At 38.7% G+C, this 124,922-nt stretch overlaps 1 protein-coding gene across 1 annotated transcript; it reads left to right on the top strand.

Moving 5' to 3' along the window:
• The first annotated feature begins 3,428 nt into the window (after positions 1-3,428).
• Positions 3,429-76,745, top strand: LOC125178631. Its single transcript, XM_047882847.1, has 19 exons — positions 3,429-3,649; positions 32,094-32,123; positions 33,495-33,594; positions 41,288-41,405; positions 42,163-42,286; positions 49,723-49,884; positions 50,245-50,659; positions 50,937-50,972; positions 52,044-52,204; positions 53,728-53,917; positions 55,801-57,868; positions 59,236-59,415; positions 61,257-61,391; positions 63,505-63,627; positions 66,238-66,294; positions 73,535-73,588; positions 75,183-75,294; positions 76,134-76,321; positions 76,740-76,745. Exons 1-19 carry the CDS (start codon positions 3,628-3,630, stop codon positions 76,743-76,745), a joined length of 4,281 nt encoding a protein of 1,426 aa, XP_047738803.1. The 5' UTR covers positions 3,429-3,627.
• The last annotated feature ends 48,177 nt before the right edge of the window (positions 76,746-124,922 follow it).

The raw sequence follows: 124,922 nt of genomic DNA, 5'->3' as shown, positions 1-124,922 counted from the left end.
AACTGTTGTTGAAATAAGGAGGGCGGCACAGTACGGTCAGATGTTCCGCCGAAGAGACGTCAAGCTTGACATAACGTACCTTTTTCGTGATGACGTGGACTTGCAAACATTGAATTCCATTAAATTTGTATCGTAAACTGTATAATATCTATTTATATGAAAATTAATTTACTGAGGTTCAAATTTCAAAGTGATATGTAGGAAAATATATTTACTTGAGTTAAGGTTTCGAAATCTAAGGAAGCGAGCGAAACCTTGACTTTTTAGACCGATTTCAGCAACACAAATGAAGATGATGGCCCGACCGGCAATGGCTTTCTAAATTAAATGATTATTTCGATTGGCGGTCTTTGAACTAAATTATCTGAAGACTCCAACGTCCCAAATACACGTGTTATTCATAGAATTCCGTTTTCTACATCATCTCATAGAAGATATTCGAAGGGATACTATTTCATTATGTTCGATCAATATAGTGAATTCTGCGGACTCCACAATCTAACTCGTATATTTAGCGCCAAAGTTGCATTATTAAGACCATGTAATATGCATTGCTTCCATGCATTGAGTAAAACTTGAAAATTCTCAAGCTTTTTATTATAACAACACTTCTCTTTAACTTCACTTGTTTGTTTGTCTGTCTGTCTGTCTTTCTGCTACAAATCGTATAATCCATATTTAACACACTTCTACCTGCCCAATCGATCTGAAATTTGGCACACTTGCGTAAAGTTGGAGGCAATGCATGAATCAATTGACAGAATAAATAATTTTGTAAAATAAAAAAATTTCTTTTCATTATTAAAAAATGTAAAAAAATAATTTCGTCTACTACAAATCTTACAATCCATATATGACACAATTTGACCTGTCCAATTGATCTGAAATTTCGCACAATTGCATAAAGTCAGAGACAATGCATGAATCAATTGACAGAATAAATAATTTTGAAAATTTACAAAATTTCGATATCTTAAAAAAATGTGAAAAATAATTTTTTTAATATATTAAAATAAAATTAGAAAATCATTGTACATGTGTAACATCCAAGACACTGGATTGTTCAGAAGTTTTGTCTTTAAAAAGTAGTTTTTAAACGCATATTTTATTTTAAATCCATTTATACAGCCAAAGAACAAAATGCATATACGAGGGCTGACTGAAATTATATGTAATTATAATTAAAGAAACTATAAATTTATTTTTAGTAAAGAAACTAAAAATTTAATTGTTGCACGGCAAACTGCAATTTTTATTTATAAATTTTTATCAGGGGAGCCGTTTTGACTTTTTCAATAGGTATATAGATAACCCTTGTCCTGCCACCAAGAGGGCGAGCTTCTATCACAGAAATTTTCAAACGGTGGTTAACTTATTTTATTTTCAATGGTAATTAAAGAGTCAAAACATCATATTTCACCTCTTATATTAACGTTGAAGATATCTATAAAAAGTGCACACATTGTTGAGGCATGTTAGCCTGCCAAACAACTGAAATATTTGGGGATCGAAACTCCACCTTGGTATAACTGGGCGCATGGGTATAACGGGGAGAATTTTAGGCCAAAGGCTTTTCGTGGGTCATCCTGACCCAGTTTTCCGATACGTGGGTCATCCTGACCCAGTTTTCCGATACGTGGGTCATCCTGACCCAGTTTTCCGATACGTGGGTCATCCTGACCCAGTTTTCCGATACGCCCAATAGAGGGGCGTATCAGTTCCACGTCCACTCCCGGCTCGTCCTCTGAGAAAGAAACTGCCTCAATTTGTGAACAAGGCGACAACCAAATTTTTCTGAGTGTAGATGAATGCATTTCTGACTTGGAAAGAAAACCACATATTGATATGATTTTTGCGTCCCTATGAAACTTACATTTTTTCACCATAAGTTTTATACATGATACTTTGATGAAATCATGCCTTCAAATATAATAATAAAATAAAAGAATAATTACAATATTCAATAATGGATAATATGTGTTCGTAAGGTTATTCGTGAGTTTATAATGTGAGCAGAAAAGATTGCAATATATTTTCTACCTTATCTAAAAATGCTAGCGATACAAAATGTAGACGTATATGTGAGATTTAATTTGTTCTATTTCTGATGTCTTCAAGTGAAGTATGTGATGAAAATAATCTTATTCAAGTGAAACTTTCTTTCCTACTTAACTGACTACCATCAAATGAACCACCGATTAATGAATTAAGCATTTCGGGCTCCATCAAATGAGATGCTTCATTTGTGGCCTGTCGATGGAAACAATAACATGAACAAATGGACAACATGAAATGCACAAACATAAGCTTGTCCCCAATACATGTCAATAATATTATGTTGTTATGTAATATATCTGTTGTTGATATTATGTAATGTTAGAAAATAATGCCTCTCAGTGCCTGCCTTATAAGCGATGGTCGTGTGTAGTAATTGAAACTTGGAGAGTGATTTCCCTAGATTATTTTGATTGCCATCAGAAATCCAGATTTCTTAACGCCACCGAATTTCTAACAGACTTAATATGTTAATTCTCATTGCCTCGAAGCAGTTTGTGGGATCAAGCAATCCATGAACTTTGACTCTTCAGAATTTTTCCTCTAATTATAATAAGATGTAAATGAAACAGGCTTGCACTCGTCATCGCTACATTTTGATGCTTGCACTGTTTTTTTGCTGCCAGATGAGCTAAGTGGAGCAGAAACAGTGATCTATTAATAGCAAGGTTGTAAAGGCGACGTCATGGACGTAGCGTGGAGCGGCGTTTGAAGAGAGTGTCCGCCAGAGGTCGCTAGTAACAACTCAATATTGATTAAGTTTTCGAAACAATCGTCTCTCATGTCATCATAGGCTTCGTTACAATTAGGGTTATATCCCGCAAAGATAATCATAGATATCTGAGAATTAAAGTCCCAAAATTATTGATAGAAAAAATGGGGTTTGTGCAGCCAAGTATCTGGAGCGCTGCAGGAGTGATGACGTCAGAAACTCTGGGCAGATTAGGTTCACGAAACAAATTACTCACTTTCAGCTTCAAGGTTGTCGGAGACACTAGAATAGTATACCGATTATCTCTAAAAAAATTCGAGATTAAATTAGCTCTAAAAAGTAGAAAAAAATTCAACAAATGTCGACAACACAATTTTTGAAAAAAAAATGATGCTGGTTTCAAGTGTATGTATTGTTGAGAGATCACATTTTACCGTGCACGTCTTGTACAAGATTAAGACGTACTTGCTTAGCTATTGTTCATAATCTTTGACAGTTATTCCTGTGACACAATTCAGCACATTCATTTTAGATTATTCTCTTGAGCAATAAATTATTGCATATGAATTCTCTGTTGTGAACTCGACCTCGAACGACCGGGAAGGAGGGGTTGCGATCGACTGACCGTTTCAGTGCCATGTAGACCATCGTGTTGTGTGGAACTAGTGTGCGCTGGTGTCTTCTTTGCCCCCATCGTTTCCCTCCTCTGCTTAGTTGTTGTTTTTGTTGTAGATGTGTGAGGGAATGATGGTTAGAAGTGATATATGGTGTCTAATGTTTATCTGATGATGGCCTACAATGTTCCAATTCCCCCACTTTTGATATAATATCGAGAAGCAACCGCCCAATAGTGGAAGACTATGTCTCTTCTCTGCGTCACGGGTGAGTTGAGATAACCTTGTATTCATTAAAGTAGAATGCTATTTATGAATTGGTAATGATTTATGACGCTTTTGGACGATAAACAAAAAATGAATTTAGCCTCTAAAATGATTCAGTAATCAGTCCTGACATTGCAATCGGGCTTCAGCCAAACAGCGGCCTAGCAGTCTTTCAGCAACCTAGATTTGCCGACTTCGTTCAAGCCTCATTTGTGGATATACTTAAATAAATTGATGCTTCGATATCTAACGTGCCCAATATCCTCATGATTATAGTTTTATATGATGTAGTTGTCATAGTTTTCGTGATCCATGTATTTTTGATTGATGTATCAGGACAGTGACTTTTTGCCAGCTTTGTATCTGCCTGGGCCGGGGGGATGCAAATGAAATTTTACCATTAATTTCCATCAAGTGTAATTAGCCATTTTCTGCAATGTCCATTGAAGTGATATATTTGCCTGATCTTCCGGGGATACATTGGGATACATAGCTTCTATTGTTCCTTGGCAAATAGATTATCCGACTTAAAGGGTTTAGCATACATACGGATACTGGTGCAGTGAAGCTGGGGCCATACCATCAAAAACAGTTGTAATTTCGAATGTAAACAATCACTATCAGCCTGAACTATAATCGTATACGAGAAATTTGCCGCTACGCGTAGCACGTTCCGATAGTTAGGGCTGCTGATTTGGACGCTGGTATGAAAATGTCAAACTTTTTAAACTGGAAATCGCGCACCTCAATCCTTTGGTTTTATTATGAATTAGATAAAATACATATAATCTGCATGAGGAGTCGGGACAGCCTCATGCAGGCTCTGAAATACGGCGAATCAGATACGTTGCACCAAAGCGTGATATGTTCATTACGTATGGATACATACAGATAGGCGTATAATCTCAACGACTAAAGTATTAATTACTATTCTGCAAACTGCAAAGGCAAGCAATAATTCGTTTTTAACGTAACTAAGTCTTTCATACATCTTCAAATGTTCTGTTCGAGTAGGTGTGCTAATTGGAACCTTCATGCTTTTTTTCACAAATTCTTGGTATCCACCTAAAAGAATCTATTCATTTAAAATATCTATTACATATCTGTAAATGTTTGTAGCCCGATGATGGAAAAATATAGAAGCTGATCAATCTTGTGTGCCTATACGGGCTTGGTCAGCTGCCCAAGGCCCCCAGGTGATGTTCCGAGCGCGGGATATCACCTGGAAATAATTTTTTAAGGCAAAGTCACGAGATAATAAAAATGCAGGATAGAGAGTGAAATTTCAGTTTTTATGTTCACTTTTGTAAGTGTTAATTTTATTCAAAGATAAGCAGTGGTTTCCTACAAATTTCAAAACGGGACTGAAATCGAATTTCCATACGTTGTTTGAATTTGAACGGAACGACTCTACAACGAATGTAATAAAGTTCCGAAATTATTTACGAGGATTAAGTTACGATGCATGGATTCAGAATATTTTAATGTTTTTTAAGTAAATAACGTATATCCATCAAGTTTATGAATTTAGGATTTCAATTTTACTTCCGCGATGGTTCGAAATTTTTGTAACTGAGTGGCACCACGTCAAGACAGTAGAATTTTCATGGTCGTTTTCTACAGCCTCTGAGCTCACGGCTCGTGACCGTGATTAGATCGTGTCTGGATCTCAGTTTATATAGTTTCGGCAAAGATTGAAGCGAGGTTGGTGTTTGGCTTGTGTCATCGAGAGTGACAACATTTAATTCAAGGTACAAAATATCATTCTATAGGAAACGAATTTTTGTTATAGTCTGTTTTTCAGCCTTCGGGTGACTTCGAATTTCTTCAGGAGGTCTTTTTATTTTGAGGCTTTTATTCTGAAGATGCATTAAATTAGCTGAAACGGACGAGCTCCCAAGGTATTTTTTTCGCATTAATTACCGGCGCATTGAGTCTTTCAACGGGGCTGCAAACGTGCCACGGAAGTATGACGACACGCAGTGTCGCTCTTCGCCACAGTTTTGGCCGGTTTAGGGCTTTTTGTGCCTCAAAAATGGCTTTCTTCATAGAAATTTTTGAAGAAAAAAGTTCATAACACTTCATTCATACACATTTTGACTCTATAAGCTGATATCAGGCTTCAAATCAATCTTATTGATAACTTAAACGAGTAGATTGAAGGGATTTGAATTGTCTTTACACTTTATTGCATAGATTGTCTTATTGTTGTTATAGATTCTACTTCCAACGTGCATTATTTTCATGTTTTCCTTCTATTTTAACGCGCTATCACTTAGACTTTTTAATTTAATGATCATAGACTCAATTGTAAATGTTCATTCTATGTGAAAAGCAAACGATCTTCATTCTACGGTATTGGCGGCTGTTGTGTACGCACAATTAAATTCGGTAAATTACTCGAAAGCGTTTCAATTTCTGTTCATATAGTGTAAGGAACAGTGCTTGAGTAAGAAAGTGCTTGAGTAAGTGCTTGAGTAAGAAAAAAGTGTCAGCTATTCGTGAAAACCATACATGGAAACTTCGAATTGCTTGCCCATATCGGCCATTGTTTGTCTACTTGGTAACTATTATAAGATTTCGGACAAAGTACGGTGAATTTTTATGCTTTGTGCCAGCCTCTTGTTGGCTGTGCCAATTACATTTGAATTCTTTCTCCCAATTCACCAATTCACACTTTTTCATATAGTAGGCATATCGGGGGATAATGATGATCCTTCTATGACCTGGTAATTCTTCAGGAATAATTCACGTTTTTTTCGATTTTGTATTATCTGATAGCGTGTTGCATATCGCCCGTAAAACCAATTTCTCAGAGAGGTTACCCACTTACGAGGGTGGAGATAATTTCGTGCTTTACAAGTTTTGTATAATAAGTTGGTATGTATAAAAAGTTGTGTGCTAAGTTGTCATGTATAATATGTTGTAATGTGTGACAAGTTGTTACGTATAACAATTATGTTGTGTATATAAGAGTTATTATGTATAATAAGTTGTTATGCATAACGAGGAGTTATTATTTTTTGCATTGTTTTCCTGCTCACGAGCTTGAGCCCCATCACAAGTGGGCTTGCCCATTGTCAAATCCATCATTAATTTTACAATCCTCATAGTGTAAAATAGTTGGATTTGGTTCACTCAAAATTTTTAATTTGCATAAAATTTCGTAGGAATAACAAAGTTTTTAAGTAAGAACTTCTGCTTCTAAATTGCTGTATCATTCTCTCAGCCTTACTCTCTCTCCTCCCTCTTTTTCAAGGAAGCTCTCCACGACGCCATTTTTTTGTCTCCCAACGATGTAATGGCCGTCTTGCAACCATTAATTTAATATTTTTTCTTGATGATTCACATTCAACAGAGCTGCCGCTCCTTGCAAGCTGATGAATTTTTAATGTATTCTTCACATATCAGCAGCTAAATTATTGTAGAATGTTCACTGTTTTACTGTAGAATGTTCACTGGCTCAGTAGTTCTAATTCCTCTTCAAGCAACTCATGGATTTTAAGCGCATGAAAAGAATGTAATTTTAAACAAAATTACAATATGAATGCACGAACTTTATGCAGAGTACGAGTAAAAAGCTAAAAACGCTCCCTGCATGTAAATGAATTAATGATGTTAAGTTGGCACTACACTCACTGTGATGAAGTGATGATGTTGAGTTGATACTACTCACTACTAGTTGACACTACACTACTCACTACTAGTTGACACTACACTACTCATCAGTGTATACGCAAATGGCTGCATACTACAGTGGGTGCAAAAAGTATCCTGACACAAAGGAAAAACTTTATTATTTGAACCTTTACCTTAAAAAATTGCAATTATCAAGTCAACATTTATTGATATTGTTGTTTTGATATGATATTAGTATTTCCCATGTAAATTAAATTTATAATAGTATTTGTTTATGTTATTTTGTTAGATAAGCTTTAATTACATAAAGTCTTTCTTTTGTGTCGGATACTTTTTGCACCCACTGTACGTATAGACTGATTGCATCTTATGATACTCGAATTATTGTTCTCGAAAAGGCAGTCATTGATTAAATATTATTTAATGTCATCCCAATAAATCATCCGGATTTTATTGAAGATTTTTGGCCGCAATCAGTTTGGCAGTAAGAGCAGCATGCTGCGCGCCTAGCATCGCTTTCGCCTAGCTAACGTTCGAACGCGTTCAAAATATGTTATAGGCATGGACATGAAGCGAATTAAATAAACGGAAATATTTAATTTTGAACGCTTTACTGGGTTTAAATTTTGCATCGAACTTCATTTGAAGTTTTGTGTATGATATTGATGCAGTCTATTTCCTTTTGATCGGTGACCACACCTTTTTAACCCTCTACCAACCTATGTCACTCTCCATGAACATAAATGTTCTTTCAAATTAAATTATACGTAAACTATCGAGTGTAGCAACCTGAGGACGGTTGTACGCAGCAGAGAACATTTTAAAGTTGTCGTACGTGGCGGCAACCATCAGTGCAAGTCATTTTGCGCTTACTAGAACGTATCCTTTTTGGGAAGTAGGCCCGTGACAATATTGCTCCGGTTACTCATGTCAGGCGGTAGAGGCACGGCTCTCGTGTGTCGATTTGGTTCACAATTTGCCATCCGGAACGTTTAGTTACCCATGAGCTTATCCAGACGATCCCAAACAAATGGGATCGTCTGTGGGAACTTTTCGAGGTTGATCGATCCCAATCTGGATTGGGAAAGTTTTGAGATTTATTTTTATTTATAGCCAAATCAATGTCTAAAAATTTACGTCATTTCAGTGGCTGTAATTTAGTGGTGAGCAAATTACTTCCAAAGGTTACTCCTACAGGTTTACACTACCGGAACCTATTTTTGATATGAAATCAATATCTATTCGCATACTACCGGTAGTATGCTCTACGAGGCCGTTGGAGCAACTTTTAGCACAACGTTGGAATAAAAAAACTGTTTTGCGTGTTTGGATAACAAAATGTTCCCAACAACAGCGGCTTGATTGACAACAATCCAAAACAATATTTAATTACGTCTACGGTAAATATTACTATTCTTTCACAATACTAAAACAACTGTAACTACAACAAACAACGTAACGTCTCAATCGTTAACAGCAACAATGACATTTCCAGCTAGAGAACCAATATTTAATTACGTCTACGGTAAATATTACTATTCTTTCACAACACTAAAACAACTGTAACTACAACAAACAACGTAACGTCTCAATCGTTAACAGCAACAATGACATTTCCAGCTAGAGAACATAACGTCAGTGCCAGACGTATATCTCAGCCTCCTTCCTCTGGTCCGCGCTCCAATTTCCGACCTCTTATTTACAGAGCTTGCGTTGGCGCTGCTCTGAACAGCTCACGTGTCAGGGTCACGGCTTGTCTACAAACAACTATAATTCCATGCTGCTATGAATCTTCATAAAATAGTTTAATGTATGCTTGCGAAATTATGATTTTTCGTTAGAATGATTGAATTTCAGCCATGAATATCGGGCTTATGAATATTGGATTGGATCTCGGTCATGTCAACAAGTTCAGGTTAAAAGGGTGGAATATGCATAACATAAAGAGCGAATAATTTTTCATTCTTTTTTTATCAGCGGATGATGTTATTAACAATTTATTAAATTTCAACCCCATGCATCATTGTTCTCATTACAACTACTAAGAGAAGTTCAGGTAGTATTTATAAGTTCTTCGTTTTGTCTCGCTATTTACAGATACTGTCATGACTGTGTGCATAGCTGGATCTCGTGACCGTGACCTACAAACGTCCACGTGTGTAGGTCAGCATTTATCATGTATATTCGCTGACGTGATGAGCTGCGTCGCCTGTTCCTTGCCGCTGTGTCTGTGTTTTCTCTATGTAACTTTATACATGCACGGTTTTTGCCGCAGCATATGTTTAGTATGACTTTTCATATTATTTTATTGAAAATTATAAGCCTTAATTATCTGCTGTTGACCCCATCGATACCACATGACTAATTTACGGAAGCAATTCAAGTGCTTATCAGTGTTGAAAAATATGACTCTCAACAGGCTTGTGTTTCAATAATAGTTGGACCGAACATAGTCTCATTTTAATCCTCACTCTTTTTTATCTTTCTTCAGATTTTTCAAAGTAGGTAAACCTCTAGCCTGAATAATTGAATTATTATTCGTTTATAATACTGATCTAAACGATGGTTAATTTATGGAGCGGATGTTCTAACCCTGTTTGGTAGAACTTACAACCCATATCTGTGAAAATGAATGTTTGTTATTATGATTATTTATGTTGTGCAAGAAGCTCGTATCGGAGCATCGCATGTCTGAACGCAGGTGTCTGTACGCTGTATGATTCTATTGTGTAAACTGAATATCGGTAAATTTATTGCTTTGCGAATGAAAATTGGGCTGCACACGTGTCCTTCAGAGAGTTTATATAAAAAATTTACCAAAAAAAAAATTCTTGAGGCGTTGTCCTAATCTAATTTTCCTCCGGCAAAAAAGCTCGCACTTTAACACTTTAGCTCAGTAATTATTATTCTAGTGACGAATATGACAGCTGGAACTTTCAATTGCCGACGAAGCGATTATAATATATATATGTTGCCAAACCATGCCCCATGTTTCAATGTGTTCAATTCTTCAGTAAGGCAGTCAGCTTGATTCACCTAGTTCGTCAAAATCTTAAATTTATTTTAAACTTAGACTGCCAACTGCGATACAACTCGTTTTGCGTTTATTTTCATTTTTTTGTGCTGCTATGTTTAAACTTGGAATACATCTTTGCTAATACCGACAGATGGCTTCGATACCAATACGAACAGATCAAGGCTGGCTTGCATGAACTGTGAAATTTACGAACACGAAATACAATATAATAAAATAGTATTAATTTAATAAAAATAATATTGAAAATAACGACTAGACAGCTTGAAATGCAGGTACAATATATACCTATGGATTCAGATAAGTTTTTCACAAACAGACTCCGTACAATTTCCATTTGCAATAAAATTTCACCAAAAACTTTTTTCCCCGCAACATTGACGTCTTGCTATTTATATTCGCCCTATTGGATGTTTATATCGCTTTACGCGTGTAAATTTCTTGCGCAGCCTATAAATTAGTTTGCTCCTCCAGCAATGAGAGAAATTCAAAAATATTCGTCTAACAGCATTTGTACCGTAAAGTTCATCATATCGCACTTAAAGTGTTTTCTTGGTAAAAAAGGTATTCATTGAATTTGTCTTTAAATATTCGAATTTCACGTTAATGCATGGAAACCATCGTTATTATCTCCAAAGTCGGGATCTACTTCAGGCTCGGAGAAGTTGTCACCATCACTTGAAGTATCAGAAGGTTCATGACCGATATATAATGTAGTTACCATCCTTGCCAAAGTCCCATCAAATTCTGAAAAAACTTAAATTTGCTTAGGTCTCGACTTCATTTTAAGTCGGTGGTCTTTACTTAAATATTGTTTGGTTCAAAATAATAACAATAATTGATAGAGCGAACACTTACGAAAGACTTGAATGTATAACTTAACTTTAGAGAAGCGACAATGTCGCGGCACGAATTTAATCGTTGCTGGCCTCAGCGGAGACTTTGCAAGCCCACGTGGCAGTGAACGTGTAAACTCCGCTCTAATCAATATCTTCTGTCAGAGTTTCTTCTATAAGCTCGTATTGCACTTAGGTATTTAAACTCGGTAAGGTAATAGTTGATGAGTTCGGATGCTGTTCAAAGTTTTTTTTATACCTACTGACAGCTTGATTGGCCAAAAAGTCGGTGCATAAATTTTCTCGCGATTTCTTATTGAAGGCACGTTAATTATGTCATAATTATGTATCGGGTGCACGATACTTGTGTCATGATTATATATCGGATGCACGATAGTTGTCATAATTACGTAACGGATGCAAAATAGTCATGTCATGATTATGTATCGGATGCACTATAATTATGTCATAATTATGTCCAGCATCATCGTTTTATGTAAGTAAGATTGGCGGTCCCCGTAAAAACTTCACGATGTCATCGCTTCCCACAACTTATCTCGGCAGTTTCTTTCAGTGTTCTCAATATTGTTTGTTAATACGTACTTATGTTAGTCCCATATTAAGTTATGCCCTTCTGTACAAACGTTGAAATCCTACTGTCGTCATTCAACCACAGATGAAACAATGATGGTAAAAATTAATTTCATATTTTTGCCATATTTTGATGACAATGAGTTTCTATGTTCTTGTAGCGTGCCACAATTTCTTCAATCATAACCTGGAAAACAGATCGCATTTGCCACGCTCCACGTGAGAGACATTCTGTATTGTTTTATCCACATATTGGAAGCGTGACTCGTGGACACGTGTAGTTGCTGGCTCGTTGTGAGAGCGAAATTGTATTAGCTGACCAGCATCTCATGTCACCTGGCTTCTCTTTTGAGTTTTAAATTTGTAGGTCAGACACAGCGATAGCTAGAGCTGCATCTGAACGTGCTATACATGATTGGTTCTCATGGATGCTTTGCTCCGGCGCTGAGCTTTAAAAAATTTTTAACGAAAGAAAATACAACATTGGGTCTTACTTCTTAGATGAGCAAACTGCAAGCTTCAAGTAATCTTATGATGAAATGGATTACAATATTCAGGATTCGCGCATTAAACTGAGTTATTAATTAAGTGGAAGGTGCTTTCATGCTAGGGGAACTTACGTTGAGGTTTGGGTAAACGCCACGTGTTATTTGATTGGTCTTCGTCTCTGAATTTTTCTGTGGAAAAAAAGTTAACCAAAACTTGACGCTTGCCTGCTACAAATTCTATCGAGTTTGTGGCGGCGTTTTCAATTCCCCGACGCCAACGCATCAGGAATGACAGATGAAAATTCGCCTTTACGAATTTTAGTCACGTTATATATCGTATTTTTTACTCCTCATTATGGATTATCAAGTGGCATTGTGATATGCCGATTTGTAATCTCTATATTTCTCCGTTTTGTATTTACAGATGATGCATTATTTTGTTCTAAACAGTATAGTGGCTTACCGTTTTTGGAAACGAAAATTTTGAGTTAGTACAATCTTAATCAAATTTGTAAAAATTTACGTTCCTCTCAACATCACACATCAAATTTTCTCTCCGAAGTAAAAGTTCTGCTAGGTAAAAGAAATCATTGAAGTGGCATTGCTTTCAGGAGTAATATTCTGCATTGAGCGCTAATGTGCTGTGCAAGTGTAATTTTTCTTCGTCATTTTCTCCCTGTCGCTTTCTACTTTTCTGACTTATGTTGTAAAGAAAATAAAGTTCCGGGTAAGTTTGCTATATTTTCATCGACAGAAAGCATTTGGAAGTCCAGCTTCTTCATCATTCCAAAAATTTTACGAATACGAGAACAAACAATAGAGTTAGAACAATGAGTTAAATGAGTTTTCAATGAGTTAAAACTTTTAGTGCCTTCCTTATAAGGCTTAGATTAATATAAAATATTTTATTTCAGTTCATATTAAGAATTGTAAATCAAGAATTGTACTTAGTAATGCCGGTAATATCCTGCTTGGATATTATTATATTAATTAAAAGTGATTTTGCAGTTAGTCATAACTACTGTGAATAATTTTGAACCAGAACTCAATTTCAAGCATTGGCCGATGTAAATCCGTCATTTCTTTGCTGATGCGTAGTGTGGTCACAACACTGACCCAAGCATGATACTCATTCATATTTTGTCTGTACGGTACGTCACTGCCCTCGTTGCCTTATACAGCCTTGTGTTGATACTTGTGTGAATTATCATGTCATAGATCAATCTATCGGTTGCCGATATTTCACATTTTCAGATTGAAATTGCATAAAGTTGAAAGGAAAAAATAATCTCGTGATTAAGGCCGAAGCCAAATCAATTTTATCGTTAGATCCAGAGTTAGTTTTATACTTATCTATTGCCCATATATGTCTAATATATGGCATGGAATTATGTGATTGAAGGAAATGATTCAAACTTTGGATGAGTAACATTTACGTTGTTTAAGCCTCGTTACCAACGTTAGTTCAGGATTGAAAAACTGTAATACGAACTTACTTAATTGACCACCGGCTGCCATCCGCAACTTCGGACCTCCTCGAAAAAAGTTGCGTCGCGAAGAGTTAACACGTCCTGTCGTCCACCACGTACACGTCCTGGCGTCCACCACGTACACGTCCTGGCGTAGACCACGTACACGTCCTGGCGTCCACTACGTACACGTGGCGGCCTAGGTACACGTAACGGCCTAAGTACACGTAGCGGCCTAAGTACACGTAGCGGCCTAAGTACACGTAGCGGCCTAGGTACACGTAGCGGCCTAACTACACGCAGCGGCCTACGTACACGTAGCGACCGAAGTATATGCATGTAGCGACCTAGGTACACGTAGTTGCATAAGTACACTTAGCTGCATAAGTACAGGTAGCGGCCTAAGTACACCAAGCGGCTTAGGTACACGTAGCGGCCCATAGACACGTAGCGGCCTAAAGACACGTAGCTGCAGAAGTTCAGGTAACAACCTAAGTGACCGTAGCGGCCGATTGCTCGTCCATGATTGCTGTGTTTAGCCTGAAGAAGCCGTCAGTGTTTGGCTGACGGAGCTACGAACTCTTAAGTATTTATGTCAGCTGGGCCCCACAGCTTGGGTCGTCTCCCCGGACCTTTAGGCTGGTGGCGTCCGCAAATTTGCTATTACTGTTGATTTGCGGGCGTGATACTTGTCTTGTAAAACTTTTGTTATTTTCTGTTTTATTGATATTGATTTGAAAGATGATTTGTTGATATGATGTTGATGGATGCGCGTAATTTTCAACTTTAAATATTTTTGATTTCTATATCATGATACATCGATTCATATTTATCAAAACATAATAATATATCATCAAGGGACACACGGTTACACGCGGTTTATTTATGAAATTATTCATGTCTTCACTCTGTAAGGTAAATATGAGCATTGAGTAACTTAAATATTTGTCACAGAATCGTTGAAAAGTTTGTTGATCACGTTCTCTGTTCGCAGTGAATTCTTTAATAAAAGTGAATTCTTTAATAAAAAAGTGAATTCGTAAATATAAATTGAGTTACTTAAATATTTGTCACAGAATCGTTGAAAATTTTGTTCATCACGTTCTCTGTTCGCAGAGAATACTTTAATAGATTTATTTGAAACCGTTAGTAGAATTTGCCGTGAGTCCGAGGTAATTATTATTTTTTATTATTTTCAGTATTTCTTCGTGTCAAGGAAGCTTAGAGTTTGCAATTGATGAACAGAAACTCAACTTCCTGGGACAACTCATGCGGATGATCAACGTGCACGTGCACTCAGAAAATAACTGCTTCATATTGTCCAAATAGTGTCTCACTTTCTTACAGCACGAGCAGAGAGCGGACGTATATAAGTGACACGCCGCACACCACTGGAACAGGATGACCTACATCAGGGTAAAAAGTGCATCATTATTCGGAAAAGACATCTCGTATTTCTCTGATTGTGCCAGAAATTCATGCCGTTGTGTGAAATTTCCCTGAATTTCTTTAACTTGAGATTTCTTGAGTTCAGTGATACGAAGATTGGACTCGTGTCGCAATTTGCCTACAATACCTTACTTTCACCTGCTGCGGTAAAATGCTGTTCACTGGCCAGTTCTTTTTTGTTAATACATAAAAAACTGAAGTCGCGAAAACGTATATGTAAGAATTGATTAAGCCTTGGAGACTAATATGCCCATGCTGCTTTTGGATCAACATCGACATGAACGTACTGGAAGAAAAGATTTTTTACAAGTGTAAAGCCTCTCTTTGCTTTTATATATATTTTTCTCAAAGCTTCATACTTGCATACTACGCGTATATGCACAGCCTCGATACATTGTCAGTCTTCTCGAAGGTTGTCCAGCCCGAGACATTCAGTAAGGATGAAGCTTCACCAATGTAGATTAGGTTAAGTTTGCTTGTAAAGAATGTGTACCTATGAAATATATATAGCCTGTCATGTACGCAGGTGAGGTATGTATTTCGAATGACCCGTGCTAGCACACGACAAAAATCTAGTTTTTTTAACTGAACAAATTTCATTTTATAATCAAAATCGTGAAAATTCGATCATGATAGGCTAGTGAGAATTGGTATTTCAGATGACCCGTGCTAGCACATGACAAAAATCCAGTTTTTTAACTGTACAAATTTCATTTTATAATCAAAATTGTGAAAATTCGATCATGATAGGCTAGTGAGAATAATGAGAACGCCATTGACCCGCTTTCTCTGACCATGATCGCATAGTTTCCCCAGTACTGGCCGCACACTTGTCAATTTCTCTCATAAACTCTCTCTTGATAATGAGTGCTGCAATCGGAGAAAGCTTGGGGCGAAGGTTGAATTTCACTTTTTAATGTAGAATGAACACTTGATGCAGAGTTCTGTCTAAAGAATTTTGTTTTCATGAAGGAAAAGATACCTAAATTTATATTTTATATAAATAATGTTTTTGGTATTCTTCGCCCTTCGTTGTTTCTCGAGCTATAATATTGGGCTTGATATTTGTATTAAAATCGTGTTTGATGTCTTGTTTAATCTGTTATATACTTGTTCATGATATTTACTCATAACCTACTAACGCTACGTTGAAGAGATAATATTTCAGAATGACGTATACAAACTGCCTTTAGCTTCAATAGAATAATTTTACGATCTCGACTGCTTATTATCTTCTAATTTTGTTGTATTAGGGATAAAAAGCATAACATTTTTTAAGTAATCAAAAGAAAATTGAGATTAAATGGTTACCTATATCGTAGAAAGTTTTTACTTTTGAGAAGATTTTTGTGTTTAGTTGGAGCGCAAGGCATGGAATGCGGCTCACCTTTATCAACTGTGCATTGAAATGATAAATTGAAGGCCGTTGAATAAGTTCGAGCTACGACGAACTGTTTATTTGTATTAAAGCGGCAAACATGATAATTTGCACACAACCGAGGCTACGAAGGATAACTTCCACGCCTACCACTTTAATATAGTCTGTGGCTTGACCTTATAAATGAATAGAAGTGAATGAAAATACGCAAAATTTGTATCATTCGAATAAAAATCTACTGACTAAAACATTTAAGACAAGCAGGAAAGTTTTGCCTGATGTGTATCCGAACAATCGACATCAAACTGTCCTGGCTCTTTTTTATTCGATTCCTTACTGTAGTGATTTTATCTAATCTCTGTTCGAAATGAAAGAATGTCTAAGAATCTTAGCCGAAATGATTGTCAACGCAGCAACAAATGCCGCAGCCGAAAGACTCGTGACTACACTTAGGGAAATTTGAGACGTGATCAAATAGCGATTCATTTTATGCTCCTGTGTGGGTCATCCTATGCAAGTTTTCCGCGGAAAAAGCTCGTATCAGTGCTTCCAGCAGAAAGTGTGTAACCATTCGGACAATAGGACCCCTCCATTTTTCAGAGTGTATGCGATAGCCTTGACGTTATCAGAGATCGCGTTGACGTCAGGGATGCTCGTCTGATCGCATTTAAAATGCAGTCCAAGGCATGCATGCGTCAAGAGATCGCCTGAGAAAAAGTCTGGCATTTACTTAATGGATTCTGTGGCAGCTTACTGCATTATTTTGCAGCGTTACAACTATACACAGTGTATTTATTACATTTTATCTATGCAGTTCAATGAGGGTTAATCCCAGATACGTGTTAGCTGCGATGAGAGAGGCCGGTCGAGGTAAAATATGCATTTATTGTGAAAATTAGTATTTTATTTGAGGGATCTCGGGGCATTGAATCTTTGATTAAAAAACTTAACTTGCTTTGATCCTTTGTAATTAAAGGTCTGTTTAAATTCACGATTATATTCCATGACTTATTGAGATACTCACTGATGAATCAATGTTACACGTTCTATATTTTTTTCAAAAGGAGAAAATAATTGATCATAAACCAACGGATAAATGCATTTGAATTGCATTGTCTGATACAAGGATCATAGATTATTCAATTTCTGATGTATGAGAAATGCAATATTTATCCTTGTCATTGTATTAAGCCAATGTCCCAACTTTTATCGTTTATACCAACGGCATAGCTACTAAGTTGTTCTTTTGCCGCGAAAACAACATTTAAAATAATAATAATTTTCTGTATTATAATATGAGATTCGATATAGTAGGAAATCGATGACGATTCTTATAGATACATTTTTATAAAAATCGTCAAGAGACTACGTGCATGTTTCCTGTTTGCATTATAAAGCTGATAAACGTGTGAGAAAAATAATGAATAGCTGAATGTCTTTATTGTATAGAGAGGTTGTGCTATACGACAACATGTTTCATAGAACATAGCCAACAGTTAATTAGGAATTCTGAGTGAAAAAACTATCGATAGTTTTTATATTTTTCTGCAGATTGTCTCTATTTTTCCTTTGATGTTGTACATATTACTGGATGTAACTGAATTCTCGGGCACATTAATCATTTTGCTTGCTAACAACCCTCCCTTCAATACACTTACATAAATGTTAGGATATGGCATACCTAGCGAATAACCGGAGTCCGAAGCACAGCTTTTCGCCTTCAGACGATATCATCATTTATTTCTGNTTATTTGTGTGATTTAGCTTTTATTTATTAATCGAGATAAGTCTTACCTTTCGTTCGTTACAAGTCCAGTGCACGGCGTTACCTATACACTTATATCTATAATCCATTCAAACCTCATATAAATTCGTTGTATTCGCAGTCTGTCGTTTCATCCAATATTAGATTTTTCTCTTCCTTGCTGGATTGTTAAAAACTTGCCCATGGAAAAATCGAATTATCGCCAAATATCGAACGGATGACTGCATCGAAATATCAATTTAACGTTTATTTACTGGCGTGACGCCCAATTTGCATGCAAAATATTCTCAATATTGGTCATAATGAAGGTAATTTAAGAATAATATATCGAATTAGTGCTTAAAATTTTTCGGATCTTGAACTGAGTTGTCGAGTTGATAGATCAATGTCATTCCCTCGAACCTGCAGCGTACCGCTCGACCATCATTTACTTTTTATTCAGTTCTATCCACTAGCATGAGCTTCGCTTAAAAATATATGACTAACAAAATCATTGATCGCTGAGACAGACATCACAGTTGGCATAGTATCCTTCTCATATCTATACGTCCAGTGCTAAGAGAAATTAAATGCCTTAAATGTTGCATTAAAATAATTCAGAGATGTTATAACCGATCAAACTTTTGATGCAAAATATATCTACGCTGGCGACACTTTTATTTGTGTTGCTTTGCTATTTAGCGTGGTTCTATACTTCAAGAATATCCCTTTCACCCAATTATTTTTGGGGTCTGTTCAATAGCACGTATTACAGTAGGGTTTGGCCTAAAATTCGTATTTAAATTTTGTGTAATTTGCTCCTCACTGTCTCTTGCACTGCTGTTCGAAGAAAAGTTCGATACTATGCACGAAATGCTTGTTGTTAGCCATATGTGCTAAACAAACATGCGTTACTTTTAAGTTAATAACTTAGAATTCGTTATCAATACAGCAATTTGAGTGCAAATAATCCAAGTGAAGCTAACAAGCAGAGCGAATGCTGCTGACTTCTCGAATCGTAGGGCTGAGGCGAGCGCGAGTCGCTTCATTGAAGACGCGGTTCGCCTTGTATCTCATGAGATGACAATTAATTACAGGCTGATGGATCGTCATGTGTCTGCCGAGCGTGACAGCTGCTCCTCCTTACTAGGCTCATTTTAAGAATTCCTCTAGCATGAAATAACGTTTATAACATGAATTAAATTTCCAAACCCAACTCATGGTTCCGACGGAACCAAGCTCATGGATCTGACATGTCCTGCAGTTGTTCGTGGTCTGGTCACGGCTGGTCGGTTCGCTTGGATGGGTAAAGGTTCAATCTTTTAATTGGTTCTTTATTGTTTCTGAAGTAAAATGCATCACATGGTTATAATTCAGGAGATTTATATCAGTAAAACGATACTAGCAACTTGAAGACCGTTTATTGAAGCGAGTTGTATACATCGCTCTGTGCACAAGCAGCAATTCACCCGGGAAAACTGATTGGTCATATTATCCAAATATTGACTCACTTTGTGGATTATGCAAGTATTATTGCATGAAAAGCCCTTTTGCTGGTCCAACGTGGGTCAGGATGACTCACACAAGGCTTAACTGCATAAATATTTGAAAAAATGCTCACTCATTTCCTGCGTGTTTGGTGCCAACTCAGAGCTCTGTGGACACTCGTCTAACTACATTGCGCCTGACTCTAATTTATTACCTTTACTTTTAATCCACTATACTGAAGGTTATTGACCTCAAGGGGAGGTTGTTGAACTTAATTCTTGGCCAATTCTGATGATATTGCACGTGAAAATAAATGGTTACGTTTCGTTCGTTACACAAGTCCCGGGCATGGCGTGACCTACACTTAATCTATAATCCATTCAAACCTTAAATAAATCCTGTGGATTCGCACTGTAGGCCATTTCATCCAATATGTGATTTTTATATTTCCTTTCTGGATAGTGAAAAAACTTTCCCACAGTAAAATCGAATTGTCACTAAATCTCGAACGGGTGGGTGACTGCAATGAAATATAAGATGAGCGTCTATTTACTGGCGTGATGTCCAATTTGTCTGCAAAATATTCTCAATTTCGGCCCTACTTTTAAGAATAACCTATCAAATTAGTGCTTAAAATTTTTTGGATCTTGAAGTGAGTTGTCGAGTTGATAGATCAACGTCATTCCCTCTACCCTGGCATAGCTTGACCCATGCATTTACTTTTTATCCAGTTCCATCCACTAGCATGAACTTCCTATAAAAAATATGACTAGCAAAATCATTGATCAGCTGTTACAGACATCACAGTTGGTATAGTATCCTTCTCATACTTTTATTTTTTTTTACTTCTCATACAGCATCACTTTTATTTGTGTTGCTTTGTTGTTCAGCGTGGTTATGTACTTCAAGAATCTCACTTTCACCCAATTATTTTTGGAGTCTGTTCAATGGTACGTGTTATAGTAAGTTAGTTCGCAAATTCGTTTTTAAATTTTGTATAATTTGCTTCACAGCTAGCGTCCCTTGCACTGCTGTTCGAATAAAGTTAAACTATGCAGGAAATGCTTGTTGTTACGAGTGTTATTTCTAAGTTAATAACATAGAATTAGTTATCAAGTTAGAAATTCGAGTGCAAATAATGCAAGTGAAGGTAACAAGTGGAACGAATGCTGCTGACTCCTCGAAGCGCAGGGCAGAGGTGAGCGCGAGTGGCTTCATTGAAGACGCGGTTCACCTTGTATCTCATGAGATGACAATTACGAGCTGAAGGATCGTCGTGTGTCTGCCGAGCGTGACAGCTGCTCCTTCTTACAAGGCTCATTTTAGGAATTCCTCTAGCATGAAATAACGTTTATACCTTGAATTAAATTTCCAAACCCAACTCGTGGTTCCGACGGAACCAAACTCATGGATCTGACGGGTCCTGCAGTTGTTCCAGCCATGCCTTGGTCTGGTCAAGGCTGGTCGGTTCGCTTGGATGGATACAGGTCTTTTTTTTTGGTCGTGCGAATAAATCGGCAGGTATAGTATAGATATTTAGATCCATATCTCATGGCTTTGTCATCTTATATCTATAGTTTCTCTTGTAAGCTCTTCCGCTAGATAATTTTGTTCACTAGATAGCTTGTTATCGGCAGTGAGGCGCATTTCACTTACAGAAAACTCAAATAGAAATTTTGCTTCTTTGGAATTTGTCTCTATTTGGAATCTTTTATCGGTTCTTTGTTGTTACTGAAGTAATATGCCTCACATGGTTATAATTTAGGAAATTTAAATCAGTAAAACAATACTAGCAACTTGAAGACCGTTTGTTGAAGCGAGTTGTCTACGACGCTCTGTGCACAAGCAGCAATTCACTCAGGAAATTGATATGTCATATTATACAAATAATGACACACTTTGTGGATTATGCAATATGCAAGCATTACTGAAACGCCCTTTTGCCGGTCCAACGTGGGTCAGAATGACTCACACAAGGCAAAACTGTATAAATATTTGGACAAATGCTCACTCATTTCTCTGAGTGCCAACTCTGAGCTCTGTGGACACTCATCTGACTACATTGCGTCTGACTCTAATATATCACCTTTATATTTAATCCACTATAATGAAGGTTATAGACCTCAAGGGGAGGTTGTTGAACTTAATTCTTGGACAACTTCTGAAAATATTGCACGTGAAAGTAAATGGCATAATAATTCCGTTGNCAACTTCTGAAAATATTGCACGTGAAAATAAATGGCATAATAATTCCGTTGTGTGTCTTGTATGATAACAATATATTTCATCATCAATAACAATTATAATTACGAAGACGAGGCGAAAAGAAGCTAGCATTTCTTGGTGTTTATGACAATGATGGTAAACAAGTATATACGTTGAGCATGTCTTTTCGGTCCAATTAGGAGGCATAACTTTACGTGCGGGTTTGAGCATCAGACAAATAAGTTGAAGCGCGAGAATGTTAAGTTTACTGATGCTAGTGACCATCGTTCTTTTCTCTTACGGAGTATTTTTCTTCTTAAATTTCGAGCTCTCAACTTGATAACAAACGCATGGTTTACTTTACACGGTACAGATGCTCGTAAGTTTTTGCGCTCTCATTCATCCGTCAACCAATCAACTTTGGCCTCAAAACTGCAACAATCTCTGAATTTAAAACCAAACTTTCCTAGCATCGTGGGAACCAACAGCCGGTTCTTGGTCGTTTTGGAGCAGTTTGGTGCCGAGAATTGTTTCATATTAAAGTATTTGTACGTGACACTGAGGTCGTCGAACCGCTGGACACAGACAAGCTGCCTGCGCTTGTTGACTCGCTCACTCATCGTTAAAACCTCATTCATGCTTACCACTTTAATATGCTGGTAGTAACAAACATGGTTCTCAATATTCTATCGCATCTGTCAGCCCTGTTGTTATAGGTGGCAAGTAAACATGTAAAAAGTGAGTGGTGAACAGCTTGATGTGCTAAATAAGCTGTTCAATACAGTGTAGTTGTACCCCGTTAACTGGACAATATGTTGACCGACAATTTAAGTGGAAAGCAAACGCCAGGTAAATTTATGGTATATGTATGGAAAATTTTTTTGACCGGTTCTGCCATAAATTGGAATCAAAAATACAAATTTATCAGACTAAATTCACGAGGAAATTTTTTTTCAATGAAAAGTGTGTTTGCAGTAACCCTCGATTTCATTTTGAGTGAATGAGTAATTTAACCCCATGACGAAAAACTTCGTACTCCATTACGGAAAATTTAACCCCATGACGAAAAACTTCGTACTCGTTAAATTCGTACTGGGAATCTGATAATCGTGGACTTGATTGAAATGATCGAAATAAATTCGTTTTGTAGTGACCTGATTTCTTTTCTGACGCAGCTTATGTAATGTATATCGGCAATGAAAATTAGTTCGTCATTTCTCAGACGTATAATAATGAATTTTCATGCCGGTGAATCGACTCAATTGATTGCGTTCATCTGCGGGTCTGTGTTCAGTTGATGCCAATAAATATGTAGTTTGTCCTGGTGCATAACGCCACTGTTTGCCCTGATATGTTCTCATATTGACGTCACTTGCAGCTCGGTTCTTGTGCGTCACTAATCGCCGTCCTGCCATTGGTGGATAACCACTTAATACTGCAAAATAATAATTATATTTCAAAGCGAAAGACAGAATTTACGTTTCTCAATTCAATACGACATTTTATTCAATATTAGTAAACCCAGCCAAAGCATAACCAAAACTCAAAAGTATTCAGTAAATATAATTTACTCGCCAAAAACCGTCACCCCACAAAATCATAATATCCGTTTTGTATTATTTAATTCATTTATAAATTCGTTAAGCCAAACCTAGCCACACGTTTAATCCAAAACTGAAAGAAAATCCAATAACTCTTAGCGCATTTCGAACAAAGGATGTGTGTTTCCGACGTAAATTAGTTTGTCCTTCCTCTCAAATTTTATGATTTTCGACTGGAACGTTGTAATGAATTGTTAGATTACTGAAGTGAACCACGCACCTGTTGGATGTTCGTCCTTGCAGCACACCTGCTGTGGGGGTGTCAGGGTGGGTGGGTGTGCACAGCTGCTCTGACTCACTCTACACCTGCTACTTGTAGCTGCTATTGACCTTCACTTGTGTCGTGTGCACTGCTTCTTCACCTCTATTGTTATGTCGTGTGCACTGCTTCTTCACCTCTATTGTTATGTCGTGTGCACTGCTTCTTCACCTTTAATTATTGTCCCTCGTTGCGTTCACGTCTTGCATTTACCACATTTCATTACCATTCAATATACCATTATTGCTTGCCTTCCATTTCCGCACTGTTGCTCGACGTACATTTTCGCTATTATAATTAAAGTTATCATTGTATAATTTTTAATTTAAGTAAAGCCCCAATATTCCTTTGTTGGAATACTGTTCCTTCATGGCTATTTAGCACCGCTCTTTCACCTTTCACTCCCAATCGTCACGCTAATACCCCCTTTAATTTTATTTGTTTATTAATTGATCCTGTTCTGTTCACTCTCAAAACTAGTTTGCGTTCTGCGACTGCGCAGCTGCAGCTTCCATGCGCTCTGCAGTTATCGTGACGTCATCGCCTCTCCTGCGTTCATTTAAATGCCAGCAAAAACGTCCACTCAAAATTAATCTTGCGGTCCAGCCACGTGTTGCAATTTTTCAAAGTGTCAGTTTTTTGCCAGTCTTACCATTGCACAAAATTTGATGTCATCTTCTTGTCATGGTTTATAACCGATCAGACCCATCGAACTCATCGGCAGGCGTTGCTGACAAAATACGGTCGATTTTATCTATATATACCGCCATTTGATTTCTTAAATAGCAAATTCACTAGAAATTTAAAAGCGAAGAAAATTCACCATATATTTTTAGTAAACTGTAAAGCTTTCATATTCTTAGTCCCTTTCATCCGCATTTTCAAAGAGTACGGCAACAAAATAAACAAAAATTGCCCGGCAATATTGATAGCGACTTTATTATTATCTACTATAGGGAAGCATATAAACTAATGTTTAATTAGTGAATAGAATCTTCGCTATTAGAATTCTGATCTCAGTCTGTTTGTATTTGAGTCCATGATGAAGTATTCTCGTATTCTATTATCCTGACTTCAATGGCGGCTCGTTATATAAGAAGTTTGCTTTATAGTTTACGTACATGCACTGCACTAATATTCTATTAAAATAATAGCCTACGGATGTAGCAACACATATTCTATTACCCTTCTAGCCTACGGACGTGGCGATTCTTATTTTATTATCGTGATTGACGACCCCTTTTGCTACTTTAGATAATTATTATTATATTATTCAACACAAGTTGATACTGTTTCTTAACAATTTAATTTGTAAAATATAACGCGAAGCGATAGATGTTTAAATTTTCTCATTAAAAGAGGATTACAGCGGTGCTTGAAGAACAGCCTTTTAAAACATCACTTGAGCGGAAGATATCGCGAGTGTTCGGCCTGTGGATGACAGTTCGTTAGTTGGACTTTATTTATTATTAATTCAAAATATATATTTAGTTAATTATATCATTTGGAACTTTTTAACGTCTCAAAACGGTTAGTATTAAGATCACTTGATTGTTTTAATCGCAAATTGGCCAAGAATATAAAAACAAAGAAGATAGCAAGAAAATTTGTCATTTCTTTATAAGAAAAAACGTTTCGGGGTCCAGCTTCATCGTCAGTTCGAGAGCCTGAACTGACAGGCTGTATTTTATACTGACAATGCAGCTGTGCTGCGAGATGTTGTCTCTTACAAAGAAATGATGAGTTTTCGAATAATTTTCTTTCTTTTATCACTTTTTTTTTGGGCGTCGTTGTTTGGCGAACCTTGCATAATTTGGCAGAGAAATATACCCAACATTCCGAGATGTTCAAAAATATTTATTGTTCGAGCTGAAACATGAAATGCAGCGCTCTAGTAAAGCTTTGTTTATCGCGCCGGTTATGACATTATATAGCAGCTTAGTTGACTACTATATTTTAATTTGCTTGAGTGCAATCAGACGACGCAAAGGAAGAAAAATTAAACTTATTGCTTGGATTACTAAACATTTATGATAAATTAAAGCAAGAAAAATGTGTCGCTTGAATCATCATTGTGATTATTTATTATAAAATTAACCGTTCGATGTTTCTTACTGAAAATGCGAACCCAAGAACCTTGAAAATTTATAATATGAAAATTTTCACTTAAAGGTTTATGTTCAATGTTTTGTTATTATTTATCGAGACCAATTCCATGACGGCCGTCACTTAAATCATCTTTCCACTTAAACAAATATCATCCAGGTGGTTCATTAATGTCCGAATAATTGATAAACCTAAGGAAGTAATCAGCGATGATCTGCGTGGCTAAAAAGATGGATAATTATCCTTGAATATTCTCCAACACCTTTTACCTACTATAAATAAATTGGTCACGATATCAAAATTGTGACACACTTTTTCACCCATAGCACGAGCAGAAAGCGTTCGTAGCACTGATAAATCCTAGATTGGGTCAGAATGGCCCAAATAATTGTAAATCGTGCATCACTGTGTGGATAAAGTCTTACTCGTTTATCTGAAAGTCTAACTCGTTTATCACTGTTTCACGTACACTCACTTGTTACGTACCAGGCCCACGCTACGGTTCTGGGGACATCTACTAATCGGTTCTGTTCTCACCTTCAGTTTCCAGTTGATTTGTCTTGATTCTTTTTGAGAACACTAATCTATTGAATTTGCCTGCTCTTCTATACAGTGAATTTGCAAAGTCTCGTTTAATTTAATGTTGTATTTATTCGATAGATTCTATAGCTTAATAAATCTTATACGTATGTTCTTCTTTGCGTTGAACTTGACCAATAACACACTTATTGCATCACGTGTACTAACATAGGTACTCACCTCCAGCCTCTTCTACGCATTCACATTGCTCTCAAATGACCATAAATTTAAAATGTGTTTTCACCAGAAATTATACACATATAAACTTTAATGTCGCGTATAATAGACTGTTGTTAAATTAAATAATTTACTTCGTTGCTGGGGTGAGAGCGTCGCGGTTTGATAACGCCCACGGTCGCTGCGCACGCTTGCTGGAGCGCGAGGCTCAAGTGACCAGAACAAGTCTAGGACAAACAAGCCAGTCCACTAATTGCAGTGTCTTCATGCCGGCAAGTGGGCGTTGATGCCGTCATGTAGGCGTCCTGATGCCGTCATGTAGGCGTCCTGATGCCGTCATGTAGGCGTCCTGATGCCGTCATGTAGGCGTCCTGATGCCGTCATGTAGGCGTCCTGATATTGGTACTGTATGTATAGGCGTCTTGATGTTGACATTGGGACGCCTACATTTCTATGAAATGTAGGTATTTTGTACTTTACGAGGGGCGACCCTGAGGCACAGGACTGCCTGTGTGGTGGGTGAAGTTTTTTGAGAAACGCATTCACGCAGCATGTGCTAGTGCTAATGACATTCAACAGTTAGTGTGCTACGCGTTGCTGCCCTAGAAGGTCGTGTTCCGGTTCCCTTATAAATTTTTTTTGCGGCATTCCTTTCGGGCATTCGTTTTTTTGAAGATGTCTGGTTTTCGTGGACAACTTGCTGCCGTCAAATTTCGCTTTCTTCTGATAAATACTGGAGAGGAAATGCTACAGCCAGCCAACAAAGATGAGGCTACGGGTAGAACACAACTTTTTGAGTGGTTTTACCGCTTCAAAAAAAGAGGGAAATGTCAATAGATGGCCAATCTCGCTCAGGTCGTCCTTCCACTAACCGCACTGAAGTAAATGTTGACAAAATTAGGGACCTAATCTTGGAAGAACGACGTAGAAGTATTGACGAACGTGCGGAACTGTCCCAAGTGACTTGGAGTTCAATTCAGCAGATTCTGAAGGAAGATTTTGTACAAATAAATACTTTTTCAACAATCATTCCGTTTTTTGGGGGTCCTCCCTCATATAGTTAATTACATATAGTTATAGTTATACATTGAAACGAATTTACAGATGAAAAATGACGGGACACTGAACCATTTATCGATCGGTTAACAAATATTTACAACGACGAGAGGTCACATTGTGTTTACGATGTTTTCAGCTCAATAAGATTCCATCAGTTCACAATACATGTCGGAACCTCTCATGTGTGATCCTTATAATTATCACGCTTGAAATTTCTTCCCACATTAAGATGTCTGATACTTTTAATTTGATTTTATAAACTTTACGAGCATTCCGACGGCTTTCAATTCGTTGTCACAGACAAGTGTGAGGAGGCCCTCACTTCATCAATAGCTTACGTGCCCACGATATTAACTACGCTTATCTTATCTGCTACTCGATTATCTGATGCCGCTGTCGATTATCTGATGCCGGCGAGCGCAGTCCAGCCAGGGCCCCAAAAACTAATATGTTTGATTTTTGTGGCTTCTACTTGTTACGTGGTACTGGATGTCTGGCCTGCCTGGAACTGCGATCTCTCCGTATCTTAAAAAAATTAGTTCAATTTGTCTGAATAAGTAGACCTGGTATTTTTACTTCAGGTTGCGTATGGTTGAAACAAGGATATACGAACGTATGATGAGTTTACTGGTCTGTTCTACCTTAGCGCGGACACTGGTTCAACCACTTTCTCATGTGGGTACCACCACTTTCTCGAGTGGGCACCACCACTTACTCCGTCTGGGCACCATCATTTTCTCGTGTAGGCGCCACCACTTTTAAGTGTGGGTACCACCACTTCCTCCGTGTGCATGGCACCATCATTTTCTCGTGTGGGCACCACTACTTTTGCCAGAAATTATGTAATGTTTGATGATGCATCTGAATCATAAACATTCACAACGATAATGCTGTCGTCCGGCCTGCAATGTTTATTTCAGTCTGGACTTTCACCAAAAGCTGGCTCTCTGCCAGGCGCCTGTCTCTAACGTGCACTGCCAGACGCTTGTTGGTGCTGTGCACTGCCAGACGCTTGTTGGTGCTGTGCACTGCCAGACGCTTGTTGGTGCTGTGCACTGCCAGACGCTTGTTGGTGCTGTGCACTGCCAGAGGCTTGTTGGTGTTCCAGTTAACAGAGCACAGCACGTTACGGCTGCCACGACTGCAGTTCTGCACTGGACGCTTGCCACGACTGCAGTGCNATGAAACATGACCTCTGAATGCATTGAATAAATTACAAATTTGACGTTCCTCATCATCATAGTTGCCTTCAATTATAAGTTTAATGATATTGGGTGCAATTGTTGCCTGGTCGCTGAGAGGGTGACTTGCGCATTGTTGTATTGAGTAACGCGATGTTAATGTTTGCAAAACGCTTATTACGAATAGTGCATTGTAGTTATCAACAAATTAATCTTGAATTAAAATATATTATTTATAATTCAAATGATCGCTGGTTTTTATATTTGTTTATTCTGCTTGATTTTATGAAATATTCTTGATTTTTTTAAATAGAAAAGTAGATCATTTTTGAGAAGACACTTATGTTGACTTGAAGAGGATAGTTACGTTGACTTGAAGAGAAACGCGACGTCTTGAGGTCGCCGACGAGGAACCGTGACGCCAACTGCAGTGTGGCGCCTATGGTTGCTGCTGGGCTCCTAACATCGCTGCTTCTCAATTACTTGCCATGTTGATTTGTCAGTCGTGCTGCCCTGATTGCTTTTATTGTCTTCACATAGGTATACTGAATTATGTCTTAATTTCTCCTATTCTTTAATTTACCCCCTTAAACTTAATTTCCCCTACTTTCCCCTTTAAATTGATGTCTGAATCGCGTGCTGTTTTTAAAAGAACAAGCGTTCCAGGAGAGCTCAACGAATGCGAAAATTATGGTGTGAGTTAGCTAATTTTTCCGTTATGAAAATGGAGCGAAAAAATAACTCAACGGAAGTATTGACCTACATTTTTAGTGCAAAGTTCACATCCATTCCAATTCACGTTGGATTAGCAATACTGACTGCCCACGCTGTCGTGAGGTTTACCCGACCAATTTTCCGCAGGGGATTCGTGGTTTCTTGAAAATCCGTTTATAGATAAACTTAGACCAACACGTCAGGATACGATAATCTTGGACCAAAGCCTCGGGACATGATAGATAAACTTAGACCAACACGTCGGCACATGATTATCTTGGACCAAAGCGTCGGGACATGATAGATAAACTTAGACCAACACATCGGGACATGATCATCTTGGACCAAAGCGTCGGGACATGGTAGATAAACGTAGACCAACACGTCGGGACACGTAGACCAACACGTCGGGACATGATAATCTTGGACCGAAGCGTCGGGACATGATAGATAAACGTAGACCAACACGTCGGGACATGATAGATAAACGTAGACCAACACGTCGGGACATGATAATCTTGGACCGAAGCGTCGGGACATGATAGATAAACGTAGACCAACGCGTCGGGACATGATAATCTTGGACCGAAGCGTCGGGACATGATAGATAAACGTAGACCAACTAGAGTGGGCGATCTCTCCTGTCTCGGTGAGATAAGAGTGGGCGATCTCTCCTGTCTCGGTGAGATAAGAGTGGGCGATCTCTCCTGTCTCGGTGAATAAGGAGTTGGCGATCTCTCCTGTCTCGGTGAGATAAGATAGTGCGATCTCTCCTGTCTCGGTGAGATAAGATAGTGCGATCTCTCCTGTCTCGGTGAGAAAGGAGTGGGCGATCTCTCCTGTCTCGGTGAGAAAGGAGTGGGCGATCTCTCCTGTCTCGGTGAGATAAGAGAGTGCGATCTCTCCTGTCTCGGTGGGATAACAGTGGGCGATCTCTCCTGTCTCGGTGAGATAAGAGTGGGCGATCTCTCCTGTCTCGGTGAGATAAGAGTGGGCGATCTCTCCTGTCTCGGTGAGATAAGAGTGGGCGATCTCTCCTGTCTCGGTGAGATAAGAGTGGGCGATCTCTCCTGTCTCGGTGAGATAAGAGNTCGTGTTTTGTTTTATGTTGAATATAATTCGTGCTCTTATTTTACGATCAATATAATTCGTGCTATCATTTTACGTGGAATATAATTCGTGTTTTTATTTATTTTGAATATAATTCGTGCAGTTATTTTCCTTTAAATTATAAGCGGTTCTTGCCTTGTGCTATTTAACGTGGATCTCCGTCGCGCACATATGGCCATATGGCCGCCCTGCGTATGCTGGGCCACTAGTTCACATATGGCCGCCATGCGTGTGCTGGGCCGCTAGCTCACATATGGCCGCCATGCGTATGCTGGGCCACAAGCTCACATATGGCCGCCATGCGTATGCTGGGCCACTAGCTCACATATGGCCGCCATGCGTATGCTGGGTCACTAGCTCACATATGGCCGCCATGCGTATGCTGGGCCGCTAGCTCACATATGGCCGCCATGCGTATGCTGGGCCACTAGCTCACATATGGCCGCCATGCGTATGCTGGGCCACTAGCTCACATATGGCCGCCATGCGTATGCTGGGCCACTAGCTCACATATGGCCGCCATGCGTATGCTGGGCCACTAGCTCACATATGGCCGCCATGCGTATGCTGGGCCACTAGCTCACATATGGCCGCCATGCGTATATGCTGGGCCGCTAGCCCACATATGGCCGCTGCAAAGGGCACATCACGAAATCATTGACCGGCAATAATATTGTTCGTTACTTATTACGGTATCCAGAAAGTAACGCTTAGCAGTTTATTTTTTCAAAGTTTCTGATGAAAAAATTTCAGTCGTGTATATTTCGCCTCTGAAATAACATTTTCATTTTTACTTGTGTGGTGCTTTGGTAGACCTAAAGTTAGCTTATATTATTGTAGATTGAACATATAAATATTAAATGCATTAACATTCTCATCACTCGCTGAGATGCTACGACTAAAGAAGGCACTTGTTGTACATAGCAAAATTTTTAAAACGGATATCTTCGTATTCAAATTTCATTTCGAAATTTGAATCTTGCAAAATAACGGGAAAAATTTCATTTCATACTTTATATATTAAAATTTTGTCATACTGTGAAGCTATGTGAGTTAGGTTGTGTGGGCTGAATTGTTTCACCGTTAAACATATGCTGTTCTAAATAACAACTAAAGACGGCATTAAATGTAAATTATACATTGAAGGTTTCAGCAACCTTGAGCAGTTACATGGGATTACAAAAACACGATGATATAAACTAAAACTACCATAATTTTTTGCCGTAGGAGAATTAGTTTCTTGTAAGATCCGAGAAAATTTGGAGTACGCGTTTTGTTGTTCTGTTATCAATTAAGAGGCCACGATTTGATCTAACGCGAGGTTTTTCTTGTTTGCAGTGAAGAGGGCAAACTACGTTGGAATCCAAGGTTAGTACGTAACTGCGTTGGGATTCAAAGTGAATAACTGCCTTTGAATCCAAGGTAAGCAGCTGCGTTGGAATTCAAGGGAAGTAACTGCGTTGGAATTCACGGCAAGTAACTGCGTTGGAATTCACGGCAAGTAACTGCGTTGGAATTCACGGCAAGTAACTGCGTTGGAATTCACGGCAAGTAACTGCGTTGGAATTCACGGCAAGTAACTGCGTTGGAATTCACGGCAAGTAACTGCGTTGGAATTCACGGCAAGTAACTGCGTTGGAATTCACGGCAAGTAACTGCTTTGGAATTCACGGCAAGTAACTGCGTTGGAATTCACGGCAAGTAACTGCGTTGGAATTCACGGCAAGTACGGTCGCCCCACCCCGACCACGAGAGCCGCTGGACCCTAATTTGATCAGCGACGTTTGAGGTCACTTTGGCAATTCCAGACTCACGGAGCGCGGTGCTTCTAAACATTGCCTTCTCTTCGGAACACTCAAACATTATAATTTATAAAGCTATCCTAACTGATATGTCGTTGGTTTATTGAGGCTGGCGACGGAATGTTGGGTTTCACATCTCAATTCATATATATGTGTATTTATAAAGTTTATGTATAAATCTTCTCTATATGAACAGAGCTTGGTATAGGGAGTTATATTCAGCGGCTCTTTGCTGCTTATAACACTGCAACGAGATTATTTGATGCTAGCAAGGCTACCCCATTATGGAAATAGGAATCTAAACTCATTGCAAATAATCTCAGTACGGTAGTTAACTTCAAAAATCTGATAACACATTCGTATTTTATTCAAGCCACTTAACATCGAGGCTAACTTCTTTCATCAGATATGTCATGATCCTCTAAGACTATAAGACGTGTTAGAGGGTTATAGCTTGAGTTGGACTTTGGCAACTAAGATTTTTTTCATTAAGTAAAAAATAATAATTATCTCTGAATAAAGTTTGAATTCGTCCACCTTCAGTATGTGGCAGCTTTTTTGCGCCTGATAGATCAATATGTTCCGTATTTCTGTCGATCTCACCGGCGTCCTTGCACCGTCGACTTGATCGATATATTTAACTCTTGGTAACATTTCTTCATTAATCTTAAATTTAATCTGCTAATAGTAATATCTATCACTGTGATATGTGTAATTCAAATCAAAGCAACATGCGTCATTTACATATACTTGGTATACTAGGTTTTGAGGCGTTATGTGTACTAGGTTTTGATGCATTAGGTGTACTAGGTTTTGAGGTGCTATACGTATGTTTTGAGGTGTAGGTGTTGATGCACTAGATGTACTATGTTTTGAGGCGCTAGATGTACTATAGGTTTTGATGCTTTAAGATTAACTGCTGGTTGTGTTTGAACAGACCAGATCACCAGCTACGTCTCACTCAAGCTCCAGAATGTCAAGTCCACGACGGTGTGCGTCAAGGGCAACGAACCTCGCTGGGAGCAAGACTTCCTCTTGTGAGTGCATCTTCCTATTTCTTTTTTCCCTATTTTACTACGTTATATTACTAATATTTATCAGGTTATATTAATAATATTATATATGGTTATATTAATAGTATTTTATCAGGTTATACTACTAATACTGTTGGGGTCAACGACCCTACTCGGTCAACATGCATGATCGAATATATAAGGTACCTTAGTCATTGAAAGTCTTCAATTAATATCACTTCATTACCATGATTTATCCACTATTGAATAAACATTCTACGTGCTGGCCAAACTGATATTTGCGCGGACAAAAAGACTAAGTGTCGAGCGTCTAGTCTTGAATTTTGAGGCTTACTTACAAGAACAAAATGAATAATAATTATACTTCTCACTTGTAAACTGAGGCAATAAATATACAAATAAAATAACGCAGAACAAATAAATTCTGTACATCGATTCATATCAATTCGAGCCACATATTCTAATTAAATAATACACGTTAGGACCTAACACTACGTACGTACCTCTACAAACAAACAAACAATGAACAAATTTAAAATAATAAATAAATTTCAAATAAAATTACACGCAAGATCATAAAATATACACGAGTTTTCCCTACAATTAATATATATATATATATATCTAATAATATAACGCTGACTGTATATTATGTTTATTAGTTGCACATCAATTTTCAGTATTATTTTTCTAGCAACATGAGTCGGCTTGAACGAGCTATAATCTTATTGATATGACTACTAAATAAAAGCGTATTTACGTTTCCTCACAAACTGGAATTACTGATAAGCTGTCATATTCTAGCTTGAAACTCGTTACTTCATATCTATTGTCATGTCATATTCGAACTAATCACATGCTTCTCCATGTTCAAATTTTATAGTCCCTGTCACTCACAGTTGCTAGAATCACTTCATAAGTCTTTCCATTCGGATCAGTCACTGTAAATGAATCAGTCAATCTCGTATGCACTTGCATCCCTATTTTTTATTAGTCTTTCCCAGATGCCTTAGTTAATTATTTTGTACGGTACCTGTCATTTTGAATTTAAATTTCCGATCGCCGCTGCCATCCGTCTCAGTTATGTATATCGTCGCAAACGGTTCCTATTTTATCTTTCTAATTATTATTCCTATTCTATTGGCGCTGCTATAAATTGTGTGTTTTTTGCGAGTCATTACTGATAAGGGAGTCTGAAATGTGAGGAGAATCTCGTCGAATTGCGCTGGGAATTGTAACAAGACCCTATAGCGAATACGTGCCGATGCAACTAACCCCGACACTTGGAACCCGGACCAACATTCCAGCCTCGGATTCGTCAAGATTTTCGTCAAGTTTTTCGTTGATACCGTGACATGGAATGGCGCTGTGTGAGGTCATCACATTTCTGCGCACGAAATGCATAAATCGCACAGAAATAAAGAACGATAACGAGACGCCTGCGTAAGCAATGCGAAAATTACGCAGAAATAAAGAACGATAATGAGACGCCTGCGTAAGCAACGCGTAAATTACGCAGAAGTGAAGAACGATAATAAGACGCCTGCGTATGCAATGCGTAAATAAAGCAGAAGCGAAGAGCAGTAATTAAACCTCTGCGTACGCAATGCGCAAATTAAGCAGAAGTGAAGAACAATAATGAGACGGGCGCAATGCGTATATTACGCAGAAATTTTGAACGATGATGAGACGCCTATGCGTGCGACGCCTTCACCAAACAATGCTCGCATGCAATGATTGTACATGAAATAAACATGCGCAATACTTTGGTTCTGTGGCACATGACTGACTGAATCAATCTCATTCCATGAGCTCTAAATCGGCTCTCATGTCATAATTACATAACATCTGTTCACGGGCAGCTTGTTTGGCTACAAACACCATAATTTTTTTCCACCTCACCATTTATAACTGATATTGATATATATGATATATTTATAAATATGACATTGATATATTTATAAACATGACATGAACATAGTTTTATGTCCGTGCATGTTTCATTCTCATTATCTCGACACTATATTTGTCTCCTGCCAAATTGTGCAGTCCATCGCAACTTAATGGCTTGCTGTGCTCATAATCTTACGTCCCTTAACTCACCTGGCAAATAACGTTGAAATAACGTTTAATTAACGTTGATTTAACGAATTCAACGTCAGATGTTCGGTAGGAAGTGGCGGTGATGAATGCAAGTGTTTAGAGGCAGCTGCGTGTGAAGTCTGTCTTATTATAATAGCCGTCCTTCTAATTAGACCTGCACACAACCTTGTGCTCAGTCAACCTGTCCTTGTATCGCTGCATTCTTGTGTTTCTACTTCTTTTGCCTACAAATAAAAATGTATTGCTACAACACGCTGCTTAGTAGCATTTGCTATTAAAAGTATTGATTAAATAATGAAATACGAGTTTCCTGCGATGTTAGGAGTGACAAACTACTGCTGAAAGCCGGAAAGATAAATAAAGTAATCTATTATCATACTATAAAGAATTTTTCACAGCTTATAAATTTCTTGTGTACCTTCGAAATATAACATTTCTACTAGGCATTCTTTCGAAATTATATACAAAATAGAAATATTATTTTATATATAAATCATTATATCATTATTTATAATCTATATTGTATAAAATCATTATATATAAAATACTTTATCATATATAATTTACAAAAAATATAATTCAGTACTCACTGCAGTGAGTGACAGAAAGCGCATTTTCTCGTCGACGAAAACGTGAAGTCAAGGACGGACAGACAGACAGACATGGCGAGCACAATAGTGATTTTTTTTTCATAAATGAGAAAATGCGCTAAAAAGGGTGGCCAATTCATGTTGAGTATATATCAGATGTCCAGGCCTCCGCATCTTCCTCAGTCATCCCTTGCTGACAAGCTTACCACGTTGCAAGATTTTTTTTACCTTCATCGTTTATCAGCCTGAGCATTTGAGTTTAATTTTTGCTGTGGCAATTTGATGCGAAAGCGCCTGCCATTTGTGTTGTCCTCATAAGCCAGCAACAAACAAAAGCTTTGCACAGGCGGCAACTGTCGTGGCATTTGTGCCCAGGCTGAAATTCTTGGCTACATTTGGCCCCTAAAATAAAAGAACCTGCAAGGCGGCATCAGCACATTGCTGCCTACTGCTTTAGTGCAGCTCTACTGAGCCTCAGTGAGGCTCTATTGCAGCTCTACTGAGCCTCAGTGAGGCTCTATTGCAGCTCTACTGAGCCTCAGTGAGGCTCTATAGTGCAGCTCTACTGAGCCTCAGTGAGGCTCTAGTGCAGCTCTACTGAGCCTCAGTGAGGCCACAACTGAGCCAGTGTTTAGTCTCAGCTGAACTCAATTGCTGTTGGCTATGCCGACCATTCTTCCCCCCTCCTTAGCTACAATTTGAACCTTGCGTGCATGTGTGGAGTTTTCTGTACATTTCAAAATGCTATAATACGTAAAAAATATTTTGTTGCTTACTGCAAGCTTTTGCTCGCTCTAATGGAGCCCCATAAAAAATTTGGTTTTAAATTTCGCTTCGAGCGAAAATCTCGCCATGCACGCCCACGAGCACTGCCATAAGATAATGCCTATACATCACATGAACCGCCTGGGGTGTTCGCGCCAAAAATATTACTAAAATAATTTAATTTTTTGCATAAATGAATGTATGCCGCGTGGCTGACCGATTTGAATGTCTGATCGGAGATCAACGCTAGACCCAATACCGGCTGGACTGACACACTTTCAAGCTTAATTATCGTGAGGTTTACATATGCGAAATCAGAAATGAAGTGTTTTTGTTAGTCATTTTGATTTAAAACAATTCAATCTGTTTCATAATGTAAAAGAAATGAATAATTAATAATTTTCTCATCAGACCAAAACAGGTGTGATAATACTACATGCGTGACTTACCAACCACATGGAATACAGGATATTAGGGACAAATTTAAATAAACGTCTAGGTTTTTGAACGATAATGTGGAAAAACTGGAAATATATGCATAAAATTAACAATTTTCCTTGTACACTTATAAACTTTTTGTAACATTTTCTCCGATAATGCTTTACAAGGCGGAATTTCAGGACAACTTGAACCCACGTGTAACTTTACTTTTTGAAAATACCGCCGCGGAAAAAGTTACAATAATATTATTAATGATTTCAAAGTTTTACAAAAACTAATGAATTGCAAGAGCTTTGAAGAAATGACGGCATATGAAACATGACCTCTGAATGCATTGAATAAATTACAAATTTGATGTTTATCTCATAGTTGCTTCTAAATAAGTTTAATGTTATTGGGTGCAATTGTTGCCTGGTCGCGGAGAGGGTGACTTGCGTGTTGTTGTATTGAGTTACGAGATGTTATGTTTACAAACCGCTTATTCGAATAGTGCATTGTAGTTATCTACGAATTAATCTTGAATTGAAATATATTAATTATAATTATTTGAATGAGCGCTGGTTTTATTTTTGTTTATTCTGCTTGATTTTATCAAATATTCCTGAAATTTTTTAAATAAAAAGGAGATTATTTTTGAGAGGACAGTTACGTTAACTTCAAGAGGATAGTTACGTCGACTTGAAGAGAAACGCGACGTCTTGAGGTCGTTGTCGAGGAACTGTGACGCCAACTGCAGTGTGGCGCCTATGGCTGCTGCTCGGCTCTTAACATCGCTTTTCTCAATTACTTGCCATTTTAATTTCTCAGTCGTGCTGCCGTGATCGCTTTTATTATCTTCACATATACAGAATTATGTCTTTATTTCCCTATCCTTTAATATCCCCCTACCTTCTCCTTTGAATTGATGTCTGAATATAACGTGTTGTTTTTCAAAAGAACAATCGTTCCAGAATAGCTCGACGAATGCGAAAACTATGGCGTGAGATGGCACATTTTTCCGTTATGAAAATGGGGCGAAAAAATAACTCAACGGTAGTATAATTAACTTACATTTTTGGTGCGAAGCATCAAATTGGATATTGTAATTCTAATTTCTATTAAATTTTTTTATTTATAATTATAATTTCTATTTCTTCTATTCTAATTCACGTTGGATTAACAATACTTACGTCTCACAATGTCGTGAGGTTACCCGACCAATTTCCAGCAGGCGATTCATGGTTTGTTGAAAATCTGTTTATAGAGAAACTTAGACCAACCAACACGTCGGGACATGATAATCTTGGACCAGCACGTCGGGACATGATAGTCTTGGACCAACACGCCGGGCTTTATAGTATTGGACCAACACGTCGGGACATGATAGATCAACGTAGACCAACACGTTTGATAGATAAACGTAGACCAACACGTCGGGACATGATAGATGAACGTAGACCAACACGTCGGGACATGATAGATAAACGTAGACCAACACGTCGGAACATGATAGATAAACGTAGACCAACACATCGGGCATGATAGACAAACGTAGACCAACACGTCGGGACATGATAGATAAACGTAGACCAACACGTCGGGACATGATAGATAAACGTAGACCAACACGTGGTAACGGTGGTATCTTGTGTTGAAGTCAACTCTAGCTCATGGTTGCCCCAATTAAACCCGCAATTAGTGAAGTTTTTTGGCACATTTTTAAGTTTCTTGACACGTTTGCTATATCATTATAGAACTTAGTTAAGATTAATTTTATTATTCATTATTTTTTTACTTTTTATCAGTATGCACAGACAAATTTTTTCAATATTTCTAGGGATTCAAACGGTACCAGAGGTTATTAGTTTAGTTTATAACGTTACTTTTTACATTCTATGATAAGTGTTTTTGTTGTAAATATTTTGTTTCTTTGTGTGTGCGCTTGGAGGTGGTCGATGTAAGAACAAATGTCCTGCATGGTCAGAAAAATAAAAAAATGCCAACCACCGGTGGAGGAAAACCAGCAGATCTAAAAACGGGCGAGGCTTGCATACGTTGCACCATGGCGGTGTGTAATCGCGTCGCCTTGTGCCTGCGACAATCCCACCTTGTGCTGGAATGAGTTACTCTGCCGGAACCATAAACATAGAAACTAGAAGCTGTTCGTTATTCATGATAGTGATTTACTTTCCTGAGATTCAGTAGAGTTGAGATAAATCCACGCCGCTACCCATTGAAAAATATTAACTAACACCTCTACGCTTGACCTTAATTAAGATAGTCTTAGCGCCCTGGCCGAACCAAACTTAGAACTCCTATTATGTGATGTTCTTGTACATTTTATTGTACTTTTTTTACTTTAACTGTTTTTTTAATATTTTTTTAATTAACTTATTTTTTCCTTTCATAATCAACATTCATAATCAATTGTGCGCAATAATCCAGTGTTTCTCCTATTTTTTCGAATAAATTTTTGTTGTGCTACATCATGAAAAAGTATGAACTGCCATCTCCTACCTGCCGCAGTCGCCCATAGAAAAATATTTAATAATCACTTATTAAAATTTTTTCAATACATCACTTGCGACCAGTTTAGATTATTTGATGTGACCATGTTTTGATTTGGATATGATGTCGGGTGTTTTTGAAAATATACGTTTAAAGTTTAGTCACAATTTTACATGCGCACAGCATCTCGTACGTGCTTAAATTTTCACTCATGAATGATGCTTGAAGCGCCTTTGTTATTTCTTGTCTGGCAGCAAGTTATCTTGCTTCTACATGTAAGTTGCTCCGTTATGAAGAATATTTGCACAGGTCATGCATACTGAATCGATAATGCAGGCTTTGTATACTGTACATTCTAGAGTAACTTGAGAGATGCAAATAATGGCGCTTGCTCATGATATTGGCCACGGGCCGGGCGATCGGGCTGCGTTAATTAACCAGAGTTTATTGTTAATAGCTGTAAAATATTAAAGCCAGCATTACAAAATCCTATATTAATTAAGATCAGGAATGTGTGCTACTAAATTGCTTAATTTTACTGCAACGCGATTGGAATTGCAGCCCAGTTTACTCTCCTCGCGTTTCCGGTCTGAATTCTGCTTTAATATTAGACTGTTATTTAGAATGTATGTTGAGGCAGTAAGAAAAATTAGGATTTCAAAAGTTTTACGAGTGTGTATAGCAGAAATGAGTTATTTTGCTTTACAGCGTTTTGATGGCTCACTGAATTTGCTCGTTACCTGCAGCGATCTTGCCTAAATGCTGTCCGTAAATCCTGCCAAATGCAAACATCTCTTCTGATCCTGCGAGAATTTCCTAGCGACTAGCACCTCGAAATGCTGTGGTAAAAAGCATAGCGTCAATAAGACGCGTTATTAGAAAGAATATTTGCCAAAATAACCTCGTTTAAGTGTAAAGACTGGTTTATTTTGATTTATATAGGTCAATGTTATGCATTTTTTTCACTCTGGACAGTTATGTTCTAGAACGGGATTCTAAAATGCCTGCATGCTGTTCATGAAAAAAATAAAAATAAAAAATAATAAAGTAAATAAAAAATGAAATCTTAAGTTTAATAATTAGTCCTAAATTCATTTTCTGTTTAGCCTCAATGTTTTTTTGTAAACATTGCTGTCTGGATATTTGAACACGAGATGTTTGTTTTCGAAACATGACATCGTCGACGCTCTGCGTGATAGTTAAGTTTTACTCTCCTCTCTCTCCTCACTTACTCTAATTATGATTTTAATTAAAGCACCCAGACCTCAGGCTTCTGAGATAATGTTTTTAAGAAAATAATTTTCTTGCAGCGAAACGAACCGCCTTGACACGGGGCTGCTGCTGGAGGTGTGGGAGAAGGGACTTATCTGGGACAAAGCTATTGGCTGCCACTGGATCCCTCTCACTGATGTCCAGTACTCCAATGAGGTGAGGGCCACTGGATCCCTCTCACTGATGTCCAGTACTCCAATGAGGTGAGGATGTGGCTCATACAGGTACGTAATTGTTTATATGCGAGGACTGCATGTAATAAGTAATTTCAGTTTCGAGTTTTGAAATTATTTGGATTTTTTCTATGTTTATCATGAATAATTTAAAGATAAACATGGGGGAAAATCGAAACGGGTAATTACGGCAAATCTGATACGAATAGTGAACTTTTCTTCAACAAATCGGATGAGCCAGGAGAGAGAGCTATGAAAACTGAATTTGTTAATAGCTAGAGAGCTAAAGATGAGAGTTACGAGATTAAGCGCGTGATCCTAAGAGTAGAAAACAAAGAATAAATATCTACAAACTACAAACTAATTTAATGTTCAATACTTTACTATACGTATTTCCCAACACATTCGAATCCAAACACTATCACATGCAATAACTTGACCAGGCTTTGGAGTAAAAATCCTTTATGAGAGGAACTAGTACGGAATCTGAGGCTTAACAAATGGCTTCTAAAAATTTAACGCCCACCTCATCACTGGGCGCGCTTGATCTTCGCGGTCCAATAGCCAGTAGTAGGAAATTTTCAACTGCTATATTACATATTTTATTACATACTGTATTATTTGCCAAAAAGACATGAGACCTGAGTATGTCATGAGTTATACAGAGAAGGATTTCGGTAATTAAAGTGTCTGTATTCACACTTGTACACAAGCGAGGCTGAGTGACGTGTTGTCTACAGAGCGGTGAAGGCACGTCGCTTCGTCTGGACGCCAACGTCGTCCACGAGGACGGCGAGGTTAGAGGGACGAGCGCCCCCACCGCCCACACCCTCGTCGTCGACTGCCGCTTCGAGCTGCCCTGGGGTGAGTACAGGCGACGGCGACACGCGGGTGACGAGCAGGCGACGTGCAGGCGACGTGCAGGCGACGTGTAGGCGACGTGAGGTCGTGCAAACTCCTTGACGTGTTGTCGATCATTGACTTGCTTGGCAATTTTTTGACGTGTAGGCAATTCCTCCGACGTGTCTGGCTGCTTTCTCAAGGTTTCCTATAGTATTTTCTCAGTAACTCTGTCAACATTTGTGGAGCGCCAGAGTTGACTCAACATGCATTACCTGCGCGAGAAATCTGATCCTTATTCACACGTTTCGTCCTTCGTAATAACATAACTGTCTAATGCTATTTCTAAATATGGGTTCTTCGAAATGACTAAAATTTTCGATGTATTGTCAATATATTTCAACAAAAGGTTTCGATATTTTTACTAAATGTTTTGCTACATGCGTTGCCTACTCAATAAGTTTCGATGTATACAAGAAACGAGTGGGCAGAGTGGCCCAGCGGTTCCAGTTCAGAGTACCAAGATTGGCGCAGAGAGGTGCGTGTTCGATCCCACCTCTGTGCACCAGTTTCTGGTCAGAATCGGCAAGGAGGCCGGGCGGTTAAGCACAGCAGAATTGTCACAGTGAGTTACGAGTTCTTGCCCGCAACAAGCTGTGAATGTTCTGCGATGTTAAGAATCGGCGGCAGGCCTACGGCCTAATAAATGCTGAAACCGCTATTAATATTATATTATAATTAAAATAACGTATTAACAAAAGGAATCAGCGCCTTCTTAAAACATTTGGATTCATCCTCAATATTTTTCGTCGCACGAAATAATAAAATGGTCTTATACCATCTCAAAATTTTTCGATGTATGTTAAAACAAAATGCTCAAGACCATTCAAAATTTTTCGATGTACATAGTAACGAAGTGAATCAGTCTGTTCACGAAATACCTTTGCATATTTAAACACTAAGTTCATATACAATTTAATATTCATGCATAGTAAACGCTGAATTTTTCGAGGTTCAATCTTCCCGCTACTGAAATTCTGTGCTAACATGCGCAAATAATTTTTTTCAGAGATATAAATGTAATCAAGTTAGCGCTTAAATGTTAGTGGGACGGCATTGCAATGTTGCACAGCATCCTTTGTTTATTTGATTTATTTTGACGCAATTAGACTAAACGACTTTTCCGTACCTTGCAAACGACTGCCGAGAAGAGGTTTTGGTACAAATGAAATTTAAATTTGTGGCATTATAAACTTAGAACAATAATTGTATGTAAATTCAGAGCAGGACGTTATCTTTAATGAATTTATTTATCGCAGTGAAGTTTTGATTAAGCCTAAGTGACTCGTTCAATAATGTGCAATTACCGGCAATTTCAATTATTTCATTTGAAAAGATTGTTTATGTCATCTATAATCAGTGCAGCTAAATACCACTTGCTTCTGAAGGGAATCGATCTACTTTTCCCTCAGAAAAATATATATAATAAATGAAATAATAATAATAAATGTTAACTGAATTTCTGGTCTTTGATAAGGACCATATTCTCTTGCTGCCCTACGAGTCTAATTATTCATGTGTATCGTAGTCTTATTATGTGTATCGTATTTTATTATGGGAGTCGTAGTCTAATTATGGGAGTCGTAGTCTAATCATTTAAAGGTATTGTAATAGAATAATTATTCATGGTTCTCATAGTCTAATTCTATATGAATTTCCTGACCCTTAATTGTTCTCTTCTACCGCGGCTCTGCAGGCAAGAAAGCTAAAGAACGAGCCAAAAGAAAAGGTAGGCCTGGCTAACCTGTTTGTTGCTAACCTGTTGGTAGCTCCTGAGACCTGTTGATACCCATACCAGCACCTGCTGGGTGCTATTACTTCCATTACAACTCTAGAACCCTCACTACCTCCCTCTCGTACCCTCACTACCTCCCTCTCGTACCCTCACTACCTCCCTCTCGTACCCTCACTACCTCCCTCTCGTACCCTCACTACCTACCTCTCGTACCCTCTCGTACTCTCTTTGCTCTGAAAGGCTGGAAGATGCCGTAGTGTTCGTCTTCCACTGATTTTGTGTTCAACTGGAGTTTAATGCATAGAAGAAACCAACTTAAAAGAAAGGGCATAAAAAAATTAAAAACATTGTTTGAAGCTCACAAATACTAACGCGGAGTAGGGTTGGAATTCTAAATCTGATACTTACCAACCAGACGAAATATTTTGTGCCACCCTTGCACGTTCATCCATGCGTGATCACAGCCACACGTTCATCCAACATGTCGCTTCATGCCTCTTGCTTGGCGTTCACCAGACTTTGCATGCTTACAATAATACTTTACTACATGCCTATAGTACTGAATAATACTTTAATACATGCCTAAAGTACTTAATTTTTTTACTCATGTCATGGAATGCTCAATATCCATGCAATTCCATTACACTTGCCATGGAATGCCCGTTTTACACATAACTTCACAAGTAATGTTGCCTTATTCTTCATATTCGCTTTCTTTTACGCCCATCATACTTGTATACATCTGTGGGCGAGAGATGAGCTTTATTTTCATCTCCGATGTTGTTAATTCTTTAACCTGAAATTCTTTCTAATAAAGTTATTTTCATCTTCCGCTACAGTCATCTCATTTATGTACCAGACGTTTGCTTCTTGCAAAATTTTTTAATTTTTATTGAACACTTATTTTCGGCACACTACTCTGCATTAATAATTACGACTACTAATAATACTCTAATAATATTCTGTCTAATAATAATAATAATAATACCTACTCTACTAATAATACTCTGTCAATAATTACGACTACTAAAATTTTATGAAGTGCGAACAGCGAATTTGTAATGAATTTTTTATAGAAGGCGAGCTTACTCGATTATCAATACCGCTTATTTACACGTAGCCTAGAAATTTACATTTGCAACTAAGCTCAAGCTTTAACTTCGTTATTTACTACTCTTATTCTTAGTATTAAATTAACGTTAACCGCGTTTCACGTAGAACGCGTTGACACGAGACCAGCAAAGGCAGAGAAATCACTCAGAAAAATAAGCGATATTCTGTTCAAATTGTGGTGAAATTTTTTGCCTGTGTGTGTGTCATCTTGACCCAGTTAGGCTCAGTAAATCAGTGCTACGTGTAGAATGTGTGTCACTAATTGGACAACTTGACTCAGTCATTTAACTAAGAGTACAATTAATTTCTTTACCCGCATATTGTCTCGTGCGTCCGCGTTGATGTCTCCAGTCCAAAGCACAGTAAAAATATGAAGTTTTATTAAGTTTCGCTGCTTCTTGTTCGTCTCTTCATATCGTTTCGTTTGTCTTATTGTGCCAGGATTCTATTAATTTTCTCATCGGATCTACTATCTCAACCCAACAATGCGATTTTGTTATCAATTTCATTATCGTAAGCACAATCTTCATACTGTAATGGAGAGCAACGTTGCTTCCAGTTACACCCAGTTCAGTTATTAATTAAACCATCTTCCGGCTTCTATCCATTGAGTTCCATCCAGTTGCTCCTTATTATTAGAACTTTTAGTATTTCATTGCTAAAAAAGGGAAATGGTAAGAAATTTGGCTTATTTTAATTAAATAGTTTCGCTGATAATCAGTTACAAAATATTAAGAAAACAAATAAAATCAAAAGAACGACCAAATTTACGCGAAAGACATTATAACCTAAAAGTCAAAATAAACGAGCAAAGTTCCAGCTTCAATAAGTTTCAAGCTGATAATCCAAAGTCAAAACTAAACTAAATTAAACAAATTACAATTAATAACTTTCTAACTTTCAGCCTCAGGGATTCTACGGAATCCCATTCAGATAAAACTTAGTACGCATGAATTTAAGTTCTGAATGCATAGGATTAATGTGGAGCAATTTCTATAACCATGATGGATAAATTCGTGAATATTCAATTCAAAACGAAATGAACAAAAACTTGAAGTTCGTGACCAAACTGGCGAACGTCGCTTTGCGACAAAAGTAAATCTGAAAGCTACCTTTAGATTTAGTTATTTTACAATCACAAAACGAAAAACTATTATTGACTTCCTGCTCCATGGTAAACTTTAATGATAAATATTTTAAGTTAAAATAGTCGAATTAAATGTCAGCGAAAAGGACGCTTTGAATATAAAGTTGTCTTGTACTCAAGGGGGATATTGGCCAGCAGAAAAATCTCATTCAAACACTGGAAAATATTCGCAAATGTAGAACCAGTTAAGAAGAAGGTCCATGCGACATACCTGCATGCGTCCGAGAACGGATCTCAAATTTTAGGCTCAGCCGTTAGTGCTTTAGATGTAATGATCTTGAAATAGTTGCATGTTTCAAACGGAAACTGTGTCAAAGCATCGCTTGTATTATAATCACTTGAAATGTTGATTCAATTGGTTTTTCGTCACGTAGCACGTTTGCAGGTTTTATTTTTTTACAATAAATTTTAACAGTCCACTGATTATACTTGTATTATTTTTGAAGTTTTGTACTAATGAATGAGCTTGTCTCTAAAACGTTTTCAATGAAAATTTTATGTATTTACTTGACATTCAAAATTCATGTCTCAGTAATGCAGGTGCACAGCCTATTAATTGTATTCTTTTATATGCTAGTTATCTGCATTTAGCAAATCATTGCTGCTTGCTTCACAATATTTTACGATTGATATAACAAAGACACAAGACACGGCAGCCAATAAAACAATTGTACATATACAATGCTAAACTCTTGTCATCTCACAGCATCGTCATCATCAAACAATGAACGTAGATTTTTCTTGATCTATCGCGCCCTCCAAGCTTATTGAAATTTTTCACGTATGCGGTCAGTTATAGGAACAGTGTGGATGAAATGGAAGTATTGAGAACAGTTGTTTTCACATTCAATAGTTAGTAGCTCAAATCTTGTTATTAGCAAGATTTTGATATTTTTTACGGTGTACGGTTAAATTTTCGATTCATTTTTCCTGGAACTGAATTGTTTCGATTTATCAGTGTTGACGAAAAAAAATCGGAAAACTTCTGTAATAAACAGGCTTAACATATTTGTAATTTCCCATGACCAATGATTTGGCGTTGTTTTTAATTAATAGCTTCGTTATATGTTGATCCAAATTGATTTCTGGAAGACGGGCTGCCATTTCCTATTTTTAAATTTGCTAACGGGGGCCAATATATTTGCGAGTATAAAATTCCGTTCGCGTTGCATTGGTCACAAAGGGGGAATTTGCGCGAAGCTTGCTGTTTACCGTGCCCTCCTTCCCTCAGCTGCTGATTCTTCAGCTGCGGAAACTCGTTTGTTCTCATCGTCAGCTTCTGCCTCTTCACCTCCTTCTCCTCACCGACCTTCCATCTCGACCATCAAGCTCCTCAACGCAACTACCTACGAGACCATCGAGTGCTCCTCCGATACGAGTGAGGCGCAAGAGGATGGATCTATCAGAGGAGGCCTCTTCAGCGCCACCGCCTCTGAAACAGTCGACTCAGGCATCGGCAACGACGAAGTCGCATCAGAGTCAAGCATCACCTCCAGAGTTCTGGGATTTCGATCATCAGAGCTCAAGAGTAGTCTTTTCGAGTCCACCAATGATGAAGAGACTGCAAAGGCTCCGTCCAAAGAGTCGGATTCTGGATCCGCCTCTCGAGACCCTACCAACAAAGTTACGCTTATCACTTCCAGATTTTCGTCGTTGTCCCAACTTTCGGGGGATGAATCATCAGCGCAAAAACTTTCTCCTGAAGCTACTAGTCCTCCAATTTCAAACGCTGAGAAAGTCTTCAGTAATCCGCCTGAAGTGGTCAGTCCTGTTGTTGGCCATTTTAATATACGACTGCTCAAGGAAAATGCCATTCGTGAGATCGAAGGTTTGGATCCTTTGCCTTTTTCTCCTAATCATGAGGACTCGGCGTCAACGTGTAGTTTCCTCACGGTGTCTGGCTCTAGCGGTTATTTCTCTAAGGCTGGAACTGGTGAAGGATTCACGTCTCCCAAGTTTTCTCCGTCTGCTGATGCCTTCCTACAATCGGACGACACCGATGAATCCAAGATTAAACCTACGTCGAGTTCCTCGCCGCCGGAGAGGTTGTGCACAAAAACACAAACTACCGAGTCTTTCAAGCCTACTAGATTCTCTTTCTTAACAAAGGAGTACCTGCCTGCGGCATCTGCTAAGGATGTTGCTAGTCCTCCTAGTCTTCCAGCCACTCCAACGGAAGTTTGTGACGTGACGGTTGCCAGCACTGCACCATCTACCTCTAGTGACGAGTCCAGTGCCACTGTGATCACTTCCACAGCCATCCATAAGACCGTGACTCCTTTAGCCAAATCAAGATTCTTCCCATTTTTGAACGTTAACCGTGAAGAGGAGGAGACATTAGAGGAACCCGAACTCATATCACCCGAGGGTTCGGAAGAAAGTGAACTCACTCCGTCAGGTGAATGCTTCTGTTGTGTACAGCTAGCGCTGAAGGTGTCGACGGAAGGTAACGAACGTTCTTACGTCATCTATGCTCGAAACGTCAGCATGTTGGAGACGTCAACAACACTCTTCGTGTTAAATAGTTTGTTCCATCTGCAAATTAGTTAGGACGTCGGTTTGTTAGAATAGCCGTAGCTGGATAGCTCTTAGTTCCTCTCCTTTCTTCTTCTTTACGGCTTTGCCGTGCTCTCCTCTGAACTTGTTCACTAGCAACCTGTTGTCTCCCGTGGAGTAGAAATTCTTACCCTTAGTTGACGTATTCCTTGTGACGCTTCCCTGGAATGCATACCGCATCTTGTAAACCATAATTAATTTTTAGATCCATGTGCCTGCCTGCGACTTGTTTTGTTTTCCTTCCTTTGAATATTAAACTTTTCGGAGCAAACTTAGATGTTGTGTTTATTACTGTTGAAACAATGAATGTGTGTCATATGTTTTTAACAGTAGAATACATTTAAGTTTGCCCATTTTCTAACTTTCTGCCCCCATGATATACAGAGACCTTATTGAGGTTATTAAGAACTTCTGCACGTCCTGATGTCATTGCCGCTCAGTGTTCAAACTTGCCGGCAAATTTTTTTTTCAGTTTTCTGTTCGAGATTGTGCTCGCACTTATAAAGTTACCTTTCAGAACTTGCGCAACTCATTTTGATTGACCAATTTTGTGAATCTTGTCAAACGAATCACAATAAACAATAGTTTTAGTCGAATTAACTAACTATTAAATTGATTAAAAGCGAATAAATTTTATTCTAAAAAACGCTTTTGCTAGTTAGATTTGAAAAATCGTTAAGTGTTTCCACCGTCCTTAGACTCTTTGAAAATTTTCCCTTGTATAATGCAAAAGTTGTTAGTCTGACCAGTTATTCTGTAGTCTTTGCATCAAAACATTACCGTAGTTTAGGGTAGTGTAGTTGAATTATACTTCGTGTCTTTGGGACTGATCTGTCGAATTGTGCGCAGACTTGGAGGAGTCGGAAGCGAACGACCTGAAGCAGCGCCTCGACGCTCTCAACCATATCATGGAGCAGGACTTTTCTCCGCCCTCAGCCGCCTTCATGCCATCCGACCTCTCGCAAACTTACCTCATCGACGACGGTCTCAGCAACTCCGCTCCTCTTGTCTGTGAGTCTTCGCTCTTTTCTGTTCGGCTCGCTCCTCGCCTCTAAGGCGTGATGCTTAATAAAACGGTCTCGCATTCTGGATCCTCGTCTGCCGTTTTCTGGTTTAGTCTAAATCCTGAAAGGTGCCTTGCTGTTACATTTAAAACATCGCAATTTGGTTCCTTATTTGATTTGAACAAGTTGGGCAATCAGCCGTAAATAATTTTTTCCGACTTAGCCTTTATTGATAGTCGCTTATTTTCAAGGTTTGGGTACGAAACTCTCTAGTTTAAGTACCTCCTATTACCAAGACTATCGCTGACGTAACGCATTCAGGATAAATACCTAGCCAATATATAATTGACGTTTCCCTCTGTGGTAGCTCGGGTATCAGAAGACAGCGACTACACGAGCGACGTGAACTACCCCGTAGGCCAGCACCCGAACTCTTCAGCCTCGCACTTCTTGTCCACCGTCCATCAGACGTCCACTCCGCAGCTGTCGCTGACGTCCAGTAGAGAGAACTCCTACGAAGACGCCCAGATCGACCAGTCCATTGAGTCGTACAACGAATGCTACAACGATTACGACATGTCGCAGAACAACGATTACGACATGTCACAGCAGGAGCTGTACTACGACGCGGACGACGCTTTCGAAGGCGCCTACAGCGACTATCCCGAGGGGGACTATGAGTACGAGGACTCGGAGACGGTGCTCGATGGTGACGTCATGGAGACGTACGAGGAGGGCGACATGTCCTACAACAGCCGCCCCAACAACCGCAAGGACTACAGGTGATAACTTTTTAAAAGGTTCTTTGACCCTCTTTTGGCCGTTAGGCGTCGGATGGGCGTTTTAAATGTGGATGGGCGTGATGCACTGTTACTAGATTTTGGTGGTGACGTTAAAATTTCTTACTATTATTGTCCTTTAGAGTGAGCTGTGGAGGGTTATTTTTTACTTCAAATTGTACACTAGAAAAAACTTGTAGGAAGAAAAGGCATTGATTACACAAGTATGTTTTTATGGTGATGTTGAATTTGTGTTTTAAGCTCTTGCACTCTTCCACAGATACCCGGTGGAGGACTGGGACAATCCTTACATCAGGTGAGCAGAACCCAACTAATTATATCCTCTATGTGAAATATTTCTTTATGAATGTTGTATAATAACATATAAAAAGCAACAGTTTACGAATCTTCTAGCACGGTTTAATAATCATAATCGTACGCTCGCTGAAAACATTAATGTCCTGCTGACTGCAGCTAACACTTCTCGGATTTTTTTCTCAAGGTCCTGAACAGATTTTTTTGAATAAATTTAATATTTATTTGACATGAAAATTCAAACTCTGTAGTCTGGTCAGAAGAAGTCAAATATTTCAAGACTTTGCATAAGTAATTTGCATAAAATTCCATCGTCTGACACCGCGTCAATTATTTTTATCTTCATCATTATATTAATGAGTATCTCGCTCATCATTTCCTTTGATTTAAAAATTACGAGAAAATATCTGATCAATGTTGTCTTGAATTCAACTCATGCGTGGTAAGTTAGTTATTTTCCTTGTGTTCTCTTTAATATACAAACCTTATATAGTTTCTTGTTTGTATTATACTGTGTGTTGGAGTGGGGTTTTTCTGCTGAGTATTGAAAGAAACTATCAGGGCTTCATGATAATCCCATGTTGGTCATCTCATTAAAGTCAATTACAAATCAATTCATTAACGAGTTAATTATAAATTAATTTCTTTTACTTCGCAGTAAATAATATTCATGATGCATTCTGATACCAAGTGATATTTTCTTGATGTGAAACAAATTTTTCGTCTAGTTTCGTGCCAGTTTTACAGAGTTTCTCTCATTTACTTTCTATTTGTTTTTATGTAGCTAGCGTGGCCTGGGACTGCTACACTTACTAAGGATACTAAGCGGTTGACGCTACACTGTTCGAAAAAACGGTGAAAAAGAAACGTTCTTACCGGCGTTCTAGCAACCCTGTGAAAATAAACTGTTTCGCCGTTTTTTTTAGAGGATACTCGGGATTCTATTGTAAAATTGGAATAAAAACGGCAACAGGGTGTTTGTTTTCACTTGCCGGCCGGTTACTGAAACGCCGGTATATACGTAAATACCGTTTAACGGTGATTTCTCTAACGCAGCGTATCTTTTGTTCAGCCCCAGCGACCAGGTGCCACCCTACAACGACGTGCTTCTGGGCGACGAAGCAGAGGACGACGTCGACGACCTGCCTCTAGAAGACGATTTCGTGGACGACGTCGTGGACGACGTGAGAGACGCGTCGTCTCATGCCAACGGAAGAGGAAAACTTGCTCGTGGTCAGCACTATTGATAATTTGAAATAATATGTACTTATATGACTTGGGATTAACCGTTCACATTACGTTTCTGTAACCCACCTGACAAATTACATTGTAAAAATGAGCTATTTTCGTTGAATCAACATTTGGACTACGTTATTTTTACGTCAGTTGCCTGGTGGCATTTCAACTGTATGCACATCGCTAAGGATGCTTAATACGTTAACAGCCATGCTGCGTTGACCTGTACAAATTTCTAATCTTAATGTACCGAAGTCTGATCGCTCAGGGAGTTCACTTTGTAGAAAAATTCTCTTAAATCCTTAATTATATTGCGATTGCAGGGCTTAAGTCAAAAGTAACATCATGGAGTTGATTCTTTCCTAACACCTGCCTGGTCAAGGTAACGTTGATTTAAGAAGTTTCAATTCATCTTGAACGAGTCATTTGTTATTCATTCTTCCTTAGAAAAGGAAAACAGACCTGCTTTCAGTCGATCACATTCAAATCTCAGTGACCCTAGATCGTCATATATTCTGATATCGATCTTTTGTCACTATTATAGGTTTAGAGAAAATCTGTGTTCTAAACTGGCGCCCAGGTTATGCAAAAGCCAGTAAATTTTTCCTTATTTCTGTGCATTTATTAGAAGGTCCGATTTGGGTCCTTGACACTTGTGCTTTTTATTTAATTGCTTGTACTTGTGTCTCCATATCGGTAATCTCAAATCCTATAGCGAGTATCGTAAGTTGTAGATAGTTGCAGGTTTTGCGATGATTACAAGTTAAAACTGATACTACTTTCTTCGATGATTACTAGCTCGACAAGATCGTATATTATTTGTTTTTAGTCACGTATAACAGCTTGTGTTATTCGAGTTAGAATATTTCTATTGGCTGTGAGTTTAAATTTTGATAGCTATGAGGTCTGTAGGCTGAGAGTATGTCGCTGGTTCCATAGCTAAAGTGTTTAGAGTCATTGCGGCGTGAGTTGGCCGCAATGAAAGTGTTCCCTGCTGAACTTAAATTATTCTGAAGCATCCCTACATAACTTTAGATTTTATGAAGCATCCCTACAAACTTGAATTATTCTGAAGCCAAGGTAACAATGAAATTGTGTGCCTTCCATCCCGATAACTTACCGAGGCTTTTATTAGCTCTCTGTCGTTGAATTCACATAATTCTCCTATCCCGTATACCAGATTGTGATGGAATTAAGTTTATTTAATTTGTTGTCTCTAAGCAGTTCCAGTTCCTTGTTAATGCCATTTCTTGGGCATTTCCTCATTTATGGAAAAAGGCGCTATTGTGCTCGTCATGTCCGTCTGTCCGTGACTTCACATTTTCGTCGACGAGAAAATGCGCTATCTGTCACTCACTGCTGTGAGTACTGAGTTATATTTTTTTATTAGTTCAAACCGACGATCGCCATGCAATCTTTCATAATTTCCTCTTCGCGAATTTTCCAGGTTAACAAATGAATACATCAACACTCAGGTATGCATGCCATATAACAGAATTAATTTTCAAATTATTTTGTAGACACCCCTCGCGGCCGCAGCCTCAGAGTCTGTCAGAGTCTGCATCTGCACGCAGAGTCTGTCAGAGTCTGCATCTGCACGCAGAGTCTGTCAGAGTCTGCATCTGCACGCAGAGTCTATCAGAGTCTGCATCTGCACGCAGAGTCTGCATCTGCACGCAGAGTCTGCATCTGCGCGCAGAGTCTGTCAGAGTCTGCATCTGCACACAGAGTCTGTCATTTGCACGAGTCTTCACGTGCTTTTTGACGTGACCAAGCATTTCTTGGCCTTTAAATTAAGCGTCATCAATTACCGTTTTTTTGTTCATGCTCGACAATTAGTGATATGAGCTAACGGTGCAGCAAGAGAGCATTGTTCGGTTATGAACTAATTGAGAGTTCTACAGCCACGTTGCACTTGGGTGTGCTTGCAACTACTGCTCGTGTTGTGCTCACGTACGTCTCTGTGCACTCTACAAGTACTACTGCGCACACTACTGCGCATACTACTTCGTCTACTGCTATGTTACTTTGTCGACCGCTTCTTCTCTGACTCATGTGATGAGCTGCACAGTGAAGGCATGATGTCACTTGGTCTATTGGGGTTTGTTTCGAAAATCACAACTATCACGCAGAAAAAAGAATGGGTAAAATTATCTAAATAATGGCATTCTGTCTTTCCTAAAACACGAGTATTGATAGTGGTTGTAGCACTGGTTCGACCCTTTGCCGAGCAAACCTTGGACAGGATGAAAGCTCCCCTTTTCACGGAGAAAAATGTCATCGATTCTTGGAACAGTACTTGTGGTTTTACTATTTTTATATAATTTTATATTACTGAAAGAATTACGGTATTTTATCTTGGGAAAGAATTTGACAACGGTGACAACAATTAAATTCTTTCGCTTATTTGTTATATGTGGCGCTCTTTCATTCATCGTTGATGCTCACGATACGCAGATATATTGTAATTCCTAAATAATGTAAGCCGATTATGCGTTTTACTTTTTAAATGTTTTTTCTTCACTTTTAACCTGCTTAATCAAGATTTAAATGTGTTTTGATGGTGTAAGTTCTAGCGCACTCCTTGTGGTATCTAATTCTGTTAAGCTACCCAGTAGAAATTGATCTACGTAATGTTTAATGGCTTACGTTTGTCTTCCTCAAAGCATTCGTGTTTGCCAAAAATCCAAACTTAACTGCTGTAACTTGTAGCTCGTTCATGACTAATAATATGTGTCCTGGATACTTTTACACATCTAAAAGAGATTGACACAAGTTTTGTAGTTTATCCTTAAAAATTAAGGAAATCCTAAATACTCGTATTTACGACTTTTCGGTATTATACTTGATTACGTTAAGCGTTTTGAGTGTCTCAGTCTCGCGATGTAGTCGTTTGTGTGCTTTTTGTGTAGTCCTGAATATTTCAGCGTCAGCTGCGTCGTTTGATGTAATTGCTAATATTTTTGTGCGAGTTTTTGGAAAATAGTGGACAGTTTTGGACGTGCAATTTTGTGGAGATTTCCACGTAGTTAACTTGAAGTTTTTACAGAGATATCATTCAATTTTTATCTAAGTTTGAGATATAACCGTCAAGTATGAATGAGAATCTCAACTCTACAACTTATGAGTGTTTTTTGTTCGTAAGATAAGGAAATGAAATCACTTCTAATTTTTTATCAGTTGATCCCAGACTTTCGGTGTCTACCTTAATTTACATTTTTCTGTTCCGTTTTTCCGAGGACCTAGACTATTTTCCGATTAGATATTGTTTCAGTTTAACGTCCAGTCAAACGTCAACTTATTACTAGAGAAAGCAACTCTATAGTCTTTCATTCAGAATGTGATTGTTAAGCTCGTTTACCCGGTGTTTACAATCAGGCTAAATTTTAGCTCATAAATTGAGTGGACATAAAACAAACCTTGTATTTTTGCTAACTACTACCAGCTGAGACGTATTCACTGATTCAGCATTAAATGAGTGCATTAAGAAAATGGGTGAAAATTATTATTTTCATTTATTATCACTATTATTATATTATTCCGATTATTATTACTCATCATTAGTAAGCTGGTTGACGAAACTCATATTGCAGAGACGCCAAGGTCACCATGAACGGTGAGGTGCTCAAGGCTGACACCGGCGATACCTTCGACTTCGGTGGCGTCGAACACTCGTACGGCGAGTACAACGATGAGGGATACCAGAACGACAAGCATCATGATGAGTACCATAGACAGCAAGGTGACTACGAGCAACAAGACGACTACGAGCAGCAAGGTGACTACGACCAGCAGGATGATTACAAACAGCAAGGTGATTACAAACAGCAAGGTGACTACGAGCACCAGGATGATTACAAACAGCAAGGTGATTACAAACAGCAAGACGATTACAAGCAGCAAGAAAACTACGATCAATATTATAATTACGATTACCAGTCTGAAAAGTACAATGAAACGAACCAAGAAGATTATGAAGGCTGGTATGATGATTGCGAAAAAAATTTCGGATACTATGACGAAGCCGGGAACTATATTTACTACGAAGATGCTAGCTACCAGTACAGCAGTGAAGAATTGAGTGCTGCTGGCGACGGTGCTGGCAAAGATGCGTACGAGGCAACTCCTCTCATCACGTCCATCGTCACAACAACAAAATCAACTGTGACGACCACAACTGCGGCTTCCTCCGCAGCTACTTCAGCAACCGCTGCAGCTTCAAAACTCCTGAGTTTCGGCAGCCAAGTGACGTCGTCTTTCAAAGCCCCCCAGTTAACGTCACAGGCCAAGCCAGAGAGTGGGACCACTGCTGCCGGACTCTTCAACAAACTATCAACTTCGCAAATGATCCCCAAACTCGGCGCAAAAGTGAGCACAGCTTCGTCGACGTCAGGTTCTCAGCAGTCCAACAAGTTCTTCTCTGGTCTTCCTTCCATTGCCAAACCGAACCTGTCGACGACCTTCCCGAAGCCTTCCATTTTCTCGAGCCAACCGAAAACACCACAGCAGCTGCAAGAAGAACAGGAGAAGAAAGCCGAGCAGGAAAGAGTTCAGCGCGAGAAAAAGATGCTCGAAGAGCAGAAAGCGCTTGAGAAAAAACGCAGGGAGGAAGAAGAAAAGCAGCTAAAGTTGCAGCAGGAGCAAATGAAACGAGAAGAGAAATTATTACAAGAGCAGCAAAAGAAAGAGCAGCAGCTGATAGAACAACGTCAGCGTGAATTGGAGCAGCAGCAGAAGCAGCAGCAGATGGAGCTCGACGCGCAGTACAACGTTCAGTACCAAGGACAGCCGACGTGGCCAGAAGGATATTTCCTGGACGAACACGGCTACATGTACGACGAGTACGGCAACCCTCTGACCGAAGAGCAGCAGTACGCTGTCATGCAGCAGGCTCAGCAGACGCTTGCGTTCTCCGAGGAGGAGGAGGAAAAATACCTCAGAGAACAGGAGGAATTGTTGCGGCGACAGCAGCAAGAGCTCGAAGCGGCAGCCTCGATGTCGTCTGAACTGGAATCCAAACTCGGTTCTGACGTTGCCCAACAGCAACATCAGCAGGAGAAAGAGCGGCTAGAAGAGCAACATGCTCAGGAACAGTTTCAGTTGCAACAGCAACAATCGCAAGAGCAGCAGTTGGAACAACAACAGCAGTTGCAGTTGCATCTGCATCAACAACAGCAACAGCATCAGCAGGAGTTGGAACAGCAGCAGAAAGCAGCACAAGCTGCTGCCTCCAAAGCCCAGCCCACCAGAAGCAGCTTTGGCCTCTTCGGCGGAGGCAGCGGCAAGCCCGGTAAAAGCGGCGGCCTCTTCGGTGGCTTGTCGGGCCTGACGTCTAAAGTGAGTGACACTCTGAACACGGCAGTGAAGGAAGTATCAGCTGTCGCTGCCCAGACCGCCTCCGCTGCTGCCCAGCAGGCAAACAAAACTGCCGCTGGCAAGGCAAGCGCTGCTGGGCAACTGGGCAAGCCTGCTGGGGCTGTGCCCTCTAAAGATGCTGCCCCTGTTGTGGCTGAAGCCCCTGTTGGAAACTCAACCGGGGCTCGCCTGCAGCTCAAGAAGCAGGAGAGCGTAAGCAGCGAACATATGCCCTCTGATGAGTCTGAGGGTCGTGCTGCCCTTACCAGCGCCCCTCTCATCCACGGCTCTGAGTCTGCTGATCAGGTGAGTCATAACGAAGGCTTATCTTTTGAATTTTTTTTTCAGTTATGGATTTTATTCTAAGGGAGGATTTTTCTTAATTTTAAATCCAGCTGATGGTAAAGGTTAACAGGAGCGGGATTTTAGTTCGTTTGTAATTTTGTTCGTGCTTTTTTCTTTGATATGTTGATGGTTGTTGCAAAGCCGTAGTTTATTGAAGTGAGACCATAATTCAAACAATAGTTTTTTGTTGTGTTTGCTTTACAAGGGAATTCGAAGAGTTACTTAACATGTGCATTGGAAGATGTCTTGTAGGAAACATTTAAACGTGTGCATCACGTGGTTAGGTTGCAGGCTTTGATTCATTGACAGTTTTTGGTTTCAAGTGTCTTTGAAATTTTGGTGTCAGTAGAGTTAATCGATAACTAAAGCACGGTAGGAGTACTAGATGCAGTGATATTATTGAAGAACAATTCAGTTATTGATTTAAAGTGACAGGTAAGCAGTCATTCTGGTTCAGGCGCTTCTTCGATGCGGCAGTGAGAATCTCGCGTTCGTAGCTACCCAAATATTCTTAATTGTAGCGTTATAATACATTTCATAATTAGAGAAAAATTCAAATTTTAACCTAATTTATTGATTATTATGATATTGAATGAAAGGCAAATTTTGAGAAACTAATTTGGATGGCAGTCTCATTAATCGCTTATACTGCCAATAAAAAAAGATGACACTTATTTAAAAATAGAAGCTTGATTTATCGCCTAAAAAGTAAAACAAGGAAGAGTGACGCTTATCAAAGAAATTTATTAAGATTTAAGTCGTTTTCTATAATAAAAATTTATATTTATTGCAAATAAGTTTTGGTAAAAAGAATGCCATTTCTATTTAAGTTTTTTAGAGTTTTGTTTCTATAGTTGTCTATACTAGATACAATAATAGGGTCAACAAGTCGTAGAATTTGTCCTAGTGAAAGGTTTGCAAAATCTGGTGACGCGTTACGGTATGAATAATCAAGCTGAAGATGATTATCTACGGTTTAAATAATCATCTACAGGACATAAATAATCATCTTCTGGGTATAAATAATCTAGCAGTTGAGTAAACGAGGTGCTCATAGGATGGCTGCAGGTACATGTCTAATTGAAGAAGTGAAAGAAATAAGAGTGTACTTCATTCTGTGCTTGTACTTGTATGATGTGTACTTCTACTTCAGTACTTGTACAGTCCATTGGACTGTTGCAATAGGCGAGTGAAGTTTCAGAGCGCGTTGAGATTCGGTTGATTGGTTGTTAAGGTTTGGATTTTTTATTGATTTTGATTTAATTGAAAGGAAATAGATATACGACTTATTGCAAGTAGTGGCACTAAATTCAGTTATTTCATTGCAGTCGCTGCGGCTGCAGGGAAGCTACGATACGGCGACGGGGGGCGACCGCACCCCTGGACACCCCGAGAGCTTCGAGACAGCGCCCGAGACGTCGGTCTTCGGGGACTCGGGCGATAAGCAGAAACCTGAGTTTTATCAGGACCTTTATTATGATGCGGAGGGTAGACGTTATGATCAGAGCGTGAGTAGCGCGTATATCTTAATTTTAATATTGCTGTTCTGGAGGAACATTGTGACTTTTGTTAACACTCGTTTGCTCTTCACTCTTGCGCACGCGCGGATTGGCGTTGTGTTTTACCCTTTCATTTCCACGTGCATTGTTCTGATAATGCCCTATAGTGCATATAGCGTCTATGGCCAGCCATGGACGTAGTGAAGACATACCCTATATAGTGCATATATCGTCTATGGCCAGCTGTAAACGTAGTGATAAGGGATGATGTTTATTTCTTCTCAGCCCCTAGGTATGATTTCACCAGCATTCGCAGCCTTGTTCCGAATTTACCTTCCAGATTTATAAGCATGTTGAGACCTATTCATCGTTGTGCCACAACGGTCACACTCACCTCGGACTCTTCAATTTTAGACGTTTATTCTGATTGACACTTCACATTATTAATCCCCTGTGACGTAATCACGACGAAAAGTATGTCGGCTCGGGACTGTGAACGATGATGAGCTAGTGACACAAACCCTACCAAATTAAAAACAATTTTAAGGTACAGTCGCCAAGTAGAGACATGGAAAATTGCTTTAGTGTTTTAAGATAAAATTCGTAATTTTAGTATTTTTTAAGTTGGCCTATTAATGAGTTTGCAATTGTTCCTCTGCCATTCTGACCCACACCCGCTAGTTTAACCTTTGTTCTATTAACCATTAGATAAATTTGTACAAAGTCACAATATATTAATTAGGCAGAGCGTATTAGTATGGACGAAATGGAGAGCTCATTCATGGAAAATATATTTCTATGTCAGGCGACGAGGTCACCTTATGCAGTGACCCGGGTGAATAAAGTCATGTTTATAACAAGCGTTACTTATAACTATTGCCATTCTCCTGATAACTAATTCGTCACTAAAATGCTACTGGAGCTGGCACAGATATAACTTAATGGATATATCTTTTAGTTTTCTTCGTTTGATTATTAATTGTAAAACAAATCACGCGTATCAGCTACTGTCCTACTTATTACTTTTCAAAAAAATTCAGTCCACGTAATCTATATTTTAGCAAATTCATAATTTGTACATTGGAAAATCGATATCCAACAATATGTAGTCGAGAAGAAAAAACCTTTGCAGTCAATAATTTACTTATGACATTGCCCAGCAAAATGATTGAGTGTATTATTTGAAACTAGAAGTTAAGCGTATTTTTGTACAGGAAGGAATGTAACACCTGAATATTTCCCCATTCCTCACGTGCATTCTTTGCGTGGTATAAATATCGACTGTACAGTTCCGTGACTGACGTATTTTGCTTGGAGGTAAAAGCTGCCATAGCTTTAATTTTTTCCACATTAAACAGATAACGTATATGCTTTTTGCCTGCACATTTTCACGACATTAGCCACTTGTTCAATGCCTTGCGCCCTTGCATTATTACGAGACGCTCTCAACTCATCCGCCGCGTCGCCGAACCACATTTCCTTTTTTGGAAACTTTCAGAGGAATCGGTGAATTAATGAATTAATAGTATTTGTTGTATCGTTATAGCGCTGTGCTACCAGAGAATTTAGCCGTTTCGAACATTAATCTTTCCATATATCGATTCTCTGTAATTCCCAGTTTACGAAGCCAAATTTTCGTCAAATCATCGTATCTTAAAGGGAAGCTTTCGCATTGAATCTAGGGTCACGCGTGAATATTGAATATTACGCGTGAAATGTGGTGTCGGTGTAGCGGCTGGATGGGTAGTTTAATAGATGCAATCGTTAGCTCTGGCTGGTCTCTACCTACACGCTGGTAGGTTCTTACCTGTGATGATGGATTACCTGAGCGTTAGTGTCTTGCCTCAAAGGAGTCCTTCTACGGCGACTTCTACTCAGACCCTCGCTTCTATAACCACTTCTTGGGTCTAGAGCGGCTGGACGAAGACGATGGATCATCAAGTATCCACGATACCGAGCACGGCTTCTCTAGAGTCCCGTCACAGGTGAGGAGGAAGAGAACGATCGTTTGTCGGACCACCTCCTCTCTGCCTGTCCCTCACGCCCTCCGTATTTCTAATTCCCTCCGTCTCTCTTCCTCCATCCGTGCCTATTCTTACGTTCGTGCCTCTTTATACGTCCGTGTCTCTTATAATCGTCCATCCTCCGTGTTCCTTGTAACCGTTAATCATGACTTTTCCTGCTTTCAATGGTGCCTACTTCCGTGGCTTTTCCCCATTCTGCCACCGCTAAATGTTATTGTGAAATAAAGTTCCTGAACCTAATTGAAATAGGACTCCAAAGACAACTGCCAATTTATTATGAACGTCAAATTAAATTGTTACGATATTTTTGGACTAGCAACTCGCATGGCGTACTGAGAATCTCAGTCAATGACCGTTGCTGTGCAAAGACGTCGCTAGATACAAATGCTACATTTGATAGACTCGCATCATCCGAGGTGTTCAGTGACAAGTTTAATTCGGTTTATTGTTGTTTGAGGACGAAAAATTGTCCACGCAAAGTGAAGATGAGGTTATGTTCCGCCACCAAACATTTTTATCTTTGGTTGTTGAGAGAAATGAAAAAAAAACAAGATGAGACGAATCCATGTAAAAAATTTGGTTTATTATGAAAATTTGGTCGTGGGTTGGTGTTAGTATGCAGAGTTATACAAAGTTAGAACGATCTTAACTCGTACAATCAGTTATGAGCTGCATGAGGGCGGCCTTTGGGTGGCGGATGAATGCCTCTACGCTTGACCACCTTTAATGAGAAAGATGTCAAGAGTCTGCCTCTTGCGTCTTAACTATAGTGTCCTGAACTCTCAATGTTATTTTATATGATTTCCATAGTTTGTCGCCAATTCACCATCTTCGGAGGTAAGATGCTTACTGTCTCGCTCTTGCTTTTCTCCACTGCTTTACAAATTTCTTATCATACAAGATAGGACGTAATTCATCCTATCCTTGGTAGAAATAGAATTAACTTAGTTGAAGCAGGTGCCATGAAAGGACAGGTGTGCCTGTTGTCTAACTATTTTGATAACAATTATATTGAATCGAATTAACTCGCATTATTCTTTTAATTATCCGAGCTCTCGATATTGTCCTCAGCATCTCCTTTCAATCTCATTAGTTTCAAGTGTGATATGGACATTTTTTTCGTTTTGTCTTCCGACTTGTTGTGCATTCATTTAATTTGGCTCCTTTGGTAAAGTAGGGAAGGACAGATGTGCGTAGAGCTCGGTGTTTCTGCTCATATCAACGCTCAACTTTTAATCTAGGATCGCTCGTCTTGCCCACTAAATTCTAGTAACTCGATATGGTTGGGTGTTTCTATTTCATGCTTTATGCTATTATAATTATATGCTCAGTCAGCCAGAGTCGTGCGGGCTTGCTGCTGTAATGTTATTTTTCTCTAACCCTAGCAGATCATTTTGAAATTACAGCGTCTCGAAATTATTTATTTTGTTTACCTAATTTTTAGATGTACAAGTACCTATGACTGAACGGCCAAATAGTGACTAACTGACATTTCTTCTTGTGTTTTATATTTTTAAAATTAGGCGAATCTAAGTTTTATCTATCCAAGTTTCTTTGGACATCCCGCTGAAGCGAGAATAATATAAGAGCTTATTTCTTTTCTTGCGATCAAACTCGAAGAACTGCACATGATTTTATAAGTACGTGTTATCTCTTCACGTGAAACTAGAAATTTACCAGAAATTTTTATCTAAATGAACTAAAATTTAATCTGAACATCAGTGAAAGATTTCGCGTAAGTACATCGTTACTGATACCGATGATTTCCGCTCACAGGGTATATGTCGTAGGGCGCATAAAAGGTATATATTTTCTATTAATGTGCAGCTAGCTTAATATATACTATTGACCCCTGGGTATCTTACAGGTTATATGTCTTAGGGCGCGTATAAGGTATATATTTTCTAGTAATGTGTAGCAAGCGTAATATATACTATCGAACTATAGGTATCTTACAGGGTATATGTCGTAGGGCGCGTATAAGGTATATATTTTCTATTAATGTGTAGCAAGCATAATATATGCTATTGAACTATAGTTATCCCTGTGATTTAAGAGATTGCTGACTGTGCAGTCGTCCGAGGAACATCCGTACCGCCTGCCCGACGGCACGTACGGTCCTGAGTACGACAGCGGCAGCGAGGGTAGGGAGGCCATCAACTCTCGCATCGAGCCTTACCCTGGTGACCTGACCAAGGTGAGGGTACGCGGGGGCATCGGGTCAGAGGGTACGCTGGTGCACCTGGTCAGAGGGTACGCTGGGGCATCGGGTCACTACCCGATGGGTCAGAGTATCGGGTCAGAGGGTACGCTGGGGCATCGGGTAGTGTATCAGAGGGTACGTCGGGGTATCGGATAGAGTACCAAGGTGAGGGTACGCCGGGCATCGGATAGAGTACTAAGTAATGTGAGGGGTGACGGCAGCATCGGGTAGAGTACCTCACGGTCCTGTCAGGGATCTGGATATCCTTTGTACCTAGCAAATCTAGGAATTCACCATGTATAGTTCTGAAGCTTGTTATCCTCTCAGTACAGTGCCCAGTGCTGTCCAGTTCTGAACTGCTTTTGGTAATCCTTACTAATTTTGGGCGTCTCAGTTCTGTAAGCGGTGATCATGTTTGCTTTGTGTCCAGTTTTCTACCTGGTTTTGTACTGCAGTTTTTTGCTACTTCAGTTTTGGTTGGCACATTCATGATTAAGATTTATTGGCTTAAGTTTTATCTAGAAAAGACTGGATAGAAATGAGCACTATTTATAGGCAATGCCTATCCCTTAATATACGTATATGACCACAATGGAAGAAAATTAACTGCTCCACAATGATACGAAGTGGTAGTGAGTAACTGAGACCAGCATAGAGTAATATTACATCATCACGCACATATTCCAGTGTTTTCACAATCAACATTCAATGCCAGTTTTAATCTATTGGTAAAATGGTGTGGTTTTAATACAATCAAGTGCTTACTGTCTTAATATATCGAAATAAATAAATAGTTCGACGTCAACATGGGGTGATAATTCAATAGATCTTTTTCAGTTCAGGGCATACGAAGGGGAGATCCAATGGGAGTTCGGAGGGATTGCAGAGGGCATTAAATGAGCGTTCGTTTGGGGTTAAGCGAGAGCAATCTTGTGGTGATCGGTAATTTCTAATATGGAATGTAGTCTAGTTTGACTTTGACTACGGCTAATGTTAGATATGGTGATTGGAGATCCACCGACAAGCACAACAATGCATTAGAGGTAAGTATTAAACCCCTTAACTCCTCGCAGATAAACTCGCCGGCAATGTTACCACAGTCGTAATGTCGCTCATACAACGCTCGATTTTTTTTTTGTTTTAGCCCATGCATATTATGCGACAAATTACTTGTTCTCGTCTATTTTCTCCAGCAATTCATCCATCAATTGATTCACAAAATTATAAATATTCCTGCAGTAAGAAGTGAAAGGGTTTTTGCAAGGTTTTCTTTGTTAATGCTGCACACAGCAGCGTAGAATATATGAAATTATTCATGCACAAGTAAGCTACTGAAGCGATGAAGTGTTGTACATACGTACACCTTTTTGATTGTGGAATAACAATTTGGATTAGAGTTTAAAGGTTTCATTATTTAAGTGTTCAACGTGACAGCGAGCAAAATCCAGAGCAATTAAAAAAAGTCAAGACCTTTAGATGCTTGAATTCAATCAGAATCACTCTAAGATTTATCAAAGAACGGCGGCCTGTCTGGTTCTCTTCCGATTGTTGACGCCTCTCAGGGCTTCCCTTTTCCAAAAAGTCGTTTAGCTCTTCCGAAGTCTTCAGCCAACTTTTACATATTGTTACTCCCACGCGTCTTGCACGATATCGGCGCTTTTCCAGCGGTCCCTATGATAGACCATTGTTTTCATACTGTATATATTTGTTATATTATGGAATACATGTAATTCCCGACTTGCCTTCATGTAAATCAAAAGAAGAGCCTGAAGTTTTAACAAATCCGAAATCTTGTTAGCCACACAATGTTATTAAGTCGTCAAAAACAGTCGGTACTGTGTCGAGTTTCGAAACTGACCCCTCTTAAGCGTCATTCGATCTAATGCATTTGAATGTACAAAATTGTACAAAGCGAAATCCACAGCACATATACTGAGCACAAGTTACAGTTGGTGAGACGGTAGTACTTCTTCACTCTGAAATTTTAATTTCACCTAGTAACCCCTCCCTCCCCTGAAGTCCCTGACACCACCTAGAAACCCCTCCCTTCCCTGAAAATTCTAACACCACCCAGTAACCCGTCCCTCCCCTTGGAGACCCTGGCACCACTCAGTTCCCCATTATTCCCTGAAGACTTTGGCACCACCCAGCTCCCCATTCCTCCCCTGAAGTCACCCTATGAGTATGCATCCATAACCTAGTGCAGACTGGCTTCACGGACATCGTGCTAGCGCCGCACTGTCTTGGTAAAGGAGCTGGTGGTAGTTCAGCCCTGCTTACATCTTAGTGCTGTACAATGTACATCTCTTGAGCACATCGGTCATGGTTTACTATCCTCGAGTTAGCACTCTCTCTATCATTGTCAATGTCCTATTAGTAACTTCAGGTTGATAAGCACACCTATGTCACTATGCCTACTATTTCTATATACAAATGCTAGACCCATCTTACTAATGATCCACTATTAGCACTGCTACTTTATGAGTACTACTTACTCCTATTGAATACTTATTATTCCATCGTTTATTTTATTACTACTATTATATTAGTGAGCTTGTCACCGTTCTACCCCTACTATTCACCTGTTCATTGTTTGGTTCTCAGATAATAGATTTCAAGATGCCGGTGCGCGTCGACTTGAGTCAGGCAAGCGAACCAAAGGTGACTGAGTCATTGTAATGCATGGTCACCGCTGACCCTTTTTCATATCCGCTGCTAATCCCAATAATGCTTATGCTCTTTACTCTAATGTCGTGGAAATAATATAAACTCAAGCTTCATTTCAGTTCCCACAAACCTTGATCTAATATATTGTTCGTTATCGTTGAAACCTGCTTTAGACGCAGCTTCCTGCTCTAAGAAGTTGTTGAAACATCCGAGACAGCGAGAGATGATTATTGAATAGAGTAATGTCCAGGCCTAATACAGTGTATGAACTTTTCTAGTCTTAGATGAACAATCGCATGCTCCCTAGATTACAGCATGTAAATTCTAAACCATCGTATCAAAATAGAGCGCACCCTGCCGACCGGCATGGTAAGTTCTCATTTGTTTTGCAATGCCGTGCTCAGGCGAGGCTCCCGCGAGTATATCGTGTCTTGTATTCCGTCACATGTCAGGAGTGTCATTCATCTAACACAGCAAGATATCAAACTCTAGGAATAAAAAATCTTTCCATAATGTATAATAATTACGATTCTATTAAAGGGAAATCCTGTTAGTTCTGATGCCGATTTCTTATCAACTATCGAAATTTTGATATCTTGGCGTGACAGATAATTTGATCACGAAAGTCCCCCTTTCTCTCTATGCAAGGTTGTTTACTGATGAGTGCTCAGGGTGCGGGTGGAGTCTGTCTCAGTTCTGACCCTTGGAATGAAGATTTGTGGGCTTGATCCTGAACTGGAGGACAGAAGCCCGTTCTTGAATACATTAGTAACGCAACTGCAGAATGCATCAACTTGTACAGTAGTGTTTTGGGGTTGAGTTCCTTACATTTTTTATACTTAAATATCAACCAGGTGCAAGGTTTTGTGCTTGGCTAATAAATTTATGAGATGTTAGATGTTTGATCATATAATTAATAACAGCGCTGCTATAGTATCATATTGTATATACTGTTATTTTCATTGCTGTACAAGTTGATGAAGAGAAAGAGGAAGTCTTTGCTTATAGTGGCCGTTTTCTTCAGCCTATCGAAGTATGAATGGAAGAGTCGTGCGTGTCTCATCGTTGTAGCTTCAGGGTACGCACACAGTGAAAGCAGGTTGCCAGCGTGCTGGTTACCTGCTCAGGCTGGCGCCTGAAACCATAGAATACAGAAGCCTATTCGTACAGGTTTTCACTGTGAACACTTACATTATTATCCTATGTTCATTCTTGTGGCAGGTTGGAGCAGGTTGCCCGCGCGAGCAAACCTGCTTTCACTGTGTGCGTACCCTCAGCCACTAAACCAAAACATCACGACCGACTCCATTTCTTGATCGATCGCCTGTATGTAAAAGGCCTACAAATGTCTCGAGTCGCACTGTGTCTCGTCTACGAATGTCTCGAGCCTCACTATGTCTCGTCTACGAATGTCTCGGAGTCTCACTGTGTCTCGTGAGCTTCTTCACTGTGTTCCGTGTGGAAAGCGTGTGTGGTGTCTTAAACCTGCCGTGTGTTGTTACCACAGTGCGGTCCAGTTGATGTGATGTGTGCGGTCAAACTCAACCTTCAACCTAGATCCTGCTTCCGATTTCTTTTTTTGTTAGCTGTTAAAGGAAGCTTCTTTTTACGCGTCACTAAACGATGACGTGGTCTATCAAGTTATAGACTGCATGCTCTTCATTAAATAATGATTGACTTATAACTAATATTGTACATTTTTTGTAATCTTTTTGAAGCGTTTTTTGTCTACTTTCAACTGCGATGTGAAACTACGTCAAGGCGTAGGTGAATTTATCTATACTTGATGTGAAAAATGTTTCCTTGTTTTTTTTTTTTTGAAATGTTGAAATTTTATCTCAATATTATTCTCTATAAAATGTTGAATATACAATGGTAGCTTTAACCGATTATCTTCACTTAGCCGCCGCTGGACCCCGCCGTTAGAGATGCCAAACGCTTGACTTTTGAGGCGAAACTTAAGCTTATAGGCACGCAGACGAGGCTGCCGACGCAAGCCCAGGTGATCTCTAAATTATTTAAGACAAAAGCGCGTTTCATGTGCAAACAAAACTCCATGAAATTGCCGTTATTCAAGGTATTGATTCTCGTGACTCGTATAACTAGTCTGAATTAATGCATATTACTGAACGTGTACCAGTTTCGAAATGTTAGAAGTTAGTCTAAATGTAACTTTGCAGCTTTAAGTAAGATTGTACAACATTTGAATGAATTTATGTGTGTTGTTGCCAACAAGGCGGATGATGCGCTAAAAAGCGAGACCCCGTCCGATGGAATAGCGCGGGAGGAAGGTTCGTCGACTGCCGATGCTGCGGCTGCTGGAGGCTCGGTATATATTTTATGCATTTAATCTTTGCAAGCATCGTGCTGCCTTTCCATATTTGCCATAGTTAGCCCCACAAAATGCTAGGCCGCTAGTGTGCAGCGGCAGACATGCACTTCGTTTGTTATTCCTTTAGATTTATCGCAGAGGAAGTGGCTAAATAGTTTGTGTGTTCAACAGTGTTTGAAGTCGCTCCCCCAATGATACAAAGATGTTATTTTCCCTTTTATCTGGCATAAAATTTTGGCGTTTTTTGCGCAGCCATGAAATCCCTTCCCCCTCCATTCCCCAGCTCCGCCCAGCCTAAATTAAAGGCTCGTTATTGTTTGACTTTTTTCTGGGGTTAAAAAAGCTGCTTCCTTCACTGCTGTTCTCAAATGATTTTGGAATTTTGGCCATCATTGATCGCTTTATGGCAGTAGATCGTCTTTTTCTGCTGTTTACGTTCACCATGCCCGAGCAGGAATGACGCTGTTAGCTGCAAATCCGTTTTTTTCGGGAAGGCTATTTTTCAACTTCATTATTTGAGCCCAGTTAATGGTCTTAAAGTTCCGCATGATTTATCATCTGAAACTTCTAAAATTTGAATGGCAATAATACTCCCGCCAGCTGTTTGATTGATGTTCTGATGATTATGCATTTCAATATATTTCGCAGACTTAATTGGATATTTTCTCTCCGCATGCTTGTCTATCCCCCATATCCTATCCACGTTCAAAATGTGTGCTCAAATTTGTTAAAAATCATGTGGCTCAAATTTTACTGATGTTTTGTTAGGATACGGGTATTACGAATGATTTCATGAACTTATTTCTTTGTTGGTATGTAATCCCTTCTGAGCAGTGTTCGTATACGCGCAAAATTTGGGTGACGCTTAGGCCTGTGCCATGGAGTCTACCCTCGTGATGGAGTTATTCTGGGTCTGCTGCTAATCCTAATAATGTGCTGCGGCAGAGTAGTCCTAAGAGTATGAGAGTAGTCCTTTTAGCGTCCTAGGAGTATGAGAATGATTGGCCGAAACCGAGTGAAACCGAGCTTGTTGGTTGTCTAGAGGGTGCACTTCAAGTTCGGCCGAAGCGGAAAAAAAAACCTCTGATCATAATGTCCCCCGAGTCCCAGGTGGTACCTATAACAGAGTCCGAATAATGACGAATAACTGAGCAAATCTGTCATAAGCGATGAAAAACTAAAATGAGGCGCACATTGAAGTGCTTCGGCTGACGTCTGGAACTGTATGGTCCCGTCAACCTCGACAACTGCTATTTCTTCCAAGCTTGTGGAGACTTTTTTTTAAGCAGCACCCTGGCTCTTCAACCTGGACGAATCTTCTATACAAAGTATTCGTGCTTCGCTGGGGACAACAGAAACTCGCGAGTTTTATACCAATCCAGGGTGATCAGAAACATTTACTTGTTAAAATCACGCGTTGAGTTCTGTTGAAAACAGTTTCATATTACGTTAAATATTACAGCTCAGTTAGCCGAAATTTATTTTGTTTTATCTCCTGTATTGTTATACTTTCAGTCGATTGTTCCCGTCAGCTACCTATATATCAATTACAGTGTAGATCACGCATTCTCCATGTAGTACTTTTGAAATGTTAGCAATCAGTGTGTACATATCAGTGATTGACCAGAAGGAGCTTAGGACACTGGTTTGACTTAGGACTCAGCCGAGAAGGATTGGCTCGCCTCCCGCCACAACTGCTTGGACCGCCGCTAGGAACCTTTGGAAAAAGCAAGAAGTGGCGCGAAGTGGCCTGGGCCCATATATAAAAAAAGTTAAGAGATCGTAAGTTCATCAACCAATCATTGACGGCCTTTCAAGCAAATCCACCAATCATAGACAAGAAAATAGAGCGTGAGTACTTAGGTTCACATGCGAATTTTGAAAGTATGGCCCCAGGTAGGGGAAAAAGATCTGGAAAAACGACTCAACGCCGGCAAGCCGAGGTGACTTAAGCTAGTACCGCATGCCAAACTTGTCGAGACTTACATTTGGGAGCGTCACTGCTGTCCTGCGGACCTGAATTATAATCTCTCTGTCTATGAACTACAATGAAATTTATTATTGTTATTCGTCCTTTAAGGCCTAGTAAAGAGTTACCACTTATGGCCAAATACGTTGCGCGTGCTTCGTTATTTCTACATCCAGTTAAAATTGCTCCCATTGGGTACTCCTATAAACGTGATTTATACTATGAGCTATCTATGTGAACTGTTCCTCTACAAATTACATTGGAGATCATGAACGTAAATTAATCTGCTCGTCTGTGCTTACTTGCCTGGAACTCGGAACAGGTTCTTGAACTTTGTTGTCAGCCACGAACGCTACACGGAGATCCATGTTAAAAGTTCAGATTTGATGAAGATTGCCATATTCGGATGATATTGAAAAGTTTTAAGATACCAAAGAATTAGATCACATTCAATGTTTTCCATATTGTGGTCATCGTTATTTCTGTTTAATTTTACTTCCAACATAGTGAACACTCGATTTTTCGTCATTTGTGCTCAATTATTGTTTATTTTTTTGCGTTTGAATGGAATACAGTTTTGATAACCAATTTAGGAAACTATATAACTCAAACCTCTGATAATTACGAATAATTATTTATTATAATATTACTTTATAATTATTTATTTTTATTATTAGAAACACTTTTGTTGGTTTCCGTCACGAAAAAAACGGGAGAAGTTGGCAATATAGTGCCACCAATTACCAATGTACGAAAGTTTGTGTTGAGAACTCGTTTCAAAACATGGATAACTTAAACTATGATAAATTCATTCGAATGCGTCGTGTTCTCACAAATGACTCTAACGAACTTGAAAGTATTCATCAAAAATGTGTCGTCCGTTTAGTTCCCGAGTCAATAATCACGCCACATACACAGATGGGTGGCTATCATGTCCAAAGCTCAATAATGTATAATATCGCTATTTTTTTGTAGTTTTAGAAATAAGATTTGTTCATGTTCATTAATTAGCACGACTATACCACTGAAAAATGTTCAAATTATTTGAATAACATAGGGAAAGATCTCTNAGAAATAAGATTTGTTCATGTTCATTAATTAGCACGACTATACCACTGAAAAATGTTCAAATTATTTGAATAACATAGGAAAAGATCTCTTGTTCATAAATAATTTTAGATTGTATAAGGGTGCGTTTAATTTTTGGAACAATTTGTTAAGATTTAGTGATTTGTAAGTATTATAAATAAATCTGTCATGATAAATTCTGAAGCTAAACATTTATTTTAATTGTGAATACAAGTTTTTACTAGTGTTGATATCTGAATTGTTTCATAGTTTTAAGCATGCACTCACATAGTGTGTATATTTAGCAAATAGAAGAAGAATTTTAGAAATTGAGCTAAAATAGAATTTAGCTCAGAATAAAATAGAATTTTAGCTCATGAGTAGAATGGTTTCTAGATGCCCCGAATCTTAATCGCCACTTCAGAAAATAGTTTATTTTGTTTATAATAAAACTTGTTACAGGATTTCCTATTGACGCCTACTCATTAGGTTGTATATATATATAAATATATGCCATTTTTGATACATATAGTTTAAAAGTACATGTAGGTGATTCTTAGTTTCGAGTAGAATTCTTCATAAGGATGAATGTACCTCTGAAAATCATGCTTATTAAAACCCGTTAAACTTGAATAACTACTGCCGAGTTAAGTTGATTCTAATCAGATAGTGTATAATTAGTCATTAGGCCTGCAGAGCTGACTTTGTCCTTTTTGCCTCCTATGTTCTCTAATGTTTGCTTTCCTCTCTTAAACTTCCACTGCCTAATATTTCAGCTTTCAAACCTTCTGCTTAGTATTTTTGTCATTATTCTATTATTTCTCCTTTCCGATCATTGGTTCCGTACTCTAAAACTTCCTTCACATGCACTCGCTTCTTGGCATCTCTTGTGCATTCGTCACTACGTATGACGTGACGTGTGCATTTGTCACTGCTTCACGTATGCATTTGTCACTGCTTCACGAATGCATTCGTCACTGCTTCGTGAGTGGCGTGTACTTTGTCACTGCTTCACGAATGCATTCGTCACTGCTTCGTGAGTGGCGTGTACTTTGTCACTGCTTCACGAATGCATTCGTCACTGTTTCCTAGGTGACGCACCCTAGATCACACCCGCTTATATCCAGTCTCATGGTCCGAGTGCACTGCTTCTTACCATGCAGTGATATTATGGTGAACGCTTTCTCTCGTATAATGTATATTAAGGAGTCTTAGTATATGTAGAAAATTAGGAAAAAATTTGGAGTTTAAGGTTTTTGTTTAGCTATAGAGGAAGTTTCCTAGTTTTCGAAGTGAGGTTTGTATCCATCGTTCGCTGTTAGTCATTACAATCATTATGCAACGTTAATCAAATGTCTTGTTATTATTTATAACATAGCTAAACGTTGTAAAATTGCGACTGTAAATCCTCTTCAGAGTTTGTCGTTGTGTTGGTTTCCACTTACGGCGGAAGGCCAGAGACATTTATACTTCAATGCGTTTTATTATTTTGACTCATACACAATTCCGCCAGACTTGTTGAAATTTTTTACTTGTTACATCCAGAATCCAAGTATTTCATTTCCTTATTTTATTTGCCAACTCTTGTATTGCCTTCTTCATAAGTCGATCATCGGGATTCCTAGCGTCATTGTCTAGGACTCTGTAAGTCACAATGCACCACATGGATTCCGAGTCGCGGCTCATTTGCATTGTCAACATGTGATTCCATACAGCCGTTTAATTGTTATTATTTCCCTATAATTTATTACTGCCCTGAGTGGTAAACGTCGAATCAATAAGATTATCCTGGCTTATATACACGGAGTTCCGTACGGCTTGACGAACAATTATTTATTTGGTGCTGAACGTGTCTCATGTCGCAGGTGCTGCCCGCTGACCTGCGCTCCCGTGACCTCGGCAGGGACAAGCCCGACCAGGTCAGTGCCGTCACCACTACATCCTCCGCCAGGAAGAAAGCTCCTGTTTCCGTTACTAAAATTAAGTTTTAATGTACTATTTAGGATTGAACCGTTCGATAAATAAATTAATTTTCGGGGGGAGAGCGGGAGCGAAGAAAAATACCAATTGGGCGTCTCGTGTAATACGTTATCAATCTCAAATTCGTCTTTGTAGTTTACGATTTAAAATTCAACCTAGAATTTACAACACAGGTACCACAAATGCCAGGACAGTAATTCATGATACGGTGTTCCATATCAGGTCATATACATTGTATTTGCATTCCTGATTCAATCGTTATCTGCGAGAACGAAGGTGTTTGTTGAGATTTTGTTTCATTTAATGTTGCAAAGGATGAACGAAGCAGATAAGAGTTTAACACTTGATAAGATAAACGTCATTAGCTGGACACCGCGGGTGCCGTAGCACTGATACGAGCGTGAAGCTTGGGCAGTGAGTGGCATGTTCTGCTCTTACCTTGCAGTGTTCGGTTGACTTTGGTTTACTGTAGAAAGTGTACTTATTATAACTTCCTATACTGAAGACATAGTTGGACCCTTACTATAACTTTCTATCCTGAAGACATAGTTGGACCCTTACTATAACTTTCTATCCTGAAGACATAGTTATATTCAATGAGAATGTGGTTAAATGCCTTGAATTGGGAAGACTGTTTATACTTGCTGATAATTTTGTAAGTCTGTGCACAAACTTGAACAGATTCCAACGCCTTCTCTATGCTTACTGAAAATTCGAGAGAGTTCTGGCGGTTTTTGAGTTTTTTATTAAAAGAAGTTTTTCATTAATATCATAAATTACATACAATGTGAGTTGACAAATTTACATTTGGAAGAGCATTACCTGACAAGAGTGATTAAACTCGACGAAATTGTGCAAACGATGTCGCAAACCTTGGCTAAATTGGATCACTAAGCTAGAAAATTTTTGCTTTTTAGTAAGTGTGGCAGTTGAGCAGCAGTGTTTTATTGGGTGTTGACACCAGATATATAAATTCAGTTATCATATCGATGATAATTACATTGATATAATAATAAATCATCAGCGGTGATCGTACGTAATAGCGATGTAAGCATTATAATGCTAAGGGATGTGGCTGGACTGTGGAGTTTGCCGCTCGCCGCTCTGCGTGTGGTTGAGGAAAAGCGTTGCTTCTCTTGGATCTGTTCTATGCTTCTGGGTTAGTTTATTTATCGTAATTATTGTGTATAATTCTATAATTTATACTATATAGAATTATATATAATTAACAATGTGAATTATGCTAGGACGTTAGGGACTATTTGAAAAAATTCGAACCCCTTTGATTTGTTGCTTTTCCCTTATTTTATCGTAGTTACGGGATTGATTAGGGAAATATTTTGGGGTAAATTTAGTTCTAGATTTGGATATAAGCTCTCTGTTGCATGAGGCGCTTGAGGTAAGCTTATACATCGACGTCTTAACGAGTATAGGATCAATTACAATTCTTTTAAATTCATGAGCTTTAATAATAAAAATTATACTAATAATAATGAAATAAGCGGCAATATTAACGCCCACTGTTATTGGCAGGTGAGCGGCGCGCCGAGCCCGCCGCCCGCCGCCGCTGTCGGGGCCGCGGGTGAGGCGGCGGACGCCAGCGCCGCCGGCGGACCTTCCGACACAACCGCCCCCGCCGCTCCCGGTGAGCGGTTCAGTAATTGCTGTATCAATTTCGTCCATTATGGCATCCATTTTTCTATCTATTTTTCAATCCGTGAGCCAATCTATCATTCCATCCATGAGTCAATCTATCATTCCATCCATGAGTCAATCTATCATTCCATCCACGAGTCATTCTATCATCCTGTTGGATGAGCCTGCTCATTATGTCCATCATGACATCAATTATTTTGTTTTTGAGTTAACGTAGCGGTGGTCAAACGCAACTAGATAGGTAGCGTTGAGTCGTGGGTTCGAACCTCGTCCTGCTGCGAACATTCTGAGGAGTCTCTAGCATGCGGCTATGGATCTTAATATCTTGAAGTCATCTGCTATTTATCGATGAATTCATCCAGTAATGCGGTTTTTATTTCATCTATGATTTCTTCTATTACTGCACCCATAATTTAATCCGTGAAGTCATCAATTCATTCAACCATTATGTGGTCCATGATTTCATCTATTCATTTACATATAATCTAATTCAGGATATTATACATTAATGAAAATTGGATTTCATCCATCTTACCATACTAGATTACACCCATAAATGCACCTTCAATTTCATCTTTCATTGCATCCATTTCCCATATCTTTTAGCGCATTTTCTTATTTATGGAAAAAAGGCGCTATTGTGCTCACCATGTCCGTCCGTCTGTCCGTCCATCCGTCTGTCTGTCTGTCCGTCTGTGACTTCACGTTTTCGTCGACGAGAAAATACGCTCTCTGTCACTCACTGCAGAGAGTACTGAGTTATATATTTTACTATATTTCCTCGAAGTGCGTACCGAGTATGACTGACGAGCGGTTTTTTCCGCGCAGACGCCCCGCCCGGCGCCCCCGCGGCTGCCCCCGGGGCGGCGCCCTCCGACGAGCGCCACGTGAGCTTCGAAGAGGACGCGCCGCCCGCGCTGCCGCCCTCCGTGCTCCTCAAGAAGGACATCAAGTGCCCGACGGGGCCGCGGCAGCGATGGTTCTGGGCTTGCGATAAGGTCATCAGCCAGATACATGTGAGTACTAATAGCACTAATAAATTCTGAATAGTAATTAACTACTAATATTAACTATTAATTACTTACGTATGACAATAATAATAGCAACTGCTTCACTGCTAATTACCTGCTAATATGAACCAAATTATCCAGCCAGGTGCACGGGAGTACTAATTAATATTACTCATATATTGGGACGCTAGTAATTAAATACTAATATTAACTATTATTATTAATTACCTACTAATGCTAATAATGCAAGCAACTACTGCACTACTTACATAAGTGTTAATTTCCTGCTAAAAAGAACCAAATTATCCAGCCAGATTCACGTGAGCACTATAACCGTATGCAGCTACAGTTGCTATCGATTATTAATGTGTTTAAAAATCTTGCGCTAGTTGCACGTGATTACTAAAGCCGAATGCATCGACAGTTGTAGCAATTAACAAATATAAACAAAATGTTTGGGCCTTATCTACTTTGTACGGAAGCCGTCTGCCTCAGCAGATGTACGAATTGGCTTAGAGATCGTAAAGTGAAATATATGATCCCTGTGCGTACCTCTGCCTATCTAAATAGTGTATACACATTATTGTACAGTATCTTACTTTAACGTAGGGATCGATTACGGTGATAAACCAAGTAATTTATTTTAGGTCCAGGTGAGTTCAGCTTTCTAACTTCATACATGTAATCTTTCCTGCCTATTGCATCTGAACTGAAATAGAGTGGACTTTTTGTACCTAGATATAAATGCGAATTATCCATTTGATTATCATATGAGCTGTTTGTTCTTATTATCAATATGCTATCAATTAAGTTAAGAGGCACACTGTTGTATATCAAAGGACATCCGGGGCTCAGTTCTGAACATTCTGACCCAAGATATGAGATATGCTTGGGTAACATAAAAATCGCAGCAAAAGCGACACATAAGACCAATTTTCTTTTCACGTGCATCTCTCCTCAGTATTTGTCCAATATGTTGCAAAAAAGTCGTTTCTTAATTTTTAATCGCTTGTTTTCATCGCTTGACAGACGTGCTTTATTGCCTTGAGAAACTGCGCTTGGGGAAATTTTGCTTTAATCATTAATAATTAGATCGTTTTTACGTGCATTTAATATTTGAAATAATCATGACACGGCCACGTTTTCTTTTAGCATATGTTGTTTATAATTTTCCATTAGAGTTAGACTGTGGTTTCTATAAAATTTTCAGGCAATTTTTTAACATCAATCCACTGTTAAGCCAATGATGGACAGGCACATTAACTTTTAGGAAGAGATGGAATAATTTGTTTCAGTTATATATAAATCTGATTATTGTCGGGACCAATAAATAATTGTGGTATTACAAGTGAATATTTTTATTTCGGAGATTTAACTAAGCCTGAACTTGTGAATCCACATTAAAAAGTTACTCCGGTATGTTTAAAGCCGCAAGTGCAAGTGTATTATTCGTTTGCTGATGCTTTCACCGTATCCGTATTGCACGGATACGTACGTTATCCTTCGAATTAACACAATACGCTAAGATTTTTGGCTGTTGCAAAACCAAAATGAGAGAATGTAAATGATCTCATGAATGTTCAAGAGAATCTGATTAGTGATCTTCATACTTTTCTTCTTACTTCATTGTTGAAATGTTTTTTTGGTGAATGTTACTCTGTATGTGTACATGTACTCGGCTTTGAGCTGACCACTTGCAAATTGGTAAACGAAATTTCGTATCGATCTCGAATTTTTTTTCAATGAGGTCAACTTGTACTAGACGTTGTCCCTTCGAAATTCACGTACAACGCGGCGCGGCCGTGCTATCAACGAAAAATTCTGTATACACTTCGGTCCTAGAACTTTGATTTCTGAAATTACAAAATGTTGCAATAACAAAGTTGGGAAGAGTCCCTTTGTTGGTCGCCCGTCGGCTGTTGTGTTTTTGTTCTTACAAGCGCCTTATTTTCGGCGAAAAAATAAACATACTATTTACATTTTCCAGCACCTGGGCACATCTAGAATATACTTAGTTATTGCGTTGTTTTAGTTTTTTTTAGTCGGCAACTTTGATAATAATTTGTTATTATGGCGCCATAAAATAAAACAATATTTTGTTTATTCTCATGTTTCTATTCATTGCTTGGCCCGCGAATCTGATAACGTTCAGTTTTGGGCAAGCTATTTGTAATTAAGATTAACAGGCATTATATTTAATCGGTGAAACTATTCAGTTAACCTTAACCCAAATGCTACCTACTACCAAAGAATATTGGAAACCATCAACGCCATTAACCATTAATCATGAGTTTAGATGAATAATAAATAGGCTGGCATGTTCCGTGTGTTCTAACAGTTAGAATTTACGTCGTCGCAGAATTTACGAATATATTTATTCATGGTAAAATTTACGTCGTCGCAGAATTTACGAATTTATTTATTTATGGTAGAATTTACGTCGTCGCAGAATTTACGAATTTATTAAATTTATTGTAGAATTTACGTCGTCGCAGAATTTACGAATTTATTAAATTTATTGTAGAATTTACGTCGTCGCAGAGTTAACGAATTTATTTAATTTATGATAGAATTTACGTCGTCGCAGAATTTACGAATTTATTTAATTTATGGTAGAATTTACGTCGTCGCAGAATTTACGAATTTATTTAATTTATGGTAGAATTAACGTCGTCGCAGAATTTACGAATTTATTTAATTTATTGTAGAATTTACGTCGTCGCAGAATTTACGAATTTATTTAATTTATAGTAGAATTTACGTCGTCCAATTTTTACGTCAACACGACGCAGCGGCGGTGAAATGATACGGAGACTGCGGGGACTTGTGTGGTGGGAGGGACGGAGACTGCGGGGACTTGTGTGGTGGGAGGGACGGAGACTGCGGGGACTTGTGTGGTGGGGGGACCCAGCAGTTTTATTACAGTCCCAACGGGGGGATTGAGAGTTGATGGGAAAATTCGTAAAATGAAAATAAGTTGATAAAAAATAAGTGAAAAATGAGTTGACGATAATTTGATCTGGAATGAAAGTAATGTTCACCAAAACAATGAGGAAACTGACGTCATATACAATAGAAACTATATGGAAAATGACTACACGGTAGGGATAACGTTTACTACAGTTTGGTATACTGTTCGCCATATAAGGTGCTATAAACATATTCTGTTGTAGAGAATGGGCTTAGTCCGAATGCCTTCTTGTGACATCTTTTTCTGAGCTCACAAATTTTCTGATAAGAGTTCATCGAATCCATTGTGAGCGGAATCAAGCAGTCAAGCGAAACATTTCGTCATTAATTAAAAAGTAGTTACGATAAAATAAATAAAAAATATTCCAAGTGAAATTGCTTCATATGCGCTGGTGATACGGCCAAGCCACAGCAGAAAGGAACACTTACATGATTATTTTTCAGAAATGAACACTTTCTATATTAATTTTCCTATAAAATATATCAGTACATTGCATCAAATTAATCTAGGGAACCTCAGCCCACAAGAAAGCAAACAAGTGGTGCGTAAATGACATTAGGGCGAGGGAGCGAGAGGGCGAGAGAAGGAGCGGGACAGCGCCCGCGCTATGGCAGCCGAAGTGACCGCTCGGTAGGCGACAGCGTCCAGTTAGTGCTGTGCTAGTGCTGACGTGTTGGTGTGTCTTAGTGCTGCGCTAGTGCTGACGTGTTGGTGTGTCTTGCTTAGTGCTGCTGTTGTGCTACTTATTATTCGAAATGTTGTATTTATCAACGTTTATTCGCGCGTGTTTACGAAGTCGTTAGAAAAATGCATTATACATTCTCGATTTAATTACAATTTATCATATATTGTCTTATTTGTGTGAGTTGCTAGGAAATTTTTTTACCATTAATTGATGCTAATCCGTCGACATCGTGGGTGTAGAATTGAATCTGGGATAATTCCCGTTAACTTAATTTTTTTGTAAGTACGGAGGTCATGTTGATGCGATATGTCCGATTCGATTGTGCCAAGGTACAACTAGTTTGCGGGCCTTCTGTAATTACCTGGGGCCATATTTTCAAAAAAAGTTAAGAGATTGTAAGTTCACCAGCCAATCATTGACGGTCTTTCAAGCAAAATCTACCAATCATAGATAAGAAAATAGAGCGTAAGTAATTACGTTCACTTAGCGAATTTTGAAAGTATGGCCCCTGGCGCAAAGGAAAACGTTAATTAGATTGCATTTATATGCTGAGCACAACACTTCTCACTATGTGTATACAACAACAAAAGCTAAGCTTTCACTCTAAAATGAGGATTTTGATTCCTAATTGAGACAAACAGTAAGCAGTTAGTATCATCAAGGTGTATTATAGTTACGATGTAGCAGATCGTTCTATCGTTCGAATCCCTGGACCCCTACCTATTTCTCGACCCTACCAACTATGTACCTTTTGTTCTAAAAATTGTACGCAATGAATGTGAAAAAACCTAAAGATAATCCTTGTTTAATGAAATTTTCATTATTTGTGAAATCTTTCCTCGCTTCTATTCTATAATAATAGATTCATTCCTGGGTCTCACAAAATCTATTAGGACCCATGTCTTGACTCATGAATATCTACTTGCTAGATATTTCACTAAAGTATTAGTCACTCGCATTCGCTGTCGGCAATTATATATGTATGTTACTTTGAAAGAAGTTGACCTTGCCAGTCTGAGGGCTGCACTTTATATCTCCAAGGTTCCCTAGTTATACTCTCTTGTTTCAAATCTCTTCAATGCCAGACTTTATCAACGTCCTCACTTCACTGCCGGAATCATTTATTCTTCTGTTTCACTTCATAATGAAGTGGGCTGTGACACTCACAAAATTAGAGACAAGGCACATGTTTTCGTCACTCACAGCTGTGTTCCAGTCTAACCTTGACCACCACAAACCTGAACACTTGTACACTGTACAGTGTACAGATAAGGCTCCATACTTTTAATCTGTTCTTGTTTCTGCTGCACGTTTTCTCCTGGTCATATTTTTGGAATATTCGAACGAAGAATAAAGATGATATAATTAAGCTCATTCCGAACGCTAATCCACGAAAAAACTCATTAGTTATTACGATGCGTTAGTAGAAGGGGGCTATCACCCTTTTAAGGTGATAATTGAGGTTTGCGATTGTTAGTATTACAATCGTATAAGGTCAACTTTACGATCTCAGTCAAACTTACATTCATCACAAGACATGCAGTCCTTTGCAAACTCACAGGACCGAAGCAAGAATTGTTGGAAAATGTTGACTTGGAATAATAAATAGCCTTTATGCTCGCATGTGTAGTTATGCTTTACGGACTGCATTCATTATTCGTGCATTTGGGAACGTATTATTCGCAAGCTGGTGAACCTGATGCATATTTTTTATCACTTTCTTATATTTAAGCGGACTTTTTGTATTTTTTATATTTTCCACTTTTTTATATTTTCCGCTAGCGCGGAATAGTTCTTAACAATAGTGGGCGATAGCATCATTCGTCAGATAGTCAGGAAATTATACAGTCAGTTTTTCTGAAAGTCTCTTTTATATAAATGTGATTTTTCTTGTTTTTCATATTTTTGTTCCTAAATTTTTGTAAGATTTTATTTCATGTTGCCTCACAACATGAAACTTTGACGAATCATTATAATTATATTATTCACCGTGAAATTATCAGCTATGTTGAAAATATTTATGTGCTCTTTATTAATAGACTTTAAACTATTAAATTGTTTTATCGACTTGAGTCATGAAGAATCGTCTTATTTTCGCAATAAGAATATTTTCTTATTAAGAGACTCGTTGCATCTGAATCGCCCCCATGATTTATTTTCATTTCAAATCTATCATGCTTATGTTATGAGCCCCAAGCTATTAGTGCCATAAAGAATTCTTATGGATATTCACGCAAAAAAGAAGAGTTAACGTTCAAAAAATCGATTTCGATGAAGTCAATTAGAATTTTTTTTCATGGTGTCGAAAAACAGTTTATTGTTACAAAATATTATCGTGTAGATCGTGTATATTATTATTATTATTATATATTTATATCGTGTAAAATGTTATTGTGTCAATTATTACATAAAAAGTGAATGTTTGATAGCTAGTGGTGGAGGTCTGACATCATCAGGGCGCTGTCACCCGCATCGTTTCTCCACATGTCGTCTGCTATCGACGCTCCCTCATACTTGACAACGTTCATTGAGTAATGGAGTTACCATTATATGTGCCAGGCTATTGATGTCTATAACTCTCCCGGCTCCAGCTAGAAATTTGGTTCGACTCATTGAAAAGACGAACAAGAAGATTGTTAAAAAAAGCATGCTCTGGTCTTCAATCAAACATGCATAAAACTGCCACATTCACATTCTGAACACATAGAGTTAAGTCATTCACAATTTAGTTTAATTTATCAATCACCAATCAATCTTTTATTTATCGATCACCAATTATTATTGTTCGAGTAGCTGTAGTGGAAGCCATTTTGGTTAATTTCCTAATGCATGAGGTTCTAAGTCAATAATTAGGATTAATGGAAAAAATGATAGTGTCGGTAGTGATATTAATAATAGCCAGTGTAATGTTGGAATGCTATTGTTCTTCATAGCTATTAGACTGAGGGGGATTATGATCGTCTAGCAGCTGTGTGCTCAATTGGTGCGCACAATCCACAGTTTTATGATTAATGAGGTCGTGAGAGTGATGGTTTAGCAGTGTGTGTATGCGACAGCTGCTTCATTTGCTAGAGCTGCTTTACGGCTCTACACCTGCTCAGTTGCTCCCCTCAGCTCTCCACGACCTGTGGTCTATGTTATTCCTATGATGACCTGTTGAAATACGGCGATCGTTTGTGTGGTTGACCTTTTCGTGATTGCTTTGATGATCACAATTGATACGATGATTTTTTGTGTTGCCGACCTTTTCGTCATCCAAGGATAATCAACACGGTGTTTTCGGTGTGGTTGATTTTTTCGTTATTCCTATGATGTACGGAATAGACATCGTAATTGCATATAGTCATCGGAACCGATTCGTTATCGTGAATTCTGGCTCAACGCATGTGATTGATGGAGTTAATTTTAGTGTTACCAGTAGTTATTGACCGTTAATTTTGAGCGTCTAAGCTCATATTTCATGTAATTTTGTTTTCATGAACTGCATGACTTCCAGCTCACGGTGCCTTATAGTTGTTATGGCTTGGTAGGCGAGTGTGGACAATTTCTTCTGAAAATGTCAGTCACTCGACTGTTGTCGCCTGTACTCGTTGCCCGGTTGGTGATTTCAGCTGGTAGAGCCTCCATCATTGATAAATTTAAATTTAGTCGTCACAATTTCAATCGCTGAATTATTTACTTAATTGCTCCTTAAATTATCTCTTTAAAACATGAACGTCAGCACTAGCGCGTTCAATTTTTTACGCAGCATGTGTAGTTGTTACAATAATATAAACGTGTGTAATTTCAGTCTTCATACGTTCACTTATTTATTATCTATTATCTCTCCTGAAGTGACTCCCAGTTGCATAACAAGCGTTTGTGATTTTATTACAATTTGTGCCCATTATAAAGCCGATTTTTATCTGCAAGAAAAAGAATATTTACATTTAAAAAACCTTGTTCTCATGCAGCTGTGTGTGTAGCCGACTGAGTTGTAACTTCTTTAGTGAACAAATATTGTGTGCACAGTAACCTAGCCACCGGCAGTGAACTAATTGAACTAAGAACTGTTAGGAGTGAGGAATCATGTCGGCCTTTGTTTCAACGACATCTCTGGAGTCGCATCCTCTGAGTTTCGCTCTCATCCATCCCCTGAAAGCCTCGCTGGTGTCCATGCGGTCCTGTGACCACGACCTCGACGATGAGACTTCTTTGGACGACGCTGCTTTCATGAGAACTTTCCCTGGGCGGCGCTCGAGCCGCCCTCTCACTACGGCTTTCTGCAGGACTGACAGGCGAAAAAGCGTCAGTTCTCCCGCTATTTCAAGACTCGTTCCACGCAGTTATTTGCATTCACCTGGGGCCATTCCAGAGAACCTGCTTCGGCATCAGAGCAGTCTGCGCGCTCGCTCCTGTTCGCCTCTGGGTCGCGCGCAGAACGCCACCGGGTCCAAAGGGCGTCTCAGCGACGGCGGCAGCTTCGGGGACCTCATGAACTCTGGGGAGTTCAGAGTACGGGGGAGCTCTGTGCGCTGCTGCTCCCCCATCTCGCTGTCCATGGTGAGGAGCGAGGTCCGCTCCCAGGAATCTGTTTGCCAAAAACGACTCAGTCATTTTCCCACAATTGCCATCGAGTCACCTGAAGGATCCCAATGCGTGTCGCCCGCTATCAGCCATACATTTATATTCAACGAAGAATCTGAATACTCGTCTTTGGGATCCAACCACATCGTGTTTGAAAGTTCAAGCCACAGCAACGTTGTACGAAGACCATCTTTTGTTCGGGATGACGGTAGCGTCTGCTGCCAAGACCTGAGCGATGACCAGCGGCGGCAGCTGCATCTCTACCTCACCTGCATGCAGAAGATTCACGCGCACAAAGCATTGGTAAAATATCGTATCTGCTTAATATGTCAGTTCAACTAGAATTTAAAAGCAAAGAAAACGTCATGGAAATCTTTTGTTCGGGATGACGGTAGCGTCTGCTGCCAAGACCTGAGCGATGACCAGCGGAGGCAGCTGCATCTCTACCTCACCTGCATGCAGAAGATTCACGCGCACAAAGCATTGGTAAAATATCGTATCTGCTTAAGTTGTCAGTTCACCAGAATTGAAAAGCAAAGAAAACGCCATGGAAATTTATATCCTTTACGTTTTCTTCGCTTATAAATTCTAGGTCAATACCTTTAGACGTAAATTTCATGTTTCTGGCTTCCAATTTTATGAATTAAAGTTTTTTTGCTTAAAAATTTAGCGTCCATAATACATATGAGTATTCGTTCGTTGTTTTGCTAAGGAATGCTTGATAGTTGGTGGGTGGAAGAAATATTGCTTTCGTTTTTTATTTGTGATGCAACTGTTTATATTGCGTGCCTGTGTGATGGTGATGGGTAAGTACGTGCAGTCATGTTGTGTTGGTAATGATGCGAAAATATGTGAGCTTTGTCAAGAGAATAATCTTGAGACTAGGCTGGGCAGAAGGAGCTCGGTGTATTTATGCAGCCATTTCGTCCTTTTCTGTACAGTGTACACGTAATGACGAATTGTTGTGTGAATTGAATAGTGTACACGTATTGTACACGTAGGACGAAAGACGTACACGGAACGAATTGTTGGAAATTTGGATTTGTATTTCTACCTACATGCTTTTTAGTTTGAAGCTAATTTTAGAAATTTTATGTGACATTTTCTCGATTGGACGATATCATTTTATTTCGATTCGTACTCGAAAATTATTATGATGCTAATATTAAAATTACTATCATAAATTATATACTAGCCCATAAATTGCTATAATTTTTCAGATTTCGTATCTAAAAAGGTACTCATGGTTCGGAATACGGTAAAAACACATTATTACTATCATCAAATGATAGTAATCATTTGATGATAGTAAAGCTCCTTCTAACTGCCGACAAACCTGCAACGCTAATTGCATAGTCATTAAACACAACACTGTGACGAATAGAATAGGGCTAGCAACCTAGATAAAAATATGAATATAATTCATGCCAATATTTTGGGCTTCCATCTTTCCCGTTGATTTAGATTAAAGAACATAATAATAATAGCGGTTTCAGCGTTTATTAGGCCGTAGGCCTGTCGCCGATTCTTAACATCGCAGAATATTCACAGCTTGTTGCGGTCTCGAACTTGCAACTCACTGCTATAATCCTGCTGTGCTTATAACCGCCCGGCCTCCTCGCCGATTCTGACCAGAAACTGTCGCTGGGATCGAACCCGCACCTCTCTGCTCCAATCTTGGTACTCTGAACTTTAACCACTGGGTCACCCTGCTCAGTGTTGCAATGTGGCAGGGTGCCCCCCCCCCCAAACATGTTCAAAATTTTAATGTCCTTCAGAACCCCGCATATTGAGAGACCGGCTCGAAATTGAGTCGAGGAGAATTCGGTTTGGAATAAGGCTTCACTGTCTAACGAATCAAATCCAAGGAGCTTCTTCAAAATACGAAAATGAAGCATTCCTTAATTAAAAATTGAATTTTTTAAGGAGGTGGAAGATGTATATGACCTGAATCATTCAACATAAATATCAATATTCAATATTCAGCTTTGGTTCTACGTGGAAGGCTGAACTGGACACTTGAAACAATCCCACTAACTTTCAGATAATTTTTAGAGTCTTCCTTGTATGTATGCATTTAGATTTATAATTTCGCATACCTAGCGATGCACATGCAGTTATTGACATCTACAATAATATTTATTGGCAATGTGCGGATTGTATACTATTTCANGACGAAGAAAAGCGCAAGAATTGAACAAAAAATGAATAGTAGCTTCGAGAATTCGAAGCTATAAATAGATCAAGTATTTACTGGCTTATTTCTTTTCTAATCACTTAAAATATTGCGCGCACGATTTCACTGATTTAGGGACAAAATTTGAAGAAAGTGTAGTATAATACATTCGTGAAGCGCGTAATCGTTTGTCTTTTCAAATATATTTGTATTTTAAGCCAATTTTCTCATTTGTGGAAAAAAATGCACTATTGTGCTCGCCATGTCCGTCTGTCTGTCTGTCCGTCCGTCCGTGACCTCAAGTTTTCGTCGACGAGAAAATACGCTCTCTGCCACTCACTGCAGTGAGTACTGAGTTATATTTTTTCACCGATTGCCCTTTCGGTTTTCGACAAGCTCGATCACTGAGCCGCAACATTTTACTGTCCCGTGGGAGAGTTCGAGGATGGGCAGTTAAGTTCTTTAGCCTCCCAGCGAACTGCATTTCCAGGTCAGTTTGGCTCTGTCGGGTCGTGTTTACGAACCATTACCCTATTGACAGCGATCAGACTCCACCGAACTTTTCTCATTCATTTCTGTCTGCTTCAAGGCGGCTATTTTAACGCCGCGAGGGAAAGTCCGAAAAGTTTATTGACCGCTTGAGACGGATGGGCCACGAATTCTGAATAAACGTGTATTAAATATGTGCTTTGGTGCGCTGATTTTTTGACTACATTCCCCATGTTTCAGCTGAATGTTCGGCAATTTTCATCGGAAAAATATGAAAAAAACATCGTTCGTGTGACAGACTATCAGAATAATCCGGGACTAATTCATTTTGACGCATGAGAAATTAAAGGCTGCTCTTATTATTATTTTTTTTGTTGGTATTAAAACGCAACTATCCGTAAATTTATGTCCCTAATCTTTATATCAACATTAAATGCCTCGTTGATTTTGAAATTTATAAATATTCTTGTAGAAAACAAATACCATTACTACAGGAGCAGCGTTTAGCTTTCCGGGAACTTGAATGTCGAAGACTTTTTTATTTTGAAGTCAGCGCAATCAATTAATATCCATCAGCGTGCAGAAATCGATCACAGTTGATGAATATCTCGACAAACGTGTCTGTAATATTAGCTTTGTAATTTCTACTACCCAATTGTTAAAGTGTACCAAGGCCAGGCGGTTGAGATAAGGTTAATACGTTGCTGTTGTGATAGCGAGCTCGGTGCGACAACTCATCTCTGGTGGGCACATTTACAGCGGCTTAACGATCGCGCCGCAAGCTCTTGCCCGCCGATAAACAATATATTTATGCTTGTGATGCTTTCACCTCCACGCGGCGGCCGAATCAAACTAAGATAAAACGGTTTTCTGTCCGATTTTTTGGGCAAATGGGGTACGAAATGAACACGCGTTCTCTAAAATGTGCTGCCAGGATAATAATTAAATGAAAATGATGCTGGAAACGAGAGCGATCAGCTGTTATCTTTCCGAACGAGTAGCTATTCAGTGTACATTAGTTTTTCCTTTCACGTTTGTATTTTGGAGGCGATTCGTAATGTGCAGATTCTCGTACAATAAGTAGAGATTATCCATGCATGGTGGAAGGCACTGGTATCGGGCTATAGCAGCCGTGCGGGTAACATCAACGCTGGCAGGTTCAAGAAGCCATCCCCAAGAACCCATCCTCCCAAGAACTAAACCCCTCAAGAACCCATCCCCCAACAACTCATTCCTCTCAAAAAGCCATCCCCAAGAACCCATCCCCCTCAAGAAGCCGTTCTCCAAGAACCAGTCTTCTAAGAAGCCATCCCCAATGAAGCCAACTCCCAAGAAGCCATCCCCCAATAACTCATTCCTCTCAAGAACCCATCCCCCATCCCCCAGAGTTCTAGCCATGCTGGTCGACTAAAGTTTAAGCATTGGCCATACTTAGTACGACCTTGTTTTTTGATAGAAGTTCTGCAATAAAAGACGTGAAAGGGAAGATGGCGTACAGGGAGAACAGGATTGGAGAAGTTTAGTGAAAGGAGAGGTCTGGTGAAGGGAAAGTTTCGGTGAAGGGAGGAATCCGGTAGAGGGAAAGGCCTGATAAAGGGAGAGGCCCGGTGATGGGAGAGAAGAGGTCTGGTGAATAGAGAGGTCCGGTGTAGGTAGAGGTCCGGTGAATTGAAAGGTCTGGTGAAAAGAGAGGCCCGGTGAAGGAAGAGGTCCGGTAAAAGGAAAGGTCCGGCGAAAGGAAAGGTCCGGTGAAAGGAGAGGTCCGGTGAAGGGAGAGGTCCGGTGAAGGGGGTCGGGTGTGAACCGGCGATGAGGTTGGTCCGGTAGTCGGAGAAGTGCACTGCACGGTGAAGGGAGAAATCCTGTAGATGGAAAGTCTGGTGAAGGGAGAGGTCCGATGTAGGGAGAAGTTTGGTGAAGAGAGAGGTCCGGTGAAAGGAGAGGTCCGGTGAAGAGAGAGGTCTGGTGAAGGGTGAAGACAGTGAACCGGCGATGAGGTTGGTCCGGTAGAAGGATAGGTGCACTGCAGTGATATTTCCAGTAAACGAAGAGTTGCGGTAGAAAGGAAGAAATTTCCAATAAATGAAAATAGAGGCTCACTGCGCGGTATTTGTGAGCCTATCGCGCCCCAGGAGGTTGACTGCAACGCGCCTTTTGACCAGCAAACGCTCTCCGACACCGATATTTCAGCACAGACCTTAACGGACACTGTACACAGACGCTCGTAGTACCGCTTATATTTTTTGGAAGTCCTTTCTATTGATTTTTTTACACTTGATTTTTACAGTCTAATTAGTAAGGTACAATTAATTAGTAATCGCTGTAATATTATAGATCATCAGCCTCCCTATCGACTTTACTATTTCTCTGCTCTTGTACTGACATAAATGCTATAATAAATACAACTGATAACCATAAAGTAGTCGTGGAACTCACATATTCGCTCATCGATCTCTGATGGTTCCATCGACTCACGCAGGTCAATGATCGCCTCAGTTGCGACTTCTCTTCTGGGGATGATTAATAAATATTGCTAATATAATTATATGTAAAGGTATTTAATTTTGCACTCATAGGTATCATAAAGAGATTTTATTTAAGACTTTAATGCCATTTACACTGCACCAGCTATACATTTTGTTTATTTCATCGTAATTAGAATGGTTATCTTTCCATCTCTCTAAGAAAAATTGTTTTAATACGTTCTATGTGTTCATTACGTATGCCCGTGGAAAAAAACCTGACGAGTATTGCACATTTTGTGAGAGCTTGAAGCGATCGGTACATCAGTTCCGAGGAACTCCAAAGTTTTCTAGGGAGTGCGAACTGGGCGAACGCGTTCCTAAAATTCACAGTCTCCCCAAGTTTGCTTTTGGTCGGCGCCTTCAATGAAGTTTTTTAACCTCGTTCAGAAAATCCCAGGAGAGAAAAAGCGGGCTCGGACTTTCACGGCTTTCATTTCTCCTAAGCAGGACGGCGGTAATTGAGTTACAATGTAAATTCACGAGAATGTCTCGTTGGCGCTTACAGAAAACGAGCCTCTCGCTGTGCCGCATTTTTTGATGACAAACTTGCCGAGTTTTGCAACATGGCGGTGCGTAGCATTCAGCAGGACAGACGTCCTTTTGATGAAAATTGCAACATTTTTTTTCCAAGTACTATGTGATCACTATTTGAAATACTGCACCCAGAAAAATAAATGAGATCTCCAAATAGCGATGCATTTTTGCCTTTGTGTAGGTTTATCTGATTCACTTTGGCCGCGCAGCAGGGCGTATCAGTGCTACGTCCGCTCTTTGGTGAAGGTCTTATCGTTCTGAAGTTTGGAAAGCGTGCCACGAAAGCGTATATATTTACATATTCACATCCTAACGCAGCACATACCTCTGCTCCGGCTTTCCACGACAGAATAATCTTAACACCTCCTCCTTCCGTAAACTCCAAACTAGAATGACAATTTAAAATTCCGGACTATAAACAAATTATACAATCAATACTCCGATATATAAATAACAATCATTTCTATCCCTTACAATGTATTCATGAACTTTATATTTTTATACGTGGATTTCTTTCAACGTAACAAATGTTTGAGGTTAAATTTCGGACCACATCCTCTGCACCTACTAGGATGACTTGGTCTCCCTATTTTGTGTGTCACTTATCTAGCTACAGTCTATAACAAGAGTTCCGTCATCATGAGACTTTATTGATATGCATAGTGTAATCCGGCGTGGAAATGCTTGCAACCTAATTAATTATCATAATATTATCTCTGCAGGCAGGTCAAATGTGTTAACGGTAACCTGAACCAAACCGGCATACTCTGACAGCCAAGAGACAACCCACCATGCAAATGACGTCGAGAAAACGTTAAATTAACGTTGATAAAACGAAATAACGTTCAATTTAACCTTGATTCAAGTTCATATGTCTAATGGGAAGAAATAGGTAATAACCGGGCTACCAAAGACCACGAATTTAGCTCCCATATATGCGATTGATAAGATGAGCGTGAGCCTAATTACTGCACTATCTCGAAAATAATTTCGAGCTTCACCTTCCACATGGTCGTGTAAATGCACTATTTAATGACAGAATTGAAGACAGGCCCGAGTCAGATCAGCTTCAAAGCTGACATTTCTATACTATATCCAATTCTAAACTTCATTATACCATACAATGCACTACTACTCGTATATACAATGCTATTTGCATCACTTGTGTATTGCCCTTTATTCGACGCTCTTCATGGGTCGGCATACCGTCGCTAATAATTGCCGATGCAAGACTCGGGAATGACTACTGTATGTTGTTCAGGCTGTGTAGTAATTATGGGTCTAATCATTCTTCTGAGACCGGAGCGGCGAGTTTTAACATGCACTTTTCAGCCATGATGCTAGGAAAATCAGTTGTATTGTAGTCTAACTGTGAAAAATCACAAGCGAGGCCTGCCCAAAAGTATATTATCCGTAATTCGTAATTACGATTCGAATATCTTAATTCGATATTTGAACTTGAGATGCGTTAAGTATTTCGTAATAGTATTTATACTGATTGGTACTTAAATATTAGTATCTATTATTGCTTATATGTTTACTTATTAGTACGTTATCAATGTTTTGCCCCTCCATGCCTTGCCAAACAAGATGGACGTTGCCAATTGGATATATATAGTTATATGCCAAACGTTGCTAAATATAAATATTGTAGACAAACAAAATGACTACATGAACTTCAAAGCACTGACTGAAGCAAACCACAATAAACTGCTGGGCTGTATAACCGCACGAGAAAACAATAAACAAAAATCCGTGCACTGTGGTCTGGATTGCAGCACAAAATCAGAATAGCGCTGGCGAGCGCAGCCATGTGTTAAAGAAGACAGTTTGTAGCAGCAGAAGCGAGGTGCAGCGGGACTCGGGTGGAAAGACTGGGAGGATTGCACTATACTGCCCTGCAAATTTCAGTGTGCTACTGCAAATTAAATAATAACATTTTCACTTGAATGCTTCCGCTATTTTTCTTCGCTTGCATTACAGCGTTACCGCCGACACACGAGATAGCGCCTGCCGTGTGGCGACCAACGATCTGCAACCTGTACAAGGGATTTATTAAATCGATTGATTTGCAAACCATACAATGTATTTGATCAATAGATATGCAGTTCATACAATTCATTTGATCAATGGATAGGCAATCCAATACGTAGACAATTCATGCAATGTATTTTATCAATAGATAGGCAATCCATACAATATATTTTATCAATAGATAGGCAATCCATATAATGTATTTAATCAAACATTCTATTATGAATACTATATATTGATTTAATGAAGGCAATTGGGGTATCTTGTTCACTTATGCGCCACTTTTCTCACTTATTCTTTAGCTTGATTAAGCCGGGCTTGGGGCCTAACTTGGATTTTATCGTCTAAGGGCAAATTCCAGCTTCGTCCTCTGAGAGGACTTCGTCCTCAGTCTGCTCGTTGTACTGAAAAATTTTCTCTGTGAACAGTATTAGAGTGGGGAAAGGTACGACGCTTTGTTTCGCTTTTCATTAAAACTCAAACTCAACTATTTTAAGTATTAATATTATTAGTCATTACTTATCAGTAAACTAAGTAATTAAATTAGCTGCATTTTTTTTACCTAACGACCTTATGATGAGTTTAGGACTTCGTAGTCCAAGGTAAAGCTGTTGCTCCGCCTTCAATTTCAAGGTTGAAAAATTCTTACTTTCTCACATTTGAGTCGAGGAAATGAGATGAAAATGCGATAACTCGGCTTAAACAGCCATGGTTGTATTTTAAATTATCAAACGGTCGGGAACAAATTGATTTTTTTGCGCTTATTCTGCGATGGCGGTAGCCATCGACATCGCATGTATCACTAGTTTTATAATTTTAGTTTTTTCCTTATAGTTGGGGAAGCGACGAAGTTGTAATTGAAATCAACTCGCGTGCTATGAAACAAGCGAGTATGTCGTATGTACTATTGTGGAAGTCGCATACGACATCGCTTATTACGAGTAGATTTTAAAATAGGCATTCTTTGTTATATGTCAGTGAACTATGTCAAATATTTCTAATGCCTTTCACGTTTTTCGAGTCTGCGCGCTAAATCGACTATATTAATCTCGAGTCTCCGAAGCAAAGCTGCCTGTCTACCATCGCTCCTGCTTGACATCCAGCTTCTCCTGGAAGCTTCTTTGTCTGCGGATTTGCCTGCTAAACCTGAGTCCATGGTGTGATGCCAGCATCTGGTCACCTGCATCGGGTCGGTCCAGGGACGATTCTCAATATCGAATGTAATATAATTTCTTACTTTTTGGCAAAATTGTCAACCGGGGTTAGCTCCGGCGCAGAGACTCGATCGCAATATATCGATTACATCTTTCTCTTCGATATATACTATATTTGCTTTTATCTGACATCAAACTCATGAGTGATCTGTTTTTTTTCCTTGTCATGATCCAGGAAAATGTTAATGTTGTTGTCAGATATATCGAGGGATTTACAGATATTTAATGCTGCTAATATTGTTCTAAGATATTATAATATTGATCTCGTATGTTGATTAACATCCTTTACTACGATGAATATTTTTTCTGTTCACATCATGCATAATTACTTTGTTCATTAGTGAAAGGTTAAATGCACAATTTTGATCTCGAAGGCTGGTCGTTAAAAATGAATTGAAATCCTCTCACAACTTTCAGGACAAGATTTAAAGAGTAATTCTAAAAACTGTACAAAATCATTGCGTAATTCTTGATGAACAGATCAATTAGTCCAAAATACGCTCTTTCAGTGTAGTAATTAGCTTTTTATTACTGGGACGCAGGTGAATTTGAATTTCAGTGTTCATTCATCTGTTCATTGGTGCTAGTGTACACATTGGTACCGAAATTTATGTGCATGTGTCAACACTCCTGCGGCTGTCGGTGCCGCTTAACATTTATCGAAGCGCTAAGCAGTTGCTGAATATTCAACGTTAGGAAATTTAACTTTGCTAAATATCAGCATTGATTTTGTGATTTTTGTCTTTGATTTTTGATTTTGTTATCATTGATTTTGTGATTTTTTTTGTCACTATGACACTTGAAGATTTGATTTAATGCCAACTTAATGAGGTCTTTAACTTGTAAACGTAAACATTTCTTATGAACATATTTTTTATTTATTTTTCCGTCTTTATAAGGCTTTGATTTTGCTGTTTTAAGGAAATATCACGAAATAATTATATTTGTTGCTTATTGTTGTCTCATATTCTGACAAAGTGGAGATTATAAAAATTTGCACCATGTGGTAGTATTCGAATGTTGGAACGGATTTCCGCATACTTTAGGATTGATCTATTTTTCGTGAGAAGTCATTTATATGTTTCAGTCCAGTCACACTCGGAAACCATGCTTGATTCTGTTTTATTCTTCCCAAAAATTAATTTTTAAATGGTGTGATAGTAAAACAGTAAAGTTGCCAATTGTCACAGTGAAGTGAACTCATTGTTCACTAAAGCATGTCGTAGAGACATCGCTATGTAATTACTTTTCCCGTTTCCGTGCTTAACTCGTTATGCATAATAAAAATCAACTTATTCGCAGTTTAAGAATTCATCTTTCCTACGTATAGGTAAGGTTCGTGTTCGTCGTTCCGTTATCCGCTGTTATTAGTGCGTTATTGAATGCATTATTTATGTTATATACCGAGTTAAACTCCGCGGTCGATCATGCATCAGAGTTTGGTTCTCTTTCCACGGCGTATTTAATGCATAGCGTGATAAGCTGGACGGCCACTCCGTGCAGCTTGCGTGCTGCGTTACGCAGAATTAGCGAACACCAGCGAGGAAAATAGTGACAATGCATTGTGTTATATCCTTTATCGTATTTATTGAATTGCAAATAGAATGCTGACTGTCTACTCTGAGTTATCCGTTACCATTTTTCTATATAGGTATTAAAGTGAATTTCAGTTTACTAATTAATTACGCTTGTTGTCTGAAAAAAGTTATCATTACTTCTAAAATTTTGTTCATTCAAAGCTCGTATGTTCGCTTTAATTTGCCCCCATCTTCATCCACCTAATCAATACAACACCGCGTGAGTAGAGAGCAACGTAGCACTGATACGCCCTTTTGCCGAGCTAAATGGGGTCAAAAACTCAATTGTTGCTTGGACAATGCCTCACTTATTTCTCTAAGTGTATTGCTCCATGCAGGTTTCGGAAGTTTTAGTTAGCAACTTCTTGTTTTTTGTCGTGACTTTAGCTGGGCGCATGCACTGAAAAGCTGAGCGTGAAAAAAAATTTGAAATTTTTGTTATGCGTCGCTTCCTCTCCACGGCGAACTATGTAATTTAGTTGCTCCTCTAAACTTGTGCTGGTCACGCACTCGCACCCGTGGTTTAACGCTCGTGCTTGCACAACATAATGATTTCCGGGTCGAATATCGGACCGGTACTGCCACGGAAGAATTTTTCGGTTAATTATTCATCTAGTTTAGACTTCTTTCGCACTGCAAGTTCCGAACATTTTTGTCTTGGATGGTAATGTGGGGGAGATTCTCAGAATTTCTTTTACAGTTTAATTAAGTTAGTTCCATCAAGTTTATATGGCATTAGTTCATTATAAAATCGCAAAACGTGTAATTATTCAGTAATAGTTCACCGAAAAACGACGTAGATCTTTCAATGTCGTTGGATAACAACGAATAGGCGTGGAATAATTATAACTTTAATGTCTACTTCTATAAGTTCGCGTTGAATACTGGAACAATGCTGCAGAGAAGCGTATGATAAACGCCACTCATTTTTGTCATGCCTCGCGGTGAATCTTTTTCTTGTCTCTTAAATTGGCTTTCATTAAAAGTTTTCATAGAGCGCAACGCAGGGCCCGTCGATCACTTAACGCGTGTGCGCGCTGGTCTCGATGAAAAAATTGGATTGTTCTCCTTTATTTTGCTGGTTTTCTAAATGATATTCATAAATCAATACAAATCTGATGAGATCTTGATCCCGGGCATTTCCCAGTTAATTATTTTTTCTTTATGTGAATCTGTTTACGCAATCATTTGACAACTGCCCTATATAACGCTCAAATTTTCATTCGGTGACTTTATTTGGTGACATTCGGTAACACAAATTTCTATTAATACTACTTTCTTTTATAAACAATAGTGCTGTTAATCGTAAAGCATAACACCCAGACGATTATTATTATTAATACGAGTAGCTGATGGCTGTAAAAATTCGCATTGCGATGCTATGTTCTTTATTGACCACAAATATAATTGAATTTTTTTCATGTTAAGGAGATATTGGATATGGTTTATGTTGGTGTGAATGGATGTCGCGTCTCGTGTCTCACCAGGAGTGTCGAGTGGCTATATATAATATTATTGTGTTAGCTCCGTTCTGTTGTTGCTCTAACACGGATATGATTTTCGAAGGTTCGCCCTCAATTAGGAAAAAAACGAGCAAGAGGTTACAAAAGTGGTCAGAAACCATCCAAAAACAACACTAAGCTACAGGGAAATATCAGTTTTAAATGAATACAAAGCTGTTCTAGCTGTAAATTTTCCGTTGATAATGTTTTGAACTTTTTACTCGAGTTGCAATTTGAGCATCTTAAGTCGTACCTGTATTGAACAACTTATTCTGCCATTCTATACCAGAATTAAAATATGTTTATATTTTTTAAAAATCTTACATTGTTCTTGCCAGCGTTCTATTAGCTGCGTTTTAGACACAGACTAAGTCTTCTAGAATTATCACTTATTAATGCACACTAAAGCTGAACTAGAGTGAATTATGCCGTGTGTGCACTGAGCTCACGTCAAGAAGTTATTACTGCTCTTATTATTGTGGTCGCTTTTGAAGAGGACATATCACGCTATCTTTATACGAGGTCTTCACTTGTATCTCCGTACCTGTTGCAGTTTAAATTCATTCACTCTTTTCACCGGCTATGACGTGTTTACTTTGCCTCCTGCTGCAATATAAATGCACTAAGAAAAAAGCATTAGCTCTGCAAAATTTTATTCTTAGCAGCCAAACCTTAGTAAATCTTTTAACTTTAGGTCTTAGTTTCATATGATAGAAAACACTAAAATTATTCTACTTCAAGACTACTTCATTGACTTTGATTCTAAACTATTACATGCATTCAGTTCAAACGGACTAAGCTGTAAAATTTCCTTGATGACGCGAGACGTTCATCTTCATATTTTACTTGTACACAGTAAAATCTAAAGGCAGTACAGTAATTATAGTGTGGACTACAGGGATGCACAGAAATTTATCACGCAAGTGATAATACTTTCGATTTAATTTTCCGTTTGTCGCGCAATTTTTGCTGGTGTTCAATATGTATCATTGGTTACACACAGCTGGGCCACTCCTCCCTCATTTGCTACTACCTCATCATCACAGATTCGCTTACTCAGAGCGGCCTAGTTGGACCCTCTACCTTATCTGCTCAGATTCCTCCCTCTTACAAACCTGACTGGGCTCCCAAATTCTCCGCTCAACTCTCTCCCTCTTACAAACCTGACTGGGCTCCCAAATTCTCTGCTCAACTCACTCCCTCTTACAAACCTGACTGGGCTCCCAAATTCTCTGCTCAATACTGCCCCTTCTCGAATGAATAGCAATACTCCTGCCTCTTCTGCTCAGCAAAGAAACAAGTTTTCCTCACGAAAGAGCACCGCTACCTAATTGGAGCCTATACTCAGAAAAATTGCAAGGTCATGATGTCCAAATAAAGACGAACTCTCTAGCGCTGACATACACCTCATTTACCGAGCTAAATTCGATCAGGATGATCAACACCTTGGCAAAGGGTGCATCGCTATTTTGACAAAATCTTACTAATTTTCTGAGGGTAAAGGGAAAGATTGGTCAGCAAATGCGCACTCCCCTCACGCCACGATTTAGGACACGAGCGGTAGATGCTCCAGCCTCGTGCACCGCGTGAATGACTGTTGTAAACCGTAAACGCCAATTGAAAAAAAGGAAGAGAGACACGCTAATTCTCATGCGTGGTATAAGCGTGTCACAATTCACAATTTTATGTGAAAAATTACACGAACTGAGTCTCGTTTCCCATTCCTCTATCACGCAAATCGGGTCTACTATTTTAGAAAAACGAAGCCAGCATATTTATCTCGATTATCGAAAGTTAATTACTTGTTTATGATAAACATAGAGCAATTATTAACGCTAATCGAAGTTTTGTATTTCTTCATAATCCCCACCGAATTTGGTTGGAACCCAATTGACTGGGCGCATTATCGTTGAAACTTAAATGCTTATTTCTACAGTAAGAAATAATTTTTTATTTCTATTTATTCTGGTTATTCTTAATTTGTTTTCAGCCTCAAGGTTTTTGCTCGGCAGTAATTGGTCGCATACTTACTATACTGTTACTAAAATAAATTATTTATTAATTATTTGATAATAATACGAAAAAGTTTGGCCCGGCATTGCCCGGGATCAATAGTCCCTGCAATTTTAGAATGCCGTCTTTTCAAATCCCGTTATTTATAATAAAATAAATTGATGGTAATTTAAGAAAAACCAGTTCATACCAAAATTTACAAAGAACATTGAACTTCCATTTGACTCTGGTCTCAAAATATGAAAAAAACATTTTTCATATTTTGTATTTAATTTATGTATACCAACTGTATATACACCAAGAAAATCGAATACCTTTTTTGGTCCGATCCTTCCTTCCCAGTTTCGCAACGCTTTACTGTTCTCTCTCAGAAATGAATTCTCAGGTCCAGGTAATATCCTGATACGAAAAACATTGTGGACACGCGCACTATATTTTTAGAGCACCAAGCTTCAAATATTAAAACAAAGAAAAAACGAACTCACAAACTTCAGCAAATATATATGAGATAACTGACAAATTCAGTAATGCCTTCTCGTTACTTGACCTGACCTATCTAATGCTTTATTATTAGCAAAATGTATCCGTCTAACAATGACAAAGAGTCTAGCATCGATCTATCATAATAACATGATAACGCATGTTTCATGATATATTATTTAAACATACAATCTCCGCTATTCAGTACTGCAGGCTATGTGCCTATCAGATATTCACTGAAGTTCTATTACTATTTGGTCTTTGGAGCACTGAAATTTTGTTCCATCTTGGTCTCCACGCTAAAAAATATTTTATTAAGATTTTCCTGTAAAAATAGGACATGCGGCTATCCTGATGACCATAGTATTAGTTATTTTACTGAGCTTTTCTTATGAAGATATATGCTCACATCTTAATGGTGGTGCTAGAAGATATATTTTATTGATTTCGCATGACGTGTTCTTGTAAAGATCTGAGTAGGCGATTTGAGAATTATACCATGCGCGCACCGTGCGTGCCTCCACTAGCTCATTTAACTTTTAATGTATGGACCAGCTTTTCTCATCTCAAAAAAAAACTAAGTGAAGATTATGCTACTCTGAAAAATATGCATGATAGTTTCCAGGGCACTAGGATTACTAATTTTCGTTTTTTTTTCAGGTGAGTATTAAGACCATGCCGAGTATCTTCGGTCAAAAGTCCGCCCAGGTTTCGTGAGTATTTAACTTTAATTATATAGGGCAATTTGTAGTAAAGACCGATCGTTCTTACAATCTAGTTCTGACTGTTAATGTAAGATGTGAATCTGTTTCTCAAATTGTAAGTATTGAAATGTTCTTCAAATTGTAAGTAAATAATAGTTTTTGTTACATATTGCCCAAGTGTGTATATTCATTTAGTTACTCATCGCTGCACTACACCCTGAGCTTCAATTGCAACAAAATATTTCAAAATTTCAGTGCAATCGACAATTTTTTCGCGAACTGATTGGCTAGAATCTACGTACAAATTTCATTGTCATTCATTGACTATTGTTGGCGAACTGATTGGCAACAATCTACGTTAAAATTTGAGTGCAATTGACTTCTGTGGCTGATTGCACTTGTGCACTTGTGATCACTTAGGCGTCTAGTTCGCGGCTTTTGTCACGCAATCCGTGAGCACTGCCGAGTATAAAACTAGTGAACCACAATTGAACGACCGCGGCTATATAAATGAGCCGCCGCTGTAGACAACTACAGCAGTCCCTCTCTCACTAGACTAGCTTTTTTCTATTCGGGTTCTGAAATTTGCTGGAATGTGCTCGAAAGTGTGGGTGAGGAGGATAAAAATTGCTGCGTGAGAAATGCGGCGCCAAATAGTAGAGTGAAATAGATGTTTCAGGAAAGTGTAGAGTGAAATAGGAGTTTCATAACAGAAGAGCGAAATATATGCTTCACTCATGGTTGCCCTGACATTGTGCGCGGATGCAAATGTAACTACATAATTAATGAATGCAGCCTTTGAGTGCTGAATTTTCGAGAGAGCTGAATATACTTCGTAGTATAGAATGAGAATAGGTCTTCTTTTAAATATAGTTAATGAAAAATGTTTGGTCGTTTTCAATTTTGTTAGAAACTCGAAAAGTGTTGTATTGTATTTATTAATCACTTGTATAGCTGTCATGATCCGTGCCCGTAAATTTAACTACTGATCTTGAATGAACGCATTTCATCGGTTATCCTGCAAAGGTAAGTGAAATATGTAGAGCTCTTGTTTGCGTACACTTAACTTGCCATGTTTCCTTGAACTATGTCATTAATAGAACAATTCTTGTGGTCAAAGCATCTAGCGTGCGAAAGAGCGTATATAGGAGCGTCCAACAACATCCATTTGTGAACGTAGAGCAAGATGATATATATATTCTATTTTATACACATCTTAACCTCGAGAGCAGTACATTAGGTTTGATTTACTCGGTTACATTTATGTTTTGTATTAATAAAAAAATTGAAGTTTTCGAGTGATTGCCGATTCTCTCCTAGGTGCGAGTTTTTTAAAGTTTCGTGTGTTTATAAACTTGACTTATATTTTATTTTTTTAAACTTGATGTATTTTTTATATTTTCCAAACTTGATATAATTATTTCATACTAAAGCGTCTCAGAAAGTGTAAGGCTTTAAATAATTTTTCTGCAGCTTTTTGCTGCACTGCGGGTATTCTTGCTCCAGAAGTTTATTTTATTATATTTTTCCTAGTAATGTTCCTTTTCCGATTTCCGATGCCGAAAAATAACGATTCCGAGCTTGAATTTTATTTGGCGATCAGGATTTATTCGAAATTGATGGCGTTCGCTATGCTGCGTTGGTTTAAATGGACGATCTGCCAGTATATTTATGTGCGCATAAGGCCCCTGCTACAATACAGATGGCTCCAGAAGCATTTTCATTTCTTTATAAATGGATATTCGTTTCTCATATTGACTGCTTTCTTTGGCCGAACTTCATGCTTATACTGATTTATTTGCATCTCATTTTTATACCTATTTTATTTTACTGTGTATTTTCTAAAACGGAATGAAGGCCACAAGCTAAAGGATTATCAACTCCAGATCCTTCACTTCTGATAATTACTTTCTAATTGACGTTGTATAAGCCTATAGGACATTAATTGTTTACATTTTATGAGGTTATACACACCGAGTGCCTGCACGACTGGAAGCTGCCGTATTATTCAGGGCCATTAATTGTTAGCATTAAAGCCGAGTGGCGTAGCGTGCGAGCTCTGAACGATGGCCCTGCTTGTGAGTTACGAGCTCGTATAGTGGGTCGTGCTACGTGTGCTCGTATATTGTGTCGTGCTACGTGTGCTCCTCGTATATTGTGTCGTGCTACGTGTGCTCGTATATTGTGTCGTGCTACGTGTGCTCCTCGTATATTGTGCCGTGCACTGTACATGACGCGTTGTCCATGTTTGTGCTGTCATGCGGTAGATTATCTTCAGCTCTGTCAGCTCCAAAAATTCTATTGAATTTTTCGCGGTTGGATGCGAGTGTTATTTTTGCGAGCAACTTTTCCGACAGCTCTCATTCTCTGCTATTTTACGCTATGCAACGCAATTACTACCTTATGGAATGGAATTTTAAATCGGTAACTAACATCCTACTGCGGTTTTCAGAGTCTCTTCAAGAATTTAAATTCGAGAACAAATATAGGGATTGTTCTGTCATTTTGTTTTAACAGCTGGGCCTATATAAATTACCGTTGCGCACTCGCCTAGTCATAATAAAACCACAAAACTGTGATTGATTAATTTAATTTAATTGCAATACTTGGCGCAGATCTCTGGCTTAACTGCTACGAAATAGTGTTGTTTCTTTTTCTTCTAATGATGACAGCCGGCTAGCTTATTCTGTCATTTCTAAAGTATGGCATAGCGTTCTAAATCGACCCCACTCAAGTAGCTGCAGTGACATGTAGTGAAGCTGCCTGAAACAGCTACAGCTGCTTCTGTTAACTGAAATACTCAAGCAGCAGTCAAAACAAGCTGTGAAGGCTGTGGCAACTTGCATTGCACCGCAAAAATATTATTACGCACAACGTGCGGCAGCGATTGCAGCAACAACAAAAGCAGTTGCAGTAGCAAGCAATAGCTGTAGTGTTGTAAAAGCTGCAGCAGGTAGTAGTGGCAGCAGACGCCTCAGCAGCCGCGGTTGCAGCAACAAGCAACAACATGAACAAGAAAGCGATATTCAGGCAGCTCGGTGCCCTCGGACCTTCCCTCGCTCAGTCTCCCCTCAGTCGCGGTGTTGTTAGGTCAGTGTTGAGTGTGTGTCTAGCACCCAAGCCTCATCTAGGCTCTCTTCCTGCTACCTGCTCTCAGGTCTTCATATTAGTACAGTGCCTAAGAACTTATACAAGCCACTTCGCAGACATGCATCTTGCAGCCATCGCTTGCTCTTACACGGCGTCCGTGTTGTTGTGTCATCGCTGCCAGAGTTTCGGGCTTTGAACGTAGCGTTGCTCTCCAGCTTCTTGTTGTTGTTGAAGCTCCGCGCTCGGATACCGTGGAATTTCGTCAATTACTCGATATTTTAGGATGTTAGAAGTGGTGGTCTTTCGGAAGTGAAAAATTATAGTGTCCTTCTTTCAATTTTGTGCTGTCATCCCATCAGTGATCTGTGTGAATAAAAATTAGATGGAGTATTCATGCTAAATTTTTAGTTTTACAGTCTAGCTCTAGAATATCGCCGAAAAGTCGGTGTAATACATGTGATCTTGATATGGTTTGATTTAACTCGATCCATTTTTATTCTTCTGACGTGGTGTTTTACAGTTATTAAGTTTCCGTATTAAGTATTATCTTGATTATACGCTTATTAAGTTGGCGTATTAATTATTGACATAATTATGCGGTTATTAAGTTCGTTCGTTGAGAGCTTCAACAGTGCGTGTGAATGTATGAAGTTCGAAGCTCAGGCGCCGTGCCTCCCAATGACATCATAGCTTGTAATGATGAGGTTTGAGCCTAGTTTGGCAATTAAATAATATTGTTTTTATGGTTAATTATCACTGAGTGAAAATAAAATTTTCAGCATGCCGGAACAGTCTGTGTTTTGACAAGAATTCGGGTGGTAATTATGGATGTACAGCGAATACAGTGTCTGATAAGAATATCTTTATTTAATATTGATTATTGTGAAACTCCATGCTCTGAAAAATGTATGTTATTAAATAAAATTAATGGTCAGTTATTGTGTGTTAAATCACGTTTAGTGAATTGGAAAAATTGCTCATTTAACTTCCATAGCCTGGTTCTGCATGCATGGAACAGCTCTATGAGAAATTGCTCCAGTTTTCACTGGAATTAGTTTCTTTTTGCGTTAGTTTATTTTATAAAATTAATATTCTACAGTATATATTTCTTTGTTATAGTCATGATTTTCTATTTTTCATCACTCCTTTCTTCGCCGTTTGCATCGAGATTTTTATCAATTCTTATTTTGATCCCTCAATTTTCAACTGGTTGATGCCAGATTATTTTTTTTATTATGTATTTAATTGTCTCATTGTAAACAATTTCCACTTTTTCTGATCAATGACCCTTGCTTTCAATTTGTGTAGGTTTCCTTTTTCTTATTTCCTTTTTCCTTTCAAGAACACGCACAATAATTTAGAACTTATCAGTACTACATAACTTCCACATATATTGCTTTGAACGCCCAACAATATAATAATTATTGCTCCTACATAACTGTCAGATAAGCCACATTGAACGGGCAATAATATAACACTGATATTTCCTAAATAACTGTCACATTCATTACATAGGATAAACACCCATATGACACTGATATTACTTCAAAACTGTCACAAAATTTATAAACCTTTAACAACTTTTGTTGACCTCTCCTCGGATTGCCAACCCTTAGCCTTCATATGCTCAGTATGGCAACTGTTAACATACAACGCCTCTAAATATTTGAAAACAAACGAGTCACTCAACCGTGTTTTATGTGAATAAGTCGACGTCAAAAAGTCTGGCCACCTCACTTCCATATTACCGTGCATAGAGCGCGAGACTGCACGACGTGTGAAAATAGATCAATTTAGTGCGTTAGGCAGCCAGCCCTTAGCAACGCTAACAATTATATATCAATACCTCTTGTTAATGCAAGGGAAAGTGTGCGTGCACTCTGCACTTTTACTAGTACAATAGTCGCTTCTCTCTGCCTTCAATGATTTATTGGACCACAGGTTGTTGGGTCACCCGAGCCTTCTTCAAAGCTCCACTCGAACCTCGCGCCTGGATTGGATTTTGTCTTAGTCAAAATTTAGTCATAACAAGCGTGTAAAAATGGCATGCAAATTTTTGGATTGCGACTCTTCAAGTTGAAGACTAGATTCTTTTCGTTTGTAGTATAACTCGTGAAATAAAAATAAATGAATAAAACTATAAAAATTCCAAGCAAATTTTACGTGCGACATTTCCTTACAGTCCCCTCGCCCACTACGAGGACTAGAATTTCATGACAGTTGGCAGTAAAGCCATGCGCTGTCTTTGATCCCAGAAACTTTTATGAGATCTTTGTTGCATTGCTCTGCCCCGAAGTGCTCTTGGAATAAAAGATTCTGTTTGCATCTTGTTCTATATTCAAGCAAATTAAACTCAGCATTTTCTTGAACGCTTTCGACTTTCAGAACTGAAAAGATTTAATTTTCTTTATCAGCTCTTTATTTATCAATATTTTTTCATTTATCTATCTTTTCTTCTACCTTGAATTTTTGGGCTTCTTTATTCGTCTATATTTTGATTTTAGATACTTGTTATTTAGATGATATTAGGTACTTGCTATTTTGGATACTAGTTTTGAAAAATAAAAGTAGCTCGAACTAAAACAAACTCAAAGCCTTAAAATAATTCGCTCACAATTGTGGTTTTCCATCGAAAGTAACTTTTATTCGGTAATGTTTGTGTTGTGTAACGCCAAACTTCATTAGGAGCTTTAGTTTGCCCTCGGTAGTTCTGAGAAGTACGAGTGACCGTGCTGTGCCTTGACCAGCTCTGTGGTCTTATATGCATTGTTCTGAGTGTTCCATAAATCATTCATGGGTGATTAGTCGAGCGCCCGAGTATTTTTTTGCTTGGAAATTGTCGGCCTGGCCATAATGTGATGATCAATAGGAATGTGTTCTTTACTGACACGCACAACCGACACATGGAATGGAGCAATTTCTATTACAACATGATTAATAAATAAGTTTGTGGATTCTTCACCGCTTACGACGTGAGACAATAAGTTATTCTCTTTGTGAAATAAAATTTCGAAATTGGTTTAATTTTCGCCAAAGTTTAACTTGTTCGATGACTTAGCATTGTGCTAAAATGTATTGTGCCTGATCTAAAATCTAAATATTACTGTTAATGTTATAAAACTGATAAAATAAGTGTTCAGCCTTATGCTAGATTGCTTTATTTGACATTTCGTATAGATTTTGGCGAATGAATATGGAAAAAACTATAACGTAAGGGAAACATGTGTTCCCTGGCAGCGTGTTTTGTATGTCTCATTGGAATATTTAGTTTTTTCCTCCTTAGTGAAGCTTGGTGTGAGTGCAGCTCGAATAAGCTCATTATGGTATGAGCATAGCAGTGTCACAAATCTTGTGTTAATGCAATTTCTATGCATGATTTTTAGTATTACTTAAGTGTTTTTCAACAGGTACGAATATATGGTGGCACAATAACTATTTTTATCAGTTTTTGAATATGCTTGTATCTTATTTGTGTGGTGGCTTTATTAGCGCATAATTTTCGGAGAACTGAGAATCCTGGTCGAAAATCCCACCTAGATTTATATTTTTGCCATTTTTAGATGAAGCGTAAAACGGAGGCTAGACAAATTTTCGAAGCTGGTTTTATACAATTAGAGCTATTTTCATGAATATCGATTCTTTATCATCAATTAATATTTCTCCTGACCATGGTGTACCTCTGCAATTTTCTTCGCGCGTGCTCTGTTTAATGTAATATATTGAGTCTCGTATGTAGGAACATTTGCTCTTCGCGCAAATTTCATTGTGTGCCGAAGAATTTATTAACACATTTTGCTTATATAAACACTATTAGAATTGCGAATTATTCTCTTCTCGCGCTCGAATGCAGGTTATAAACGATTTCCATGAAACACAATCGGCTTTATTTTGCTCATATTCATCTGCCTAGTTGTTTATCGGATTTTTATTATTGATCGTCTTAAATACACAACAAAAACTTCTATTTTGTGCTCGAAATTTATTTGAATGCGAATCCACGACTTGATTTTCTTCAACGTGAGATAGTTAAATCTTAGGTGTATTATCCGTAGGTTTAATTGTTTCCAAGCGCTAATTTACAATGATCCTGTTGGCGCGTTGAAATTAAATCACATGACCCCAAACTTCGTGTACTACAGTTCAAAATATTCTTCAGAAATTGAGGCTCAGAAAAGTTAAGAATTTATTGTGCCTTATTACATCTTTTAGAAGTATTCGAATGATGAAGTTAACTAGAACCTACAACATTCAAAGTGTTTCGCCGAAATTCTAACTGGACTTCCGAGAATCCTGAAATTCCAAAAAATAAACTGTTGCAGTATTCGAGAACACTCCTCTCAATTTTTGTTTTAGAATTGGTGGTTTTTCAATTTGGCAGTAAAGTTATTCCAATATTCTATATTTTCCATTAAATTTTGTGCTATGTAGGGAATTGCTTCATGATCGAAAGTTGATGTACATAAATAAAAATTTCCAGTCAAATTCATTTTAACTTTAATTTTAGGAGTGCCATACGCGTAACTTCTCTTTTCTTCAATATATGAGCTCTAATTGCTGACGCGCGTCTGACGATACTCCCGGGGCCGTGCTATCAAAAATATTTACAAATTCCTAACTCCGCCAGCCGATAACTGACAGGATTTCTAGATAAACCTACCAACCATAGGCGAGAAATTGGCAGCTACGTATACTTAAGCCATTGCGTGTACTTAGGCCGCTACATTTACTTAAGCTGCTACGTTCACTTGAACCGCGACGTGTACTTAAGCTTCTACGTGTATTTAAGCATCTGCTTGTACATAAGCTGCTACGTGTACTTAAGCTGCTATGTTCACATGAACGAGTTTTGATAGTACTGCCTTTGGTGTGCAAATAGTATACAAGGCAACAGGTGCGTGAGAAATCATGGGCCGTGCTATCAAAAATATTTACAAATTCCTAACTCCGTCAGCCGATAACTGACAGGATTTCTAGATAAATCTATCAATTACAGACTCGAAATTGGCAGCTACATATACTTACGCCACTGCGTGCACTTAGGCCGCTACATGTGCTAAAGCTGCTACGTTCACTTGAACCGCGACGTGTACTTAAGCTTCTACGTGTATTTAAGCATCTGTTCTTAAGCTGCTATGTGTACTTAAGCTGCTATGTTCACATGAACGAGTTTTGATAGTACTGCCTTTGGTGTGCAAATAGTATACAAGGCAACAGGTGCGTGAGAAATCAACAATTCACGTTCATTCACCCGCCATGTCACTCATTATTGACGGCTGGGACCTCTACTCTTGCACTGATGCGATTTGATATGGCGACGACTAATCGTTGTCGCATCACATTCTTCCGCTGAGCAAAGTCTAAAAGTGGCGAGCGATCATTATAAATTTATGCGCAAACTAATTACTTTACAAATTGGATTTTCAAACCAGTGTTTCTGTAGAGATCATTATTGAGCGAACGTGTGTGTGCTATTGATTTACCTTCTTGGTTGCCAGTAATTTTTGAAATTTCACGCGAATAAATTTGAAGCTTTGGTGTTCATAAATAAAGAAGCTTTGATGTTCATAGATTTTTATCGGAACGTCATTTTTTTTTAATGCGAGTCAATTGATGTTATTTTATTTTCGAGCTATTGCGATGGACGACTGAAGCTTGCCTGCTAAATTGGCATGTTTATCTTCAACTAAATTAGTTTGCACTACACATGAAAATATTACATGGTAGAACTACTGTGAACTCCCTCCAGATATCCATTTTTTTTACCGTAGAAAACTTTTATACAATTTTTACAGCATTGAAATGTACTAATTAATTTACATTTCCAGAGAGATCAACTCTCACAACCTTCAAACGCTGAAATTTTATACAAATCTTCTTTTCCTCTGCCATATTATTCTGGCTTACGAGCTAGAATTCTATTGTATTTTTTAACTTTTGGTTTGTTTGCACGGTCTTATTCATTCCCAATTGTTTCTTTTGCAGTTCTGGGCTTTTTTCAATTTCTTTTTTTTCTTTCAAGGGGTGTTTTTTCTTGCTTGTTCCTTTTTTTTGTTGGCATTTTTTGTTGGTTTTAGTTTCATTTTCTTTTTTTTAGTCCCGGTTCTTCGGCACCGGTTTTTTCCTTTGGTTTCTTGTTTTTGCGGGGTTATTTTCGGTTGCCCCCGGCCACTTTTACTCAGCTCACCAGTTTAAAATTATATCGACGTTATTGGCGTGCAACTATCGATCAGCCATCGGCAACCGATATTCCAGTATAAACGAGTAACTTGTTGAGCGTTCAATCATGGTGTCTCTAGCATGGCACTGTATGATTTTAAAATGTGGTGCTTTCCTGTATAAGAAATGCTGAATGGTATGTGGTAAAGTTCATTGTTTTTGAGAAAATAAGTAATTGGTAAAACGTTGTTCAGAGCGAGCTTGTGAGTTTTTCCGTAGCAGCGACGAAAAGTTGCCTGTTTCAAGCTGATGAGTGACATTTAATCGCATTAAAAATTAAGAGTGATTTCAGCAAGAGGGCAATTTTTATTTTAAATATATGTATTGCAGCGTGTTGGGGAAACAATACAGAATATTAAAATTTGTCAATCGAAAAAATCTGCTACTTTGCTTACTGCGGTGAAAATATTTGTATGCCTCTTGTCAAAAATATTCGATTCGCAATGTCGTGCGGAGTGATAATGCATGCCCAGGGTATGATTATGACGCCGACATGTGCGGTGGCGAACAGCGTCAGAGATTTGCAGCGAGTGAAGAACCGTCGTATTCTCGCTACCACGTTGACGGTGACGGGAAAATTCGATCAGGAATACCCATGTTTATGACCACACAAACATCACCTGACGTCTGCTGCATCGAGCCTCTGGTGTTCTTTGGGTAGTCGACGAAATTCTGCCCCATGGTGTCGGAAGGAAGACATTTTCATGTTGGCTGAATAAAATGTGTAAAATCATTTCTTGGTTGAATTCACGTGCATGAATGTTGGCAGAATTTTCATAGTGAGTATTAGGATATATACATTGATTATATATTATTAGTGTTATTATTATTATTCAACTCCATAGACATCGATGTTTATCTTAAGTTTGATAGCTGAAACACACACATGTGTAGTAGCTGAACAACACCATTGCTGCACTGTTGTATTTTCAAACAATAGTTTAGACTCGCATTTACATATGTGCTATGTGAGGTTTTGTGTTTTATCGTCCGTGTAATACGGTGTTAAGATAAGCATCTCCATGACACGCTACAGCGTCGATTGCTTCAGCGCCCATAACACTTCTTCTTTATTTAAATTCGTTCACGAGTGTTCATAAGGCGACAGGAAGCGCTAATGAGACTGCAAAAACTTTAGGATGAGTAGCAACAGCAGCTTTTTACTGCTACTACAGCAAAATTTATTGCCTCTAAATCCTCTGGAATTGTTAGAAAAATCCCATTTCAGTACTTGTTTTGTTGGCTTGAGTCTGTTCGGAACTCGACTAACAATATGTTCATCATCGTGCCCTGAAAAAATTTCCGAAAGTTTGCTGAAATTTTCTTTGACGCTGAGGTGAACAGAGCCATTTCTTTCTTGTTTATGTTCGGCAAAGTCTTTCCGCTTCTCATAATTATGTGGTAAAAGAAATTTGGGGATGAATTACTTTCCGTCTTGAATGGTGCCTAAAACTCTTCTAAACTTCATTGCAACATCCAAAAGTTTCGAATCTTTCATCTTCTGAACGATAGTTGGTTCGTGGAAAAGCCTCTTAAGTGTCAATGTCGTGATCCATTCAAGACTCGAGGCGGAAGTTCTTTCAGTGCGCGGAGTTATTTTTGTTGAATTGTGAGGTGCGTGCCGTTGCTGTGCCATTGAGAAGCAACTGCTGTTGCTGCTGCTGGACGGGCAGTCTGTAGTAAAGGCTGGTCGCTCTATTGATCAAGCCAGGGCCCGCGCACACGACGCTCGGCCTCCTCATGTGTCCGCTCCATGTACGCGCTGTACAGAAAGTTACGCACGCTTACGCTCTTCGCTAACTCGTCCTCTGGCCTCCTGGAGACGCAGATTGGTCCCTCACTTGTACATTGCGTCGCATCATGTCTGTAAATTGCATTGCAACACATCTGTACATTGCGTTGCATCATTTCTGTAAATTGCATTGCATCACATCCGTACATTGCGTTGCATCATTTCTGTACAATGAGTGGAAATAGCCTCCTGTCGGTGTAAACAAACCAAAGGTCTCTCACAAACACAAACTGTGTTTTGTGAGCCGCCTGCGGATGATGTTTATTGTTCGGATGTACTACGTTTCCACTGAATGAATGTCGTCGGAATGGTTAACGAACTTCTAATTCACTTGTACGCGTGTTCTAAATTTCAGTAGGATTTTGCGACGAGCCTCACTAACTGGACCAAGCACATTTGATTATAATCTCAATAGCGTTCGTACCTCATTCATCCACGGAGCAAATATGTTGGTATTGTATGTCCTTACCACTGATCCCACAGCTATTCATTAATTTAGTACCGATTGCGCAGATTTTAATTTGTACGATGTGGTATTTATTTGTTTCATAACTAATTCTAACTTGACTTAATTTCTCATTATAAATTGAATTCCATATGCATCAAAGGTCTTGCACAATAATTCTCTGTCCGAGATGTACAATTATTGTGTGAAAGTGACTCGAAATATATTTGATTATGAAACAGCCCTGGGTTTTCGAGTACCTCAATTTTATATATTTGTTCTCAGGGACGATTGTTGTCCGATTGGAATGTGTAATACATAGAATTCGTAAATGATGTTCTTCCGTACATGATGTTGTTATTTTCAATTGTCTTTTTCGCTTATATAGTTCCAATGAAAGATATAATGCTCTCAACGAGAACTTGGTGCACGTGTTAGTAGTCACGTAGGGACTGAAGGTTTGCTATCTAACGCAACTCTACATGCAGCTCGCGATTTCATGCAAAATGTTTTTCGGTGTTAGTTTAAGCAGCGATGCATCTTATAATTTTTATTAGTATACCTGGGGCCATGCTATCAGAGCTCGCTTAATCACACTAAGCAGCCTAAGTAATTGTAATGACCTTATTGCACCTCGCAGCACCTCTTGTTTTTGGTGATTTTTTGATTGGTGATTTAAGCTTAAAAGCCTTCAGTAATTGGCTGACTGACTTACTAATTATGAACTACTTCTGATAGTCCAGCTCCAGATCAAGCGGAGTGCTTTGAGTGACTGCAGTCGCGCGACCTTAACTTGGATGTGACGAGTGCCGCCCGCCCGCCTGTTGCTACGCCATTGCCACGGTGGCAGCTACGCGACCACACAACGCGCTGGTCTTGTCGCCCTGTTGTCGCCATTCTGCTACCGTTTTACCATTCAAATTTGACTCATTCTCCGTGAACTGTTTTGAGGGATTTCAGTTGGCAAGCGCTGCTCGAAAGCTGATAGTGGATCCTGGTAAGATGGCTGTTTAGTTCTGCTGTTATACAGTAAGATGGTGTTTCTCACTACTCAGCATTGATCATGATTTGCGATGGCATAATGTTTTTCACACACGTAAATATTTTGTTTAGGATAAAGAAAGTCATATGACAGAAACCCACAATCATTTGTGGTTGATACACACTGGATGCCTCCACATGATCTTAAACTATTCATATTTTATGCGCAAAAACTCCGCATGGTCGCAGGATCTATTTCGACAAAAGTAAATCTTCACCAGGTAGCTTATTTTGTTTATTTTTTTCATAAAATTTGTTCGGTCACAACACTCACAAGAAATCTAGGGCCATATGAAAGATTGTCATTGTGTGCGTAAGTTTTTCGTTTGCTCAAATTCTCATGATAAAACGATTATTGTGATTACATTTGGCGGAGTAAAAATATTATTGAAGAAACGCAAAGTGCTAGCTGGCATGGTTGTTTCATCTTGACAGACACTGAACTTTTTTCCAGTCTGGAATCTTCGAAGAATTGCAGGTTTTTTGACATGTCGAGTTTCTCTTTGAAGACAAGCTTCATCTCTCTGACGTCAAGCATAGCTAATTTTAGCACCAGGAAGTGGCTTTGGTTATCAACAGCCCAAAGTTTGGTGGGCAATTGCTTGCTGGTTGAGTCGAACATAGGTCAAGTTTGAGCTCAAGTTTGAGAACAAGCGAGGTCAGCTGCGTGGCTAGCCTCCTGCATGGCGAACGAACTTTAGGCTGCCGTGTCGCACGGCTACCGGATTATTGCTCATTATTACAATATATTTTGTGTTTATCACTGTGACTTATTGTCATTATAGTCTCGTTGCAGATTTTGTAGATCAGTGGGTATTATTCTATATTTCATTGATCACTGCGGCTCATTATTGCACTTCATCGCTATGGGTTCATGAAAATTCATTTCGATGTATATGCTTCTTAACTCAGGGGTCAACCATTGGCGCCTCCCTATTCCTAATCAAACAGGAACTTAAGTTTACCGCAAATCTTTTTATTCCCTCCGATTATTGATTCAAATAAATGCAATTATTGCCTCAAAACCCATTGAACACATTTCGTTTGAAGTTTCAACTGGCAAAATTAAATCCTCCACGATGCATTTCCGCATAACTATCCTACGCAGCTGACAGATCACATCACTGAACTGTGACTAGTTCTTCTTAAGTCAGTCTAATCTGACAATCATGATCAGATGAGCGTAAACTCACGAGTACGATTTAATAAAATCGTTCATTTTATTAAAAAGTAATGACACTGATTGACACTTGAAAGCTATGACACTGATTATGCTCATCAGTTTGTAGTAAACTCTTCATACTTTTCAGTTTAGTACCACTGCCGAGTATCATTAGCTAAGTACAAATTGACGATTATTATTAGTTTAGTACAAGCTGACTAGAGCAGCGATTCATGTTGCACGATTGTTAATCAATGCAAGGAGCTGTTAAAGTGGCCGTTAGAGCTTAGCTTATGTAGCACGACGTTCATCATGAAGCTCGTTATGCACCACGCACCCTTTAAAGAATGAGCGCTGAGTTACTCACTCTTTTATTGGCGGTAACAGGCGGCAATAATGCAGCTGCTCATGTCTAATTATGGTCGCTTCTTGTGTTACGGAGATCGACTTACAAAGGTTGGATGTACGCATTGAACGCGTTCACTGAGTCCGAGAGGTTTTAACGGATTTCACCGATAACGTGAGGCTATATAGTTCACCGATAACGTGAGGTTCACCGATATAATTTCACCGACAACGTGAGGCTATATAGTTCACCAATAACGTGAGGTTCACCGATATAATTTCACCGGTAACGTGAGGCTATATAGTTCACCGTAACGTGAGGTTCATCGATATAATTTCACCGATAACGTGAGGCTATATAGTTCACTGATAACGTGAGGTTCATCGATATAATTTCACCGATAACGTGAGGCTATATAGTTCACTAGGATTTGAAACTCATTGACACAATAATGGTATTGTTTTGCTTGTCTAGTATTCCCGTAAATCTGAGGTTTTTGCTTCATTTGTTTTGCTTATTTATTGAATATTAAGGTTGATTATTCCGGTTGATTCGAATGATTTGGTTGATTTAAATCATTTCCTTATTCATCTGAGCGCTGAACATCTCTTCCGATTAATATTGTCCATATTTGGAGGCATACCTGAATAATTTATTCGGTAGATTTAAAATTTTATGATCTATGTGCTCGTTTTTTTCACATCCGAAATAGATGTCGCGTTTGGAGGAAAAAACTTGAGCTAACCTGACGCGTTTTCTTCTGCAAAGCGTAACACCTTTTCACAACAATCGCAACATTTTTATGTTCTGTGCAACGAGGGAATAAACGTTCGGTAACTATAATATAATGTAAAACCGGTCATTGGTGTTTTTTGCGCGTATCAAGACTACTAGACTCGAGGATGTGATGCTTCTAATTCTTGTATAGCGCAGTGTGCGTATCGAGCTTTTTAACTTCTGGCGGACAAAATCCATTGTACAACCTGCAAAAAATGCTGATGAAACAGAGGACACAGAGATCTTTAATAAGTCATTTGTACGATCTCAATAATTACTGAGAGCCCGCTGCCGTTGTACGATCAGTGTCAGTTCAGAGTAAAACGTTTTTGTACGATACTGTAAATACTGAACGCCATATAACGTTGTGGGATCAGTACAAAAACTGAGAGCCTCGTGCAAATGTGTTGTCGGTATAAATACTGAGAACAAAATACCATTGTACGGTATTGTTAATACTGAAAGCCCAGTGACATTGTATGATCAATGTAAATACTGAGAGCTTAATGTCATTGTACGAACAATATAAATACTGAGAACAAATGCCACGTCCACCATAGAGGAGCTCTAGTCTTGTATGACAGAGAGCATTGCTGGCCCTGCACTACAGGCGGACTGAATTATTAGAAACCTCCCGCTGCCTCAGATGCTCTACCTACCTTTCCTGTCCACTGACCTTTGAACTTTGCCTCTAGCTTTTGTCATAAAAATCATTTAATAAAGGATTATTTTTCGGCTAATTTTAGCTGGAAATCTCGCCTGCGCAGCGCATTTTATTCATAACATTATTTTATGCCATTTGTTTAACTTAAATTTTAATTATATCCCATTGCAGCCCACCAATTTTTTCTTTAATATATTTCCAGTGTATGGAATCGTTTACATGAAAAGCTTCAAAGTATTGTTATATTGTTCACTTTTTCAGGCGAAATTTTCGTTAGTTTGTGTTGCGGCGATTTTGTTCTCGCGGCTCGTGTGGCAGCACCGGAACAATTTTGAACATATTTGTTGTAGGATACAAATACGAGTCGAACATAGACGTCGCAGGAGACAATATGAACATTTAAGTTATAACAATAACAAATTATAATGCCTCGTGTATATCACCTTGATACAATGCATGCACATCCAGTAGACTTCCACTCTAAGTAATGCTGTTGAAAATGTTGCATTGTTCTGTTGTTGCAAGACTTAGGCGAGGCATCCTGTTATGTCTATAATTTGTCGAGTCTCTGAGAGTAGCCTCACGTCGGGTCACTGTGAGTAGCCTCATGTCGGGTCACTGAGAGTAGCCTCATGTCGGGTCTCTGAGAGTAGCCTCATGCCGGGTCACTGAGAGTAGCCTCTTGTCGGGTCTCTGAGAGTAGCCTCTTGTCGGGTCACTGAGAGTAGCCTCGTGTCGGGTCTCTGAGAGTAGCCTCTTGTCGGGTCTCTGAGAGTAGCCTCTTGTCGGGTCACTGAGAGTNCGCCCCGGTCCCAGCCTGGGGACCTCGCCTTCTGCTGCCCTAAATCGAATTATTTTCCCTTAATTATGCAGTCTGATTACTGATTATTATTATTTATTTATTATTATTAGTGATTACACTATCGTTGGTTATCATTTTATTATTAATATTTTATTACTCAGAGCGGCGACAAATATGTTCATTTCAATACGTGAAGGCTGATTACTAAAAATTTCTTGAACTATCAATGTGCATTTTTTATCAATATGTTTTATAATTATTCCTCTATCTTACCTGCCTCGGAAATTTCCAGAATTTCTTACATTGAATAAAATTTATCGAATTTTACAAAATTTGTTTTATGCTTTGGAATTTCCTACCTTGTCAAATTTGAATTGTGAAATTTACACACGTATTCAGTTTACTGCTGTCAGCATGGGAATTATATCGAATTCCATGATTGTATGTAAAATAATAAAATTCATTACATTATATTTATCAATGGAAATGTGTTATCTCGACTTTGAATCTCTGCTTTATTCGTCCCCTATTTAATTACCGTTACGTCGAAGCGAGGAACTTAACAAGTTTGTTTGCATCAACTTAAAGTTGTGAGTGGGACATCAACTTGGAACTTGTGAGTGGGATATCAATTTGAAGTTATGAGTGGGACATCAACTTGAAGTTATAAGTGGAACATCAACTTGGAACTTGTGAGTGGGATATCAACTTAAAGTTGTGAGTGGGACCTCAACTTGAAGTTATGAGTGGGACATCAACTTTAAAGTCGTGAGTGGGATATCAACTTGAAAGTTGTGAGTGGGGCATCAACTTAGAATTGTGAGTGGGACATCAACTTAAGTTATGAGTGAGACATCAACTTGAAAGTTAAGAGTGAAACATCAACTTCGATGCTATTTTTCATTATTCATCATTAAGATGTTGTTTACGATATTCCCTCAGAAGGTTAAGGGGATGATTGTGTGGCTTTATTAATACGTTTTCTAATCATTTATAAAACGGATTAATTAATAAGCATTTCTACGTCTGCGCACCTGAAGAGATCCCTAATGATTCCGTCGCTACTAATGAGATTCCTAAGACTGTATTCATCATTCACAATAATCCCACTAGTCTGAATTATTTTCATTAATTTTCACTCATTTATGATGTATTTACTAATCTGCCGTCAGAGGCTGTCAATATCCTCTACGGATATCATGTTATTAACAAGTTAAAAAATTCAATTAAATTTTCCATGTATAGTAAGTTCTCTGCTCCGTTAACGAGCAATCGAAGAGCAAAGCTCGTTTAATAAGCATCTAAGCGTAGCCTCATCTATCACAGTATTAAATTATAATTAATAATCCCCTTTTATTATTAAAAAATCAAATAAAGGCCGTATTTCTTTAGCACATTGCTGGACTTATTATTAATGGCACGACTGTTTGCTCAAATTTTAATACGCTGGACAAATGAATTTTTGCCCCTCAAATATGCCTGCGTAGTAAATCGATGAAGTGGTCAGCAGTCTCGGTCTGCATTTATGGTAGTTATGTTGGTTTTATTACTTTAATTTAATATAATAAATCGTTTTTATTGTGCGCGCTGAACAACCTCTCTCAAATGAAATCTCGCGTCCTTGTGGCTTCGTTATAATGAAATTTGTTTACTGTCGAGAGTTTCTTGAAGATAGATGCTATGGTACCTGTTTAACAGGACATCGTCGCGTCATAGAAATTCAATAAAACCGACAATCCTTAGAATTAAGAAATTGAATGAAAGAAAGCTCGGAAGATCACGAACCTTCTTAATTCTAAAGAACGAAATTCACCTGATTTACCAGCCCCTGTCGACACGCTGCCGGCGATTTTTTCTTCTCCTGAGATACGTTGCCAGGATGCCTTTTGTTTCGAGTATCTGTTTCAAGTTTTTTCCCAAGTTTCATCTAAAAAATCTTGTGCCGTAGACATTGTTCAGAGAAAGGTTTTGTTCACGAGGGTTTGGGCTGGCAGATTACTGTAGCAGCCGTAAGTCGCTTGACTGCCTGTAAACAATGTCGCCGTGATTGGATTTGCCCCCTTGAAGGGACTCTTCCCTGAAATGCGAGGCTGGTTCTGGCACAACGTTGTAAACACAGCGTGCTAATCTCTAACCATTAGTTTAATTGTTGGACAAGTAGGAACAGTTTGGTTTGGGCTGGCAGATTACTGTAGCAGCCGTAAGTCGCTTGACTGCCTGTAAACAATGTCGCCGTGATTGGATTTGCCCCCTTGAAGGGACTCTAAGATCCCTGAAATGCGAGGCTGGTTCTGGCACAACGTTGTAAACACAGCGTGCTAATCTCTAACCATTAGTTTAATTGTTGGACAAGTAGGAACAGTTTGCTAGTAAGGCTCGTTGTAATAAAATTACTGAAAATTTACTTAAGGGGTAAGGTAATTAATAACTTGAGGGAAATTCAGGAACACTTCTATGTTACCGCTACTGAAAATCACTCCTGCAATGTAATTGGATGTAAAGTAATTTACACTTCAATTACTGCTGAACAACACTCATGCAAAGTAATTGGATGTAAAGTAATTTACACTTCTATTACTGCTGAACAACACTCCTGCAAACTAACTGAAGGCTAATTCAGTAACACTTTTATTACTGCTGAACAACACTCCTGCAAAGTAATTGAAGATTAAGTCAGTAAAGCTTCTATTACTGCTGAACAACACTCCTGCAAAGTAACTAAATGTAAAGTCAGTAATACTTTTATTAGTGCTGAGCAATACTCCCGGGAACACTGAGCTTAGCGTCGGACCACTCACAGCTGCACTTAATGCTCAACGTGAAGACAGCATGGCTAATTTGCTTTAAAATTTCACAGAGTCAGCGCCATTTTCATTTGTCGCAAGTCGTCCATTTTCTTGGGTGTCTCTTGGTAATTTTTTTTATATAACGTTACCGCATGTTATGAGCGTGTAAGCTTATTTTTTCGTCATTTATTTAATACTTGAACTCATACAGTATTGCTTGCATAAAATGTGAATGTTGCAGAACTGGATAAAACTGATTATCATTCATTTGGCTGATCGTGTGTATAACCATACATAGCACCGATTCATCACGGGTACATTATACATTATAAGCCCGGGATTAACTAAGAACTATTTTTCGTTGGTTTCTAATAATGTTGACCAATAATCAATACAATTTTTTTAGTTCTGTTTTAATCGAATTTCACTGTTCAGAATGAAATTTTCGTTAATGAGTGAAGACATAATAAACTCAATATCAAACGTAATTATGCGCGCAAATTTAAGTTGGAACCAGGAATTAATAATCGCAATTAATAATTGCTCATCGAGATATACAAAAATCTTACAAAAAATAAAATTGTATCGCAACGTCATGACTTACTCTTAGTAAACGATTATTGGGAGGGCATATCCGGCCGGGTTATTTCTCGTTGCTCATCCTTTACGGACAAACCCATCATCATCATCGGTATCTTCATAAACATGAGCCTGAGCCTGTTGAGCCTGCCTCTCTGTTGAGCCTGCTTCTCTGTTGAGCCTGCCTCTCTGTTGAGCCTGCCTCTCTGTTGAGCCTGCCTCTCTGTTGAGCCTGCCTCTCTGTTGAGCCTGCCTCTCTGTTGAACCTGCATTTCTATTGAGGCAGTGTCTCTGTCAAACGTCTACGTCTCTGGAGTGAAGTTCTCATATCATGAATGTTTCTAGGTCGCTACTCGTATAGTGACAATACCATCATGATACAGTTTAGATGTAGAATATATTATTTTTCTACTTCAACGCTGAAAATCCTTGCAAAATAGCCTTTTTAGCTCGCTTGTTCAGTAGGTCACATTAACGTTTGAACTACCGAATTCAATATTTAGTTTCAATCCTCAACACAGTTTCTGGTACTTTTTTACGGGAATTTTTCCGAAGACCGATCTGCGTGCACACATTTTGCATGATTAAATTATAAATTGTTTGAGATCCCAAAAGTTTCTCCTCAGGGTTAATGAGTTGTCAGGTTACTCGCAATAATTGTTGTGTGCGAGTTGCCTCATAAGTTTTATTACTGTTCAAGTTTAAGCATCGAGGTAAGTTACTTCTCATCGCCGCCATATTAGCGACAATAATAATGAACATACAAATAAGAACAATGGGTTGTTTTGTTCATCGGAGGAAGCTGCTCCGGTGTAAAAAAAAAGAATATGTACGTATCGTTTTTTTTTGAGGTGCTGAGATTTCTGTATTGCTTGCGTTCCATTTTCGACGGTGGCTTTGCACTTGGGACTAAAGTATTCCGCGGGAGCTCTCCACTTGGGACTCGACGAACAGATTTCCTCTGTGGTCTTCTTTCCAAGACCTTGTATTTTTTTTATTGATTCCCCATTTCAGCTCTACGTGCAGTTTCTTGACTCAACTAAGCTCTCTATTGTGTGTTTGTCTAAGTTTCTTATTTTACTTGAAGTCTTGCGCCGGTCATCATCTGGGTTTTTTTTCGGTTTTGCTGTCATAGCCATCAGCGGGTCAATTTACTTTGTTGAAGATTGGTTTGTAGCCAAGTCGTCGCCTTTGGTTTAGTTATTCATAAATTACCGATTGTAATTTCTTTGAATATCTTTAGTTTTTCTGTTAATAATTATACGAAACTTGCTGTTAGGGTTAAATTGAATGAATAGTTTTTTGCTCCACTTATGCACTTATTAAGCTGTCAAGAATGCTGTAAAATATTTGAATAGTAGAGGAAATGGAAGGTAAATTCAAACTATACCGTATTTATGTATTTTTGACCTATTGAAGTCGCCGTCGATTTTTTTAAATTAATTAATTGTCGATGAATAATTGTAACTAGAAATATGAAGGCGTTTTCATTTGAAAAAGATGTAGGAAGATCGATTGCGGTCTTTTGGTCGCAGTCGTTCGAATTTTTGTGGAAGCGACGATTTTAAATTCATTGACGCTCGCCAATTTTACTAACCACATCAGGATCTGGTGAACCGAAATAACAAATATTTAAGTGATAGATTAGTAATTCGAACTCTACTATATGAGTGAAATTTGCTTGCATTGCTACATCATGTTTACCTCGTTCGGTATGCAAGTTTTTTTTTCTCATTACCGTTCTCATTTTTCTCATTATCGTTGTTTTGTTTTGTGAAAGGGTAACGGTGAGTTTTTAGTTCCGGATTAGTTATTCGTTAAATGCAATTGGCATCCTCTATATTGACTTACAGTTATGCAGATAACAATAAAAGCTATTGATCCCTGATCTCAAACATGACGTAAGCATCGCCTCGTATCCTTCCGCCCACTCGTCTTGGTTAAATCTAACTCATGACGTCGCAGCAGAAATGAAATTTTGAACTCTGAAGTTTTTACACTTCATGCGAAAAAACATACATTTGGTATTTTGTTAGAATGCTCATTAGTTACGTGATAAACATTTTGTTTTTCCAAACATTTTGGCCCCCGCTAATTCAAACATATGGTCACTCCTTGCTGCCTCGGACACAGATTTGTTTGGTGGCCTTTTATCCTGCAGGAGCTGCCAGTAATCCCGTGTTGCCTCGCTGATGCTGTCCTGCATCTACGTTGTCATTCTAGTGCCTGTCAACAAGAGTTTACTTTCATCTATATTTATTCATCTGGATTTTTTTGCGAGACATCATCTGGATTTTTTTTCGGTCTTGCTGTCATAGCCATCAGGGAATCAATTTAATTTGTTGGAGATTGGTTTGTAGCCAAGTCGTCGCCTTTGATTTAGTTATCCATAAAATACCGATCCTAATTTCTTTGAATAGCTTTAGTTGTTCTGTTACTTAAAAAACGAAACTTTCCGTTAGGTTTAAAGTGAATGAATAGTTTTTGCTCCACTTATTCACTTATTAAGCTGTCAAGAATGCGGTAAAATATTTGAATAGTCAAGAAAATGGAAAGGAAATTCAAACTATCCCGTATTTACATATGTATTGTTTGACCTTTTGAAGTCGCAGTCGGTTTTCAAAATTTCTGATGACTTCCTAGTGCTGGATGCGTTTTTGTCAACGCCCTTCCCTCTCATCCTGGTCATCACTAAGAGAAATGAGTGTGACTTTGTATAATTAAATAACGGTGAAGTATTTGTCCTAGTATGAGCCATCCTTACCCAGTTTTGCGGTCCGGCAGAGGAGCGTATCAGTGCCATATTCGACCTCAGCTAATGTAGTGAATAAGAAAGTGGGTCACTATTTGGACCTTATGATCGAATAATTTATTGAGGGGCAAAGTACAGTTAAGTTGAGAATGAGATAATGGGTCAGTATTTGGACATTATGATAGAATAATATTTCTGCGTGTACAGGGGAGGGTGCAAAGTACAGTTTAGTTAAGATGCGCGATGGCAATGAGCAATAGCTCTTCGTGGAATTGCCGCAGAAAATAAATCTCAAGCAGCAATTTATGTCGGGACGATCAGCGAATTCTGAGCGCTGAGGAAGACCCAGCGAGAATGTTGATTGCATTTATCTTTTGTGGCGGCGCTCCGCAGGCCTGACGCGCTGTTAAATAAATGGAAGCAATTCGCTCAAAACGGATAGGAAATTTTGAGTCTGTTCGATTATTTGATTTTGAGGTGATGGAGCGCTTTAGAATTTCTAACAAAATGGTGGCAATGACTACACTTCAAATTGATATATTTTTTATGGAATGTTAATTAGACGAGTAATTTATCGAGACATCTTAGTAATTTCTATTGCTTAAATTACTATTTAATTGCGCTGAATATTGGATGAAATTTGGCTGGCATGGTATTTCCTAGACTAACGACAATGTTCACGCCGGCATTTCCGACATATTCTGGCTCTTGCGGATTCTTGTAACGGCTCAAAGATCCGGCCGCCTCAGAGTCCAAGTCGTAACATTGGTTTCCGATATCAGGTCACCTCTTCGAGTTACATTCTTTTGCCATTATTTATTCCCGGAATGAGGATAATAAAACGCGTGAAAGCCTTTGAAAATGTTTGCTTCCTATTTTTAGCGACTGAGTTAGATTCATCGTAAGGCTTCGCGTACGAGCGTTGATGAGGCTATTGCCTCGATTTACTAGTGTGCTCAGTTGCTAGTGGGCGCCAAGGTTTGTACTTTGCTGTTTGTGCATTACTATATAGAATTAATGAACTGTTAGTGGCATTTTACGAGGTGATATTTCCATCGTCATTAAAAAAGTTTTTTGCGGAATCATTGATAATGTACGTGGTATAAAGCCGGCTTGATTTACCCTGCATGCTGTATAAGTGATAGTATTTATTAGACTACCGCAACTCCATCGCTGCTAGACGGTAGCGTAATTGTTCTATTGACGGAGATAGAAATTTCTGTCATTTTCAATTACCAGAATCTATTTATTACGCCTGCACGACGGCAAGTCGTCACCATATTCCAACTAATCGAATTAACAACCGCTTGGGAATGGCACCAATTCGCCGGAGAGTAAATAAAGTGTCACTGGACATTAGGGGCGACTCTTCCTTCAGTTAATTAAAAAAACATTGCAGTTTGGGACACAAGATTCAATTGCTAACAAAAAGATTGCAATTGGGAACGCAAGATTTAATCGTGAGCAAAAACATTGCAGTTGTGTGAGAGAGACTTGGATGCGTCAGTTCATTAACGTTCTTAAGTTTAACCTCACTATAGAACCTGGGCTGTGAAAATTAAGTCTACCATACCAACACTTAAGTATACGAGAATATTTAGGGTGTATCCTCTGTACATTATTACACACCTTTGCTTCTCGATGATTTTTTGTTCATTACATATCTAAGTTTCATGATCTATGTCCTGAAAATTAAAGAATTATTTATTGGGCTGAAGACTGGAGAAAATTTGGTTTAAATGCATTGAGTTATACATGTCTGTGCTTGACGCAAATGCAAGCAGATTGGTTGTATTTTAATAATACATTTAATTAATTACCTTTGATAAATTAAATTGTCTGATCCCGCCCTTTTTTCTTTGATAGATCGAAGGGATGCGATTTATATCAAATGTAGTTGTATGAATGAGTAAACGATACATACTGCGTTTATTAATTTGTTTCAATATTTGTTTGTTAAATACCCTTCACGTTATCTTGCGCTAGTCGTTTGTAAACATTCATGTTTAGTTTATTATATGTTCCTGCCATTCCTATCGCTTCAGAGAAATGCTTGCTCATCTAAAAATTAATCAAACTTGTATCACCGCTCCTCGACCGTCAGCCATGGTTTCCATTAGCTTTCAACGGAGCCGGCAATCATAACGTAAGTTAGGATACAGTCACGCAACGGGCCTTGGCTCCACACAGATATGAACGTGTCAACTTAATATACAACTGATATAACGCTTGTCACTCATCGTGTCACGCAAGACAACATCGCTTATTTTCTTTGCTGTGTAATATGCGCGGAGAAACGGACACCGACTTATTAGAATAGAAGTGTGACTTGATTCACAAGGGATCCGGCATTTGGAACCCGATCTTTCCATAACTGCCGATTGATTGAGATAGCTGCTGGACTGATTGCCTGGCCCGTAATTTGCTAGGCATTTTAAGACTGAACATATGCTCCTGCATAGCTTCGTCTAGTCTATTCTTGAAGGCGTTCATACTCGGAGCGTCAACGGTGCTATCGGGGAGGCTGTTGATGTTACCATTTTCATAGCACATTTTTTCAAGTTATACAGTGACTGCTGAGCAGTCACTGCCCTTTTGTCGCTGGTGTGATTTCTTTATAGCGCGGCTTTTACTGCATTTCTTGCAATTCATATTTATTCAACATATACAGAAACTGGGTAAAGA

This window comes from Hyalella azteca, unplaced genomic scaffold, assembly GCF_000764305.2.
Source record: "Hyalella azteca isolate HAZT.00-mixed unplaced genomic scaffold, Hazt_2.0.2 contig11462, whole genome shotgun sequence".
NCBI lineage: Eukaryota > Metazoa > Arthropoda > Malacostraca > Amphipoda > Hyalellidae > Hyalella > Hyalella azteca.
This window is presented reverse-complemented; position numbering and strand designations above follow the sequence as displayed.

What these genes read in the sequence shown, in the direction of transcription:
- LOC125178631 (XM_047882847.1), top strand. Translation starts at nt 3,628, where the DNA reads ATGTCTCTTCTCTGCGTCACGG. An exon ending in AAACTACGTTGGAATCCAAG is followed by an intron (nt 32,124 to 33,494) that starts GTTAGTACGTAA and finishes GTGTTTGAACAG; the next exon opens with ACCAGATCACCAGCTACGTC. An exon ending in TCTCTAGAGTCCCGTCACAG is followed by an intron (nt 61,392 to 63,504) that starts GTGAGGAGGAAG and finishes CTGACTGTGCAG; the next exon opens with TCGTCCGAGGAACATCCGTA.